We start from the raw sequence: 144,179 nt of genomic DNA, 5'->3' as shown, positions 1-144,179 counted from the left end.
GTTTCTAATTGCTGAGGAATATTCCATTGTATACACAAACCACATCTTCTTTATCCATTCATCTTTCGATGGACACCGAGGCTCCTTCCACAGTTTGGCTATTGTGGCCATTGCTGATAGAAACATCGGGGTGCAGGTGTCCCGACGTTTCATTGCATCTGAATCTTTGGGGTAAATCCCCAACAGTGCAATTGCTGGGTCGTAGGGCAGGTCTATTTTTAACCCTTTGAGGAACCTCCACACAGTTTTCCAGAGTGGCTGCACCAGTTCACATTCCCACCAACAGTGTAAGAGGGTTCCCTTTTCTCCGCATCCTCTCCAACATTTGTTGTTTCCTGCCTTGTTAATTTTCCCCATTCTCACTGGTGTGAGGTGGTATCTCATTGTGGTTTTGATTTGTATTTCCCTGATGGCAAGTGATGCAGAGCATTTTCTCATGTGCTTGTTGGCCATGTCCATGTCTTCCTCTGTGAGATTTCTCTTCATGTCTTTTGCCCATTTCATGATTGGATTGTTTGTTTCTTTGGTGTTGAGTTTAATAAGTTCTTTATAGATTTTGGAAACTAGCCCTTTATCTGATATGTCATTTGCAAATATCTTCTCCCATTCTGTAGGTTGTCTTTTAGTTTTGTTGACTGTATCCTTTGCTGTGCAAAAGCTTCTTATCTTGATGAAGTCCCAATAGTTCATTTTTGCTTTTGTTTCTTTTGCCTTCGTGGATGTATCTTGCAAGAAGTTACTGTGGCCGAGTTCAAAGAGGGTGTTGCCTGTGTTCTCCTCTAGGATTTTGATGGAATCTTGTCTCACATTTAGATCTCTCATCCATTTTGAGTTTATCTTTGTGTATGGTGAAAGAGAGTGGTCCAGTTTCATTCTTCTGCATGTGGATGTCCAATTTTCCCAGCACCATTTATTGAAGAGACTGTCTTTCTTCCAATGGATAGTCTTTCCTCCTTTATCGAATATTAGATGACCATACATTTCAGGGTCCACTTCTGGGTTCTCTATTCTGTTCCATTGATCTATGTGTCTGTTTTTGTGCCAGTACCACACTGTCTTGATGACCACAGCTTTGTAATACAACCTGAAATCTGGCATTGTGATGCCCCCAGCTAAGGTTTTCTTTTTTAAAATTCCCCTGGCTATTCGGGGTCTTTTCTGATTCCACACAAATCTTAAAATAATTTGTTCTAACTCTCTGAAGAAAGTCCATGGTATTTTGATAGGGATTGCATTAAACGTATAAATTGCCCTGGGTAACATTGACATTTTTACAATATTAATTCTGCCAATCCATGAGCATGGAATATTTTTCCATCTCTTTGTGTCTTCCTCAATTTCTTTCAGAAGTGTTCTATAGTTTTTAGGGTATAGATCTTTTACCTCTTTGGTTAGGTTTATTCCTAGGTATCTTATGCTTTTGGGTGCAATTGTAAATGGGATTGACTCCTTAATTTCTCTTTCTTCAGTCTCATTGTTAGTGTATAGAAATGCCATTGATTTCTGGGCATTGATTTTGTATCCTGCCACGCTACCAAATTGCTGTATGAGTTCTAGCAATCTGGGGGTGGAGGCTTTTGGGTTTTCTATGTAGAGTATCATGTCATCGGCGAAGAGGGAGAGTTTGACTTCTTCTTTGCCAATTTGAATGCCTTTAATGTCTTTTTGTTGTCTGATTGCTGAGGCGAGGACTTCCAGAACTATGTTGAACAGCAGTGGTGAGAGTGGACATCCCTGTCTTGTTCCTGATCTTAGGGGAAAGGCTCCCAGTGCTTCCCCATTGAGAATGATATTTGCTGTGGGCTTTTCGTAGATGGCTTTTAAGATGTCGAGGAAAGTTCCCTCTATCCCAACACTCTGAAGGGTTTTGATCAGGAATGGATGCTGTATTTTGTCAAATGCTTTCTCTGCATCTAATGAGAGTATCATATGGTTCTTGGTTTTTCTCTTGCTGATATGATGAATCACATTGATGGTTTTACGAGTGTTGAACCAGCCTTGTGTCCCAGGGATAAATCCTACTTGGTCATGGTGAATAATTTTCTTAATGTGTTGTTGGATCCTATTGGCTAGTATCTTGTTGAGAATTTTTGCATCCATGTTCATCAGGGATATTGGTCTGTAATTCTCCTTTTTGGTGGGGTCTTTGTCTGGTTTCGGAATTAAGGTGATGCTGGCCTCATAGAACGAATTTGGAAGTACTCCATCTCTTTCTATCTTTCCAAACAGCTTTAGTAGAATAGGTATGATTTCTTCTTTAAACGTTTGATAGAATTCCCCTGGGAAGCCATCTGGCCCTGGACTCTTGTGTCTTGGGAGGTTTTTGATGACTGCTTCAATTTCCTCCCTGGTTATTGGCCTGTTCAGGTTTTCTATTTCTTCCTGCTCCAGTTTTGGTAGTTTGTGGCTTTCCAGGAATGCGTCCATTTCTTCTAGATTTCCTAATTTATTGGCATACAGCTGTTCATAATATGTTTTTAAAATCGTTTGTATTTCCTTGGTGTTGGTAGTGATGTCCCCTTTCTCATTCATGATTTTATTAATTTGAGTCTTCTCTCTCTTCTTTTTAATAAGGTTGGCTAATGGTTTATCTATCTTATTAATTCTTTCAAAGAACCAACTCCTGGTTCTGTTGATCTGTTCCACAGTTCTTTTGGTCTCGATATCATTGAGTTCTGCTCGAATTTTAATTAACTCTCTTCTTCTGCTGGGGGTTGGGTCTATTTGTTGCTTTTTCTCTAGTTCCTTTATGTGTAAGGTGAGCTTTTGAATTTGAGATCTTTCCAGTTTTTGAATGTATGCTTGTATTGCGATGTATTTCCCCCTCAGGACTGCTTTTGCTGCATCCCAAAGATTTTGAACGGTTGTATCTTCATTTTCATTAGTTTCCATGAATCTTTTTAATTCTTCCTTAATTTCCTGGTTGACCTTTTCATCTTTTAGCAGGATGGTCCTTAACCTCCACGTGTTTGTGGTCCTTCCATATTTCTTGTTGTGATTAAGTTCTAATTTCAAGGCATTATGGTCTGAGAATATACAGGGGACTATCCCGATCTTTTGGTATCGGTTCAGACCCGATTTGTGACCCAGTATGTGGTCTATTCTGGAGAAAGTTCCATGTGCACTTGAGAAGAATGTGTATTCAGTTGAGTTTGGATGTAAAGTTCTGTAGATATCTGTGAAATCCATCTGGTCCAGTGTATCATTTAAAGCTCTCGTTTCTTTGGAGATGTTGTGCTTAGAAGACCTATCCAGGGTAGAAAGAGCTAGATTGAAGTCACCAAGTATAAGTGTATTATTATCAAGGTATTTCTTGAGTTTGGTTATTAATTGGTTTAAATATTTGGCAGCTCCCACATTCGGGGCATATATATTGAGGATTGTTAAGTCCTCTTGTTGGATAGATCCTTTGAGTATGAGATAGTGTCCCTCTTCATCTCTCACTATAGTCTTCGGGGTAAATTTTAATTTATCTGATATAAGGATGGCAACCCCTGCTTTCTTTTGAGGACCATTTGAATGGTAAATGGTTCTCCAACCTTTTATTTTCAGGTTGTAGGTGTCCTTCTGTCTAAAATGAGTCTCTTGTAGACAGCAAATAGATGGGTCCTGCTTTTTTATCCAGTGTGAAACCCTGCGCCTTTTGATGGGGTCATTAAGCCCGTTCACGTTCAGAGTTACTATTGATAGATATGAGTTTAGTGTCATCATATCTATTCAGTCCTTGTTTTTGTGGATTGTTCCACTGAACTTCTTCTTAAAGGGGAATTTTAAGAGTCCCCCTTAAAATTTCTTGGAGAGCTGGTTTGGAGGTTACATATTCTTTCAGTTCCTGCCTGTCTTGGAAGCTCTTTATCTCTCCTTCCATTTTGAATGAAAGCCTTGCTGGGTAAAGTATTCTTGGTTGCATGTTCTTTTCATTTAGGACCCTGAATATATCCTGCCAGCCCTTTCTGGCCTGCCAGGTCTCTGTGGAGAGGTCTGCTGTTACCCTAATATTCCTCCCCATAAAAGTCAGGGACTTTTTTTCTCTTGCTGCTTTAAGGATCTTCTCCTTATCTTTGGAATTTGCAAGCTTCACTATTAAATGTCGAGGTGTTGAACGGTTTTTGTTGATTTTAGGGGGGGATCTCTCTATTTCCTGGATCTGAATGCCTGTTTCCCTTCCCAGATTCGGAAAGTTTTCAGCTAGGATTTGTTCAAATACATATTCTGGCCCTCTGTCCCTTTCCGCGCCCTCAGGAACCCCAATTAAATGTAGGTTTTTCTTCCTCAGGCTGTCATTTATTTCCCTTAATCTATCCTCATGGTCTTTTAATTGCCTGTCTCTTTTTTCCTCAGTTTCCCTCTTTGCCATCAACTTGTCTTCTATGTCACTCACTCGTTCTTCCACCTCGTCAAGCCTCGTCGTTAGGACTTCTAGCTTGGATTGCATCTCATTTAATTGATTTTTAATTTCTGCCTGATTGGATCTAAATTCTGCAGTCATGAAGTCTCTTGAGTCCTTTATGGTTTTTTCTAGAGCCACCAGTAGCTGTAAAATAGTGCTTCTGAATTGGCTTTCTGACATTGAATTGTAATCCATATTTTGTAACTCTGTGGGAGAGTGGGCTGTTTCTGATTCTTTTTTTTGAGGTGAGGTTTTCCTTCTAGTCATTTTGCTCAGTGCAGAGTGGCCAAAAACAAGTTGTATTGGGAAAAGGAGAAAAAGAGAGAGAAGGAAAAAAAGAGAAAAAGAAAAAAGAGAAAGAAGAAAAAAATAGGGGAAAAAGAGAAGAAAAAGAAAGAAAGGAGAAAAAAGAAAAAAAGGGGGGGGGTGGGGGAAGCAATCAGAAATCAAGAAGAAAGAGAGAAAAAAAAAAAGCACAAAACAAAACAAAAAAAAAAACAAAAACAAAAACAAAAAAAACCACGGGGAGTATCTTCCGATTCTGTGTAGTTTAAGTCCCTTGACTTCCCCTGGACCTGGTCCGTCTCCTTGGTCTTCTGGGGGAGGGGCCTGCTGTGCTGATTCTCAGGTGTTAGCACTTGGGGGAGCTGCTCTGCCCCTGCCTGGTGCAGGGCTCAGTGGGGGTTGTTCACCCCGTGAGGCCCCGGGAGGAAGCCACAGTGGCGGGGGCAGCTCTGGGACCCTGGAGTCAGCCCCCGCAGTAGCTCCGGGGCTCTCCGTCTGCAGGGCCTGGGGGCTCCGGGGCGGGGCCGCTGATCTGCTCAGCTCCAGGCAGGAGCGTCCTTGCTGTCCTGGGCCCTCCCGGCCTCTGCCTGTCCCGGGGGGAGGCCGGATCCTGGGCTGTGTCCCGGCGCCCTGTGCTCCGGGGCCTGCGCTGTTGGATTCGCGCTCCCGGCGGTGCAGCCCCCTCCGCGGAGCCGCCGCCCGAGCCCCTCCGAGCTGTTCCCGGAGCCGCGCCGCCCCCTCCGCGGAGCTTCTTCCTCCGCCCGAGCCGCCGCCGCTGAGCTGTTCCCGGAGCCCCGCAGCCCCCTCCGCGGAGCCGCCGCCCGAGCCCCTCCGAGCTGCTCCGGGTCCCGCCGAGCGCTGCAGCCCTTAGGGAGCTCGGCGCATCTCCCGGGGCGCGGTTCCTCTGTTACTGTCCCAGGGAGCCCGAGGGCGTCCCCGCCTTTCTGGGGATCCTGCTCCAATTCCCGGGGAGCCCCTTTCCGCGGGGAAGGTCGGTGCAGCTCCTGCTCCTCCGGGACGGGGCTCTCCTGTCCTGGGGACACTCGCCCCGGCCTCAGCCCGGCTCCTCGCGGGGCCCCTCCCCCTTGGAGGCCTTTTGTGTCTTTATTTCTTTTTCCCCGTCTTCCTACCTGGATAGAAGCGCGAACTCTTCTCACTGTAGCGTTCCAGCTGGTCTCTCTTTAAATCTCAGGCCGAATTCGTAGGTTTTCAGGATGATTGGATGGTTTTCTAGGTAATTTGCTGAGGACAGGTGACCTGGAGACCCTACTCCTCCGCCATCTTGCCCCTCCCCCCACCATTTACGTTTTAAATGGATGGTGATGACTACCAAATTGTCATGTATTTGTATTTCTTTGACTATATGGAAAAGGTGATACAATTTTTTTCATTTTTAAATTTTTCTTTATTTTTAAGTGTCAATATTTAAAATATGCCAGAAATCATCTTTTGTTACATAACAATCATGCCTTTCTCTTGAAAAAATTTAGGTACCAACTTCAGTGAAGATATTTAATTTTGAATACCTTAAACTTAGTTACCAATTCTACAAGGGGATGCATAATTTTTGAAATTATTTTTACAAGTCTGAGAGCAAAAATTTTGCAGTACACCTGCCCAGTTTAACGGGTGGGTTCACACCGCCCTCTTGTGGTGGTTATGATGGAAGGACACATAATTTAGACCTGGTTTTTTTTTTTTTTTTTTCCTCAGAAATTACATTCTCCTTGTTGCAATGAATAAATAGCAACTTGTTGTAGAGATGAGTACATCTCACATCTTCTTACTAGTTTTATAAAATTTGGATATAGTAAAAGGATCTTGAAAGTTAGAATATGACAACGCTTGGGGCATCTGAGGGGCTCAGTTCCTGATCCCAGGGTCCTGGATGGAGCCCAAGTCGGGCTTCCTGCTCAGCGGGGAGCCTGCTTCTCTCTACCCCTCACCCCGCTTGTGCTCTTGGTCTCTCGGTCTCATTCTCTGAAATAAATTTAAAAAAAAAAGAATATGACAATCCAATAGATCAAAAATAAATCAGCTTATTTGCCTTCAATAATTGGGATTCGGTATTGACCAAATAAGATTTTTGCTTTCCACATATGTGCAGACCGTGCACAGAGTCCAGAGACACAACGGAGGCACTCCATCAGCTGAATGAAAAACTCATCCTATCGTTTCAGGTTGTTCTCAGGGTAACTGTGGAGCTTTGCCTAGGAAGGCAAAGCCTCTGCAGTTTTCTCCCTACTTCCCCCTTCCTCCTACCCTGCCCCACGGAACTCCATGCCCTGGTGCTGTCAGCAACGAGGATATCCATTGTGGACAAAGGGTGGCACAGTAGACAGCAGGGGATAGTGAAATATCAAACAACAGGATGTGAATTTTGCACACACCCCCAAGCTCATTGCTAGCTGTGACCTTGGTTGACATAACAGAATTCTCATGGTCAGTTTCTACAACAGTGCAATGCAGGCCTCACAGATGCCATGTGCAACTGCCAAAAACACATTGGAAAGGTGCTCAATAATGGCAGCCAACTGCAACGATGGCTCTTTTACACATGCGAAGGATGAGCGGGTCTGCACACATGGAGGATACAGTCCCAGTGAGACACTTCGGGTAGCTTTAGTCACTTTCATTTGTTCAGTCACAGCAGTGCCATCACATACATCTTCCGAACTGTTTTCTTTCCTGTTCTGAGACAAAAATTTCACCCTTATTACACTTGCTCGCTCTTCTCGCTTCCTCAAGTGACTGAAGTTGGTTTATGATGAGCAAACAGATGCCGGCCCCACAAATATGATCCTGTCAGCGACCCCAGCCTGACAGCAATGCCCCACTCGCTTCCTTCACTACGGAGAAGGCCAGCTTCTCCCTGTGTGCTCAAACCCTACCCGTCTCACCTTCATGGAGGCTTGACCGTTGCTTGATCATGTTGTTTTCCTTTTTAGTGAGAAATATCCTCAAGTATTTGCTTTTCAACCAACCTTACCTCCACCTCCTAAATAAAAATTGTCTTTGTACGCCACGTAATCCTGTAGATGATGATTTATTGCTCTGTCCCCCTTCATCATTAAACATCTTGAAAGAGTGGTTTATAGTCAGAGTTTCTGTTTCCTCACCTCGCATGCTTTTTTCATTCTACTCCATGTGGAATGATGAATGTTCTCCTTGACTGAAACTGGTCAAGGTCAAAAATTTAATTCTGATACCAATTCCAATAAAATGGATTCTGCTCTTAACAGATTCCTTGGCAGCTTCTGACGGTTGACCACTCAAATGAGAAAAAATATATATATGGTATGTGTACATAGTGTCTTAGGGATGACTTGGTGGTAAAGAATATAAATTCACAGTAACTTAAATAAACCAACATTCATTTGTGGGGAAAAAAGACTATTATCTCAGGAAATCTCAGCAGGAAATTCAGCCAAGTGCTGTAAGATCATTCACTGGGTCACTCTGGGTATGCACTCTGGGAACTCCTGTTCCTCCTCCTCTCCACATGTCGGCTTCATACCCATGTTTCTTTGAAGATTTCCAATATATAACTTTCTAGGTCAAGGGATCAGCAAAGACCTCTAAGAGTAAGTCTCTCACAATAAATTTCCATGAGAGAAACCTGATTAGTCCAAGCTTGAAGTATGAATCTTTTCCCAATTAGCTACGGTCTGTGACGGTTAATTTTTACATCAACTTGCCTAGGCTACGGTGCCCAGTTACTTGATCAAATGTTAAAAGTTCGTATGGTATCAATGTTGCTGTGAAGGTATATTTAGATGTGATTAATATTTAAATGAGTAGACTTTGAGTAATGCGGATTAACTCCCTCCCTCTAAATTTGAGTGAGCCTCATTCAATTAGTTATTAACCTTGAGAGCAAAGACAGATTTCCCAAAGGAGAAGAAACTTTGCCTCAAGTCTGCAAAATAGAAACCCTAACTTTCCAGCCTTCTGACTTGTCATAAGGATTTTGGACTCCCCAGCCACTACAATCATGTGATCCAGGGCCTTAAAATTAATCTTTCCCTCTCTTCCTTCCTCTTCTATCTCCTCCCCTTCTCTCTGTATCAATACAGGTAAGTAGATAGGGAGGGAGGGAGGAGGGAGAGAGGTATAGATAGACCAGAAACAGGTATTGTTTCTCTAGAAAACCATAATAATACAGTCACAAAGAACAAGCTTAACCACAGCAGTCTCTCCTGTTACTGAAAAGCAGGTTTAGGATACTGGATATGAGCAGAGTGGCCCCAGCTCTATTATGCATATGATTCCAGAGAATCTCAAACTTAATTATATTTATAGTTCATTGTGCTTGCTCAAGAAAAATTTGCCAATATATTAACATCTGTTCATTACTATTTAATCTAATATCATCAATTCAAATATTAGCTACCTAATTAAAATTTCAATCTTTTCTTTAAAGAATGCCTATTCATGTTGACATTTTATACCTTCAAAGTCTAGAATTAAAATAGAGAAGACTCTTTGGAACCCTCTGCGTTCTTGGAGGGAAAGACAAGTTATGGTTGACAAAAATATCCTGTACATAATATGGGTTCCTGTGATGGGGGAAAGAGGTGGGAAGACCAAGGACAAGAGTGGGAAGGAACCCGATTCTCTTTATGACACCAGTAAACCTTCATTTTTGCCCCCTTCTTCCTAGAGGAGCAAAAGATGATCTTGGATTCCATCATAAATACAAAATATGTATTTATCCAAATGCTAAAATTACTGAAGAAATATAAATGGTGTTTTGTTTCTGTCCCTGGGTCTTATTTTTCAAATCATCTATATAGTTACAGTAAAACCATAATCAACTGGAATTCTACTTACCAGAAAATAAGCAATGGAGAATCTGAGGTGAGCAGCTTTTTTTTTTTTTTTTCTAAGATTTTATTTATTCATGAGAGCTGCAGAGACACAGGCAGAGGGAGAAGCAGGCTCCCTGCAGGGACCCCATGTGGGACTCGATCCCTGGTCTCCAGGGTCACACCCTGGGCCGAAGGCAGACGCCCAACCACGGAGTCCCCCAAGTGCCCCAAGGAGAGATGGTTTGAGGAAGGAACATGGGTTGACTTAAGAGAGGGAGAATTCAAGGTGCTAGCAGACAACCAGCCCCTAAGAGCAACACTTCAGTGTTTAGGAGAAGTCACTGTTGGCAACAAGGTGGAAACCATCCACTGAAACAAAGTACTTCAAGTGGCAAAAGTTGGTGGGCTTGCTAAGGGCGAACAAGTAAAGACAACAAGTAGAGTTTGGTACATGTTTAATGATTTCAAACAGAGAAAGGGGTCTGACATGAGGGAGATAAAACATCTGCTTGGAAGGCTCCAGGGTAAATCCTAACTGAGCTAAGCCCACCACTTGTCCTCCTTTCCTTTTGCCACAGGCTTGTTTAGGCATATGCACATATACACACGTTTGTACAGCACTGGTGGCTGAATTATGAGAGGGAGAGTCTCCAGTGTGGAGACTTCTGAGAAAGATACCTTCACTAGGATAGAAAACACGGAAGAGAAGCCCCCCTTTGGCTACATATTGCTCCTGTTAGAACAATACGTGGCCCTGATGAAGGACACTATCTCAATAAAGGCAAAGTAAAAAAGGAAGGAATCTGTGTTGACTATAATCACTCAATTATTAATTACCCTTGATACTTAGTACATCAGAACTACGGGAGGTGACTTCTCCTCCATGTTTAAATCAGTTGAATAAGATTTTCTGTTACTTTACTTGTTGCCCAAAGTACAAATTAATATCTAAAATACAGTCAGAGTCTTAAAAACAAGGCAAGTGAGAATCAGCAATGTCAAATGCTCTCAATAATTCAAGAAGAAAAGTCATTGGTCTAGATCCCAACTGAAAAGTGTGTGTTGGGGAAGAGGGGGAGAGTCAAAATCCTTAATTTTGTTTCTTATTTTATAGATCTCTTTTCTTATTATACTAAGTGAAATAAATTTCAATTTCTCTTATTCTATACATATCAAAACTTATAAATGTATCCATACACTTACCAATTTAATGCATGCAACTGAGAAGGACATTTTATTCACACTTGTATCAGTTAGGGTGTAGTCGGAGAAGAAGAATGACAGTGTGGGGATTTGGCACAAGGATTTGAACTTATTGATTGTAGGAGATGGTTAAGGAGTCTCTGAAAGGCTGCTGACCTTGCATCTGACGTTGGAGTTTGATACGCACATGTTAAGACAGATGGGAAGGGAAGACAAATATGAAGTGAGGAAGAGAAGAACAATCCCAAATTCACAAGGAAGAGCTGGAGCCCACAGAACAGACTGAAAAATATGTTCAGTTTTTGTTGCCTCTCACACTGATTGAGTGAGTATCCTGCAAGAAGTAGGGCCTTTGATCAAGCCAAGGGATCAGAGACAGGTGCAGTCCCGGCCGCTGCCTCATGCTAGGAGGTGAGCCAGCAGATAAATGACAAGATGCACAAATGGTGCCAATCCCCTCATAAAGCCGCCTTTTGGTCCAGCCTTACTGGCAACATATAGAAAAGGGAATTCTGGGGAATGTAATGGAGACTAATAAGTTGGCACATTACAGTAATCCACATTTGCTAGTCTCATGAAAGAAAGGGTCTCTATTATCATGGTGATACTTTTTCCTTAATCTCATGGAATGGCCTTTGGAAAGGACATTTGATACTTGTCAGTATCAGACTACTAGTCTTTTAGTAGGACCCATTTTGCAAAATATTTGCACCTGCTCAGGCATCCTACTATTTCAGTTAGAAGTTACAAATAAGGGACCATTTATCACCACTGGACTATACCCTGAACTTGGTGTGTATACAGATAGTGAAAAGGTACATTCTGAAAGCAGTTGCTTTTAAAGACACATATTTCTTGCTATGATGTCAAGAGACTTCTACCAAGTTGGCATCCTCTACTCTCAATTTTGCCCAAATTTATCAAAAGTACTGTTGTCTCAACCTACAAAATTTAGACCCACAATAAGGGTCATCTAGAAACAAAATAACATGTAAAGACCCTGTTCTATTCTTGGAAAACTAGTTTTGCCAAACACGTTTTTCTTGTGTTACAACTGAATGAAAGACTAAGCCCCACATAAACCATAGCTATGTTCAGAACTGTAAATAAAAGCCAAGTTAAGAAATACGTATTTACTATTGATTTCACCAGTAATTTACCTGTATCCACTTTGGTATGTCGGTTTACCTCTTTGTGCCTCTTTTTTCTTATTATACTAAGTGAAATAAAGTAAATTTCAATTTATCTTATTCTATACAAATCAAAACTTCTAAGCGTATCCGTATACTTTTTTTTTTAATTTTTATTTATTTATAATAGTCACATAGAGAGAGAGAGAGAGGCAGAGACACAGGCAGAGGGAGAAGCAGGCTCCATGCACTGGGAGCCCGATGTGGGATTCGATCCTGGGTCTCCAGGATCGCGCCCTGGGCCAAAGGCAGGCGCCAAACCACTGCGCCACCCAGGGATCCCATTGTATCCGTATACTTAAGTCCAAAATATTTAAGACGTATAGAACAGAACAATTTAAAATATAAAAATATTTCCATTCATTCTGACTCTGGCATAAATATACTTTAAACATACCATTATAATGGAGTGATTAACTATTTTTTAATGATTCGCATAGACCAAGAAACAAATCCAACCAGAGAAATTTTGCATTAAATGTATCATACATTTTTCCTTGTACATTTTTAAAGTTGTACAAATTAATTAGAAACCTTAAGGCCAATATAAATAATGTACAAAAAAATACATTTGCCTAAAAACACATACTTGTGAGAACAGCTAAGAGGATAGATTCACCCTACCGTGTAGCAACACTCTTGTAATACTGTAATTAAGTGGTCAGACAACTGGATGACTGAAACAAAATAGCACAAAATTCCACTTATGTATACCCAACAATTTGATATAGGTCAAAAGTTACACCATGAATCAATGGGAATAGTATGGACTATAAGATAGTGTTACAGAAATTAGTTCACAATATGGAGGAAAATAAAACTATCTCCTTGCCTAAAACCTTGAACAAAGTAGATTCTAAATTAATTAAAAACTTAAAAGTAAAACCTAAAGCCATAAAAATGAAAAGAAGATAATGTAGAAGAGTGTTTTGTGGCTAATGTAGAGATAAAGGACAGTCAAAATTCAAAAGTACAAAACACAAGGCAGGGAAGAGACAATGGATTTGATCATCATTAAGAAATTTTGTTCAATTAAAGATTTTATGTAAAAGTTAATGATAGATAATAGATTAGGAGGAGATATTTATAATATTTCAAACCAAAAAGGGACTAATTTTGCAGCACCCCCCAAAAATGATAATGATCGATTTGTTAGAAATCGACAATTAAGTAAGACAAGCAATAGGAAAATGGGCAAACTCTATGAACAGGCAATGCACAGAAGAAACTCAAAGGAATGTGAAATATACGAAAAGATGCTCAAACTTAATCTGGATGTTCAAGTAAAAATGAAAAAATTTTAAATAACATGAAAAGATGCTCAACATCCTACATTATTAGGAATATAGTTGCTCATTAAAGTAAGTGAGATACCCTTACACACCTATTAGAGTAGCCAAAATACAAAACACTTGACACCACCAAATGCTGGAGAGCATGTAGACAACATGTAGAACAGCATGCAGAACAACTCTCATACACTGCTGGTGAGAATGCACAATGGTAGAATCTCTTTCAAAGCCAATTTGACAGTTTCTTACACAACTAAACATATTCTTCCCATATGACCTCTTTCATATTTATCCAAATTAGTTGAAAACTTAGGTCCTCACTGAGGGGGGCACTTGATGGGATGAGCACTGGGTGTTATTCTATATGTCGGCAAATTGAACACCAATAAAAAATAAATTTATAAAAATAAAAAATAAAAAAAGAAAGAAAACTTAGTTCCTTACAAAAACCTGTACACTAGTCTTTATATGAAATCTTCACTCATAATTGCCCCAACTTTGAAGCAACCAAGATGTCCTTTAGTACATTAAGGGATAAGTGAACTATTATATCTAGATGCAGTGGATTATTCTTCAGCATTAAAAAGAAGTTAGTTATTAAACCATAAAAATATAGGAAAAAATTAAGTTGCACAGTATAAAATTAAAGAAGCCAATCAGAAAATGCTACATATTGCATTATTCCAACTGTATCACACTCTAGAAACAGCACAACTATGGATATAGTAAAACGATCAATGTTGCCAGGAGTTGGGGGAAAGGAGGAATGAAAAGACAGCGCACAGAGACTTTTTAGGTCAGTGAAACTATTGTGTATGACATTATAATGGTGTATACTTATCATGCATCTGTCACAACCCATAGAATGTATACCTCTAAAATCAGGAACAAGACAAGGATGTCCACTCTCACCACTTTTATTCAACATAGTACTGGAAGCCATAGCAGCAATTAGACAAGGAAAAAAAAAGGCATCCAAATCAGCAGAGCAGAAGTAAAACTGTCACTATTTGTAGAGATGTGACACTACATAAAGAAAATGCTAACTACTCCATCCCAAAGCTATCAGAAATGATAAATGAATATCCATAGTTGTGTTTTCTTGGGTTTCATACAGTTGGAATCGTACAACATGTAGCATTTCCTGATTGACTTCATTTTTATAAACCTGTAAATTTGCAGGTTACAAAAATAATACACTGTAATTACTTGCTTTTCTATACACTAAAAATGGGCTACCAAAGAGATATTAAGAAAACAACCATATTCAATTGTAACAAAAAGAATAAATACCCAGGAATAAATTTAATCCAGGAGATGAAAGACTCATACTCTGAAAACTCTAAGACAGTGATCAAAGAAATTGACCAATATTTAAATAAATCTTTAAATAAATGGAAAGATAGAACATGTTTATGGATTAGAAGAATATTGTTAAAATATCCATAGTGCCTAACACAATCAACAGATCTAATGCAATCCCTATTAAAATAATAGTATCTTCCACAGAACTAAAATAATCCTAAAATTTGTATGAAATTACAAAAGACCACGTATAGCCAAACAATATTGTCAATGATGAAAAAAGCTAGAAGTATCACAATCCCAGATTTCAAATTATACTACAAAATGACAGTAATCAAAGGAGCATGGTGCAGATACAGAAATAGATCAACGGAACAGAACAGAGTGCTCAGAAAGAAACCCACACGTACAAGTGCTCAATTAATCTATGACAAAAAAAAAAGGCAAGGAGAGTTTCTTCAATAAATGGTGTTGGGAAATGGGGCTGGGAAAACTGTAAAGCTACATGCCACATCCTGGATCACTTTATTGCACCATACACAAATACAAACTCAAGATATATTAAAAACCTGAAAACATAGACAGTGAACTCTTAGACCTTAGCCTTAGCCATATTTTTCTGGATCTGTCTCCCCAGGCAAAGTGAACAAAAGAAAAAAAAAAAAAAGGGAATTGAGACTATGTCAAACCAAAAAGCTTTCAAATAGTGAGGAAACAACAAAACTAAAGGGCAACCTAATGAATGGTAGAGGGTATTTCCAAGTGATTTATCTGATAAGGGATTAATATCTAAAATATATGATGAATTCATACAACTCCAAAACAACAAATAATCCAATAAAAAAATAGGCAGATGACTTTAATACACATTTAGATGGCCAACAGACACATGAAAAGATCCTAAGCATCAGTAATCATCAGGGAAATGCAAATCAAAAATCACAATTAGATATCGCTTTACACGAGTCAGAATGGCTAGTCAAAAAAGATGATTAATAACAAGTGTTGGCGAGGTCATGGCGAAAAGGGAATCCTCGTGCAGTGCAGGTAGGAATGTAAACTGGTGCATATGGAAAACAGGACAAGGTTTGTCAAAAAATTAAAAACAGAAATGCAATATGATACGGTAATCCCACTACTCAATATTTACCCAAAGAAAAAGAAAATACTATTTTAAAGAGATAGATGCACTCCTATGTTAAGTGTAGCACCATTTATGATATGGAAGCAATTGAACTATCACGGAATGAATGGATTAAAAATGTGGTATATATAGAGAGTGGAATCTCTCAGCCATAAAAAATGAAATTTTTTTGTGACAACATGGATAGACTTAGAGGTTATTACGCTACGTGAAATATGTCAGAAAAACACCAATACCATAGGTTTTCACTTACACCTGGAATCTAATCCAGAGAAAAAACTTGTTTCCCAGAGGGGAGGTTGATGGGGTGATGGGCAAAATAGGCGAAGGGGATAGAGAGATACAAACTTCCAATTTTAGAATAAGTAAGTCATAGGGATGAAAGATAAGGTATAGAGAATATAGTGAACAAAATTACAGTAACATTGTATGGGGACAGATGGTAACCACACTTAAGGTGATGAGTAATGTATATAATTGTCAAATGAATATATTGTATTATAATTGTATGTCAAACTACACTTCAATAATTTTTTTTTAAATGTAATGACAAAAGAAAAGGAAAGAAGCGACAGAAGGAAAGAAGGACAAACCACTGAGAAAAAATAAAAAGCCATCAGAGGCCTCTTTGTCTCCTCCACCCCCACACCATTGCTGTCCCACTGTGCGCGCTTCCCTTGTTCTTCACTTTTTTGTTCTGGGTCTTGCTGAACTTCTCTTTTTCTCAGAACCTCTCCCTAACCTCCTCCTCAGAACCCATTAAGACCCGGCCCTTTAAAATTAAACCCTCTTAAAATCCTAATGTTAAATCCTTAATTTAACCTTAATCTAACCCTGGACTAAAAATTTCCCCAAAGTAAGTGAGGATTCCCACAAATTTGCTGAGGAATCCAACATAGTCGTTTGGACTTACCAACCTGGTTCCTCAGACTTAGACTGGCTAGTTCACATGATCGTTAGCAAAGGCCAAGCCCAACTCGGGATGAAAACAGCTAAGTAGGATGAGTCTGAAAAATCTAGAACCACAAAGGTAAGACCAACCCCCTGCCTTGTTATACTATCTGGTTTAAAATCACTAAGTGAATTCACCTGGCAATTCCTAGGGCTTTTCCCGAAACCTTCTGATGAGAATGAGATTCAGGCTTGCACTCAGAAACCCAGTGAACCTGTGCACAATTCTGACTCAAGTTGACTCCAAATGGTTTCTAAGGCAAATTCTGGCCTTCTGTTGATGTTGAATCCACTCAGGTGGATTCACTCAGCCTTTAACTGTGTGTTCATTAACAGGCTCAACTGAGATCTTTTCTTTCTAGTTAAAAGGACCAAGGTGGGGCAGCCCCGGTGGCGCAGCGGTTTAGCGCCGCCTGCAGCGGGCCGGGACATGATCCTGGGGACCCTAGATTGAGTCCCGCGTCGGGCTCCCAGCATGGAGCCTGCTTCTCCCTCTGCCTCTCTCTCTGTCTCAATGAATGAATAAATAAATCTTAAAAAGAAAATAAATAAAAGGACCCCAAGGTGGAATGGGAAACCACGTCCACTCTACCTTTGGTTAAGTTAGCACATCAGCTCGCCCCCACCAACCTAGGTGGTTCAACTAAAAGGAAGGCCACTAAGGATCCAACTAAGGATTTTTCCTTAGTTTTCAACTCTAACAAACGGAAGCCTCTAAACAAAGCCAAACTTCATCTGATCTTTGTCATTACTGCAAAATCTGGGACACTGGAAGAAATACCAGTTTAAGCTCTCCAGGAGCCTCCAACCAATCCTTTCTGAATTACAAGACTCTGAGGAACTACAGCAGCATTTCTCCATCTTTCTCCAGGTTGGAAATGAATCTCTTTCTGTACTTATTGACGCCAGAGCTACACTGTTGGAGCTCACCCCTACTGTTATTTTTTTGTAAGATTTTATTTACTCATGAGAGACACAGAGAGGCAGAGACACAGGCAGAGGGAGAAGCAGGTGCCCTGAGGGGAGCCGGATGGGGGAACTGAGCCAAAGGCAGATGCTCAATCGCTGAGCCACCCAGGTGCCCCTCAACCCCACTATTATTAAACAGTCTCTGCCTTGAAGTATTCAAATGGCTCACATAGCAGGGGTTTCTAATAAAGCTCAACACATTCCTGTGTCTCTACCGATTCCATTTAAGCCCTCTGAGGGATAACCTCTTCTCCTTACTTCTTTCATCCCTATCCTTTAATTGGGCCAAGATTTCATATAGAGATAATACACTAAAATCTCTTTCTCCAGAAAGGGAGAGATAATTCTCAAATTTGATAGCAGCAACCAAAATAGGCAACCAGATTGATCAAATAACCCTTCAGTATCTTTATTTGTTCCATCTCTGACAACACAAGATCTAATAGGAAGGGTACTAACTATTGTTCCCTACTGGACGGACTACAGGGCATCAAGCCCATAAAAAAAGATTATAAGCTTGGGTGGGGGGGTGGTGGGGCGCATTACTGCTCCCCTGGGGATAAGACCTGCTAATATCTCTTTATCTTTATTCAGGAAGGAAAAGATTACAACTGGACAGTTACGCCCCAAAAGTCCTTCCTATATATCTCCCCAAATTTAAAAACCATTTTGGACGATACAGTCACCTGGAAGCTCTGCTTGGTGACAACATGCAGAGGACTTGCTTTCTCTGCTCCTCTTCTCAAGCCTCTTCGCATGGAAGACAGTATCCACCTGTTAAAACTTTTAGCCTTAAAGGGACACAGAGTCTTTAAGGAGAAATTGCAGTTTGCTCAAAGGAAATTCTGTTATTTGGGCCACCTAATTTTACAAAAAGGGCTACATTTGTAGATCAAAATAAGTTCCATGGCTTCTTGAGCTTGCCCCAAGTCAAAACTAAGTGCCATTTACAAGGTTTTCTTGGCTAGTGGAATCTAAAAACAAACCTGACCCTATCACTTGGGAAGATCGGGATGATTTTGCCTTTAAAACCCTAATGAAAAGCTTAAAAAAAAATCCTCCGCCCTTGAACATCCCAATGACCAATTTCCTATTTTCCTGTCCCTGCTGAACCCCATCCCACTTCCCTGCTCCTCACACAACTAATCATAAACCCACCACCACCACCACCTCCTTGCCTCTTCTGGGAGTGGTACTCTTCAGGACCGGTTGTCTCTGGCAGGTCACCTCCTTGCCCCTCCCTGATGACTTACAGGGAGCTCCTTTGCTTAACATCAACTTTTTTGTCCTGACAGTTCTTATTTAAAAGGATCAAAGTGGTAAATGTTATGCTGGGTATGCCGTTCCAGCTTCTTTGGAAATCATCCAGGTATCTCTGCCCTTGGTTACCTCGGCCCGGCAGTCTCAACTGTCTTAGCTGAAGCCAAACTGCATATACCCATGTGACAATGGTGATGCCTCTGCAGTAGCTCATGACTTTGGAATGCCCCAAAGTTGCACTGCTCTCAAAGGAACCAACAACCAAACTTCTGTCATGGTCTGTGGAGATGTTCCTTCAAATAATAATCTAGAAAAATTGTAGATGCCCAGCAATTGGCCCTAGAAAAGGAAAAACAATATTGGAAGTCTAATAATTGTTGGTTTGGTTAGAAAAAGAAAACTCCAGCTTAGGTCAAATAATAATCCAGTTGTAGGATACTGACCTTAGACGGGAAATGCCTCAGAGTTCTCCCTCATTCCCCTCCTTGTTACTCAAATGTAGCCTCGACAGTCTGCAATCTGTGCATTTTCCCTTTGACGTGGAATAGGACAACCAGTAAATGTCTCTCTTTTGTTTTTAAAGATTTTATTTATTTATTCACGAGAGGCACAGAGAGGCAGAGACACAGGCAGAGGGAGAAGCAGGCTCCACGCAGGGAGCCCAATGCAGGACTCGATCCAGGGACTCCAGGATCACGCCCTGAACCAAAGGTAGACTCTCAACCACTGAGCCATCCAGGCGTCCCTAACCACGCTTTAGGACAGTATTTACATAGCATGCCCCAGGGGATGAAGACCTTAAACATCCCACTTGCAGCCCAGAGATTTTGTTTATTGGAAAAAGCTATCCCCAGAAAGGCTTCATAGTGCAACTCTGTTAGAAAGGCCCCTCTCAGGTCCTGTTAACGGATCCTTATGGAGCCAAACTCCAAGGAATCGACCCGTGTTGCATCTAAAGAAAGCACCAAGCCTGGGGCACCTGGGTGACTTAGTCAACTAAACATTGGCCTTTGGCTCAGGTCATGATCCCAGGGTACTGGGGTTAAGCCCCATGTTGGGATCCCTGCTCAGTGGGGAGTCAGCTTCTCTCCCTCCTCCCTGCTCATGCATGTGTGCTCTCTCCCTCTCTCTCTCTGAAGCAAATTTAAAAAAAAAATCTTTAAAATAAATTTTATTTATTTATTTTTAAAAGATTTATTTATTTATGATAGACACACAGAGAGATAGAGAGAGAGAGAAGCAGGCTCCATGCCGGGAGCCCGACGCGGGACTCGATCCCGGGACTCCAGGACCGCGCCCTGGACCAAAGGCAGGCGCCAAACTACTGAGCCACCCAGGGGTTCCTTTAAAATAAATTTTAAAAAGAAAGCACCAAACCCTGACTGGAACTGCATCCCCACTGGCAGCCTGGAAAATAAAGATTTCCAGGAATTAAAGCAGCTGAAGAAGATAGCTTTCCCCAGAAGACAGAACGGGTTTATTTACCTTTTCCTTGCTGTTGCTTTTTATCCTATTTCCTTCTTTACTTTTTTGACCCAATCTGTTGCTTAAAGAGGGAACTTCCCTGTTGGATCTGTTACCAGAAACTCCGATCTATCCACAATGTCAGGGATCCCTTGGTTTTCTCTGCAAGCAATTGGTTTGATCCCAAGACCTATCAAGATAGGCTGTTAGAGCTGGATGTTCACATACTGGTTTTAACCTCTAACCATAACCATACTCTTTAGCTGTTTGCCTTCAAGTTCGGCTCCTAGTTTAGAACGATTATACATACAACCCAGGGTCATTATTCTGCTATGTAAACATTTTTAAATTTTGCACCTGTTGCCTGTCAAATCTCTATAGAAGTGACGCACCCAGTAGGTGGTGTTAGCTCGGCACTCACGGATGATCTCTGATGCTTACAACCTTGTAAGATACTGACCTTAGACGAGAAATGCCTCAAAGTTCTCCCTCATTCCCCTCCTTGTTACTCAAATGCAGCCTCGACAGTTTGCAATCTGTACATTTTCTCTCTGACATGGAACAGGACAACCAGTAAATGTCCTTCTTGGCACTAAGGGATAAGACCACTAAATATCAAAAATCTAATCTTGGAGCAGCAAGGTTTTGAGGAAAGATCTTCATCAGAAGGGGGAAATGGGGAAATGTGAAAATAAAAGAAACCTCATTTAAAATGGAATTGGGAAGCCCTAAACGGTGAGCTTTCATGTACCACCAGTCACCATAAGAAGCATTACCTTGCATTTCCCAACAGGAGACTTACTTGACATACTCCAGCAGCGGGAAGGAAGAATTTCTCTTTGTCCAGCAACAGCCCAGCCAATGAGAACTCCATGAAACAGCCCTTTCAGCTTCCTCCTTTCTTCTGTAAAAGCAAATCCCTCTCCTCTGTTCTCCAGACTTGCCTCTGCTTCACCATACTTTGCTTGTCCTGAAATGCAATTCCTCTGCTATTCTCCAATAAACTCATTTTGTTGGCAAAATAGCTGGCTCTTTTGTTTAAGGTCAACAGATAATGAAGGACTTAGAGTAGCCACAACAATTTGGAAAATGTACAGAGTTGAAGCACTCTCACTACCTGACTTCAAGAGTTATATATAGTTATCGAGATTATTTTAGAATAGGGTCAGTAGAATATTCAGAAATAGACACACACATGTGGTCAACTGATTCTTTTTATAAAGGGGTCAAATAACTTAGGAAAATTATTCTTTTCTGGAAATGATGCTAAATAAACTGGATATCCACATGGAGGAAAAAATGAGCCCCAACTCTTAGCTCTCATCATACAAAAAAAATTAACTTGGAATAATGACCCAAATAACTCTTCTAGGAAAAAGAAAATACACACACACACACAAGAAAATCTTTTTGATTCTAGGGTAGACCTAAGCTTCCTATATGGATGGGATAAAAAATATAGTAAATATTACGGGGAAAAAATTAGAAAATGGACTTCATAAGAATTTGAAAGTTTTACTCTTTGAAAATTACTGTTAAGAAAAAAAAAGTAGGTCACAGATTTGGAGAAAGTATTTACAATACACATATCTGATAAAAGACTGGTATTTAAAATATATTTAAAATGCTTCCAGAGGAAGTTGATATTGTGAGACGATATGTATATGTTGGGGGCAAGGGACATTAGCAAAATCTCTAGCTTCTCCATTTTGTTGTGAACCTAAAAACTGCTTTAACAAATATAAACTACTAAAAAAATAGGATAGAATAAATGCTTACAACTCAGTAGCAAGAAAGCAAAGAATCCAACTACAAAATGGGCAAAAGATTTGATAGGTACTTCAAGTAAGACATATAAATAGACAAAGCACATGAAGGGATCAATATCATTCGAAATCAATAACATGCAAATTAAAACCATGTGACTGCATTACAAAAGTATTACAATAGCTTTTTTAAAAAAAGACACCATAGCTAGTGCTGACAAGGATGTAAAACAAGTAGAAATTTCATACATTGTAAAACGGTACAGCTATGTTGCACGCATTTGGCAGCTTCTTTAAAAGTTCAGTGTTTACCGTATAATTTAGCAATTCTAAAGTATTTACCAGAGAAATGAAAACATATGCACAAAACAACTTGTAAAAGAATGTTCATACAAGTTTTATTCATATTAAAAGCTGGAAGCCCATGAAGTGAGCAGTATATCCATACAATGGAATATTATACACCAATAAAAAGGAATAAAAACATGAACTAACCTTAAAAACACTGTATTAAGCAAAAGAAGTCAGACGAATCTAATAGTAATTAAGCGAATCAGTACGTGGTTTCCTGGGCTACAGTTTAAGTATGGGGACTGACTGGGAAGGGCACACAATAAAAACTTCTGGGGTGATGGAAATATTTTGTATCATGATTATGTTAATGTATACATCTCTCAAACCTCAGCAAACTGCACATGTATAGTACAATTTACTGTAGATGTTTATCTCATGCCTCAATAAAGTTGACTTAACACCCATTTTAGAGTTTCTCTTCTTAAGATAGAACATTCCTCCTATCCTAACAAGAAAAAATAATCTAAAAAATCATAGTCTTATTTGAAATCATTAGAGAGTAGAGGTCATCAGGCAACAAAGAGAACTGAATTCTAAAAACATGACAAGATTCTCCAAGGGGAGCTGATACAAATGAACCATATATTTGACAAGAAGAAAGACTGTATAAAGCAGTTAAGAATAAATCAGTTAGGGGCACCTGGCTGGCTCAGTCAGAACATGTGACTCTTGATTTGGGGTCCTGAGTTTGAATGTCATGTTGGATGTACAGAGATTACTTAAACATAAACCTAAGCAAAAAGAAGAAAAGAAAGAAAGAAAGAAAGAAAGAAAGAAAGAAAGAAAGAAAGAAAGAAAGAAAGAAAGAAAGAAAGAAAGAAAGAAAGAAAAAAGAAAGAAAAGAAAGAAAAGAAAAGAAAAGAAAAGAAAAGAAAAGAAAAGAAAGAAAAGAAAAGAAAAGAAAAGAAAAGAAAAGAAAAGAAAAGAAAAGAAAAGAAAAAGAATAAACCAGTTAATGTTTAATGGATTCTTAAAGGATGACTGTGGGCTAGGCTAGTGCTGGGGTTTGCAAAAGCAGCATAAACACGAGGTGCTACAGGAAATTAAAAATTTTTGAAACACACTGATAATGTCCGTCTGTCCAAAATATTGACCACCAGCTTGAGATGATTCAATTTCATCATTAGATCCCACTACATTACAAAGTTTCATGGTTGTTTTTTTTTTTTTTTTTTGATAAAAATCAAGTGCTATAAGAAAATCCATGCAGAACAGGTAATGAGGATGGCAGTCCCCAATGTGATTCCATGACTTAAGATGTTATACAACGGGTGCACATATCCCAAGAATAAGAACTTGTGGTTATTTTAATACAAAAAAAAATCACTTTTTTTCTTTTAATACTCAGAAAACTAAGATTAGAAGGGAACTTCTTTGACAAGATAAAGATCATATACAAAAGCGCTATGGCTAGTAACTAACTTACACTGTGGTGGAAGAATGAATTCACCTCAAATGGGAATAAGGCAATTCTTGTAAGATGTCCATTCTTACCAACATCATAATAAAGGTCCTAGGAAGTAGATTAAAGCAAGAAAAAAAAAAAAGGCATAAAAGATTGTGAAGTTACAAATAAATTTTTTTTCACAGACGATACAATAATCCATGTAGAAAATCTCAATGAATCTAGAAATTATAATTATGGAGTATACCAGGGTCACAGGAAAAAGGTTAAGTACAAAAATCAATAAATACTTAAAAGCTGAAATTAAATGGGTACCAGAGTGGTTCAATTAGTTTTGGATTCTTGGTTTCAGCTCAGGTTATTATCACAGGGTGGTGAAACCAAGCTCCCCCATCAGGCTCTTCACCCAGCTAGGAGTCTGCTTGGGATACCTTTCTCTTTCTTCCTTGTCCTCTGCTCCTCTCCTCACTCTCAAATAAATGAATCTTTTTAAAAATTGTAATTAAAAAGCATTTATAAGGAATAAACTAACAATATATATGCAAGATTCATTCATATAGTGAAAAACCACAATGATGGGAGAAAGACCTAAATAATTGAATATATACTGTGCGCTCTTAAGTCAGACATCTCAATCTTGTTAAACTGTCAATATTCTAATTGATTATAGGTTCAATATAATTTAAATCAAAATCCCAGCAGGCTTTCAGTAGAAATTTACAATTTGATTCTAAAATGTTTGGGGAAAACCAAAGGAATTTAGAAAGCTCTAACAATTTTAAAAAAGAACAAAGTTTAGAACTCACACCACCTGATTTCATAATTTACTATTTATTTAAAGATTTTATTACTGAGAAAGAGAGTGAGCATGCATGAGTATAAGTAGGGGAGAGCAGAGGAAGACAGATCATCCTAAACCGACTCCATGCTGGGCACAGAGCCCGACACGGCTTGATCCCAGGACCCTGAAATCATGACCTGAGCTGAAACCAAGAGTCCATCATTTAACCATAAACTGAGCTACCCAGGTGCTCCCATAATTTACCACTTAGAGTGTAGTAATCAAGACCGTGCGTTGTTGGCATAGGCAGAAATATAAAAATAGGACAAAATGGAAGCCCAGAAACAGACTCTCCTATATATGAACAATGGATTTTCAATAAGGTAAAACAGAAATACAGGGGAAAAAGATAGTCTTTTCAATAAATGCTGGAAAAATTGTATATATACTCCCAAAAAGAAAACCAAAAACTAAAATCCTGCCTGCACACATACGCCTCTCATTCATACCTCACATTATATACAAAACTCAATTTGAGATGGATCGTAAGACTTAAATGTAATTCCTAAAAGTATAATCCTTTTAAAAGAACACATGGGGAAAATCTTTTTGTGATCCTGAGTCTACCCAGAGACTTGCACGTGAAAGTTTATTGCATCTTTATTCATAATGGCCAAATGACTGGAAACCCAGTTGGTAAATGGGTAAACAAACTGTAGAATATTCAATATAAAGAACAGCACTTAAACAAAAAAATAAAAAAATAAAAAAATAAAAATAAAAAAAAAAGAACAGCACTTAATAATAAAAAGTAATGAGCAGTTAATGCAAAGCACAGATGAACTGCAAAAATATTATACTAAGTGAAAGTTTGGCTCAAAGCCTTTATTTTGTAGGGTTCCTTTAAATAACATTATGGGAAAGGTAAGCCGATAGATAAATCAATGGTTGCCAGGGACTAGGTTTGGGGAAATTAGGATGGGATAACTTTTTTGGGGTGATGGAAAGATTTTTGTATCTTAAATACGTTGGTGGTCAAACAACTGCATAATATACCAAAGCTTATTACAATGTATACCTAAATACTCCTTAGGAGTAGAAAAAGTCTATCTAAAAACATCAAAATATAGACAAATCATTTTCCATTACATACCACATCTCTGAATATCTCTTCAAAGTATCATGATCTTTCCTAAGTAGCTATAAGTTACAAAACCCAATTTTTCATTTTATATATATAAGCATAGTGTTTTAAGTGGTTAATTAACCTCTGTATTGTTCAAGTCAATAAAATAAATATTAAAATTCCTGAAATTTACTCGAGACCTTTCTCTCTTAATTTCTAAACATGCAACTTAGGTGTTTATGTTTTAGGTGGTTTTTAAAAATTAGTTAAAAAACAAAAAGATAGTGAAAGACTAGTAATAGAGATATTGATAAGGCAAATAAATGTTTCCAAAAATACTAACGGATCATGTAACAATGGAAAGACAAAAAAGCTTAATAATGCTGGCCAACTTATGGAACATAGCATTTCTGGGAAAGAATCAAAATAATGAAAACAAAATACAATTGATATGTGAGGCACAGTTTTAAGTGCTAGGGTTACAGCAGTGAACAGGATAAAATCCTTCCCCTAATGGAACTCACATATTCATGAAAGGGCAGTCAATGACAAGTGAAAAAGAAAAAAAAAGTCAAGTAATAGTCTAGGTAAGTGCTAGAAGGAAAAGGTAAGGGATTAAAAAATGATTGATAGGGGCAGGGTACCAGTTTAGAGACTTGACATGTGAGCAGGGACTTGACTGGATTATTCAAGCGAGGGAACAACAATGCAAAGACCCAGAAGTTCTTTGGGGTATTCTAAGCAATGGGAGTAGTGTGAGATAGAACAGAAATAGCTAGGGGTAAAGTGCCACAGATTATAAAGTTGTGAATGCCGAGTCCATTCATTTATCAAAAATTATAGACATCGGCAGTTTTTATTTGAATGTTTTTGATGAAGGGCTGAGTCTGGTTTTCCATATTTAAGATTAGATGCCTGTTAGATATTTAAGTGCAGATGAGTTCAGGGGAGTAGTTGAAGCTGAAGATACTCTACACAGCAATGAAAAGGAAAAAAAAGTAAAGCAGGTGAAACAGAGGACACAAATAAAAAATATTATGACAGTAACACCACAGGTTTCCACAAAGCAGAAAGAACTGGTCAAGAGGCAAGACCTGATCTAAAATATCAAATAAACAAAGAATATCACACCTAGACACAGTACAGTGAAAAGAACACCAGAGACAAAACAAAGTTTGGAAAGGACAAAGAGGGGAAAAACCGTGAATGCCAGGTCAAATTCCACAGCTCATCTACAGATTGGATACCTAATAGGAGTCTACAATAATAAAATTACAGCACAATCCATATTTCTGCCAGATAATATAGATGATCAATGCAATCAAGATGTTAACTTATTTAAAGAGAAGTATTATGACTTCACGTTTTGAGACTATTTATATGTTCCCAATTAATATTTAGATCAAGACTCAAATGTAGACTGGGACAAAGAATTAAAATAATCTTACTCATTTGGGAGTTTGAATTACCAATCTTGTTTCAAGTAAGAGCTGATTTTTTTCTTTTTAAAGGACAGGTGGCTAATGGCCTTTTAGGATAGAAAATATGGCACATGAAGCTTCACCGAAGAATTTATATAGATATTTGGGAAGAAACCTCGAATTATTTTTTAATCATACTTTACCAAATAATCTTATCTTTCATTCTTTAACATAGTTAATATTTCCTATCCTTAAGTCTTTATAAAGAATCCAAAGATTTCCTGTAATAAAACCAATCTACTAGGTTCTTAAAAAATAAGAAAGAAGTTAGCCTAAATAAGGCATCTATAAAATTACTTACTATAGTCATTCTCCAGAGAAAATTTCAATTGTTTTGTTTTAAATGTCTACATTTAGAAGATTTAAGAATTTTAACAAAGAAGTTTTGACATTTTGTCTCAAGATTTTTGTACTATTGCCTAGTTGCCTGTCCTTAAATATGTTCATCATAAATCTTGCACTATATATAATAGTTTCATATTTTTAAATTGAGTCTTAACTAATGGGTTCGATAGTTGTTCATATTAATATGTTTAAATATCAATTTAGACACAGTTAAAAATATTTTTTGCATTACTTGCTGAGCAATGAACTACTCAAAATTTTAACAAGCCACATTTATGAGTTCACATTACAATTTCAAATGAAGCTGGTTGTCTAAAAGAATCGATATTTAAAAATTGCTTTTCCATACCCCACAATCCCCCAAATCACTACACCCCTTGTAAAGAAACATCACAACTGTAAAACTACATTATTTACGGCCCAAAGACTATTTTCCAGTCAGAAACAGTAACGAAGGTAGGAATTACGGCATTTACCCTAGTGCATATTCTTTAAATCTCATGGAAATGAAATCAGTATATTTATATAATCCTTTCATTACTTAACTACAAAAATGGATTACAGAAATTATATAACGTACTGTTTTATGCAAATACAAAGGTTTGTTTTATTAAGCCACTCACTCTGAAATTAATGAACGAAATCATTCACACTCCAGTTTTCCACAGCTTTCCAATCTAAAATTACTTTCTAACATATCCTGAACAAAGAATATTTTCTTTATAAGCAAACAGGCCACTGCTTTTAATAAGAATCATTTATTGTATATTATTAAAGGGGAGGGTTAATTGGTACAGTACTATGCATAATCTCTCACCCTTGAAAATTTAAACACAAATGGATAAAAATAGCAAAGCAGAATGAGCATGTAAAAGACAAAATTTATGCATATCTTATAGAGAATGTTCCCTGTTATATTTATGTACTAATGTTCTCCATTGTGTTTTAATAAGTTTATGGCTTGTTCCTCTTCTACAGGATTGCTGACTTCTTACAAATAATGAACATATTTTCCATCAATTAATGTTACATACAGTTTTAGGTTTTTCATTCAATTCAACTAATTAGGTGACTGAAATATTTAACTAAATGTTAAATCAGAGCCCATTCCATTGCCTCAAAATATGTAATACTGTTCTATGAAATCTGTACAATAGGATATAATACAAATATCCCAACTACAAAGTGATGATTAAAAATGCCAACCCTGATCTGTTTACTGTATTAATATAACTTCATTAAATATTATATTTTTTCATTAAATGCGATCTTCTACTAAATACGGGAAAAAGTGGAAAAGCTTAAAAATGTATACTGGCACTAAATTGTTTTTATCACTTTTATATTTATATAAATTAATGTTTAAAAACTGAGTTATTCTTCATATGTTATCTGATACGCCAGAAAAAAAATAGATTATCATTCTTCATGGTAACTTAAAGAGGGATCAATACTTTTAAAAAAAAAAAAAAAAAGGAAGGAAAGCTTTGTTTTGTACACATAAGATTTTAGACCTAAATGGATAAAAGGAAAATATTTAAAAAATAAATCCATCTATGGATAAATTTCTGTAGACTGCTCCCACAGTTAATAAACAGGGACACATTTAAGAATATTACAGGCATATACCAATATATTTATATTTGTCAAAGTTAAGATTCAAATTTGTTACATCACAGCACACATCCAAAATGTATGCCAACATGATTCAAAAATCCCCACTGAATATAACAAAATAAAAATCTGTGAATAAATATAAGGCATTCTAAAATAAAATCTGCAGAAAACCAACAAGAGTCCAACAAAGATTTCTATGATCTAAATTTTACTTCATAGATTCATATAGTCTTCAAAATAGATTTAGTTGTAGTGCCACACGTTAGCAATAATCAACTGCTTACCAAAATACCTTTTTCCTGGTATCTAAATGTTACTACTAAAAACAAAACGAAACAAAACAAAAAACAAAAAAAAAAGTTAAGTGCTTAAGGGAATAAGAATGCAGCAGAAAATTACAGGAGCCCACATATCCTTTTTCTTAAATTTAATTTGTCATATATAAGGTTTTTATATACAATCAGTGTGCATTGTAACAGTTTATATTAAAAGTCAATCAAGTTTATCTAAAATGTTACCTGGCTGCATAGCACATTTGACATTATTGCCCACATGAAAAGGGAAAACAAATGGATTTACAATAACTTTTGGCCATTTTGGATTCTGTAAAGTGTTCATACACCTACCCTTTTAAACCAAATGCATCTGAAAAAAATGTTTCCAGAGCATGCAGTTTAGATTTTACATATTATCTCACCATTTTGTTACTACAAACACAATATTTACTAAAAAAGAAAAAAAAAAAAAAAGAAATAACATGTATCTAATAAAATAGTCAATATAAAAAAGAGGACTAATGGAATTAAGTGGCCCCTTTCCCCATTTTTTACATTCTAAACAATGATTCCATCAAGACAAATCATTAAAAAGTGTTATTACACTGATAAATTTTTTTAAATGATAAGAAGGCCTGAGTTGGTAGGGAAAGGAACAGTCAAAAAAAGCCTGAGAAGGGAAAGGAAGTAAGGAAAGCTCATTTAATCCATTTACAATAATTTACAGCCATTTTTATGTGTGTATGTATGTATGTGTGTGTAAAAAGGCATAATAGATCACAAACAGGAAATTCCTGGCTATTTTACAGATATAAGTACAGAATTTAAATATTCAAGCTTGTGATGAAAAGCGGCAAGGTGGTCGCAGTGTACAATGTAAACAAGTAGCTTTGGAAAGTGAACAAAGTCCTTGAGTGTTTTTTCTTTATTAAGAAAAGAACTCTCTTTCATTCCTTCCTGAAACATGATCACAGGTCAGAGTTAAAGTTCATATACAAACATAATTTAAATGGAGGTCAGTCTAAAATCACTGACTTAAAAACAGTTTTATCCAGCCTATATGGAAGGGCAGTGTTGAGGTCCCTGTAATAGTAAACATTTTCCATTTCTTTAAAAAAGAAAAAAAAAAAAAAAGTACTACAGTATTTGTAGTACAGTGCAGCATAATCCTTAAATATAAAAATATTTTCTCTTCTGTTGGGATAATAGACCTTGCATCCTGGAAAGAAGTAACAATACTGCTACTGATAGAAGATCTGTTTATATCTTTCAAGTCATGTAAGGCAATTACTGTGTTGGTTTATGATATATGGCTAAAAGAAAAGTCCAGAAAGACAAAGTATCAGTTTTTGTTATGTTTTCCGACTACTCCAGGTATGCTCAGGTGTACTTTTGTGTTCAATTGAATGTTCAAATGGAGATCTGGAGCCATAAGGAGATCTCTGATCTAGTGGTGATCTGGGGCCACTACTGGAAGCTCTGTGGTCCATTTGCCAATCTGAGTGATACCTATAATCCCTGGAAGATTTATGGTGTGTATACTCAGAACTTGCCCGATGGTCTGAATGTAACCGATGATCTGAATGAGAACGATGATCAGAATGAGATCTATCCTTTATACTTCCTTCCAAATTTGACCTGTGATCTCTACTCCTGTGATCGTCCAGTTTTCTGTGTTTCTCTCTATCACTGTAATACCTAATAAAAGATAAATTAGAATTAAATTGATACTCCAAATTAATTGTTTACAGATTAAAAAAAATTAAAAAATAAAACACAAAAATACTTTAAGGCATCCTTTTAATTGTGTATTAAGCTCTGTGTTTTACTATAAAAACTTCCTAAGTGAGCTTCAGTCATTGGACCTATCTCTGCATGCCTCTCTGGAAAAATCATTCAACTCACAAAATTAAAGTGAACCATACCTATCTCTGCATGCCTCTCTGGAAAAATCATTCAACTCACAAAATTAAAGTGAACCATACAGAATACCCCAGACAGCATCTAAGTTTACACGCCCATTTTATTTTCTAATTATTTTTTAACTATTTAATACTTAATATTTATTTTTAATTAAAGCATAATTGACATACATTATCATACTAGTTTCAGGTATACAACATAGAGATTTGAAATTATACACATTATGAAATGCTCACCATGGTGAAGTGCAGTTACCATCTGTCATTATACAAAATTATTACAATACTGACTATATGACTAAACTGTACTTTATATCCCCGTGACTTATATAACAGTATAACTGGAAGCCTGTACTTAATCCCCTATACCTATTTCACCTATCCCCCCCAACCCTCCAGACAACCATCAGTTTGTTCTCTGTATTTAGGAGTCTTGTTTGTATTTTGGTTTGTTCACGGTTTTATTTTAAGATTCCAGACACAGTGAAATCATATGGTATTTGTCTTTCTCTGCCTTATTTCACTTAGCTCACATGCCCATTTTTCAATTGGTTACTTTTTACTCTACGTAACAATTACATTAATGCATCTTAATTATCTGGAAGTGGGGATTAAGATAATGGTCTAGAATATCCTTGCAATCAGAGCCTTTTATGAACCTCCAAACAGAAAGAAAAAAAAAAAAAAACTTCTAAAATGCAGTCTGTGAACTAATTTGCAGAAGAGAATTTTCACTAGTTGGGGAAAGGTCATTGTTATAAATTATATAAATTATGTTCTATAAGCCTGTAAAATTATAAATATTTATTACTACAAACAAGGCTTTTCATTTTGTGCCTTTTTCTAAGAGCCAATCTACAATTGACATAATTATAATGTGACAGTGCTTCCACTACAGAGAAGAAATTATTGCAGTGAGCACAACTAAAATGCAAAAAAGCAAAAAAAAAAAAAAAAAAAAAATCTATTAATTTCTTTACCTCTGACCTTTTATTCTCAAGTTTTTTTCTTTTGCTTTCATAGTTATCATTAACTGATGAAAATATTCCTTTACCAAGTAAAATGTATTTTGTTGTTATTATATTCAGATTGTTTACTACTCAAAGGCTTCAAAAAACAATAAACTGAGAAAACTTCCTGATTTCAGGACTTCCCAGATTGCCGTGATGAAGTTTAACCTCAATAAAGTGTCTCACATCAGTTAATTTTTCCCCTTTGTGTTTTGTTTTAATGGAATGGAACATAGAACCCGCTCGCTGAATTTCAGTCATAGTCCATTGAGCTTTTATTTGACTCTATTATTGTTGAAGAGTATTTGAACCAATATTCTAAAACCAACCAACAGAAATGAATCCCTATGACTTACCAATTATAGAACTCCCTACATTTTCATCTCTCACTGTACTTTCATATTTATAATTAAAAAAATATTTTATAGAAATTCAGTTCGCAATATTAACAAAAAGTATTATGTATCAGTTTTTTTTATTTGTAAGCAAACATCTTTATTTCACTCAATATTTGCTATTATTACCTGAATACTGAATTGGATGAAAATGTCAAATATTATAAATTAAAAAAAAAAGTCATGAATAGGCAAACTTTCAGAACTAATTGTCCAGTTTACCTGCTTTCTTGCTTGTAATGATCCCAGTCACGATGATCTTTACCATTACTAAAAGAAGAATAGGGTCTTTTCCTAGAGTCACTCTTTTTGTAAGAATCTCCCTGATGCCGGTCTTTATGATGATCATGATACTGAGATAAGTGTCTATCAGATGAATAACTGTCCCTGCTACTATCATCGTGATTTGTATTCTCTTTTAATCTTTCCACATCTGTTAGATAAAGAATACAGCTTTTGTTAATGATGTTTAAAAAAAAAAGAAAGAAAGAAAAGAAATACATGGTATACAAACTTTGCTGCTAGATTATAAGAACTCTTTTCTCAACTCCAGCAAAACAAAATCAGTTGTCCAACAAACAGACACTTTAGAGATGGTCTATAAAAGCAGTAGAGTAAGGCCTACAAAGGGGTTACTGTATTCTGAAATGTGAAAAAAAACAACTAAAAAATATAAGGCCCACTCTTCTTAGACTATACTTTTGTGAGTCTTGCACCTACAGAATACATTATTCTAAATAATATTTTTAAAACTTACATTCATTTTAACAATTATTCTGTAAGTTCTAGAAACAAAAGGTTGATTTATAAAAGGTTAATTTAACAAGCTAATATAAAGGATTACTGTTTAAGATAACAGATTTGACTTAAAAATGTGAGTATATATTATGTAAAGCAAACCTGAAAGAAGAAAATAATTTTTAAATTTACTCTAAAACAAGTGGTAGCACTTACCTGGATTTCTAATCACTTGAGCATTCAAGTTGCTGTTCTGGTCATTATTTTGCTAAAATAAATACACATATGTAAGAATCTTTTAAGTGGCTTCAAATACCTTTATAAAATAAGATAAACAAAACACCCTAAAAAGAAATCATGATGCTGAAAGAAGTCCTCATATATTAGGATGTAAAAATGTATCATTTGCAGACATCTTTTTTTAAAGCATAGACTATCCCACAACTTTCTTAAAAATTTGACTTTGAAAGAATTCTAGACTTAGAGAAAAGCTGCAAAAATAATACCTAAAGTTTCCATATGTCTTTTACTCAGCTCCTCCTAATGTTAATACCTTATATAACACCACAGTATAATCGTAACTGAGTAACACTGGTACAGGACTATGAAGGGAACTAGAAACCACATTCAAATTTTACATTTTTCTACTAAGATCTTTTTTCAGCTCCAGAATCCAATCTGGTATTCCATATTACACTGAGTCTTTATGTTTTCTTAATGTCCTCCAATTTAGGATAGCTTTTTAGTTTTTTTCTTGTCTTCAATGACCTTAACACTTTTATAGAGTACTAGACAGCTATTTTGTAGAACTCTCAATTAAAGTTCGTCTGATATTTTTCTCAGGATCAAACTAAGGTTATGCACTTTTGTCAAGAATTCCATAGAAGTGATATAACCTTTCTTAGTGCTATATTATACTGAGGGTTCGTGATATTAATCTTGGTCAAATGTTTAAGGTAGTTATTAAATATCTTGGAGGAGATATTCTGAGACTATCCCAGTATCTTGTTTTCTTGCCCACTAATTTTAGCTTCTTTCACAAGATCCTATGGGCAAAAAACTTTAATCGTGCTCTAACAGTGATTTTATAATTCCTTCAGTCCTTCTACATTTATTAAAGGAATTCTTCTATAAAGAAGAATATCTCTCAGTTTTAATAACAAATTAAAGGAAAAAATATGATGGATGCATTAATTTACCTGAGATTCCTGCCGTTTTTTAATAGCATGTTTATATAATTTATGTAATTTTCTTGCATCAAACTCTGTAAACTTAGATACAAAAATCCACAGGTTTCTAGGAGAAGAATAGGTAAATTAGTCTAGTGGAAGAATAGGTAAATATTTAAGCTTTTTCATGGAACCCTTAACCTCTAGATATAAACACACACACACACACACACACACACACACCACACACACAGAGCCTTCTACAGAACAAAGTCTAGGAGATTATTTCTAGTATTTTTAAAAACTTTATATGGCTAAGACTCCAATCTATTTTTTTTTAAGTAATCTCTACATGCAACATGGGGCTCAAACTCACAACCCTAAGGTCAAGAGTCACATGCTCCACTGACTGAGCCAGCCAGATGTCCTCATACGGTAAGATTCCAAGTGAAATTAGACATTAAGGGACGCAGGAGTAGTTCAGTGGTTGAGTGCCTGCCTTCAGGGCATGATCCCAGGTCTGGGATCAAATTCTGAATCAGGATCCCTGCAGGGAGCCTGCTTCTCCCCTCTGCCTGTGTCTCTGTCTCTCATGAATAAATAAAATCTTTAAAAACAAAAAACAAAAAACAAAAAACAAAAAATTAAACTTTAAGTTTTACTTTTCTTCCAAATCTCTGCATTTTATCATCTTTTAGAGTGAAAGGAGTAATCTATCCTAATTTGAAACCAAAAACGATGTAAACTTACAAATCAGGAAGGGACTCCTAAGAAACAAGCTATGTTAGCAGTCTGACTAAAGATAGCATCAGATAATGTGGATTAAGTAGTTTAAGAAGGGTCCTAAAGAATTTGTTAAAAAAAGTAACTGTATGGGGGTGCCTGGTGGCTCAGTAGGTGAGTGCCTGCCTTCCATCTTATGCTCCGGTCATAATCCCAGAGTTCTGGGATTGAGTCCCACATTGGGCTCCCTGTTTAGTAGGGAGTCTGCTTCTCCCCCTGCTTGTGCTCTGTCAAATAAATTTAAAAAAAAAAAAAAAAAAAGCAACTGCATGGAAGTTATCAACAGAGAAACTTTGAATCTGGTTCTTGAAAAATAAAAAGAGAATTCGGCTTTAACCATTTAAGCCACACACACACACACACACACACACACACACACAACTGAAATTTACTGTACCCCTGTTCTATGGTTCTGTGGTTTGGGGGTATAATAATTTGGTTTGAGAATAATTCTGTTTTATAGTATTTACGGAAAGCATTAAAACTCCAGTATATATATTCCAACTATAAATGAAAGATTAAGGCAGATAATATAGTACTTTAGGATTATTTCCTTTCCTTCCTCATAATTTATCTTTTTAAAAAAATATTTATTTCAGAGAGAGAGAGAGAGAGAGAGAGAGAGAGAACGCACATCTGAGAGCAAGGGAGCAAGAGAGCAAGCAGGGGAAGAGGCAGAAAGGAAGGGCTTGATCCTAGGACCCTGAGGTCACAACTTGAGCTGAAATCCAGTCAGATGCTTCCCGACTGAGTCACAAAGGTGCTCCTCCTATCTTATCATTATCATCCAATTGAAAAATATGCAGTGCCTTATATACACTTTATAAAGGGTTTGCAGATGATTACTAGTAGGCTCAGAGATATTCTCTAACTGTTCAAGGTCACAAAGCCAGGAATTAGCCAAGATGGGGACCAAGCACATCTGATGCCAACTCCAGGAATCATCCCATGGCATTAGGGGCACATGACTTCAGGCTATTATTATGCATGGTTTCAGTGTCATCAGTGTCATCAGACAGGATAGCTCAGTTTCATCTGTTTTTAAAAGCCTAGTGATCATAATCAACTTCCTGTCTCTATAACAACATGGGTTCTGGTTAAAGGGCACAAGGATAGTACTTTTTTCATTTAGTGTAATCACTCCTTCTGAAATATGTCATTAGTTTTTTGCTTTGATGTGTAGCTGTGCTGCAAAGAGCAAGGAAATCAGCAGACTAATAAACTGATATGACTGGTTTGTGGTCATTTTATAGTATTCCTAAATTGTTTAATAGTTTGGTTTTAACACTTATCTGGATCTGGAAATCATTAAGTGATTTGTACAGGATTATGGCAGTTCAGATTTACAATTTTAAGATCAACTGTGCTGCTGCTGCTTCGAAAATAAAGCAGGAAATAAAATTCATCTTACACTGCCTGAGAATATTAATTTTTACAAGGCTATTTATTCATACCTGAGTACGAACTGCTAAATTTACATGATAATACATTTTTGTGTCTGGTACTACAAATTCTAAAGATATTACTAAGAAGAATTTGGTGAAGTAGAGATTTCTAAAAATCAAATGCAATCTGAATTCTAGTGAAACAGTTTTCTTTCTTTTTTTTTTTTTAAGATTTTATTTTTTGGAGAGAGCACAAGCACACACGTGAGCACTGGCGGGTAGAGCGGCAAAGGGAGAGGGGGAGGGACAGGGAGACTCAAACTGAGTTCTGAGCCCAACGCAGGGCTCAATCCCAGAATTCTGGCAACAATGACCTGAGCTGAAGTCAGATGCTTAACCAATTGCGCCACCCAGGTACCCCTCCACCGTTTTGTATTTAAAGGCAGAGGTGACTCCAGTGGTTTATCATGATGTATAATTAAGCAACTGTTCACTAATAAAAAGATTTAAAGTTAAAGGAAAAAATGAAAACAATCAGAATAAGAAAAATTGAAATGTAAGACACAAAAAGATGGCTACATAATTATAAATTTAACATTTCCTGTAAAGTACATTACTTACTTTCTCCACTGCTTGATTTGTTCAGGATTTGTATACTCTTTTAGACATTCTGTGATATGGTCTCCAATTTTTATTAAACACTGTCTAGTATGCTCCAGTTGTTCTCTTTCTGAAAGGCCTTTTTCAGGCCTATCAAGTTGTTTCAAAGCTGCTTTGACAGGCCTCATTCTTTCCTTACACTTTAAAAGGGAAAATAACATGTGTTAAAAAGAATTCAAGAAAGATCTACTTCAATGGTATCTTATATGAGTAAATATAGCACTGTTTGATGCTAAAATTAGCATTAAAGCTTGCCTCACAGCTCTTAAACATCAGGGTTTTTTTTCCCTCATATTTTCTTCAGAAAGTAAGGTTTTCCATTATCATTTAAATTAGATCTTTGTGTATGTAAAAGCTTTGGATTTACTTACCTTCTGTAAAAATAGTTACTTTTTACCCTGTAACACATCATTATGCAGCCTTAAACACAAAATGTTAAGAAATAAAATGTCTCAAAACATAATATCCTAGAGATCCATTTTTTTTAAAGATTTTATTTATTTATTCAGAGAGAAAGAGAGAGAGAGAGAGAGAGAGAGAGAGAGAGGCAGGAGAAGCAGGCTCCACGCAGGGAGCCCAACATGAGACTCGATCCTGGGTCTCCAGGATCACACCCTGGGCTGCAGGCACCGCCAAACTGCTGTGCCACTGGGGCTGCCCCTAGAGATCCATTCTAATAAAGAATATGATATAAAAAAAAATAAGAATCTCCATAAAATATGCTGGCAAAGCTATTAAAAACAATATAGCTATAAGGATAAATGTCTACTCTTCTAAATCTTTGGGATCAAACAAAGCTGCTAACGAAATTTTACTCTTATATTTTGACTGGTCAGGGAATTGGAGATGCTTGATAAGAACCAACCTTTTCCTTGGCCCATGTTATCACTGATATGCTAATAAAAGAATGATATATCAAAAAAACTGTACGATTCAGTTAAAGTTTAGTAAGTGCAATAAAAGTAATTTTTAACCAAAACTAAAATAAAAATATTACTAAAAAAGCAAACTATACATAAATTTTACTTATATATACAAATGCAAAACAAATTTAAAATGAACAATAATTAAATTCTCAAGCAGCAAAATTGGGATAGTTCCTGGAAAGTTAAAGATGGATCAACTACAGACAATATATTTAGCTGATCCAACGCCATTACATTTTAAAAAGAAATCCTTACACTGCTGCTGTAGAAGGGCCATTCTTATTTAAGGGCCACACTTACTAAATTAAGTGTCTATGTATGTGTGGAATTGAGTATTTTATTCTATTTTATTTACCTATTTGTCCAAATCACTTAGAAGTTATCCATCTTTTGTCAGGAATAATTTAAATAACATTAGAATTACATGGTTTTTTTAGTTAAAATTAGAACTCAGCCAGGCCTGATGTCTTTTTTTTTAAAAAAAGCAAACTCTTTTCCTTTCTAATTTTTATTTTATTTTTAAAAGATTTTATTTATTTATTCATGAAAGACAGAGAGAGAGAGAGAGAGAGAGAGAGAGAGAGCAGAGACACACAGGCAGAGAGAGGAGCAGGCTCCATGCAGGGAGCCCAATGTGGAACTTGATTCCGGGACTCCAGGATCACACCCTGGGCCGAAGGCAGGCGCTAAACCGCTGAGCCACCCAGGCATCCCCCCTTTCTAATTATTAGCATTACTCCTACCTGTTCTCTACACGTCCTGTTTCTTGTTCAATTTTGGTAGTTTATATTCTGATAGAAAAGGATTCATTCAGCATATGTAATTTGAGTGCATACCATGTTCTAAGCATTGTCCCAGACCCAGGAAATAGAGCAGTAAATAAAAGAGAACTTTTCTTTGTGGAACCTGCACTCTAATAGGAGAAAGCAGGCAATAAATAAACAGGATGCAGTGTGTTGGATGGTAACAACTGTGATAAAGAAAAATAAAGAAAAAGTAGAGAACTTTCTACTTCATATAAGATTTCAGAGAAGAGTAATGTTTGAGCATACACCTAAAGATAATGAAGGAGAGTAAGCTATTTTGAATAGAGGAAAGAGGGATCCCTGGGTGGCGCAGCGGTTTGGCGCCTGCCTTTGGCCCAGGGCGCGATCCTGGAGATCCGGGATCGAATCCCACGTCGGGCTTCCGGTGCATGGAGCCTGCTTCTCCCTCTGCCTGTGTCTCTGCCTCTCTCTCTCTCTCTCTCTCTCTCTGTGACTATCATAAATAAATGAATAGAGGAAAGAACAAGTTCTTGTATGTTCAAAGGAATAGTATAAATGCCAGTGTGGCTGGAGTCTACTAAATGAGGGAAATACAAAGCAAGAGATGATAAGAGTTAATAAATGAGATGCAGTATCTTTTATCCTATTATTATGAATCTTTCATCCTGAGTGAGGGAAAGCCATTCAAAAGTATGAAGCAAAAAAATAAGAGGAGGTGAGTTTCTTCTCTCTGTAACAGTCATTATTACTCTGGTTGCCATGTAGAGTACGCACTGAGGAATGAAAGGGGTATAAGTTCAAGAGTGGGAGCCATGAGAAACAGCTATGAAGCTACTGAAATAATCGAGGGCAGAGACGGCTGTAGCTTGATGCAGTATGGTAGAGCCAATACGATTTACTCATTGACTGATACCAATAAAGAAAAAAAGAGGAATTCATGACTAATATCTATGCTAAGCCAAGGCTAAAGTTGGGAATTGGAACAATGATAAATATCTATAAAGCACTTATTAGATATCAGAAGCTATGTGCTGTGTAAAGACACCTCGTTTGATTCTGATGGTAGACCTTTGCAACACTATTTTATTGAAGAAACTAAAGCTTAGAGTGAAATGACATCTGTCAAACCCAGGTCTGACCTCAAATGTTGTACTCTTTTTCTTGACTGTTAAATTTTGAATGACATTTAGGAGACAAATCAGTAAGACACAAAGAAAATCAAGAGGTGTCAAATTAGGCAAAAGATGTAAAGGAAAATGACCAAGAAAAGGCCTCTGAGTTAATAATCAGAGCTATTTCCAAGTAAAATTTATATAGCAATAAAATCCTAATCATGCAAGCTCAGAAAGTCTGGTTCCAGAGTCCATGTTTAAAATTATTTCATTCTTCATCTCCATAATACAAGAGATTTTTAGGATCAATCATGAAGGTTAATGGAGAAGAAATTCATGCATTGGGCACAACAGGAAATTTTCCATTTCAGCTGTTATATGAACAAGTCAGAAGGCTAAGGAGGAAACTGGGCAAAAAAAGGTGGCAAGAGGTAAAAGGTACAATTTCACCTAACTCAGTAATGAACAGGGAGAGTAAGGGAAGCACTTCAAAAGACTTCAGTTTTCATTTCAGAAGAGCAAAAGCTCACCACCACCTCCCTATTCCCACCCAATAGAGAGGGTTAAAAAAAAAAAAATCAACAGAAAATGGATATAGAAATGCTAGATTAAGAACTTGGTCAAAAACAGAAGGTTAACCTTAAAAAGATGGGAAGGAACCCGAGATAAAAATGAAAAGTCCAGAGAAAGGTTCAAATAAGTAAGATGGAAGACAGGAACAAAAGTAACTTAATTCTGACTGTCTCCAATATTCTTAGGGATTAAAGGGATATAAAAAGCCAAAAATTAGGAGGGGGAAAAAAAAAACTGTCATAGGAACTATTAAACTCAAAGAGCATGAAAAATATTTGAAGCTGTATCAGGGCATGCCATGGAATTAAAGGAACAAATAAATGGGTTCATTGATCAACATTCTCTAGTTAGGGTACAAAAGAAATGGGACAAGAAGGTAACCTGGGCATTTATAATGGTTTCAGAGGTAAAATAAAAACATGGTTTTAGAAGTGAGAAGTTCTATCTTTCAAGTATAGTATTTATTACTAGCAATAAAACTGACAAGATGACACCCAAACGGCACAAATGATTCAGAGTCTAGAGATCCTAAAGAAGAAATGTACCCCCCCCCCTTTTTTTTAAAAGATTCTGTTTATTTTTTGAGAGTAAGCTAGCAGTCATACACTCCTGAGCACAGGGGTGGGGGTGGGAGGCACAGAGGGGAAGTGTGATGATCTGAAGCAGACTCCATGCTGAGCCCTGACAGAGGGGCTCCAGCTAATGACCCTGAGATCATGACCTGAGCCAAATCCAGAGTAAGATGCTTAACTGACTGAGCTCACCCAGGCAGCCCAAAGAGGAAAATTCTTGTATGAATGTAGATCTACATTTGTGCACATTCTAACTGCATATGTAAGACCCAGACTGTACGTTGTTCCTTTAGGTGCTACCAATAATAATGTATCTCTTATTCAAGGATAATATGTACCTGTCTTGTATCATACAGGCTTTTTCTTTAACATTGTTACTCCTTCCTGATTTTGCTCTATATCTGGATTTTTTTTAGTCCTTTATCAATCAATCTGCTGGCATGTCTATATTCAATAATAACATCCACTACAACCACTATCAATTTTTTGAGCAAAGAACTACCTGAAAACTTCCCATGTATCAACCATCTGATCATATTTAATTTCCTAACAGCAGCACTCTGGCTCTAGAGGCAGTACATTCAATTACTATACATAATTATTTCCCCACACTGCAACCTCACTATAAAGGTTTCCTCAAAATGTGTATCAAAATTAATTTCGCAGGTGAAACTATTCTGGGCTCCTGACTGTATCCAGTAAATAATTCATTTGGGAAAAGGCCAAGATAGATACTCACTGACTTTGATGAACAAAAAACATGACAGCATGTAAAACCACAGTTTTTAGACCTGTGTTACTCAAAGTGGTCTATGAACCTGTCTGTATTAGTCCAAAAGAGGGAAGAAGTACAGAAATTTTAGAAAACTTTGTATCATTTTGACAGTGCAATTTTTTATCTACTGAATCTAGTAATATAACATTGGAGCTTTACATTTTGCCTTTTTTTCCCTCTCATTTTCACTTTTCTAATGAAATGTTTAAAAAAAAAAAAGAAATGTTTTCATTTGTTTTTATTATACTTTCTAAGAATACTGGTCTATAAAAGATTGGGGGAAAAAAAGAAACTAGTCCTTCACTGTAGATAAGAAGCACTATTACATAGATAAAAGGTTCAGGATCTGAGAAGTTTAAAATTCTAAAGCTGAAGGGAAAAAAGTTTGCTCCAAGGATTCTCTAAATGCCTCTCTTTAAAGTCTTTAATTTATTAAAAAGTTTTTCAAAGTTAATTCTAATTTTAAAATAACTTTTAAAATTTAAATCTATTGCCTTTATAAATCTGAACTGTAGTACTACCCAATTCAAATACATTTCTAAATTGAAAGCTCCAAAAGATAAAATTGCCAATTAAAATAAAATGTTATATGAATTCTTATTAATAACCAGCAAGTCTACTACTTACAATGCTGAATGTCTTCTGATCTAGCTCTTCAGATTCTTCAGATATGGGAACTGGTTCACCACTTGCAGTGATATGAACTGGAGCATCTGACACTGAAGATTTCTTGGATCTTTCCTTGCTCTCAGACTTGGATTCGTTCAACTAAAGAAAAAGAGAAAATAAAAACAAAAATCCAACAAAAACAAAGGCAAAATAACACTTGCAGAAAACAATGTCTCACTTTCTATTATTGTTTGTTCTCATTTCATACTCTGTTTAATCTTCCTAGGAAACCAGAAATAATTCTACTCTGTACTATTACCCTATAGGTAAAGCATTAAAAAAAAAAAAAAAAGATTGAAACCTATTTTTCTCCTTTTCTAGATATCCACATGTATTCTTAAAGAACTTAGTTATTTAGGCTAATTTGAGCTGATAGGCAATTTATTTTCCTAAAATGTAAATAGGCTGATTGTGACACTTTCTAAGTTTTACATTATGATTTGCATACCTTTTCTTCCTTTATGTCTTTTTCTTTCTGTATAGCTTCTTTTACTTTGTTTTCTCTTTTCTCTTTAAAATCTTTTTCTTTTATATCTTTCTTATCCTCTTTTTCTTTTATCTCCCTTTTAAGTTCTCTTTTATTCTCTTTTTCTTTTGCTTCCCTCTTTTCTTCTGATTCCTTCTTTATAAAAACATCTGGCTCAGGTCTTTCTTCACTGTCTCTTTCTGTTTTAATTTTTTTATTTGGATGTTTCACAGAAGTGATCTCATCCTGAAAAGTGCAAGTATGGCCAATGTATTACTAACCAAATCTTGACAAAGACTAATTCCTTTTCTTTGCAAGACTATGGATTGCATGTATGTGGATTCAGAAAGAAATGACCCAGAATCCCATTAATAATGATACATGCAATGTTCACCTTCCTATAAAAACTAAAGTAAGCCAACCCCATTTGAAATTCAAAATAAAATTAAAGGAAACAGAATCTCATTTTAAAAAATGGCAAATGTTTGAAAAGGAAGGTCCTTTGCTCTATCCCTCTTAGTGCTATCCTGTTAGAGGAGACTATGTAATGAACTTTATAAAAAAGGAACTTCAGTACTAAAAAGTAGAATTTCAGGTCTTAGTTCAAATTTTAAATGTCACGTATACTAAAACATGCTATGTCTCTTTCTAATATAAAAGTCTGTTTTTCTAAAACACGTTCTTACCTTATCATCATCTTCATCGGACTTCTCTGAAGGCAGGGGTGAAGAATCACTCTTCATTTCTTCTTTCACTTTTATAGACTTCATTGCTTTATTCTTCTTAGCTCTTGCTTTTCTCCTCTTTGACCCTCCCTAAAAATAATTATTTTTATTCTAAACAACTCCACAGATTAAGTAAAAAAAAATTTCTTAAAATACTAAATCTAAAAAGTTAAAAGAACACATATTCCTACCCAATCCTTAGTCTAATGGTAATGAGCTACACCAATCTTAGGAAGTCAACAAGAGTGACATAACTTAATAATATTAAATCAAATGCATAGTAATATGAATAAGAGATATTAACTATAATTAATGATTCCTTTAAAAATTAGAGAAAAAATGGAAGTTGAAAGAAATAGAAGGTTTTTCAGCTTCCTAAATTAGTATTATCTTCAACTAAATTTGATCCCACCAGAGATAGCATCAGAGACATTTTTATTAAAAAAAGAAAAATATTTTTATTGGTACGTAGGTATTTATGGACGTTGTGGTTATAATGCAAATGGTGAAGGCTATTAGTGTCTAATCACCTCTCCTTTAGTGTATTTTTCCTACTTTTTTGTACCCGTCTCATAAATAAGCTCAGTGATCTTTAATGCTGTCTTTCCAAGACCACCAAATAAAATAATAGAGGCTTGAGCTCTTAAAAGTACACCACTCTAAGCAAACTGCCCCTAGTACCTATTCAAACACTAGGAAAAAAAACAAAACAAAACAGGATCCTACTTCTGAAAGATAAGACTTGCCAGTTTTAACAGGAATGCAGAGATAACTTAAAGCAAAGTATCAGCATTTGCAATTAAAGCTACCAAATTACAGAAAAATATACTTATAAGGTCATATTAGCCGCAGATATCTAGGGCTATCAGTAAACCAAATTAATCTTACTGAAAAGTAAATTGCTCTTAAGCATCTAAATCTTAACCTACTGTAAACCAAATTAATCGTACTAAAAAGTAAATTGCTCTTAAGCATCTAAATCTTAACTTACTGCACCAGAAAGTCTCTGAGCTTCTTTTTTTGCAAGATCTCTACTAAGTAATTTGATGAGGTAGTCTGCACGTGTCTGCAACTGCTTTGCTTGTGGTTTTTTATCAGGATCATCTGGAAGAATCTGAAAAGAAATTATTTTTTTCTAGTTGTCTTTAATAAATAATACGAGAAACCTATTGCCTAAAAAAAAATGCTTACTCATTTAAAGAAATAATGTAAAATTTACTGGCAAGTTACAATCGTTAAAATTTGTGGGAATAAACAACTAAGAACGCAAAATACATTTTTTTTATACCTATAACCACAGCAAAGATTTCGTTTCCCTGGAATGAGTTCTAAATAAATACACGAAAAAAAAAATCCCTCCAATCAGGTAATAATACAAAGTATGAGGTTAAAAATTTCTTTCAAATATACGTGTATTTAGCATCCAGTGTTATTAAACATCTAATATTCTTAGATTTCTTTCCTCTCTCATTTAACAGTGTATCTAACCACAAAGTATACAAAAATTCCTCAAAAACAATCTATCAGCTATTTAGGTGACCCAAAGTATGCACCATGAAGAAATTTTTACAGTGGAAATTTCAACTACTCAAGTTTGGCTTCATAACGTAGCAAATGACATAGTACCAATATCAAAAGGTTCCTCTCCTCTGTGAAGTAGCAAAATATAAAAAGATAACTTGAACGATAATAAGGCAATGTTTCCAGTGTTTTCTAGTCGAAGCAAAGAAATGATTTTAGCTACTGTGGTAGTATCAAAAGACTAAAACCCTTAAACATTGTTTGATAGTAACAAAAAAAAAAAAAAATCAAAATAGTTTTTGCTCTTGAGTAATATGACAGAATGAGAATTTTACTTTAAACCTAGTACTAGGAAGAAAAATACAACTATACCTTAATAGTAAAGACATAATTTCAGAAGTAAAGCAAAATCTCAAAGATCATTTAAATTAACCCTCTCATGAAAACCAGGAGACCGTGGTCATACAGCTAGAGCCTTGGGTTCCTATCGAGTTTCTTTCTTTTTTTTTTTTTTTTTTTTTTAAGATTTTATTTATTTATTCATGAGAGAAACAGAGAGAGAGGCAGAGACACAGGCAGAGGGAGAAGCAGGCTCCCTGTGGGGAGCCAGATGCGGGGACTCATCCCAGGACCCCGCGATCACATCCTGGGCCAAAGGCAGATGCTCAGTCGCTTAGCCACCACCCATGCATCCCAATCAAGTTTATTTCTAACATAATTTAGAAGCAAAAATCTAATTCAGTATCAGTAGTCAACAGAAACAAGAAATATATAGGTACCTTGTGTGTTAAACTGAGGTCAGGATCCATTTTAATCATTTCCCAGCTTCCATATCCATATTCGTAGATACCAATTAACAAATTGGAATCATCTTCTTTGCCCCAGTCTATATCAAAATGAGCTGCCTTTGTGTGGCATGGGATAGTATACCTGTATCAAAGTTAATAACCACTGAGAAGTTTAGAACTGCCATATTAAAAATTAATTTTGAAGAACATATGTGAATTATTGAAACTTCAAAAATACTATGTTTTATTTTCTGTTTAAAAACATTTCATTCAAACTAGTCAATGACATAATACATTTTATACCATACATACATATCCGACTTATTGAATAAAAAGTTTTTACAACGGATAAATTAAGCAACTCACTGCTTTCTTTCTTCTGGATCTGAAGGAATGGATTTGTGCAATGGTATTAATTCTTCTTCATGGGAGATGACGAGCTTGGCATTCACTTGTACTCCAGATATTCGGAACGTTGGACCCTTTACTTTTCCAAGTCTACCACCTTAATCATTTTCAAGATAAAAAAAAAAAAAGTATGAAATATGCAATTCTATAAAATACGAAGCAAGATATATTATTACTTATATTAATATGCATTACTTATTTAGCTGTATTAGTAAGTACTACTTGTTTGTATTACTGAGGAGTGGTGCTTGCTGGGAAACCTTCTACTTCACTAGAAGATTTTTTAGTACGTACTACAGTGATTATAATATAGCAGATGTGGATTCACAGAAAGCATCTCTTAGAAAGCATTTCAAAAAAAAAAAAAAGAAAGCATTTCCATAAACATTTTATCAACTGCACAAGATACATCAATCTATTAATAATGTCACCTTCTAAATAAGTATCCTAGTATATCTTTTTCAGGATTATTAAATCTTATCTAAATATTTTCATTTAGGTAGGTAAATTACGAAATAAGCTTAATGAAGTATCTATGCCCAAAGCCAGTATCACATGTATACAGTACATTTTCCCAGCCATCTATACTAAAAATACAGTAATTTCTAATGTTATCAACCAGCTACAATATACCAGAAAGACTCCCTTGCTTTCTATAATACAATTCTGTTACCCATTTCTTATTTCCCAAAAACAGTCCTGCTTTATTTTTTAAAGCATCTTTTAAGATGCGACGAATAGGTAACTGAGATGTAATACCTACATAACTTGTTAAAGTTATTTGAAACTTCCATTTACCTCTCTTTAAATCACTCTCACTTTAATTTTTATTACCTGTTCGCTCTGTTCCTGAAGAATTATCCTTTAAAGCTTTAATGCAACCATTATGCACCAATTCTCCTAGTCGTCTGAGGTCTGTTTCTGACTTATCAACTAATTCAGCATCCCGAGCAATTGCATCTAATCTGTTAATGAAATGATATAATTTTCAGTTAAACATTCAATGAACTGGTGTAATTTAAGACAGAATAAGTTTTACTCTACCTCAAGCTCTACAAGTCACTCTACATGCCGTACAAATTCTAGTTCACATAAATGGCACAAGACATATAAAAAGAAATTTTTAAAATGTTAAAATATTTGCCAGGAAAACAACTCATTTATATAAGCAAGAAAAATAAAGTAAACCAATTCATTATATAACAAATGGTATGCTTCAAACTTGAAGATCATGTAAGAATTCTATAAAAGCTTTTCAAAACCGATTAAATCTTAAATTCAAAAATGATTAAGCATTGTAATACAGATGACCCTTGAGCAACACAGGCATGAACTGGACAGGTCCAGTTACATGTGGATGTTCTTCGATAAATATAGTAATTCTAAATATTCAAAATAAAACAAAATTACTTTAAGAGGGAGTTTTGGAGAGAAAAAAATAGAATTAAGCCAATTTGAGTCTCTGTATATTCAGTGCGTATGCCACAACAAAGGACAAAGAATATTCAAATCAGCAATTATTGAAATTAATCATTAACTTAAAAACAATTTTTTCTGATAATTTCTTTTTTAATAGTTTATATAAAAAGGAACTATAATTAGGATAACTTAAGAAAACTTCCATAGTAAGGGAAAACATAACTGGTCTTTAAGTCAAAAGACTATATTAGCAGGATGCCTGGGTGGCTCAGGGAGTATCTATCTGCCTTTGACTCAGGGCATGATCCCAGGGTTCTGGGAACGAGTCCTGCATCAGGCTCCCCAGGGAGGAGCCTGCTTCCTCATCTTCCTATGTCTCTGCCTCTCTCTCTGTGTCTCTCATGAATAAATAAATAAATAAAATCTTAAAAAAAGAAAAAAAAGACTAAGTTAGCAACTGACCTTCTCTAAAGGATAAATCTGCTATTTTATGTTTGTGATGAAAAAGATCGGATAAAAGCACAATTATAAAAATGCTGAATATTTTACAGACATGTGTATTTCACAGGAAACTTCATTTGTAGGTAAAATTTTAGAGCCTAGAAAGAATTATGAATATGAAATCCTTTAAAAAAGTCTATTTGAAATCTGCTTTCTACTGACTTTGTGAATGATTTTCAAGGCAAATTTAGCAAAGTAGCTAAACTGAATAGTGGTATATATAAATAAAGCTGACAGCATGAAACACACATTCTATAATTCTATGCAATTATAGACAAATGTATTTACCTTTCCAGAGGGCCACCAAATTTCTTGTAACTCTTGATAAACCTAATAGAAAATAATTGTTTGGTTTAAATGTGGGCTTCACTATCCATTAAAAAATAGATTTATAAACATACAGAAATAAGAAAACAGTTGTTAGTGCAAAAGTTAAATGAATAAACTATGTTAAAAACAAAAATGTTAAAACGTTAAGATATACTAAGTAAAACAAGACATATTTTAACACCCAGGATGATGTTTAGAAACCAATATAAATAAAACAATAGAAGCTAAATTTTATTTTAGAAATTACTTTATTATTTTCACAAGACAAGTTCAAGGCTACCACAGGAAGTGTATCCAGAATTATCAATCAATCATACTACACCTCCTCAACATTCCAAGTATTGATAAAAGTTTACTGAATAATAGCTTTAATTCAGATGTATGGTATTATACCAACAGTGGAAAATAAAAATTTTACTTAAGAACAAAGCTACCCAAATGGTTGATGGATGAGGGGAAATATCCAGGAAAAGTAGAAGTTGAAATGTTCTTCAACTAAAGACAGAAAGTCCAGCAAATCAGGTGGTCATTAAAGTACCCTTAATAAAATCTAACAATGTATTTAGTTTTCTGGTAGAAAGAATGAGGAAGAACTTTATCGGTCAGGTCTATGATTTAAAAGAAAAGAGTTACAATGGCTTGAAAGAAACAACAGACTCTCAAAATACAACAGTGAGCAAACCTTTTTACAAATTTCATAAGCAAAAATATTACATAAACAAAAGTAGGCTGTTATCCCATTCCCCTTATTATAAATGTGTATAAAGAAACAAACATACTTTGAAAGAAAAGTAGAATTTATACTACATAACTATCTTACCTCAATTACTATTTGGACATATCAGAAATGCTTTTTAACACTGTTCTTTCAAAAAGCAAATCTCAGTGTTAAAAAACTAGAAAAATATGGAACTAAAGTATTCCCACATAAAAACAGTAATATCGGGACTCATAAATGCAGTGAGAAATTTTAATAAATAAATCTAACGTACTAAAATATATATTATTCAAAAGGGCCACTATTCTGAACCTCATTAATAAAACCAATAAATTTTAGCAGTCTAACAGACTAACAATAAATAAATAACATGCAGAGATTAGATACCAAACTCTTATTTTTCATAGCTATCATGAACACCCCAAAATAGAACCATACAATCCCTACACAATTATCATATATTTGCCTCCTCTAAAACTCTCATCTTAATCTTTGAAAATTATGGGATTTGTGTATTTTAGTTTCATCTCCTAACAAAAGCAAGTTGAAGTAAAATAGTCTTATGTCATCTTACCGCCGAATTTCTGCATCACTAAATCCTTTGATATTCTCTCGAGGAATAGTCCGTGGTCTTCCACGTTTCTTTGGCCTTTTCCTTTCTGAGATTGAGTCACTATCAGATCCAGAATATCTCCTACTTCTACTGCGCCTCCCTTCACTTCCATTAAAACTAATCTGGAATTGGAAAACAAAAATGCATCTAACCTTAGACTTACAGAAGGCTTCTACTGTAAGAGCAAAGAAAACATTACAAAAGAAAAGACTGAGAGAACTAACAAATTCAAATGTCTGGATATCAAAAAAAATTCTATAAATAAAATTTAAAAGCAATTAAAAATAAAATTAAAAACAGAGAAAAACATGGCAGGTTAATGACAAAGAGTTATTAATGGCCCTAATATCTTTAAAAACAATCTTAAAAGTCAGAAGGAAAATACAAAATTGCCTTTCTTTTTTTAAAGATTTATTGAGAGAGAGAGAGAGAGAGAGAAAATGCACGTGAGATGAAGAGAGGGAGAAAGAAAAATCTCCAAAAGATTCACCACTGAGCAAGGAGTCCGATGCTCGATCTCACAACCCCTGCCATCATGACCTGAGCAAAAACCAAGAGGTGAACACCTAACCAAGTGAGCCCACCAGGTGCCCCCAAAATTGTCCTTTTGTAACAATATGAGAAAAATTAACAAGCAATTAATCAAATAGAATAAACAAAGAATTAAACAACCTCAATGGTAAATGTCTTTTAAATGAAAATTAAAGTAACAATATTTATTTGTAACACCCATTACTTAACAGAAACATCAAAACACTTTCTGTAAGTCTCTGGAATTTTTCCAAACTCATGGTGCATTTTCTGAACTCCTAATATGCTGAGACCTAACTGAAAGTCAAAGGTAGTATTCAGTTCTTACTCATTCTAACCTCCTCCCATCCTTTCACAAGAAGTAATATGGTGCTGTGCTTACTACGTACTATAAAAGGAAATCATTATGGGGCTGGCCAGAAATAAACACTAACAAGAAACTACATACATGGTCACTTTCAGACCAAATACACATTATTTAGCTCCATTTCTGCCAATGATGTAAAAAGATGATAGGATGCCACCACGATCCTAATAACAAATCTCATCTATAAAACCCTAACTTCTCTTACACATCAAAATCATTAGGCAAGGGATCCCTGGGTGGCGCAGCGGTTTGGCGCCTGCCTTTGGCCCAGGGCACAATCCCTGGAGACCCAGGATCGAATCCCACGTCGGGCTCCCGGTGCATGGAGCCTGCTTCTCCCTCTGCCTGTGTCTCTGCCTCTCTCTCTCTCTCTCTCTGTGACTATCATAAATAAATAAAAATTAAAAAAAAAAAGCTTTAAAAACAAGATTAAAAAAATAATAAAAAAAATCATTAGGCAACCTAATAGTCTAGAATATATAAGATACAGTAGAGCTTGTAAGAAAAGACAGAACTTGAACACTGGCTCACCTGTGAAAAGCAAAAATGGTAGACAGCAAATAACATATACGCAGACAAAAGGAAGTTGGCTAGAACTTGCTAAAGGCTGAGTTTGGGTAACTATGAGAGCATAGGATCCCTGGAAATGAAAAACATGGAGAACAGAGCTTGTACCCTCTCTCAGACACTCCTCTGCAAAACAGGTGCTCATGAGTGAAGACTGGAATCAGGGCAGGAGATCAGAAAAAACTTTCCTTCCAGATACTGGCCTGGAGAAAAGGAACAGTTTTCTACTGCACTGAGAGCACCCAGAGGAAACATAATACAGTAGAAGGAAAAGAAAAAGAAAACAAAAAAACTCTACCCTGGGGGAAGGATAGCGGAAGGATGACTAAGCAATTGCCATACTTGCCTCATACTCAAAATTTAAGGAGGCACCAAAAAAGCTCAGTAATCAACACAAATAATCTTGTAACACAATGTTCTAAAAAACAAAACTTAATTCAAACAAAAAAATCTAGTATTAAAGTTTCTTTCCTTTTGCTGTAGGATCTGATGTAGCCTGGCACGGCACTGTTACCATTATTTAAAAGTCTCCTCTATGTTCTTCATTTGGGTTATAAAATAAACAGCAGTTAAGTTTTTAAAAATTCGTATCACAAAAGGTATGCTCTCTAATGATGATAGAATTGAACTGGAAATCAAAAACAAAGACACTTAGAATATCTACCAAATATTTGGAAATTAAACACGCATCATAACAACAACAACAACAACAACAAAAACAAACAAACCAACAAAAAATACCTAAGGGTCAAAGTATGTCATAAGGCAAATTAGGATATACTCTGAAATGAATGAAAATGAAAACACAACCAGGTACCAAAATTTACAAGATTCAAAAAAGGTAGTGCTTAGAGGGAAACTCATAGCATTAAATGATAGTAATATTAGAAAAGAAAGATCTTGATTCAATTGTCTTAAGCATATATCTTAAGACACTAAAAAAAAGTAGAGCAAATTAAAGCAAAGCAAAAAAAAAAAAAAAGGGTAATAATGAATACAAATCAAGGAGTTTGAAATAGAAAAATAAAGAAAACCAGGGATGATTTTTTGGGGGGATATTACTAATAACTTTATGCTCATAAATTCAATAACTTAGATAAAACAGACAAATTCCTTGAAAGAAACAAACTACCAAACTCAATCAAAAAAAGAAATATTCTGAATAGCTCTTTATTTATAAAAGAAATTAGAGTTAACTTTTTTTTTAAGAGTTAAAAATTCTAACAAAGAAAACACCAAGCCTAGATGGTTTCCCTGACAAACAGTAACAAACATTTAATGAAGAATACCTATTCTATACAAACTCTTCCCAAGAGCAGGAGTAAACACTTTCCAATTGATTTTATGAGGCAAGAATTATTAAATTAGATGAAAACATTATAAAAGAAGGAAACCATAGGAAACCATAGACCAGTATACCTTATAAACAAAGCCAATCAGTCCAAGTATAAATACCCTTACAACAACAGACCTATCTTTTAAATGAAAAGGTCACCTGTTTTGCACAGTTTCTCATTCTCGGGAGCATATAAATTTCTTCAAGTTCCTTTTGCCTTTCTTCCTCTTCTAATCGTCTTCTTTGATCTTCTGGAATTATTTCCTCCCAATTCTTTGAATTTCTTTCTGGTTCCAACTCAATGTCATCCTCATCCATATTTGAAAAGTTGGCAACCTTAAATTCCAAAATTTTAACAGAGTATTAAAGAAGAATTCATCCTTAAGTTACATTTTTGGGACAAGAAGTGACATATTCAGAATAAGGCAACAGAAGTTAAATATCCTCAGGATAATGAATATGATGACTATGGATTTGGTCAAAGTAGAATAAACCAAAAGACTTCTAAGAATGATTCTCTTTTGTCCTGCTGCTCAAGGAAATTAGTTGACAGAACAAAATAATTTATAGTAACGTGTTAAATCATCTTCTGCCAAAAATACCACACTAGTCCATTAACTACAAAGTGTTGTAGAACAACCCAATATTCTCATTTTTATAATCATAAAAAGTAGTACTAGAGCTACTGACAAGACAAAAAGAGCTCTGGGTCCTTAGGTTCCTAGCTTCTTCGTTGCTTAAAAAAGAGGATAGAAAGAGCTAACTTTTGTGAAGATTAAATAAGACAATACATTTAAAGAATTATGACGACTCTGGTACACTGAAGGGATTCATTAAAGCTAATTACAGAAACTGGATGATAAAAACCTATGCTTATCCTGTGTAAGGAATAAGACTGCAAATGGTATTCATTCTCTCATGTCTATTATTTAGTTGTTTATTTACCTTAAAGATTTATTTATTTGATAATGTATGTGTATGTGCAAGGGGGGCAGGGTAGAGGGAGAGAATCTTCAAGCAGGCTCCCTGCTGAGTGTGGAGCCCTACATGTGGCTCAACCCCTGGACCCATGAGATTATGACCTAAAATGAAACCAAGAGTCAGATGCTTCACCAACTAAGCCACACAGGAACCCCATATTTATTACTTAAATGTGATGGAAGCCCTAAAGCCAGCAGTACAGGAGTATCAACTCACTGATATAAAAGCAATCTGTATTTACTTACCTTATCAATGACATTTTTTTAAACTGCCAATTAGTCAAATTAAAACTAAATAGTATAACTTAATATAAAATTAATCACAGCATACTCAGAATAAGTACCAGTTCCAGAAACCTTAATTTTTCCTTAAGATTAAATAGTCGTCTGACTTATCTCCCTGCTTTTAATTCTTACTCCATTACACTATATCCTCCGCATTGCAGCCAAAGTGATTCATTAAAGTTACAGAAGTTTTTATTCACTGCTGTGTCCCTGTGCATGGCACACTCGAGGGGCTCAATCAACATTTGCTGGATGAACAAATGACACAAACCAAACTGTGGAAAATGGCCAGAGGAACCTGCTTCTTTATACGAAACAACTGACATACAACTTACTCCATGAAGCTGGCTGACGTATGTTGCTTTAGGACTCCTTCCAACCTTTTCGCCCTCATTTATAAGTAGTAATTAATAGGCATTCATTGCTTACATGAACTGATTAACTTGAGTTTTCTTAGGTGTGATAATGCTTAATTTAATCCTTTGTCAAAAATTGCTCCAACAAACATTAAAAGCCTTCCATCATAACTATCTACATAAGAGATAATGTTCATTAATTTACCCATATATTTGAGGATGTGCTATTTGCCAAGCACTTTTTTAGATGCTAATCAGAATAACAGCTGTCCTCATTCCACTAAATGTACCTATTCATAAATGATTTGGTCCTTTTCAAAACAAGTTGCTACTGGTTTGTCAGAATAAGGGAGAAAAATTTTCATAGACTATAGCAAATTTTAAGACAAAAATGTTAATAAATTATGTGGATTGTGCTTAAGACATGAAATGACAAAAAACATGAAATGACAAAAAAAAAATCAATCCCTTTCAATTTTAATAATTTTAAGAAAAAAAAATAAAAAGAAAGGAAAACATGAAATGACAAAAAAAATCAATCCCTTTCAATTTTAATAATTTTAAGAAAAAAAAATAAAAAGAAAGGAAATCTACCTTGAACTGGGAAAGCAATTCATCTCCTACAGTTAAAGGGCCTGGTTCATTTTCATGAGTTTCAGCTCTCTTCAAGATTTCATCTATATCCATTTCCTATAATTAGAAAAAAATCTTTAAGTATACTTTAATATATTTTGAAGTAAATATACCTTATACTTAAAAGTCTACAGAAATGGCACATTTTGAGGCAATTTTTTTTTTTTTACCTGGGGCTCTTGTTCTTCTCCTTCAGGTTCCTTAAAAAGTTCTTCAGCACCAAACTTTAAAATGGCTGATAATTCCTCTTTATTGAAAGGAGTGGAACTAAATCAAGAAAAACAAAAATGCTTAATACTAACAGTTAACAATTTAATATTTACATTGCTGTTTTATTCACTATTGATACAGTCAACTTTATATAACTAAGTTATATGACAGAGTCAGACAGGTGAATTATTAGTTCGCTTATTTTAAAAGTAAAGAACTTGAAACCTGGAAGTTAAAGGAACTTCTCCCAACTTATAAAGGAACTTATAAAACTTGAGTCGTGAATTCAGCACTGAACGTATGCCTCTGACTAGAAATTACTCTGGTGCTTTAAAAAATTTAAAAAATTACAATACTAAATATGGTGCTTCAAAGATCTATTTATAGTATGTAATACTTCAGGAGAATGATTGTAGAAGCATTCTAAAATTATTTTTTTTTAAATATTAAAGTAACTACCAGGGCACCTGGGTAGCTCAGGCAGGTAAGCAATCTGCCTCCGGCTCCGACCGTGATCCGAGGGTCCTGGGATAGAGCCCTTGTCAGGCTCTGCTCAGCAGGAAGGCTGCTTCGCCCTCTCCCTCTACTTTTCCCCCACTGCCCCTGGTTCATGTTCTCTCTCTCTCAAATAAAAAAATCTTAAAAAACAATGAACTACCTTGAGGGAGCAGAACCTGTATGTAGTACTGTCTTCCCCGTCGTGTCCATTCTCTGAATCACAAGATGATCTAAAACCATCTTCTTTTTGGCCCTTTCAAGTATATCCTCTTCAACTGATCCCTTTGTAACCAGACGATAAATATTCACCTGTGAAGATACATATGATAAAACATAAAATGTAGTAAGAAGGCTCTGTTTTGCTAATCTGAAATACCCAAATACTGTATAGAGCGGGAAGCTCATGCTACATGAAATTTTAATAGGTCAAAATAAAAATTAAAAAATATATACCAATATATATATAAAAGCTAAATTTCTTCAATTTGAAGATGATTTTGAGGTTGTCCTTGTTACATTTTGGTTACGAGATTTTATTGGCTTATTTTATTTTCTAAAAGCAATGATAGTAATTTTTAAATTATCTTTTAGCTGAGAAAAAAGGGAGAAAAAGTAGAAAATATATGATAATTTACACTAGGTTCCCTTAATTCTGATTAATGTTTCATACTCCACAGAATCATTACCCTGGGGGGATGGTTCGCCATCCCCCCAGGGTAATGATGAAACCCTGCCATAAACAATGCTTTCTAAAATAGACAAAAACTGATGTGTAGAAATTTGGCCCTATTTCTCAAGGTCAGCAGTTCCATATCAAACAGTACCACCATATAGGGATATTTTGAAAATTTTAGTTTTTGTAATTATTAATTAGGTGAGCTTACGAGCACTTATAGAGCATAGGGACCTAGGACACTAGACATTCTGCATTAAAATGGATATTGAGGCACAAAGACAAACTATCCCAAGTCTTACAAATGATTTTTTAAAACTTTTTAAATTATTTGGAATCAAATTTCGAATTCTATTTTAATGTAAACAAGAAGAGTTTTAATGAAGTTATAATATATACAATTTTTCAGCATTGCAACTATTCCATAAAGCAGATAACTGAGTATCTTTTTATTTAATCTCTGTCAAAGCTATCATTTCCAAATGTGTTTAGTATTGGTGTCACCAATAAAACTCATCTGGATTACTCATCTACACTCATTCTGTAGTCATTGCATGTAAATATTTAAAAATAGATATGAAATACCTTTGTGTCAGATTTAAAACCAAATACTAGTAAAACAGCAGGTACATGCATAATTTCACTCATGTGGAATTTGAAAAAACTAAACAAATGATGATAGAGGAAAAAAGAGAAAAAGAGAAGCCAACCAAGAAACAGCCTCTTACCTATACAGAACAAACTGATGGTTAACGAGGAGGTGGGGGAAGGAGGGGGGGTGTTAAATAGGTGATGGGGATTAAGGAGTGCATTTGTTGTCATGAGCACCAGGTGTTGTATGGAAGTGCTGAAGCACTATATTGTACACCTGAAACTAGTATTGTACTGTATGAAAACTGGAATTTAAATAAAAACTTAAAAAACAAAGAAAAACCAGCCAGGTACATGAAGCACAGGATTCTTACTATAGTACATCAATAATGAAAGAATAAAAAATGTATCTCAATAACCATTAATAAAAATATATATATATGTACATTTATATATTTTAAATTAAATGATAATGTATTAAATAAATGTATTATATTTTAAAGTATATTCATATTTATATCACATTTATTTTTTTAAGTTTTGTAACATAACAATAAGAAATCTATGTTACCATTATTTTGTGAGCTTATTCAGATATTCTTCCCAGAGGTCTACCATGTAACTTTCTATGATATCTAACTGGTTCTTCTAATATATCCTCTATTTTCTATCATCTATTAGAAAATGTGGTGCTCTTTAAGTAGTCTTTAAGTAATATAAATGGAATGTGAATCCAGCCAGGTGTTGAGGATTTCAATATAGGAAGTGTCTGTTTAGTGCAATTAACCACTATCCCCCATCTCATTCATAAAACAGGGCTCTTTTGACTATTCACATATAGATTAGGCCCAGCTCATTTGTGAGATTATCTTATTTCCTGATCATCTACTCTTTGACAGTCTACAATTTATCCTGGTATGTTATTATCCGTACTTCAAGATCTGCCTCTCTTTATAATGTGCAAATAAATGTTGTTATCTAATTTTAATACTAATTTTTACTCTCTTATGCACCAATATACCCCTGCTCTTTCCTTCCTTTGTACTTTCTATGGAGAAAGAGTCTTGCTCTTATTTCCCCAACTCTTAAATTTATTCTTTATATTCTCGTGTAGTACTATAGGTTAAAATATGTATTTTTTAAAAAGAGGCTCTTTTAAACCTAAATTGATATTAGGACATTCAAATTATTTTCAAATTCATGTATCCAATTCAAGGAAAAGGTGGTGCTAAAAATAGCTGTTGTAAAATGGGACCATTGCTATAAATACAAGCTTTCACTTAGGGGTATGCAACATTGTTCCAGAGTATAAAAAATTACAGAAATAATAATGTATTTCTGATGACAGTTTTGAGAATTATTTGGGTAAAATATCTTCTCAGTTTAAAATTATGGGCATATTTTTCAGTAGAAAATATGAAATTTTAAAAAGGTGGTAAGATGTGGTAAGTCTTTCTGTGCTACTTGTTCATATCTCCACTCTAGAGAAGTTTGAGCAGCACTATTCTAGGTAGAGTGAATTAAAATACAAAGACCAAGGCATCAGAATGATGACAGATGTTTTTTCTCAAGGCCTATTACAACAGTGCCAGATAGCTGTACAAAAACTGTAACGAGAATGGCTTTTTTTGTGTAAAAAAATCTTATAGGCAAATGGATAAAATACAGGTAAACACAAAGGTAGCAATATACTAAGCAAAATCTCTTTTAATAGTCAAAGTAAATAAAGACATTTTAAAGTTTATGTTTTGAATGAAAAACATTGGTTTTCTACAGCTATAAACAGAATATGATTTAAAGAGGGTGCATAATCCTATTTTGGCATAGTTACTTCAATTCTGCCAGACTGACAAGTGATTTTGAAAAATGAGTTCCTATGTACCTTACCTGTTAAAGAGTAACATGACTGTGTTCCGATGATATGACCAGGAGGATAAACCAAAATCACTTCCAAACACTGATGATCATAAAAAAAAAGAAACTTTAAAAGTAAAATAAATGGAAAAAAATAATACCTGTTTCTTCTGCCCAATTCGATGAGCTCTAGCCTGTGCCTGAAGATCATTTTGTGGATTCCAATCAGAATCAAATATAACAACAGTGTCAGCAGAGGCTAAATTAATTCCTAGGCCTCCAGCTCTTGTGGAAAGCAAAAAGCAGAAATCCTGTAAGGAATCATAAATAGGCTCAATTTTAAGTTCTTCTGAATTGTGACTGTAAATAATAAATAGGAGAATTTTACAATTGTTTTGAATTTTAAGGTATTTTACCAATAAAACTAAAAGGTAGTTTTAAAAAATACTAAAATACAAAAACCTTTGGCAAAACCAGGCAACAAGACTCCAAAATACAAATATACATTGGGATGATGTAGACCAAGTTTAAAAAATTCTAAATAAAATTGGGCTAATTTATCTTGAAGCAAATTAACTGTCCTATGCTGAAATAGTATTGATAGGAAAGGGTAAAATTCTTCAGATTTAACACAGAATACTGATTTTTAAATCTCATGTACAAAACAAAGTTGGCTAACAAGATTTTTTTAAATAAAAAACAAGCACATGATTAAAATAATGATTAAAATAATTTGCAATTTTAAAAAGCACTCATACCTCTGATCCTTCAGCATTAAAATGATCTAGAGCTTGTTTTCTCAGCTCCCCCTTTATTGATCCATCTAATCTCTAGAATAAAACACATTAGAATACTGCATATAACAGAATCAAATATTTAAAAATATTATAATCAATTATAGAATTAAGTTAGTAGAAAAGGCAGCATTGCTTTTGCTAAGACTGTAAGAGTAGAAGGTACTTCTTAGGCAAGAAGACCATGCCCAGCCATTCTATCTCTCAAGTTTGTGCTCTTAATTACTAAAACTATTTCCCTAGTAAATAATGGCAATGGCAATCATTCTGAGTCTCACTGTAAGAAATACATTTTAGATGTGAATGAGTACACAGCTGTGCACCCAAAGCAAGTTACATGACACAATGTATCATGATAAACTCTAATGCATTAAAATCTATTGCATTTTTTGAAAATGTTAGTACAACGCATTGATTCCCAGTTCCATTAACAGGTTACAGACCAACAACTATCAGTGTCACCTGAGAACTTGGAAATGCCAAATTTTGAGCCCCATCCCTGATCTACTGATTCAGAAACTCTGTGAAAGGGGTCCAGCAAAAGCCGCTGATTAAGTCTGAAAGTCACGGATTTGGGCACCATGGTAGGTTCTAGTCAAACAGCCTGCATTTGAGTGTCTTCAGTATTCATGGGTGCCTGGGCAAGAGATCTTGACTTTTCACCTCGTGCCTTTCTGAGGTAATGGACATGATAGTGGTACTTCCTTCAGAAAATTCAGAGGATTCAGTGAATTAACACAGTAAAACACTTAGCACAGTGTCTGACATATATTGAGTGCTTACTAAACACTAGCTGATATCCACCCTCCCAAAAAAAAAGAAATTGTGCTATTTGTTTTTCATTAAAAATCATAATTAGTATAAACTTAAAAAACTAAGCATATCATTTATTGAGGTATGATCTAAACCAAAAGAATGTTAAAAATAATTTTCTCTGGAAATTAATCTGGGAATGAGAAGGGATTAAAGCCAGAGAACCACTGATTACAAGCACTTGTTTACTATTTGTTTTGTTTGACCACATACACGTAATAGTTTATCTAAAAACAAACCAACATAAGGTTGAGGCGGGATAGAGAGGTGGAATGGAAAAACAGGGTAATAGCTAAAGGGTAGTTTCTTTTTGAGGGGATGAAAACATTCTAAAATTGATTGTGTTGATGGCAGCCCAAGTCTGTGAATATATTAAAAATTACTTAATTGTGCACTTCAAGTGGATGAATCGCATAGGATGGAAATTACATCTCAATAAAGTTGTTAAGGAAATCAAACAATGATACTTTTTCCTAGCTTGAATGACTATATATTTCTCAATCATGTTCATAGCACCAAAAACCTGTCCTTCAAAGCAAACATTAATTACCACAGCTGTAACGTTCTACTTATTTGTAATTATCTGCTTAATGTCTATCTTCCAGATTAGGATATAAGCTCCAACAGAGCAGGGATTATATTTGCTGAGGTTCATCATTATAATTCTGCTTCTATTTTACTGCCTGCACTAAATATGTATCATTTACTAGTTATGGGAGTGTTTACTAGGTTCTAAGCACTGTTCATGGAAGGATTAAATATGGATTAAATAAATTATTAGAAAGTACTGAGACTAGCACCTGACTCTAAACATCACTCATTCCTATTAGCTTTAATTACACTGAATGGATTTCAAAATAAATACTGAATAGATGGAATATATACCATTTTGGTTGTTAGTACCTTCGTTAGAGTAGTCTACAGTTTTATTCAAGCAAACTGTGTATCAGAATAATTATGAGAATATTATTCTTCAGAATCTGTAAGTCCTGGTAACATTCACAAGGAATGCTCTTTCTCTTCCTCAAACTAAAGCCTAATACATAAGGCTGCCCATTTAGATTTGAGCACAGAAGAGGAATATATAATTAAAACAGAAATCAGAGAAAAGGAAAAACTGCTTTGCTGCTAAAATGCAAGGTCAAGAAGAAACAAATAATGCCAAACAGAATTTTTAATTTTTTAGAGAGGAAGATGGGGAGGAGGAGAGGAAGAAAGACAATCTTCAGCAGGCTCCACACCCAGTGCAGAGCCTGATGCAGAGCCAATCTCACAACCACAAGATGACCTCAGCCAAAATCAAGAGTCAGGCGCTAAACTGACTGAACTAATAGGCACCCCACGAATAATTTTTTAAAAGATTTATTTGAGAGAGGGAGACCGAGAGAGAACACGGTGGGGGGGAGGGCAGAGGGAGAGAAAAATCTCAAGGAGACTCCCCACTCAGACCCTGAGATCATGACCTAAGCCAAAATCAAGAGCTAGACGCTTAACCAACTGAGCCCTCAGGAGCCCCCACAAATAGAAATTTTTAAAACAAATATATTATCTTAAGAATAAGTTTATATAGAAATCTATACACAGTTAATTTTATAGAACACCTTCAAGAATCAAATGAAATTTAAGTCAAAAACAAAAAACGAAATGCTTACTTGAAAGGGGAATTGACGGTATTTCAAATATTCTGCAAGTATATCTAACATCCGCACCATTTGGGAAAAAATAAGAACTCTATTGCCTCGTTCTCTTAGGCGAATTAACAGTTTGTCAAGAAGAATCAATTTTCCGCTACTACGGATTAAGTGCTAGGAAACAATAAATTACAACTGTTACAGCATGTAAAAAGAATCAATCAAATGAAACAAATGCTCCACTTAACAGTTCACCTTTAATTATTTAAAACTGAAATACTATATTTTTATAATATTGGAAAATAGTTTATTTCAGTTGTGAAAGTTTCCTAGGACCCTTCCAGGATCATTTTGATCTACGACAAGCTAAAATTTCCATTGCATTTAGCACCTAGGCTCTCGTCACGTTTAGGGGGCAACGGGGTCAGTTTTACTTTATTTGCTAGTTATTACACTACTTCTCCAAAAATCTTAGCTGAAAAACAATACACTAAAAGCAGCAGCAACTAAGCAACTAAAGGTTTTAAAACAGTTAAGAAAATGTTTTAATTTATACCTATCAGTCACTGAACCTACAACTATAAAGCAGTACTGTGGCTGGATGGCAGCTGTGCCTTCTTCACACTTCTCATTTGTCTTCCAGAAGTGATAAAAAGGGTAAAATCTGAGGTCAAGATATTTTTCTCAAGATTACCATTTGCCATATCACAAATTCAGCATATTCACTGACATGAATTCTTGTCAATTAAGAATATACAAAGGGATTTCTGCTGGATAAATATCTTAGTAGTCCCTTCAAATCCATTTTTAGAAAAATTATTAAAATAATTAATTGGATAAAATTATAATTTTGAAGGCTTTCTTATAAAGACTTAAAAAAAAAAAAAAAAAAACCAACACCGCTAATTATACCATAACCAAAGAGAATTCCTAACCAGTATATTAAAGCCATGTGCCATTTTCAGTTATAACTGAAATAAGCATTTCTAGAATTTCATTTTACCATAAGGTAACAATATTTTAAAATCCTTACTTGTAAGGCCTCCTGTTTATTATAGAATTCATTATTATCTGGTGGTTTAATGAGGTAGCAATGGTTACAACATTTCTTTAGCTCCATCATAATGTTCAAAAAGCCTGAGGTACTGCCCTTGGAACCTTTGCTGAGGGCTTTATAATTCCTAGTTAATATCCATCTGTTTAAAGAAAAAGAAAAAAAAAAAAACACAAAAATGAGGCTTAGCAGAGTATTTATCAGAATAAATTCTAAAACCATAAAAAAACAATTAAGCACCAAAGCAAAACTGCACTATTATGATGTTCACAACTGGATATACAGTGGACCAAACCTTATTCATAAGATTGATGAAGTTCTTTCATAACATTAATGAGAACACAACAAATAACCTATTATCTGTGCAATACACAATAAAAAGGCTTAATGTAACACAGTGAATACCATGTATTAATCCTTCCCCGCACCCGCCAAAGTTACTTCAAAAATTACCAACTGTTATCTATATTAACCTTCCTACAAATTTTATTAGATTAGGAAACCAAAACCCAATTTCTTAAAGACCTACAAGAAATCTCATAAACATACCTGGTTTACTCACAATGCCTTCTCTAAATTACAATAACACGATACATATTCAACTTGTAGAAAATTTTGAGTGGTTATTTTATTACTCTAAAATACTTAATAACTATGTAACATTTCCCCTCATCATAATGTACTTTGTCTTCTACCACCTTTAATTTTCTTCTTTTTTATGAGGAAGTCTTCGAGGGATTTGAAACAATTTCACCTCTAATTTGCCTCAAAATGATAGGAGGTGGGGGAAATGGGAACGGTTAGAGATAAAATAAGACTGGCTATGAGTTGAAAACAATGCTGAGTGTTGGGACTTTATTATATGACCCTCTTTTTTGTATATGTTTGAAATTTTCCACAATACAAACCTAAAATTTATGCAATAAATATATTTCTTTCAATGTATGGCACCTATAGACTTTACCATGAAATAAATTTCTGAGAATCTAAGTGCATGTAGCAGTGTTTTTTATGCAACTAAATGTTTAAAAAGACATTAGGACAAATACTCCCTTTTAATTCTTTGAAGTACTACTGCACAGATTTTACATATATAAATTATCTAAAGTATGATTAATATTCAATGGGGAAGTCAAAATTTTTGTTTCTTTTTCTGGCCTCTGTCAATTAAGTAATTATCATAATTACAAAATAATGCCTTAGTATTACTAATACTTTAGTATTTACACTGAACAGAACCTTCTATATGGTAACAAAGCATAAAACAAACTCAAATTAATTACGAATTAATCTTAGGTTAGCCAAGAACTTGAACATGCCATTCAAGCTCTCTTTGTTCAATGGCCCAGAGAGTAAATCTATTCTAAAATTCAAGAACTGTTATGGTTCTACAGACCTACTGTGCTGTGGGACACCTTGATGAGACAAGGTTACAGGAGATTATTTAGAATTAAATGTCTACAACATGTGCTCTGTTTACTGCTTACTTGTAATACTGTTTCTGTAAAGCACTCATTTCCATTCTTAAAATCTGCTCAACTTTGGCAGGAAGAGATTTTTCCACATCTTTTTTAACTCTGCGTAACAGAAACGGCTCAAGCTCCTTGTGGAGGCTTGCATAACCATATTCTCTGCCTTTCCCATGTTCTTCTTCAAAATCTTCCCAGGAAGAAAACCTTAAAAATTTAAGAAAATGGAAGAATCATTGAAAAAAGTCATATAACATTGAGGTTTTTTTTTTTTTTTTAAGATTTATTCATTTTAAAGATAAGAGTGAGCGCTCAACGCCAAAGAGACAGCACCAGCAGAGAAGAGGGGCAAAGGCAGAGCAGACTCCCCACTAAGGAGGGAACCCGATGCAGGGCTCCATCCCAGGGCTCTGGGACCTTGACCTGAGTGGAGGGCAGCCACCTGGGCGCCCCTGCATATGAGATTTTTGAGAGTAGTCATATATAAGCAAAATACAGATTTTCAGGAAAAAAGATTTGCTAATATTAGCCACTTCTAAGAATTATCCTTCCCAAGAAATCCACCATGTATCTATATAAAGGTAAAACATGAATTGTTTTATATAATTATGATTCTCCTTGAGTAAAAGATGTTAAATAAAATTAAATATTTTCAAATACAGAATTGTCACTAAAATATTTCTCAAAGAATGCAATTTTAAAGTTCTGAATCTATTGAAAAAGAATGTGATCTTAAGCAAGTTATTTAGCCCTTATTTAATCTACTTTCCCTCATATAGAAAAGGGCATTACCAGTACCTTGTTATTGTTACTGCTACTGTTAAATACCAGGAAGGACACTATTTGTTTTTCAAGCGAATTTTATTTTGAACATGGGCAAAATTAACTGTCATAATTTATTATACATGACTCAAACTTATTTACAAAACTGAAAACTTAAAATATTATTAGAAATATGAAATGCTGCATCCATGTCCTTTATTTTCCTTCTTAGAAATCTGTGGTCTAATTGTTCTAGGGCAATAAAACTTCTTGTGGACCTTATTACCAACACTAATAATTTTCTAGCTAAACTAAAGATACAGAACTAATATTAAAACCGTATATCCCAATTTATCTTACTTTTCTGGCATAATGAAATGTAGCAAAGACCAGAGCTCTTTGAGGGAGTTTTGTAGAGGAGTTCCAGTAATAAGGAGACGGTGATTGGACTTAAAGTCTATTAAAGTTTTATACAGAAGGGAGTCATCATTCTTCAATCGATGTGCTTCATCTACACCTATAAACGCCCAGTTTAGACCTCCAAGGAATGCCTTAAAATGAACAGAAGAACAAAGTTAAATCCTTAAGAGAAAATTTAAATTCAAATTACTAAACTGAGGTATATTAAAATTAAGAGCAAACTTCTGTCTTTTTTCAAATAAAAATTATATTATTTCAAGATTTACTGAAATCCTCAAATCAAGTAACTCAACATGCAAAACAAAGTTCCTTCCATGACTAATTCACCCACTGGAAAACAGAATAGCAAACGAAAGGTTTTACTAGCTTACACATTCATTAAAAAAAAACAAAAAAACAGTATCATTAAAATACTATCATTTAAAAATTTTTACAAAAGGGTTTTAGCCGAAGGCCAGCAGAAGCCTCTACTAATTTAGAGAAAACATGATATAAGTTTGGAGGTGTCTTACGCCAAGTGTAGAAATAATTCATTGTACAATTTTTATGAACTGTGGATCTCTAATATATAAATGGTAAGTCTCTGACTTAAAACAGAAACAGCCTGTTCTGTGTTCTGGGAGACAAGCTTATTAACCTCTTGTGAGACTGGATTTTTCTTTCCAAAAAAGTAGAAATAGCAGTATCTTATAAAATAGATGGGAATTACTTGAGATATGAACTACAAAGAATTAACATCTATAAAGCATTCAGCATAGTGCTTCACCCAGCAGTAATTAATTCTTTTACCAATTTTCCTCCTCTTTAGAGACCTTACAAATCAACATATTATGCCGAATTAGCTTTACGTAAGTCAACAGTTGGCAAACTTCTCCTATGAAGACTCAGATGGTAAATATTTTAGCTTTTTGCAGACAATGTGTAGTAGTCTCTGTCACATAACTCTTTGGTTGTTTTTATACCGTCAAATATGTAAAAACCATTCTTAGTTCAAAGGTCATAAAAAGCAAGCCAAATGTGACCCACAGGATGTAGTTTCCTGACCCATGATTTATCTTCTCATCCTATCCACAATACATAAAGGAAAAAGGGATATACACCAAACAGAAAAGCATAGGTAATACATACCTTATCCTTCAGTAAAATTTCATAAGTTGTTAAAAGTATATTAAATTTTAACCGTTTGGTCTGGGGATGCATCCATTCATGAGTTCGTATCTATCAAGAAATTTTAAAGATAGTTTTAAAGAAAACGTTAAGTATACTTTTATTTGAGTATCTAAAAAAAAAAACCTTCAAAGTACATAAAAAAACTATGTATATGTTTATGTAAGAAAATCATTTTAATTCTTAAAACAGTTCAACAAGCTAGTCATCTTACTTATAAATGAAATATAAATACCACAGTACATCAAAACCTGTAAAAAATAAAGCGGACGCGTTTTTAATACACACTTTCCACTGATGGAAGTTCTCATTTAACAAAACACAAGAGATTAATTCTTTTAATAACACAGCATTTATGGATGAAATAGGATATCTGAGTCTGCTTCACAATATTTGGGAGGAAAGTACTCTGTAGAGGTACAGATGAAACAAAACTGGCAATGCACTGAAACTCTGAAGATGGAGATGGGCACACAGAGGTTTATTATATTCTTCTGTCTGCTATCCTGTATATTTGAAACTCTCCATAAGAAGTTTAAAAACATTTATCATATAAAGTAATACTCAACTGAAAATAGTCTTTTATTACAGCCAATTAAGCATGTATTGAACACTTACTTTGTGGCAGGTTTTACACTAGAAATTAAGACTATAAAGACAAAATACCTGTTCTCAAAGACAAGTATGTCTATATTTTTAAATTTGTGGAGAAACAACTTACCATATTTCTGCTGTTAATGTCACCTAAATAAACCACAGCATTCATTTGAGAAGCCCATGTCTGAATTTCTCTTTGCCAGGAAGTAAGGGTGGAGAGTGGTACTACTAACAGAAAAGGTCCATATAATTGATGTTCGTGAAACAAATAGTTCAGAAATGAGATCGTCTGTATTGTTTTTCCAAGGCCCATTTCATCAGCAAGTATACAACTATTTCCTCTACAAAATTAAAAGCAAAAATTATGTATGCAATTAGGTTCAGAATTTTACAAAGACATCTTTTTACATAACCCATATACACAAATTTAAATAGTTAAAATTAATCGGACATAAAAACAAAAGACCACTTTTATTAGCTATAAGTAAGAAATTTTAGGAAAGGCCTCTGTAATAGTTTAAGTGGACAAAGTTTACCATTTTAGTCCAAAGGAAGCTTAAAGATTAAAAGTAATAGGAACTAGTGTGGCAATTAAATAGGTTAAACTCAAACCCCACTGGATTTTCTTCTTAATATGTAGTATTACTTACATACTAAGGAAATTTAAAAACCTGCATATAAACGCCAAAATCTTTATCCCTGATATTGATGGAAATCTTTTCCAAATCCTGGATTTGTGAAATTCATATGCCCTCAAATTAAACAGACAATTCAAAATATACTTACTTGCACCAAGAGTGAGCAAGCCAATTTAAACCATTCAGTTGATAATCTCTTAATTCTAAACTTTCATGTCCTCCAATATAGGACGGCTGCTTCTTTAGGGCTACAAATCTTGGCCTCTGTTTTAATACCTTTAGTAGAAATAAATGTTAATAAGAACTATTAAATGTGAGAATTTTAGAAGATCAAAATCTCAGCTTTTACTGTAAAATTTGAAATTGTTATCTCCAATTATCAAGCTCAGACATTCCATGGGTCAAAATATATCTCAGGATTCATTCAAAGAAGACTGTTATGCCTTACTGTAACAGCCATATACAGTGATAAATATTTTGTCTTCTTTTTTTGGGCAGAAAATGATAGAAATAAGTAAGTTCCTGCTGAAATACTTGAGTCTTACACAGTTCACAAGCAAGAGCTTTGTTAAAGTCTTTCAGTAAGCTTGTGCAGCCCTGATCTAAGAAATAAGCCACTCAACCGGCTTAACTTTCTGATTTCTAAATTACCATTACCAGTTTAACTCAATCTTGTAATAAGAAAACAAATTCTAGTAGTATACTGATCCTCAAAACTATAGCTAATAATTTCTGTAAATATAAAGATCTTATATTAGGCAAAGTAGTCCTGAGTACTACCTCTTTTCTTACGGATATATCCCTTTTTCTTTCCTACCTTAAAAGAAAATATTCACTACCTTTTAAAGCAAGCATATATTTTCCAAGGAATTTACCCTATTTTGTCTCCCCTCACAACTACTACCACCAATTAATCATGTTCTTGACAGTTTCACTCACCAAGGCTAAAAGACAGCACCACATCTAAGACCACACAGCAATTACAGGAACACCATTTCCTCTAAGACCTATCAACCAAGTAGTTCTCTCTTAGCCTATCTGAAATCAGGATCCAACTCTCTATTTGGGCTTGTAGTATTTACGATGCATAAATACTATTTTCAATTATTTAAAAATTTCAAACAATACTCACTTTGCAATCTTTAAAAGGAGTGGTTTTTGATTGATTCCTGCTAAAATACTCATCTATGCAGGCTTGAAACTTTTTGGAAATTAGAGCTCCATCCTCCCAGCTGCATTCTGAGTATGGAAGGCCCTGCCATTTGCAATAATAATCAGGATAACCAGCTGCTGACTTCTGATTGGAATGAGCTGTGAGATAAATCAGGTATTTACTTATTTGTTTTCACACTGAATCTTATCTGAGGACTAATTTTTGGTAAAAAAAAAAAAAAAAAAAAAAAAAAAAAAAAAAAACTACACAAGCAAGAATTAGTCAACTGGTTTACAATACCCTATTACAGTAAGACTACTACCATATTTGATGTGTAAGCAGTAAATTTGCATTTTTTTTCAGGTCAAGCATGGAAAGATACAAGTTTAGTTAAAATCACTTATTACTAACCAATTATTCGTTCCACTATTTGATACTGTTTATGTAGATCATCTGTAAGTTCTTGCTGGCAATTGTAATATTCCACATCTTCTGGAGAAGCATTTTTCAACCTGAAAGATTATTAATCCAGAAATAGACTTCAAAATCTCCCCTAAATAACCATTTCCCCCAAATACTATCTATAGCATAAAATCTCCCATTTGCCACTTATCATGTGAGTCAGCTGAATAATGAAGAAACTGAAATAGAAATAAAGTGAAGAATCATTAATTTTTAATTTTATATATGTATAACTTATAATATATGGGATACATTCAACATGACTTATTAAGAAGTTTAGATATGGCTATTTTCAAAAAGTTTTACTTTCAAATACAATTAAGTCTATAAATAATTAAGTGATTACTGGATTCTTGACTATGTATTCCTTATTAACAAAAAAAGCTTAATAATGATCTCTGAACTGTTAAAAAATTAAATCTAAAACGTATTTACCATCTTTTTGTTTCCTGATCTTTTTTCTTATAATTATCCAATTTTTTCATTCCTCTAACATTCTGCTGCTTAAGGGTTTCTTCTGTTTCCCAAGTATTGTGGATATGGGACCATCCTTTCCATTTAATTAAATACTGGATCTCTCCTGGTTCCTTGTTTTTCTCAAATCCTGCATTTGGGTCACCATCTGCTTCAACTGCATAGATGGTTGTAGTAGCACCAGTAGCTGAAAAAGAAAACACAATATTGTAATTCTGTTATAAGATTGTTTCCTTCAACTCAAAAATTCAAGAATATGAATAGAAAAATGTACGCACTTTTAAATAAGTATCAGGGTACAAGAATTTAATTTAATTTGGTACTACCCATTACATAAAACAAACTCCGAATTTTAGAATGGATAGATTATCCAATTTAATCCCTCAGTTTTAGAATTAAAAAAAAAAAAAAAGAAAACATGGTCAAAAGACAGAGTGGCACACCTTAGATCACACAGCACTTTATAGTAACTGATGACTGGCTGCCTTTAAAAGCTGCATGTCCAAAACCATTATGTAGGAGGTATATGTACCCCTGTGTTCAATGCAGCATTATTTATTACAGCTAAGACATGGAAACAACCTAAGTTATCCATCAACAGATAAAGAAAATGTAGTAACACACATAGAATGGAATACTATTTGGCCACAAAAAGAAGGAAATCCTGCCATTTGCAACAACATGGATGAATACTGACGGCATTAGAAATGAAATAAGTGAGACAAAGAAAGGCAAATACCATATGATCTCACTTACATATGGAATCTAAAACAAACAAACAAAAACCTTATAGAAAAAGAGATAGATATGTAGCTACCACAGACAGCTAAGCGGGTATGTGTGCGTGGGGAGGTGGGGGGGAGATAATAATGCGGATGTATACAAACTTTCAGTTGTCAAATAAAGTATTAGGGATGTAATGTACAGCATAATGACCATAGTTAACACTGCTGTACAGTACATTTGAAAGCTACTCAGAGAGTAGGTTCTAAAAGTTATTACAAGGAAAAATTTTTTTTTCTTTTTATTCAATCTATAAAAGATGATGGAATAAATATAAATTAAACTTGTTGTGGTAATCATTTTTGCAATATATGTAAATCATTATGCTATCTATCTTAAATTTTATACAACACTGTATGTCATATCTTGACAAAAACGGAAAAAAGTACATGTCACGATAACTAAAAATGACCTACATATTTGAGATGAAAGAAAAAAAATTTAAAAAGCAAACTATTTGTGAAATTTAAAGTACCTAAATAATAACCATTATTCAGGCATGACAACAGAAAAGCTCAAATACATAGGTTAAAAATTTTTCTAATTATCTGCAAAATAAATGAAATGAGGTTAAGTGAATTATTCTGCGAGAAGAAAATACACTGGCTAGGGAAAGCATGTAACAAATAAACAAAATAGATGATAAGCCACCCTCTTAACTTTCAAAACTGAAATAACTTCAAGAAATTACTAAATATGAAACAACCAAACAATAAATATGTTTTTTTAAGAAAATACCTCCTTTTCTCCCAATCCGACAATCCATAAAACGTTCTATTGTTTCAAATTCCTCTTCCTCAGGTTGAGGAACATCCTCTCCACAGACTTCCAACAGATCATCAGAATCTGTTTTCATTTCTTCATCTTCTTTATAGCTAACATTGACAGTTGCTTGGCGACGAGAACTTCTTTTATCATTATCATAATCTTCATCATCTTCCTCCTCAGATGAATCAATCTGTCTCTTTTTTTGTCCAAGAATTTTCTTCCCATTTTTTGCCTTAGATCTAGGGAGGGAAGACCAGAGGATAGAGGTGTTTTACAAAAGCACTAGCATAAAACAAGATGCGAGACGCTATACACAAAAAGAATACCTTCTGTAACCAACAATTTTCAGCATCAAATAAAGAACATACTAGAACTTACCTATTTTGAGGTTTTCTGCTTTTAACTTTGTTTTTTGGCTCATAATCAGATTCTGTTTCATCACAACTGCTTTTATCTCTTTCTTCTTCTTCAGATTCTGAATCTGAACCAGACTGAGATGGAGATCCTGACCCAGACATTTGCCAATCTTCACTGCATATAGAATATATAAAGTATGTTTATTTACCCTTATGCTGTATAGTAAATTTTATCTCTAATAAAAATACAAAAAAAAATCAAAATGAACTATATTTCAGTTACTATAAAAAAAATGTAACTTTTACCCATACCAACATATTAAAATGTGTCTAGAATAAAAGAAATGCTTGAAAATATTCTTCACAGATTTCTCCTAGAACTCCAGCATTTGGTTAATCATTTAGTTATATACTTCAATGAACGGCAAATAAGGAAATGTTATTCTGATTATCACTGTGGATGAAAACATAGTATGCTATTTAAAGAATCATAGGGTTTAATTTTGAAAATCTTGTATAATTATACTGGCCCTCTCAAAAAAAAAAAAAAAAGATATTAATCCCTTTCATTTTACTTCTTAAGAGACTGTGATTTTTAAAAATACACACTCTGGCACTGATTTTTAAAGTAGTATATAATATTAAGAAGCCTAAAATACAGCAGAGAAAAATGAATTTTAAAAAATCAGTTCATTTTAACCAAGAGTCAATGATTACTTGTTATTTTTAGTCTATTCAGTCTATTTAATTCCAATAAACATGTAGAGAAAAATTACTGGAAGCACATGCTAACATTCTGCTATAACATAAACTTCAAATGGAAGATACACATTAATTCTTATATATATGCCATATCCTGTCTCACAGCTACTGCTTCTACTCCATTCCTCTGTATCTCTTGCATCAATTATGACTACGTTAAGAGTTACATAAGCAGCACATATGCTAAAATCTTGTTTATGAAAAAAAAAATGAGAAGCAATTTTTTTGAGATCTTTCTAGAGTTTGCATGTTAGAAGTAGCAACAGGTAGAATATATGAAAGTATCTCCACTTATTTCTTATAATACAAATTATAATGATTGTAATATCTAACCAAGACTACCCATCATCTTAAATCACCGGTTTTTAAAAATATTATTTGGCTCTACCTATGCTAAGTTTAGAAATTACTGAGTGGAAGAGTTTGGAGAGCTGATGAGACACAGTAGTTGAAAATGTACTTGGTAAACTAGAAGACAGATCTGAGGAAATCAGCCAGAATGTAGCATAACAATAAAGGGATAAAAAAACATGATACAGTAAGATCTTTGAAGATGATGATGGATGATCCAGTAGAAATTTATAACAGATAGAATCCAACATGACTAATATATGTTAATAGTAGTACCAGAGATATTTACAGGGTAAGAGAGATACAAGAGTACAGAAATACAATGACTTGAATTTTCAGAAACTAAAATCTTCACATATAAAATGAGTGAATACAGTGGAATAAAAAAAAAAAAAAATCCAAAGCTATACACACCAAAGCAAAACTGCAGAATATACAAGTAGAAAAGTAAGACCGAAGACAATGGAATATTATTTTTGACAAAATGAAAAAAGAACTTAGACCATCTAAATAACTGAACCGAGAATCTGAAGTACTCTTAAACACTTTCTGTGTCAAGATCTTTAGGAAATTATAGTCAGTTTCTAAATGAGTTCTACAGAGAAAGTAAATTTCAAGTACAGATGAATAAGATAGCCATTAACATAAACTAAAAAATACTCAAAATCCATCATCCACTAGTCCCTACACTTCTACGTTAAGTTCCCCAAGTTACTAAGATTTTCTGATATGACCAAGTAGATCTCTGGAGTTTAAAAATACATAGGAGATATGCATTAAGAGAGGATATAAATAAGTGCCACAAGAACCTCAAGTCCTCATGGAAAGACAAATGTTAAAGAATACTGGTTTAAATTAACCTAATAAGATGCCATAAACCAAGAATTTACAAAAGTCTACTTTTGACAATAATTTTTCATCAAAGAAGAAACAAAATCAGTAAAGTCTTCCTGATATGAAAATGATTGGTTAAACAAAATGACATACTCTTTATGCTTTTTCCTTTTGACCTCATTCGATGAGTCATCAGAATCTTCACTGCTGGAGGAATCCTATAGGAGAAGAAAAAAACTAATGTTATTAATGATGAGAATCTGACCATTGATGTCAAATTTTTGCTTGTCATACTATTTAATATCCACTTTGCTAATAACACTGTTAAAGCTTTATTCTGATGTTGTTACATTTGTACCATTAGCACACAAAGTAATAACATCTTTATTATGAATTTATAACATAGCCATTGAAATTAAGTAAATATCACAATGTCAGCATTTTGTACAATGCCTTAAAATCTACCATCTCTGAAAACTATTACTGTTGCCTAAGATGGTCTCAAAAAAGAATTGTAATTGTTGGTATGTCAAATTTTGACTTAGTATTTTTCTGCCCCATTAGACAGTTTTTTTTACACAGTTCTTGACTATTTCTGTACAAATATACATGCTGGTGTACTTATGTGTGCACAGGAACTATATGTTTTAAAGCCTACTCTTTTAAAAAGATGTTGTAAATTCTGTTATTCATATTCTCTACAAGTATGGTTTAATAGGCACATTTGTCTTTTTTCATAGTATTCATATTTAGCTTATTTCTAGTTTTGCTGTGATGAGCAAATGTACACACCTGTCCACTGCTCATTTTGGATTAATCCCTAAAAGTATAATTACTGGATAACTGAATATGGATATTTCAAGGCTCCTGATACACATACTTAAACAGTTATTTCCTCATCCTTTCACAACATTTACTGTGTAATAATTTCATAAATAACCCCACCCAGTTAAATGATTCAGCATCGTGTCTACTTTTTTTTTTTTTTAAGATTTTACTTATTTATTTATTTATGAAAGACAGAGAGAGAGAGAGAGAGAGAGAGAGAGAGGGGCAGAGATCCAGGCAGAGGGAGAAGCAGGCTCCACGCAAGGAGCCCAACGTGGGACTCGATCCCCGGTCTCCAGGATCACAGCCCGGGCTGCAGGTGGCGCTAAACCGCTGAACCACCCGGGCTGCCCTAAAAGTAATAGCTTTTTCATAATGAAAACTCACCTCCTCTGATCCACTATTGGATGAAGCTGGATGCTGCTGCTGCTGCTTCTTGAGCATTGCTGACCTCTGAACAGCCAGAATACTGGGGCTAGATTTCCAAAACTATCAGAGAAATACAAATCACAGAAGGATGAACTTTTGAAAAAACTGAAAAAAAGGTTAATTTACTGAACAGCAGTACCAACATTATCACTGCCTCGAGTAAGAAGACTCTTGTCTATACTCCCAGTAGGAGTAATACAATATTATGGCAATTAAAATTCTGAGCTTTAGTTGCATATACAACAGTTATAGTGCACTGATAACAATATTAATCAATATATTCTTTGACACTGAATATTATTTTCAAAAAATAAAGTGTCATTACAGGACACCAGCGCTACTCAAGAAGTGGCTGCCTAGTTTAATTGAGGTGAGGTAAAGATGAAGAGCTTGAGTCAGAATGCAAATCAACTATATCAACTAAATACGGTTTCAGTTCAACTGACTTATATTACTTATATTTGTATTTATTTATTAAAAGCGAGATTTTTCTCTTATTGAAAGAAGCTTGTGTTGATGTATATTCTGACCCAAGGATCTTACCATGGACTGGGACTCTAAGAAACACTACTGTATTCTATTATGAGGTACACACATAGGTTTAGTAAATCTTGCAGTAGCTTTTTTTTCAAACAGAATGACCCTTAGCCTACTCTACCAAGTATCTTCAAGGAAGCAAGTTCTGTTAGATTCTCCTGCTATTAACAATAAAGTATCTCCTTTGAAGATCTTGAAAGTAGAGATCAGACACTGGAAGATTAACAGAAAGAAGTCACAAAGCCTTTAATTTTTATCCATGAGACAATGAATATTTATGAAACTCAGTTTCTGCCTTAGAAAGTTTTATTTGTTTATTTTGTACTTGCTTGACTGCTTCTCTTCCAAGTCAATTAAGTCCACAGATATTTAACTACAAGTTTGAGAAAGCAAATTCTAATGTTTAAAATTAATGTTTTCTAAAAGCTAGATTAAGAATGCTATAAAACCAGTGTTGTAAATTTTTCCAAAGTAGTACAAGAAATCTATCTTTCAGGATACTTTATTTATTACCTCAGCTCCATCAACTTTCGGTGGTTTTGCTTGGACTTTGTTTTCTCGGGAAGTGTCTGACTCAGACTCTGACTGACTGCCGGATTCAGATCCAGAGTCAGAGTCACTGCTACCTGACTGGCTACTGCTTCCATCACTACTGCTTCCAGAACTTGAACCAGATCCCGAGCCTGAAGCTGACCCAGAATCATCATCCGACTGGCTACAATTTGAAAATAAAGAGATTTCAAACAAAATTTATTAGGAACTTAATTTTCCTTTTAAAAGTCAGCAGAAAGCCCCAAATCATTAAACCTTATTTATGTCATATTTCCACATTCAATAGCCAAACAAACAGAAAAAAGAATTAATGTTAATCTGTAGTAACTGACATACTTGTTAGATTTGGTACAGTTTTGGCAAAAACATAAACAACCAGGTTACAATCTTCCTCTAAGATAATGAGCAAAATCTATCAAACACAAAATCCTGGGCTTGAAACCTGGGAAGCCACAGTCCCTCATCCTTAAAAAGCCATTAACTATAGGAAATCCAATGTAGAAATTATGTGAAGAAAAGGATAAATGTGCTGAAAATCCTCACAGTCACAGGTAGAAAAAAAAAAATGTAGTTTTTACCTGTTTTTAAGTTTATATCTGTGTTCTCTCATTCTGGGGGAAAGTAATTTGTTAAAATTAAACTATGATAAGATGTAATTTACTAAAAGAAAATCGGTAAATTGCTTCTCTGACAATATCACTGCATCCATCATGGTACCACAGTGATAAAATCTGAAGTAATACTAAGTTCTCACACTCTTTCCTAACCTCTGTATATCACATGTGAAAGCAATTAACAGTTCACTGAGAAACGACCTTTTTTCCCATTACTACTTTTCAGCCCAAAGTAACCTAGAAATGGTCTGGCCTTAACAGGTGATTTTGTAAATTACTATTACTCCCAAGACCATTTGTTCACATGGTGTTTACATCTGAAATGTTGAAAACTAGGGCATTCAATTCTTTATACACACAACAGACTCAACTTTTGATGTAATTTCATCTAGCTTTATGACAAACAACAGGTAATGCAGTTTATGTAAACACAGCTAAAAAAAAAAAAAAAAACACAGCTAAACTCGAGCTTCATGTCCTCTGCTGTAATTTTCCGAAATACCACCAGATGGAGGTATTACTCTAAGGAAATAGACTGCAGTATTAAAAGTAATTCATTTATAAGATTTCTCCTTTTCTAGAACAAGTTTAGTATGCACATGGAAACACAGACAGAAAAGTTTGAAAGACTTTTGATTCCAAAAGTTAGATATAAATTAAAATGCTTAAAATGCTTTATCTTTTTAAAACGTGGGAACCTAGCAGAATCATTTTTTTTTCCACAGACAGCAAAAATCTGCCTTTTAAAGTCTATGATATCGAGAGCATTTTTCTTAAAAGACTTATTCATTTATTTTAGAGAGAGAAAGAGAGAAAGAACACATGTATGTGAGCAGGAGGAGGGGCAGAGGAAGAAGAAATAATCTTTAAGCAAAATCCCCACTGAGAGCTGAGTGTCGAATCTAAAGAAGGACTCAAAAATAAATAAATAAATAAATAAAAATAAAAAAATAAAGAAGGACTCAATCCCAGGACCCTGATTGAGATCATGACCTGAGCCAAAATCAAGAGTCAGACGCTTAACCAACTGAGCCACCTAGGCGCCCAATATCAGCTTTGTCACAATTTCTAAAAATCGGTCACATGGTTCAGAGGTCCAAAAAGAGCACAGTGTCTTGTAATAAATAAATAACAAACCCCACTTACATCTTTTACTTGGGTCCCTTCAGAGAAATTTTGGCAAGAATACTGAAAAGATATTTTTCCTGACAACAATTTTATTTCTCCTTTAACCCACTAGGTCTTCCATTTACTCAATCAACTTTACTGAGAGGTATCATGTATTAGGTACTAGGCAAGACAGAAAGCAGAAAGAATCCTTACCATTAAAAACCCTCTAACCTGGTATGGAGAGACAGTCATATCAACCAATAAATGTTGTTCTATACTATTTTTAAGATCTAGGTGTATGGGGAGCACTGCAAATACAAACAAGTCTAACAGAGTAATTAAGGAACACTAAGAAAAAAGTATGATTGACAGAAAAGGAGAATGGGACAACTGGGTGGTGGCAGGACATGATCCCAGGGTCCTGGGATCGAGTCCAACATCAGGCTCCCCACGGGGAGCCTGCTTCTCCCTCTACCTATGTCTCTGCTTCTCTATGTCTCTCATGAACAAATAAATAAAATCTCAAAAAAAAAAAAAAAAGAAAAAGAAAAGGATAATTAAGCAGAGAAGTATCACTTTAATGCTTGTAAGCTTCTCGAGGATACCATTTATTTTTTCCAAAGTACCTACACCAAAAATCTTTACACAGGTGAGGGTGCTCAACAGATATTCGAAAAGTAGACCGATGAGAACTACTGAATTTGTGGGCTATCATGGGCCTATATTCTTGATTATGTCTTGATTAGTCATTCCAGATAAATGGCTAGTCAAAATTCTTTGTTAATAAATTAAAATTCTAGGTGAAAGGAGGAATCTTTCCCTGTACCTTCTTCAGGTCGTAGTAGTTCTGGCAAACGGCCTGAACCTAGGTTACTCTAATGGCATAGACCTATTCCAGAATGTCTTCAGCTTATGTATTTGAAGCATAAAGTATTTAGTTGTTCTTAGTAAGATTAAGAATATACAAAGATTAAGTAAGAAATACCTTAGGCATTGCCACAATCTCCAGGATACAGTTAAGTAAAAAACAAAAACAAAAAACAAGATACAAAACAATGTTTATAGTATGCTTCCTTTGTAGAAGGGGAAAAACAATATACATACTTGCCTATACTTTTACAAAAGCAATAATGCCAGCATAAACCAACAATTAAGTTAAAAATGGTATCTATGGAGGGAGGGACAGCGGGAAGAGAGTCGAGGGAATAAGGTTTGAAATGAGTCCTCAGATTCAAAACATGTAAATGTTTTATATAATTATTTTTAAAAATCCTAAAAATTTTAAGGAAAACACACAGGTTCACGGGGGAAGGGGGCAGACAAAATTTTCAGACAAAATTTTGAGTTAAAATTGGTGAAAAACCTCTCCTTATTAAAGTAATTGTTTCAGCCTACTTCTGTAAATGCTCTTTCCAGCATAAAAAATATGGGCAAAGCCTAGCTTTCTTTTATAAATCATCAGTGTTTCTATAACAAAGTGCAAACACTTATGAGGTTTTTCAGGAATTTGTCTTTGCCAACCTATTGCCAGCCAGTTTCCCACTTAAACCTTTTAGTTCTAGCAATGGCAAACTACTAGGAATTCTGAGAACCAGTTTCTCTTTCCACTTCCTGCTTTTGCTCAAGTACTTCTCTTATTTTTCCCCACTTTAGAATTCCTACTTGAGTCTCATCTCAGAGTCATTTTATTTTATTTGAAAGAAAGAGCACAAGCAGTGGGGAGGCACCGAGGGAGAGAGAGAGAAGCAGACTCCCCACTGAGTAGGGAGCCCGAGGCAGGACTATCCCAGGACCCTGAGATCATGACCTGACCCAAAGGCAGATGCTTAACTGACTGAGCCACCCAGGTGCCCCTCAGAGATGTTTCTCTGACAAATCTCTTCTGACTCCATTATTCTTATTCCAACTTTCAATTGGAAGTATCCTTCCTCAAGACTTCCAAAACATTACGTACATACCACTCACTATCTTGGCTATGAGTACACTATGTAAGCATCACTGTGATAGTGTTTTTGGTATCCTAATTTTCAAATTTTACTCTATGTTTCTAGAGTGTTGGGATCAACTTGTTGCCTGCCCTTTGTATGCCAAACACCAAACAAAGATCTCAGTATCTCAATGGGTGGATGGACGTATACAACAACAAAAAAGTCAAAGACAGATATGGGTTCAAATTCTTATTTAAAATTCACAAATATAATCTGCCTACAAGAAATATTGCTGAGCTCCAGCTAATGTTTTACTTATTTAGGTAATAACCAATACATACGAACTTTTATACAATAAGTCACTTAAAGAGTTAATTACCCTTATTAATTATATTAAATCCCACTAGCACATTAACAGTGCTAGATTAAAAGAAACACTGTATTCTTTTCCTCACCTTTCTCAATTTACAAAATAAAACCCACCATAAGTTTATGGGCACTTTGATAAAATTGTTTTCTGAGGGTAAATTAAATAGAAATACAACATTTAAAAAATAAAATAGTAATTCAAATTAAAGTCTCTATTCAGGCTTATTTTTACATTCAACTTCAAATATAAACAAGAGAGCAATATAATGAATTACCATATACCTAAAAACCGGCTTCACACTTACGCTTACCAGTCTTGTTTCAAATAACCTAGCTTCCCAAACACAATCTCAGGCATTTTAAAATTTTACCCATAAATACTTACGTAGGACAAATAAAAAGAAACCAACACTATTTTTAAATATCCACAATATCAGTATCATACCTTTAAAATATCACCTACTCATGAATTTTAATATGAAATTAAATAATATTAAATATCTAGTTCAGTCTATCTGTTTAGTCATGATTTCATTCCTTCCACTAACTGAATACGAATCCAAATAAGGTTCACATTTTGCACTTCAAACTAATTTTTTAAAGTCTCTTTCATTTTTTAAAGTTATTTAAATTCCAGTTAGTTAATATACAATATAGTATTAGTTTTAGGTGTATACTATAATGATTCAACACTTCCAAACATCACTAAGGGCTCATCACAAGTGTCCTCCTTAATCCCCATTATCACCTGTTTTACCCATCCCCCCCCCCCCCCCCCCCCCAGCCTTTCTGGGAACCATCAGTTTGTTCTCGATGTTAAAAGTCTGTTTCTTGGTTTGCCTTTTTTCCTTTGCTTGTTTTCTTAAATTCCACATATGAGTGAAATCATATGGTATTTGTTTTTCTCTCTTTAAGTTGGCTTCATTATTTTGACAGTTCCCTCTTCCTGTTTTCTCTTGCAATTTATTTTGTGGAAGTTTTGTGGTAGTTTTTCCTGCTTTCTTAGATTTAACAACCCTGTAGTATTAACATTATTTTTGTGGCCCTTGTATTTCTGGTAAACTCTTAGACCAAGAGACTCAGAGTAAAATTCAGCTTTTCTGAGCAAGAATATTTTTTGAGTTGTGGACTTCTATCAGAAGAAACTTTCAAGTTGGTTGTCTCATTCCGAGTGAGGCTGGTTGAGCTGCGGCATTTTCTGCCTTATCTATTCACTACACAGTTCCCTACAAGCTCTCAAGTTTTAACAGCCACTGATCATGATGGCTTTATCGCCTATTGTTTAGAGACAGTAAAATGGTGATATTATATCATTCTTCATTTACCCATTATATAATTTCTTCATTATTAATAGATGGAATACTTTTATAATGATAAACTTTCTCTCATATTTGTTATTCTTGAGGTACAGTTCATACACGAAAGCCATTTCCATTTCTTTTCCTTGTCAGTTTTGTCAGTTAAATTGCTGGCATCCTTTCAAACTTGATCAATAATTTTTATGTCTCACGAATGCATAGATTTGAATTATTTGATGAGTTTTAATCCACTGTATCACTGTTGATGTTCAAATTGTCCCATCTTTAGCCAAAAGGAAACTCTTTATTAGTTCCGGAGTCTTTCTGACAAGAACTGGTCTTTGACAGCTTCCTCACTTTCTGGTCTGACCAGAAGAACCAGGCTCATCCAGTATATTTCTTGTTTCAGTATGTAACTTGGGCATTTCATCAAAAACCCCTGCTTCTGTTTAGATTAGAACTTAAATTGCAATCTGAGTACTAGGTGAGCCGATTACTATGGGATCGGACACTGTTTTTAATGGAATGGTGTAGAATAAATACTTTGAGAGACAATGCATTAAGAATTTATACTACCAATTCCAATTTAATGGCAAACCAATTTAACTGGTTTTTATTTCTTTGGTTTTATGTTTATAGTATCACTTGGATTGAGTTTTTTTTACTCCAAATGACTTTAACAAAATTACTGCTTATCTTAGAATTACATAATAGTTTCAAAATAATACCAATATTATTAACAATATGATTACCAAATGTTAAAATTTCTTTACAATTCTTTTTGTCCTTCAGGAATACTCACTCCTAGAATCGAATTATTGCTCTAAAGTCAATGAACTAATTTATTTCTATATAGCCACCAATTTGGTATACTTAGCATCACCTGTTTTTCTTAAACAAAATGCTTTTCCAAAAAAGCATTTTAGAAACTGCTTTTTATTCATTTCTATTTAATCTTGCTTTATTATTTACTTGGATCCAACTTGAGGGCTATAGAAGTTATAGTCAAAACCTACTTTCCATCCTTGTCTCCTCTACACTATATCCTCTCTCCCCTATAGTTTTTTTTTTTAAGTTTTACATTTATTTTCCCTTTTCTCAATATAAGAAAATTATGAGGGACGCCTGAGTGGTTCAGCTGTTGAGCACCTGGCTTGGGCTCAGGGTATGCATGATCCTGCGGTCCCAGGATCAAGACCCACATCTCACATCAGGCTCCCTGCATGGAGCCGCTCCTCCCTCTGCCTACGTCTCTGCCTCTTTCTTTATGTCTCTCATTAATAAATAAATAAAATTCAAAAAAATTATGAATAAAGATAAATGCTTGTATCCCATTTCATAAATAATCACCAACATATTTACACACTATTAAATGTTATCTATATTGTATTCTGAAGATTATTTCACAGCAGTAGGTATGTTCCCCCTTCCTTTATGCAGCTGTACATATTTCATTTCATAGATACATCACAGTTTTATTAACCTGTCCCTCAATGATGAACATGCTTTGTTTCCATTCCTATGATACCACAGTGATACAAAAATATGGCCCCTTTGCATGTATCTATTTATGGCAGCATATCTTGGGCTGCTATTTATCAACCAATATAAACATATCTGCTGGAGCACCTAGGTGGCTCAGTTGAACATCTACCTTTGGCTCAGGTCTTGATTTTGGGGGTCCCGCCATCAGGCTCCATACAGGGAGCCTGCTTTTCCCTCTGCCTATGTCTCCGTCTTTCTACGTCTCTCATGAATAAATAAGTAAATAAAATCTTTAAAAAAACAAAACAAAAACATATCTGCTTTGAAGTGTTAAATTTATAATAATGTAGGACCCAGATCTTGATAGCTAAGTACTATTCCATACTTAAATGAACTCAGTCTTTTGAGAAATGGCAGACTCTAGGGACAGAGAAAGTACAAGATAAACCTAAATTATCTTGCCATACCAAAAAGCAAAATACAGGAAGGAAGGGAGGGAGGGAGAATATCAAAAGAACAGGGGGAAAAAAAAAAAAAAAAAGGACACAGGAGCGAGCCAACCTGAAGCAGCTTTCACTGGCCAAATCTAATCTGAGCATCAAAACAGACCGTAAAAGGTTATTACCCAGTAAATAAAACAAGAATCCTTGAGTCCATGCTGATGGCAGGTAGGTAGACAGGGAGAAAGACAGGGGAGGATTCTGATAGGACTCTGAATGCCAAGTGATTAATGTGACCAGGAGAGCAGTGTTAGAAAATTACCATTTTGCAATCACCATAGAAAACACTGGTTTGGGCAAGGATCATCAGGACATGCTAAATCTGAGAGTCTGATGAGTAAGATACTTGCACAGTCTCAAGGCATCTTCTCAGAAATTCCTTTTTAGTATACTAGATAAATGTGAAACTAGTTGAAAAACCAGATACCACCTTGTCCTGGTAATCAAAACTCACACATCAATAGGGATGGACAGGAAGACAATATGAGCCTCTAGATATACCTTTGAGAAAGACACATCACCATTTACACAGTATTCCAGCCAGGGATACATATGGTAGGAGATGCATAACTTGGATCTAACTGTAAATGAACATAAGTCCAAATTGAGAAACATAACCTATAAAATAAGTAGCCTACCATCTTCAGAACACTAATGTCATGAAAAACAGAGGAAGTGTTCCAGATTAAAAGAGATTCTTCAGAGGGGACCTGGGTGGCTCAGTTGGTTAAGCGTCTGCCTTAAGTGTCTGCCTTGGTTAAGCATCTGCCTTTGGCTCAGGTCATGATCCCAGAGTCCTGGGATGAAACCCCAAGGTGAGCCCTGAGTTGGGCTTCCTCTCCCTCTGCTGCTCCCCTGCTTGTGCTCTTTCACTCTCCAAGAAATAAATAAAATCTTTAAAAGGAGATTAAAGAGACATGATATGTGATCTTTAACTGGACCCTATACTGAAAATTGATTAATCAGGATGACTGACTACACTAAAATAATGACTGAAAGATTAAAGTACTATTATCAATGTAAATTTTCCTGAGTTTAATAACTATACATGGCTTATGTAAAGGAGCATCTTTGTTCTTAGAAAATATATACTGAAGTGTTAATGTGTAAAGGGGTATGCTTTTTGTAAAATGCTCTTGAAAATTTCAGGAAAAATAAATATGTATTACATATGAATCATGTATATAGATATACATGTATAAAGGCAAAAAGTTAACAAATAGTGAATCTGGGCAAAAGATACACAAAGACTTCCATGGTACTATTTTTGCAAATTTTCTGTATTCTTCACGAGTACCCCTCCTCTATTCATCCTTTCCTTCTCCATTTGAGTTTTTCTAGATCTCCACCCCGAGATCACATAAGACACCCACCAGGATTATCTGATACTTAGTACATGCTTAACATAAGCTAGTTGTATTGTAGAAGTGTTATTACTTAAGTCTATCCCTACTCTCTAGAACTCTGACAGACTTTAAAAACATGTGAATTAATAAACAGTTAATACTCCCATTTCTCTACTTTTCATTAAAAAATATAAGCCTAAATCTTTCACAAATTTTCTTGTGCTTTCTTCCCAGTTTCTCTGCCTCTACTTTTCTTCTTTCATTTTTTTTCTCTAAGTCGTCTAATTTAAAATTGTTACGGGAAAAATAACTTTGAAGAATCAGAATATCTTGAACACTCAACACTAGGTCCATTTCTGATATGGTCACAATTATCCACATCCAAGCAGCACTGGTTCCTTCCAATGATACATATAATCACCAAATCTCTAAATAATCTTTACTCGTCACCTCCCCCCCCAAAAAATATCTTATACCCAGACAGCTTCATTCATTCATGTTATCTCTGCTTGACCCTTATGGCCCTTTCTCTCTCTCATTTATACTCTGGTTTAGACAAAATTTAGAATTGTTCTTCAGAGATTTCAAAATCTCTTCCTAACTATATTCTAATTTATCCTCACATCAACAACAAAAGTGTCCTTGAAGGCAGATAGAGGAAGTTTTTCTAGAGTCTTTCTAAAGGAGGAAATCTTCTGGGGTCTCAACTTTAAGGAGACTTAATTCCCTAGTCAAATACTTAATTCCAACCTCAGCCTCCTGTCCAGAAACCCTGTATCCCTCCAAATATCCCCTGTACTGCCATGTTTGCTCAGAGCTTACTGTTCCTTACTGCTGGCTTCAAGGTCCCTTCTGTTCCTGGCACATAAAAGTTTTTTTCTGAAGTTCAGCAATGGATCTATTTTTTGCCCATTTGCACTATTTTATTAAGGATTTTCATGGTTTGCGGGTAGGAAGTACTTTACAAGAGTTCATGTTAGCTCAGCCTTGCAGGATAAAATAGCAACATCTCCTTGCTCTGCACTCAACTCTCTGCTCAAATTAGTTCTCTAAAGAAAACACCAAGACTTACAATGGGTATGTGAGAACATATTCTCAAGTGAATAAACAAAGATTCTTCTATATTACAAGAAAATAATGTTCAAGTACTTTTTCCTTTGTTATCACAGGAATTGGAAACTATGTCTGCAACAGGACATAAAGGAAGAATGAATAAAATAGTGAATGATCTAAGAAAACGGTAACAATGAGTAGCTGCTTTCCTTGCCATCAGATCAGTGAGAGAAGAAACTGGCCCTGATAAAGGGACAGGAATAGACTAAAAAAGCCAAGAAAGTGTTATTGGAATGGGAAAAAAAGAGAAAGTATTATAGGAGTGGATGTGAAAGTACCAAGAAGTAATGAAAAGAACCTCTCAAAACAACACTAAGGAAGAAGACAAAGACTGTGTATTCAAACATTATATATAAATTAGACTGCCTGTATCAAAGGCTTACATCAATGATTTCTCATTTTAATTCTATTAAATAATGTATTTATTTACTTTTGTCCCTAAGACATCAAGATTTTCCTTCCAGTTTATCCCATTTCCCTACTTTATCACTTTCAATTTTTTTTTAAACCGGTAGTAGGAAGGATTAGACTCGGAGGTAGGGGAGGAAAGCTATTGGACACACTGATAAAAGGTAAACTGATTTCCCACAGAAATATTAATAGAAGGTTGACAAACTTGACAAACACAGTAATATGTAAACAAACAAATGTGTTTACTATTCTAAGGAACAAATACATTGCACTAAATTCTCATGTCATGCCTTGTTCCCTCCCCCTGATTACTGTTTAAGAGTATCATTCAAAAGGACTTCTTTGGAGGAGTTGTGAAAGAATTTTTAACAGACACTCATGGGGGAAATTCAGGGCTAAACTGATGAGTGCTCTGAAGTTCAACCCTAACTTATTTTTCCCTGGCTTTCTAGCTCCTTCTTCTCATTATTATTATATTTATGTAGGTACACCCCATTAGGCCTCACGCTTCTGCGACATGGGAATAAAGATACTTAAGGATTATTATGAAGATTTAAAGCATACAATCTGGCATATTATAGAAATTCAATACTGACAGCTATTAGAAATTTTTTTAAAAAGGTCTTTTTACTGAGTTTAAGATCAGAATCATTACATCTAGGTCTATTCTAGTGGTTCTTTGGACTATCATAACTGTAAGTATAAATATATAAAATGTCTATGAACAAAACCTACAGATAACCTAAAATTTTTAATACAAATTGCTTAATTAAAAAGGAGAAGATATGGTGGTTACTAATTGGTGCTTTGTGCCAGATCCTGAGTTCTCATTTAATTCTTTCAATTTCATTTAATAAATAAACAGGCTCAAAGAAGGTTTAAGTGAAGAAACCAAATACTAATACTATGATTTAAAAAAAAGTGTACAAATTTTGAATACCTATGAAGAAATAAAATGCAGAAAAATGAGAGCCACTAAATTTTTACCATGATAGGTGTGATTTAAATATAACATTTCTTTATATTTGTGCCATATGTTTGTTATCTGCTTGCTCCTCCCCCACTCACCCAGTATCCATTTTGTTTGCCCTTTAGTAGTACAGAACTGTCCTCCAGTTTTCACTGGTATATGTCCATCCAACTGAAGATTAGATTTCTCAGTCTAGCTTTCAGCTAGATGTGGCCATGAGAAGAAGTTTCAGCCAAAGGGATATGGCTAGAAGTGACACGGGATTTTAACGTCATAGCTTAAATAAAGTGGTTTGCCTTAAATCCTCCCTGTTTTCTTCCTGCTGGCTGAAAATGACAACTAGCAGACCAAGAGAAACCATGTATTAAGATTAAGAAGAGCAAAGCTGTCCCACTAGTCCCAGTACCTAAGTAACCTCAGAGGGTACAGCTCACTTATCTGAGAGTGAAAAAGAAGTTAAACTATTTGAGTCTCTGTGTTTTGAGGTTTCCAGTATATAAAACACTCTACCTGGTTCTCTAACACATTATAACAATGTTTATGCAATTAGCATTTTTGAAAGAATAAGTTTGGGCAGCCCGGGTGGCTCGGCGGTTTAGCACCATCTTCAGCCCAGGGCATGATCCTGGAGACCCAGGATCGAGTCCCACGTCGGGCTCCCTGCATGGAGCCTGCTTCTCCCTCTGCCTGTGTCTCTGCCTCTCTCTCTCTCATGAATAAATAAATAAAAATCTTAAAAAAAAAAAAAAGAATAAGTTCTGTATGTACATGGATAATACGAATTCACTGGCTCATCTCTTCAACAAACAAGAAAGTACCGAGCAAGAATCTCTAAGCAGAGACAAAATATCATGGGAAAAAGTGAAAGTGATGAGAATCAAAGATATAAAGATAGACTGATACCTGATTAAAGAACTAGAGATTAAGGAAATGGAATCAGGGGCAAGGCCATTTATGGAGGGAGTGATTTTTAGAACTCAGTACTGATAGTATTCCCTATGCTTGTCATTCTGGAGAATGATTCCTCTCTGAAGCAACTGATAAAACTTTCCACTCTAAGATTACTCAAAAATATCATATTCTTTATGTGACCTTCTCCAATTTCTCCAGGTGCATCACTGTTCCAACCTACACGTTCACAATATTTTGCTCATGTTATTAGAAATGCCTCCACAACACTACAATTATTTGGTATATGTACCTCTCTTCTAACTACATCCTGGAATTCATTAAGTCAGGGGCTCCATTTTAGTTGTTTTTATAGACCATTATTCACTTTAACAGGACTAAAGAAACAATATGGAAATTTGTAGGTATTGAGAAAATACTTAAAACTAAAAAAATGAACTAGTGGCCAAAGGCCAAAAACTTTTTAGACTATGGCAAATATTACATTTTATATCATAAAGCTGTATAGACATACACATGCATGCACACATAGGCATAAAAGTTTGATGAACCAGTATTCTCAAAAAGACACTGTATTTTTTATCGTAGTTTACACTACTGTCTTAAAGAGGAGCTGATCGTAATCCTTTAACATGCTGCAACTATTTAAAATGTATTACCCTAGAATAGTCATTTAAAAAGTGAGAAGAGGGACACCTGGTTGGCTTAGTGGTTGAGCATCTGCCTTTGGCTCAGGTCGTGATCCCAGGGTTCTGGGATCCAGTCCCACATCAGGCTTCCCATAAGGAGTCTGCTTCTCCTTCTGCCTATGTCTCTGCCTCTCTCTGTGTCTCTCATGAATGAATGAATGAATGAATGAATAAAATATTTTAAAAATAAAAATAAAAAATGAGAAGAGCTCAGCTAGATGATAATAAAATCAGACTACCTTTAAATTCTGTAAAATTACACTGTATTAAAATGTTATCCACGAAGAGCTCAGCTAGATGATAATAAGATCAGACTACCTTTAAATTCTGTAAAATTACATTGTATTAAAATGTTACCCACCTTATCTTTTATTATAAACCGTCAAATAAATATCAAAGGTTTGAGAAAACCTAGAATGTATCCATCCATCTGTATGTATGGTTCTGAAAACCAACTAACGCCACTGTTATAAGACACAAAACAGCAACCCAACAGTTCCTTTTAGCATTCTAAATTACCAATCCAAGTCAAAATTCTACTATAAACTCAAAGTACAGTACGCTTCTACCACCTTAAAGCCTCCAACTGAAATTGAGAATAAAACTGCTCTAACTAGATGCTAAAAAACGGTCACATTTAGCATGACTAATTTCAAAGATGACTGGGTTTAGTCGTGTTAAGAGGTGAAGACAGTAAACTCAAAAGTTTCTCTAGTAAACATTCAGGGAATCAGATGAGAAATAAAGGCTACTAAATATACATTTGAAAGGCATTAAACAATAGTTTCATAAAATAGATATAACATTTGTCGTAATATTAATAACAATACAAATCTCTAAGCCGATAATTTTGTTTCTTTTCTTTTTTTTTTTTTTCAGGGGAGGGGGGTAACAGGGGGAAGGGGACAGGGGGAGAGAGGGGGAAGGAAAGGGGGAAAGAGAGAGAGAGATGGGGAAGGGGTAGAGGGAAAGGAAGAGAGAGAATCATAAGCAGAATCCATGACCAGTGAGGAGCCCAACTCCTGGCTTGATCTCACAACCCTGAGATCATGACCTGAGCCAATATTGGAGTCAGACATTTAGCGGTCTGAGCCACCCAGGTGGCTCCTCTAATTCCATAATTTTTAATTGTAACACGTAGACAAAGCTTAACTGATGACATTTATGTTTTCCCCATTAATTACCTATCATGCAAAAGTTTAACTCATCTAGAAACTTTATTTCTTTTTTTAAGATTTTATTTATTTATTCATGAGAAACACAGAAAAAGAGAGGCAAAGACATAGGCAGAGGGAGCAGGCTCCACGCAGGGAGCCCGATGTGGTACTCAATCCCGGGACTCCAGGATCACGCCCTGAGCTGAAGGCAGACACTCAACCACTGAGCCACCCAGGTGTCCCAAGAAATTGAATTTCAAAATAATCTTCAAAATAATTGAGTGGAAAAAATAAGAATAATAATTGAGTGGGAGGATTTAGAGATTAAACTAGACTGGCCATGAGATAAAACATGAAGTTAGATGATGTGTACGTGGGGGTTAATTTTACTGCTGTCACTACTTTTGCACATGCTTGAAATTATCATCCACAACTTAAACACTAATAATAAAATAAATGTCTATCTTTAAAAAGTTCCGTTTAAAAAAATTATTTGATTAATTTGTTTTAAAAAAAGATGTTTGAAATATGTATACACTTTTTATTATTTTAATGAATACGGTTGCAAAACAACCAAGTTCCCAACACTGTATGCTTTACTTTCTAACAAAGTTATATGTGATTTGATATTTCATCAGTCCGCAGTATGCATGGGAGTGTGCTGCTACACATAACCACCACCTCCATTTACCGTGAGCCATTCGATTTAACAAAAAAAAAAAAAAAAAGCAAAATCATCAACGTAGTATAATATGACTAACATAAGCTACTGAGCACTAGGGTCAATCTTTGGTTATAAAGTACAGGCTAAAAGTGGAATAAAGACATTATTTACATTTTTTTGTACCCATATACAACTGTAAGTCTTAGGAAGTTTTCTTTCAGATTAAACTTCTCCCCTTTATTAATGCAACATTTACTCAACTAGAAATGGAAATACTGTAATGGTTGCATCAAATGGCAATAATCATACTATAATTAACTTCAAGCACAAAAAGAATAGTCTCTTTTCAGAGAATTTAGACTGCAAGTACACTCTTGTCCAGTGGCCCCATTCCTTCACATAGTAACTCTTTAGCACAGTATTTACTGCCATCTAACATCATTTTCCCGGGTATAAAAGCTACTCTTTGCTTTTTTGCCTACGCCTGTCAAAATACCTTACCATCAAAAAAGTCACATTATCAGAACTTTTAACATGCATAAAATCTAAGATCACCCAGGTTTTACATACACCTTTTAAAAACACCACCAAATTTCATTCTGACATTGGGCTTGATATAGAAACTGTTTACCTTATGATCAGTGACTCCCACTTTTCCATTGCTGCAAACTATTACTTCTTTGTATTAACTATAATTTGGTATTTTTCTTCACTGTAAGTCTAATAGGAAAACCTCCAATTTTAATATCTCATGCAATCTACTACAAAGTAGTTGCTCAATCATCTAAATTAAGTATCTGAGGACAGAGAACTATACCTGTGAAAGCAGCAATGAGAGATGTGAAATAGCTAATATGAATGGTTCTCATTTAAGAAAAGAGCTCCCCCCCTACAAAGAAAAGAGCTCCCCACTATTTTTTTTTTTTTTTAAGATTTTACTTTATCTATTCATGACAGACACAGAGTGAGAGAGAGGCAGAGACACAGGCAGAGGGAGAAGCAGGCTCCATGCAGGGAGCCCGACGTGGGACTCGATCCCAATCTCCAGGATCATACCCCAGGCTGAAGGCAGCACCAAACCGCTGGGCCATCAGGGCTGCCCCCCACTATTTTTATGCTTTATGTCTCATCTCTGAGATACTGGAGACACTGGATGCCAGAAGCCAGTACGGTTTAGCCAGAACTTTTCATGTTTCCGTACTTTATTCTCATTGATAACTTTTTTTTTTTTTTAAGATTTTACCTATTTATTCATGAGAGACACACAGAGAGAGGCAGAGACAAGGCAGAGGAAGAAGCAGGCTCCCTGCGGGGAGCCTGACGCAGGACTCGATCTCAGGATCTCAGGATCACCAAAGGCAGATGCTTAACCACTGAGCCACTTAGGTGCCCCTCAATGATAACTTAGAACTCAATCTATCCACAACAAAGAACTCTCAAACGCAGTTTAACATTTACTTAAAGTTGACTTTTGACTAAAGAATCACCTCATATCACAGTGACTGATAATACACCCTTAACAGCAATGTTCTCAGTCATTCATACATAAAAACTTGATTCTGGTACAATAAATTTCTAGAGTCCCTCTTTAAGCGTGTGGTTCTGACCAGTCCATTCACATGAGTAATATTCTCTCAATGAATGTTGCATTTAGTCAGCTATCCTTCCTTACCTCTCCTTCCTTCACTTGGGACCAAACCGTACACTGACTTCAGCATAACACTGAGTAACGTCAGACTGAAGAACTGCAAAGCCAGCATGTCCAACACACCCTTTATTAGGAAACTTGCACTTCTTCACTGGGGGAACTATGACCTCTGTAAAAACCTTCCTTTCCAACCCACTTCTGAATATATGCTATTTGTTCTTCCTTTCTTTCCAAACTACATCATTTCTTACTATTAAGGTCACAAAAATTAAAGAGCTCCATGAAAACTTTCCAATAGCCCATTACATTACTCCAGTACTTTGCCCAATTCTATTTTCTTTCACCTCATTTGTATACCTAAACGCTTCCATGAATTTGAGTATGCTTACTCGATTGTGTGTTAAAACCAAGCTAATTGCATTGTCACCTCTAAATCATAATAATCTTTTTTTAAAGACTTTATTTATTTACTCTTGAGAGACGAGAGAAAGGCAGAGACATAGGCAGGAGAAGCAGGCTTCCTGCAAGGACACCAGGATCACACCCTGAGCCGAAGGCAGACACTCAACCGCTGAGCCACCCAGGTGTTTCCATAATAATCTTTCTTCGTTAACATGGCAAAATACTGAATGGTTCCAGGCAAAAAGCTTCTCCTACATGCATATGAATTTAATATACATACAAATCTGGGAATCTAGTTAAAATGAAAATTCTGATTCAACAGATCTGGGAAAAAGAGGGGAACTTTTAGGGTGAAGGAATCACTCTGCACAGTAATGGAGTAGAGGACAACTGATTCTGTGCATTTGTCAAAACACATAAAATTGTACATCAGAGAGTAAATGTAATATATGCAACTTTAAAAAACCAACTCATGTGACTGAGGAACACAGAATGGAATGCAAATTGTGCCAAATGAATCTAACTTTATTACAAATTTATGACAACCGCATTGAAGAGGGTGGGAGGAAGAAGCTAACTTTAGTAACTTTTTAGAAAACAGTGTTTTGACTGGAAACTGAAAGTCTAAATATAATATGAACTGTATACTGTACATAAACACTATATTCTAGTTGACAAATATGTTTCCTCTGGGAGCATGGCCTAAAAATTCTAAAACTGCTTTACCTGTATCTGACCTTGTAGTGCATGATGGGATGGTGGATGGCAGGTGCCAAGTTTCTCTTTGAAGGAGACTGAAGTTATAAAGGAGAAGGAAGGTTATCATGAATCCTGCAGTACAGAATTAGAGTTGGAGACATCAGTATGAACTCCTGTCTACCTCAACATGCATAATGATAGATACCGAAAACTAGAAATATGTAGATAGGTTTAGTATATATACATATACTACCTAAGCTCTGTCTGGTTTTTCCACTAAGAGAACCTAGAAGTGATACTTGGGTAGCAACAAGTATACCCAGCACCCAAACCTTGGTTTCTAATACCCTTTTCTCCAATAAAAGGATCCAGGGCTCTTTAGAGAAATGGCTGATTCTAGGGCAAAAAGATAAGGAGTATATAAAAAGGATACAGAGGCCAACATGAAAGACAACACCTGATGGGCAAGGCTAGAACAATTTGAGCAACAAAATACATAAGGTACTGGATTATAACACAAAGTAAACATATTCATAAACATAAGTCCAGGCTTATACAAATGAACGATTGAATAAATGGAGAAGAAAAGACTTCTTTACAAAAGAATTCCTCTTAATATACATAGATACTCCCTCACAGCAGGAGATAGAACTTAATTCCAACCTTCCCCCCAACCACTTGAGAGAGGGCTAGACACAGTGACTTGCTTCCAAAGAATACAGTATGAAAAGAAAACAAGAGTAACTCAAAGTGGAGACCCCTGGCAAATATTATGTTAGCTAAGTGATGAAGATTAACATCAGTAATATCATGTGGATATTACCCTTCCCATACTACATGACTATAAGAGCACTTTATCTCTGTGATATCCTAAAAACTGATAACCCCAGTTTATCCTAATTTAATTTTTTTAATCTTTTTTTTTTTAAAGATTTTATTTATTTATTGAGACAGCAAAAGAGAGAGAGAGAGAGAGAGAGAGGCAGACAGAGACACAGGTAGAGGGAGAAGCAGCCTCCATGTTGGGAACCAACATGGGACTCAATCCTAGGACTCCAGGATCACACCCCGGGCTGCAGGTGGCGCTAAACCGCTGCGCCACCTGGGCTGCCCTATCCTAATTTAAAAACCTCAGAAAACATACCAAATGGGGAATATTCTATAGGACACCTGGCCAGTACTTCTTAAGACTTAAGGAAATCAAGGAAAAACGGAAACTCTCACAGACCAGAGGATACTGCACAGAGTTGACAACTTAAGGCAACATGGTACCCTGGATTGAATCCTGGAACATAAGTGGCATTAATGGAAAAACCAATGAAATCCAAGTAAAGTGTGGAATTTAGTTAGTAGTTTTTTTTAAAAAGATTTTTAAAAATGGCTATAAATCTGGTTTCCCCTTCTGGAGAGTAGGAATCATAATACTGCATACATCACGGGAGTTTTAAGGATGAACTGTGATAAATTCATGTAATACTCTGTGCACTATGTGTACCATGCCTGGCTCAGAGTAAGAGCTCAATCATCATCGCATGCCACATTATTTTTGTTTCAAGAGAAATGAAATGTACTCAACCTCTTGCTGGAATGGGCCAGGAGACCATCCTCTGGGGGTTCCCAGGGAAAAAAATAACAACAATAACAACAACAACAAAAAGTGGCAAGATAGTGAATGACTCCAGCCAAACAAGTTCATACACATATACGAATTTCACATGAACACATATCACACTTTGGAATCTTGTTAGAATGAGATTCTGATTCAGGCGGACTGGGGTGGGGCCCAAGGTTGTACACTTCCAACAAGCTCCAGGTGATGCCAATACCACTGGTCCCAGGGCCACAACTGTAGCTTGAACTTTTCAGTTTATGTATTTTTTTAAATTTTCTATAAAAAAGATAAGGTTTTTTCCATCTATTCTTTATCTCTTCCCTGTAAAGAAATATCCTCCTTATTTTTATATACAGAACTGTTACCAAATGTAACCAGTCACCAAGATCTTAAATAGCAACTACTTAAACAGTATAAAAAAGGGGCAATTACACATTAACATTTGCCTCCACATTATCTCATGCCTATGTAGATAAAGTAATGTATCCAAAAGTCAAATCACATACAATTCTTTTACCCTTACCAGTCAGAAGTCTAAACACTTTCCAGTCACTAAATTAATCACAATCCTAAGAAATAGTATGAAAATTTTAGTTGAGTAAATTGTATTTGGAGAGCGTAACCTATTGCTAAAGCTCCTGCTCAATACCTTATTGAATTGCTAAAATGTTAAGAAAAGATTCTAGATGATCTGAGATTAAATATCACATACAGCATATTTGAGGGGAAAAAAAAAAAACCCTAATAGGAATAGATGAAGTACATACAGAACTGAAAAACAGGGATTAACAGCAAATGGTGTAAAAGAGACATACTTTTCTGCAAATAATGACATCATGGGAAAATTTTAGAAACCAGTTTCCTTAACTCAATGATGTCTAGCCATTTTGTTTTTATGATTTCATGTTTTCCTGCCTTTCTTAAAATGCTTCTTAGCATAAATTTTTGAAATTTAAGAATAAACTGACTTTTTTTTAAAAAACTCTGAGATAACTGCAAAGTAAGCTTAGAAAATACCATTTTAACTGGCACTGCCTTTAAAAATTATTCAAATTTACTTAGGGAGAAAAACTGATTTTGATGACAACAAATCTTTCTGGTATGTGTGTACATAAATGCAACATTTCCAAAAATGGCATACCATAGTTTTCAAAAAGACACTAACAGATAAATATATGGTAAAGAAACATGGCCTGTGTTCGAATTAACTTCGACTTGGTGTTCCTTAAATTTAACAGGTCCTTTAGACTAAGGGGCTTCTCAAAGCCTTTTAAAGACCCTGAAGTTTTATAAAAGGAAATTTTCATTTAGAACATTTCCACTGGTCATATTTCCTACTCACTGCTTATGCAAAAACACTTTTAAAAAGTTCAGATCCAAAGAACTGTGAAGTATAAAAGGCCAACAAAGGTATCTTCTACAAGCCAAGAAAATTTGTGTGACATATAAAGTTCTTCTAAGTAAATATAAAAATTACACACATGTATATTTAAAACGTATTATAAATATGTTAAATCAAGCACTGTTAACACTATGAAAAGCTATAAAGAAACAGAAGAATTCTAAGAATCAGGTCAATAAAGCCCAATTGCCAGCCACAGATTAACTATAAATGGTTAAGACCATTGTGGCACATCACCAACAATTTCCCTCACTCTGTAAAAATTTTTCAAAGGCACTATATGTAGACGTTAATTAAAGTGATTCAAATAAATGATCAAATTCACAATTTTAGATTATTAAAAACCTAATCTATAGGCAAGGAGAGAAACTTTTCCAAGCATGAAGCATGTACTAATCCAAAAATTAGCAAAATGTGACTATGTAGTTCTGGTCTTCATCCACAAATCTATTCCTGGATTAAATCATCATTCAAGGGAACTTTATAATAAAAAGTCTAACCAGGATTTGGAAAGCTTATTTTTTTTTTTTTGTTTGTTTTTTTTCTCAAATCCACACAGCCAGGAATCAGTACTTTGAAATCTTCCAACAGAATCTTTAGAAAGCTTTACCTCAGTTGTATAATAAACTTTGTGCTGAGTTTAAACTGATGTGCAGGTGCATCCTGACCCACATTTCTTAGTAAATAAGTTTCAAAATTGTCAGTTATAACATAAGCCAAAGAGACATCTTCCTGTGTATTCTTTCTCCTTTCAGAGAATAGTCATAGACCATCTTTCCACACGGAAAGAATCAAAAAACATTTTTTAGTAGAAAGCTAATTATACCAACCAAAAATGTCAGATGACTTCTTAATTTTACTTCATTTCATAATGGAATTTCCACAAAGGAAAAAAAAAATCTAAAGCAAAAATACATTTAAAAATTCTACCCAACAGAAATCAACTTTTACTTTAAAAACTATTTATGTCATTTAAAAGCAGAATATATTTTCCTTCCCTTCCTTCTATATTAATATTCATAGTTACTATAAGCTTTTTTTGTGGTGCGTTTTTTGTTTTTGTTTTGCAAGAAAATACCCCTCTGTATAAGTTCACGTCCTCAAGTTCACGTCCTCAAGCACCATCTCCCCTCTCTATACTGCCCGAGTGTGAAAGCTCTGCCTGGGGGGCGGAGGGGTGGGGGTGAATGAGGGCTGAGGACTGGTAACAATGACAGTAGAGCAAAAGAAAAGGACAGCGTAAGAGCAGTAAGGAAGAAAATGAAAGCAAATTATAAGCACGCCTCCCTTCTGATAAACACCAAGGCAGTTGCAAAAACAAGATAACTTGACAACCACACTTCTCAAAAGCACATAAAAACCTATATAGTAGAAATAACTCAGAATAGAGAATATGACTTGCAATTATTTTAAGTATGCACTGTAAAAGATTCCTTTAAGTGATTTCACAGAGTTTAACTTTTTCACTTATACTACCAAATCTAACTTACTACTCCCCTTTAGATATGGCAGCAAAATGCATGAAACAGTATTGGAACCAGTAAGGGCTCAGAATTTAACAGTTGAATACTCAATCTAGAAGATTTAGTCTCAAGAGTCTTATTTCCTATTTTGAGAGTTTAGGTCCTGTGTTTCCTCTAGATAGGTCTATTAACCATTTTGTTGCTCACTGACAAATAAATAAAAGAATGTGGACAATGTGACTCTTTTAATCACTTACTATAGTCAATATGCCTGTAGAGATTTGAATCAAAGATGAGATTCAAAACTCTTCTAATTAGACTCTCAACTCTGGTGATTCTTGAACAACTGTATTATCTGAAACCTTATTATACTTTGTCAATTAAGTAACTGAATGTTTCAGTTCAATTCTTTTTTTTTTTTTTTTTTAAGTAGAGACCTCCTTCAGAGAACTAGTTAACGCAGAGCTGTCAACTCAGATTTTGTAACGTATAGACCAATACCTGTTCAGCTAAATAATGCTGCTTTCTATAACTGCTCCTATGTTATCTAAACAGTCTGCCCACAAAAGTTTATAAACTAAAGTACACCTAACAAGACCAGAAAAATACTAAGTTTAAAGTCAAATACTTATACCAATGCTTCCTTTTCTAGCCAGCATTTTTTCTGAAGTGCTCCCAAATGCCTGTATTTTCCTTTTTCTTGCCCATCTCATTTCTCTACCACTGTAATTAATGTTCCAGTTACACAGTGTCCTATGGTACATAAAACATGATGCTAATTATAATAAACAAAATATTGAATGCTCATTATATCAGGACTATTTTAAGCCCTTTACACATAACATATTCTCAACTTTAAATAAGATAAAAATACTGTAATTCCTATTCTGTAAGTGAAAAAAAATCAAAACCTCAGAAGCAAAATAATTTGCCCAAATTTACACAGGTAATAAAAGGAAGAACTGGGAAAAGTAATCATGCAGTCTAACTCCGATGCTCACATTCCTGATCTCTACTGATTAAGTATATACAACTGCATGGACTCCATCAACGCGCAGATAACTCAAAATTTGGGGGTTGCATAAAAATTTAAAAAGTCTTTGTATGTGAAGAGGTTTCTTACATGTTAAAATAGCTTCATATGGCTTATTCTCATTAACTGTATCTTCTCTGCAAAGACATGGCCCAGGTAACTCATTCACATATAATGAAAACTCTACTTTAAAAAGAAAATTGGGGGAAAAAGGGCTGCAGTTATATTTTAACAAACGTCCAGATTAGTGTTGTCCAAAAGTACTTTTGGAGGGAGAGCAATGTTTTCTATCTGTGCTACACATCATGGTAGCCATTAATCACATGTGGGTTTCCGCACTTGACATGCGTCAAGTGTGACTAACTGTGCTCTGAATATTTTGTAATCTTAAATAGTTTAAATAGCCACATGTGGCTAGTGGCTACTATACTGGACAGGACAGGTATAGAAGACAAAATGCCAGAAAAAAGGTGAGTTAAGAACTCCTTACTGTCTTTATTTGAAGAGTGCTCTAATAGTCAGTTATTTAAATGTCTCATTTTACTTGCTCTATTTTCAATTAACTGACCCAAACGATATAACCAACAAAGAGACTTCAGCAACCTAAACTTTCTATATTTAAATTCTTCTTTGCGTATTTCAATGAAAAAAATAAAACCTGTATTATCAACAAAACTTCAGGTATCAGAAACTTTTTACTGTTTGGATAACTAAGAGGAAGAATCTGATCTGAAACCTCTGCCACCTACTAGGAAAACTAAAGAGTCATGTTAAGTTTTACATTCTCTTCCTAATAAATACTTGATAATAAAGCGCTTACCTTGATTCTCCACTACTGTTTCTAACACTTTCTTCATCACTGTGTCCATTCATTGTAAATATCAAGAAGTTTTAAAATATAAATCTTCTCAGTTTAAAAGATGAATACAAATACGAACTCCTTTAACATCAAAAATTCACGGATGAATTTTCTCCAACATTCACAGGCTTCCTGGGCCCTTTCTGACTCACCTAAAAAAAAAAAAAAAGAGAGAGAGAAAGTAAGAAAATTTCTTGTAGAGAAAAAGATTAGTCAATCTATTTAGAACTTACAAAAATCTACCTCAGTCAATTAGAGATGGTAAGGAAGGGGTAGGAAGGAGTCCTTCCCTTGAAATACTTAGGCTTCTATTAACTACAATCCTGACTACGGACTAGAATTTAGCACCACGGCTTATTTCTGACAGAAGAAATTAAAAATCTGTGGAGTGATAAAACTTTTAGAGTGACTGCAACTGTGTATCAATACACACATGTACACATTACAGATAAATAGACAAGTACAGTCAAGTGGTAGTATGTGACCTGCATCCCAAGAACAGAACATGTTCTACCAAATGAAGTCTTATTAGTTACTTGGTCCAACAAATGAATGGGGCGGCGGGGGGGGGGGGGGGGCATTACCTTTAATCAAGCGCTAATTCCTCTTACCAACAACTTCATACACTTGAGGGAGGGAAAGTTTCGGAAATGATCACGTAAGAACAGAGTAAAAGGTAGCCTATACTTTCGGCGAAAAACGTACAGGTCAAAACAAACGTGTTCTCTCACAGGTAAACCGAGACCGGAGTGATAACATTTAAATAGCATTCATCCACTCTGGACTTGCAGAGGTTCCATTAAGAAAAAAAGAAAGAAAGAAAGAAAAGAAAGAAAGGCAACAGAATATACAGCAGGATTAATCGAGAAGTGGGCTTGGGGTGGGTAGAAACCCCGAGCCAAGCAAGACACGGGCATCCGCACCTCTGGAGACAGCGGCGCACTGGAGAGTCACCTACGAGCCATCCGCGAATAAACAAAGGAGATCTCTGGCAGGGGAGGGAGAGGAAGACGCGGGGGAAGGAGACGTCAGATCCTTCCCCGGCCCCGAAGTACCGGGGCGGGCGCGGGGCGCGGGGCGCGGGGCCGTCCGCCGGCCTCCCGCTCCCACGAGCCCTTCCGGGGCCCGCGGGGCGCGGGGCGCGGGGCGCGGGGCGGGGAGCGGGCGCTGCCGGGCCGGCCGCCTCGGAGCCCGCCTCGGAGCCCTCGGGGGAGCCCGGCGCGGGGGACCCCGCGACACACGGCCACAGCCACAAAGTGGCCTCCGCTCGCTCCGCGCGCCCAGGGCCCGGGTCCCGGCGGCCGACGGGCTTGGCCGCCGAACAATGACGCCGCCCGGAGCCAGGACCTCGGCCGCCCGGAGTCTGTCCCCGCCGACAAAGTTCGCAACTCCGCCCGCTCTCCCCGGCGGACTCCTCCTCGCCCTTCAAAATGGCTTTCCCCGCGCGTCGCGACTTCCCTTTCCCCCGTCATCCTGCTCCCGCGGCCACCGCCGAGCGCCGCCGGGCCCCGGGCGGACGCGGCCGAACAATGACTCCCGCGGCCCCAAGTCGCTCGACCTCGCCGACCCTCCTCCTCCGCGCCCGTCGCGCACCGGCCGCTCCGCCGCCGCTAAGTTTTCCGAGCGGCCCCGGCCCCGGCCCCGGCCCCGGCCCCGGCCCCGGGGGCGGCCGCAAGCCTGCCCCGCCGCCCCCGCCGCCCGCCCGCCCGGGGCCTGCAGCCCGGTCCCAGGGGCGCGCTTCCCGCCTCAAAGTTCCCGCAGACCCGCCCCGCGCCCTCCCGGGCTCGCCCGGCCTCCCCCCGCCCGCCCGCCGCTCCCCACGTGCTGGGAGTCCGCGTCGCGGCGGGACCGAAGCCCCGGGCCGCCAGCCGCAGCCGGGAGGCGGGAGGCCGGGAGGCCGAGGGGCCGAGGGGCCGAGGGGCCGCGGGGCCGAGGGGCGGGAGGCCGGAGCTCCGCCGCCCGCCCGTCCGGCGCCGGGATGCGCCCGCCGCTCACACGCCCCCCGCGCGCCGAGCCCGTCAGCCCGGCCTCGCCCGCCGCCCGCCGCCCTCCGCCCGCCCCGCCACATCGCGACCCGCCCGCCGCCCCCTTTCTTACCGGCGGGCGTGCACGGCTCCGCGGGGCGGAGGGAGCCGACCGGGCTCCGCGGCCTCCCCCGCGCCCGGGCCCGCGGTCTCCGCCGCCGAGCGAGTCCCCGCGGCTCCGGGCGTCTCGGGGTGAGCAGGAGTCCGTGAGGAGCCGGAGGAGGAGCAGGAGCAGCAGGAGGAGGAGGAGGGGGAGGAAGAAGGGGAAGGACAAGCCCCGGGCCGCCGCCGCCGCCGCCGCACCAACGCGCGATCCCCCCGCGGAGCGGATCCAACAATCAATTCATTATTGAAGCACCAACGGCGAGGAAGGCAGCACAGGCGACAAGTAACGAGCCGTCGTCGTCGCTGCCGCCGCCGCGGCCACGCGCGCGCTCCCGCTCCCGCCGCTTATCGGCTCCCGGCAGCCGCCATGACGCCGAGAGAGCGAGCGCAACCGCCGCCGCCGCCGCCGCCGCCGAGGTCGCCGTCGCCTCCGCCTCCCGCGCGACGTCAGCTCCTCGGCTCGCTCCCCGGCTCCACTGGGCCCGAGGCGGGCGGGCGCGCGCACGCCGGGCTTATCGGGCGCGCGCGGGCGGGGGGCGGGGCCACGCCGCGGGGGCCGTCGGAGCGGGGGGGGGGCGGGAGGGAGGCTATTGGCGGCGGGGGCGCGCACGCGCGGGGGGCGGGGGCGCGCACGCCGGCCGCGCGGGGGCCGCCGGACTCTGGCCGCCGGGGCTCGCTCGGGCGCCCTGGCTTAGCGGCCGGGGATTCGGTTCCGGGAAGCGGGAGCTGCGGGCTCGCTCCGCGCGGGTAGGGACGCTGCTGTCCCTCGGAACGGTTGCGCAAGGACGTCGCGGCGGAGGGACTGAGAGGCTCCCGGGGGAGCGGCGGGCTGCGGGGGCGGGGAGGGGGATGCTCAAAACGACGCGGGGGCTCGGGGCGCCCCGGGAGGGCCAGGCCGGGGTCCTGGGCGCGGTGTGGGGGCGCAGGCCTCGAACCCTGCTCCCGGGGGTCCCGACGGGGGGGCGGTGTGCATCCCGCCAGGCGGCCTGGGAACCCGGCTGTCGGGCAACTGCGCTCCCTACCCCCCCCGCCCCCCGCCCCCGCCGCCAGCCCCGCTTCGGCGCCGGTGGCACAGGCTCCCGGCGGGGCCGCCCAGGAGCAGAGAGAGAGACCGGGCTGCTGCTGCCGTGACACCTGCTCTGTGGAAAGGCTTTCACGGCCCTCGTAGGCGCCTGCCCGCAGGCGGGGAGGAGGGCGCGATGCAGGCTCGCTGCACAAAAGCAGCTCCCGGGACGCTGCGGACTGTGTCCAGCTGGCCCGCTGCTACTTAGTTGGCGGTTTCTTGCATAACTGTGACTGCGGGTCTCAGTTACAACCCTTTTAAGGGTCGGAGGAAACACCCTTTCCAGCGTGGCGCTGCTGTCCGGCTTCACTCGTGTTGAGAGCATTCCAAGATTTTATTTATTTATTCATAGAGACACAAGACACAGGCAGAGGGAGAAGCAGGCTCCACGCGGGGAGCCCGACGGTGGGTGGGACTCGATCCCGGGACTCCAGGATCAGGCCCTGGGCTGAAGGCAGGTGCTAAACCGGTAGGCCACCCGGGCTGCCCGAAAGCATTTCTTTAAATCCAAATTCTTGTAGACTTTCTCCACCTGCCCCCCTGCTCCCGCCCCCCCCCCCCCCCCCCCCCGGCAGTCCTTTGACTCAGGCCAGGTTAATGATCAAACTCTCTAATGGTTTTCTCCAGATTTGGTGCCAAGGCCCACCTTCCAAGGCAGAGGAGCATGACTGGTAGCTGCGTTCTCAAAACGATCCTTTTCATCTCTTCGGAAATAACTCCTGTTTTAGTCCACCAGCTGCTGGAACAGTTTGGTTTAGAGGCCTCAGAGAGATCTCAAAACGTCATCCCAAGTATGTGGAAGGAAGTAGGGAAAGGCAAACAAGTACACATGGTCTGCTAAAATACATGTATATATGTGTACATGTTTATCAATAAGTAGTAAAACAAAATGTAGCACTGCTGTCATTTGTAAAACGAGCTGTGCTCAGCCTCTTTTTCTTGTATCTTTTTTTTTTTTTTTCCTAATTACTAAATCGCTGTAATGCTGGGTTGTGAAGAAGATCCTAACAAGTAATCCATTTTTGAAGTCCGGAAAAGTAGAGATGAACTGCCAGTGTCTAATATTAAAGGTGATATTAATTCAAAATTAATGATGAAGGTGCCTTAACAATTGGGGCTTCCTGTGCCTCACACCAGTTTCTTTATTGGATTACTAGAGTGGTAAGTAAAAGGGAAAAGCCCCAAGAACACAGTAACCATGGCAGTTAAAGAATTCTGGAATCCGAAGAAGGATGCGGATGATAAAGTCTTGAATTATATCTGTACTACATTTTATCATTATCAAAAAGGATTGTACAAGTTACATGTGTGTTTTCTGAAAGCACATCACAAGCTTAAACTATGCCATTTGGATGTAATATATTACATGTAAACTCTGTAGACGCTTTTCTTGCAAAATAAGTCTTAGTAAATTTGTAATAAAGTATTGAACCTTGGATATTTATATTTCCGTTAATATCGTAATATTCTTTATGACTGCACAGAATTTTATAATTGCCATTGAGAATGTGGAGAACTACAAGGTAAGTGGAAAATGGGAACAATCTTGCCAGTTGAGTTTTTTAAAAGCTATTTTAAAATGAATAAGGCAAGAGTTATTTTCTTGACCAGTTGTTATCTGAACAGTTAAGTTTTTAGTTTCACTTTGTGTGAACAGACTCTGTCCTTATCTCTGTTGGTACTAAAAACAATAGACAAACAGTTGATAATCTCAGCACATGACTGGCAAAAATCCCTGAAAATTAATGGCAACCAGGAAGTCTTTATTATTTCCCATTTGAGAAATGTCATATTCTTTGGAAAACATACTATTTTTACAAAATCTAGGACAGCACTTTGTGGGTCCTTGATTCTGTTACGCTCTTCTAGGACTAGTTAACTGACAGGCATCCATAGATGGAGATAGATTAGGAACCACTTATCCAGAATTGTGAGATGTTCAACATAAAGGCAACGATAACTCTTGCTTTTCTCATGAATATTTTGGATGCCAAGATAGGATTTTAATTGCATAATTATGTTCTTTTTGCCTAGAGGATTTGTGTATGAGAAGCTGCTAAAACAATCAGAACAATATTAAATAGCTTAGAATCTAAAACAATGTCGTCATCCCCAGATCCTTGTCAAACAGTGGAATAACTTTCCAAATATACTTAAATTTACAAAGTTCTTTATAAATAGAACCCATGAAATCCTAAGTTACCTTATACTGAAAATTTACATTTTTCTATGTTTTTAATTATTAAGATTATATGACAGGAGCTGTGGTTCCCAGTGTTGGCGAGGGGGGCGGCAGGAGTCAGAAACTGGGGAAATTTTTGCCTAAGAATGCTGGACACTCCTATTCCTTCCCTCTTCTGATATGCAGAATTTCTAGGTTCTAGATAGTGTTTAGAATTTTTTTCTGGATTTTTCTGATACCTACCAATTGCTCATTCACTTTTGGCCATCATATTTGGGAATTTTTACTGATAAATTCTTGAATCGCAAGTTTAAATGGAAGGTTCTTAAAGGTGATGCTAAAAGACAACTATATAAAATCTAACCATTGGGGACTCCTGGGTGGCTCAGTGGTTGAGCGTCTGCCTTCAGCTCAGGGCGTTACCCCAGGGTCCTGGAATGGAGTCCTGCATCGGGCTTTCCACAGGGATCCTGCTTATGTCTCTGTCTCTCTGTGTCTCTCATGAATAAATAAATCTTAAAATAATAATAATAATACTCTTTGAACTATATATATTCTACTTTCTCTAGTTTCAAAGTGTGCCCACAGAGTAAGAAAAAAATTAGCTAACTGGTAGCAAATTGGTGCATTAATGCTGTATCAGATCCTTTATTTACTATTCATTCCACCTCGGGTATGCTGTCTTTACCTTTTCTTTATCCTCTCTACTTTTATTATATAGACCCCACTTTCTCTGTGTCTTTCCCTGTAGCTCAACCTGTGGCTTCCTTCAGACTTGAAACATAATGAAATCACTCCTCTGCCTTAAATACATATTTTTAAATATACCACAAATCTGCATACATTATGTTTTAGTCTTTTCAGTCTGACCCCAGCATTGCCTCCCATCATTCCTAGGAGACACATGATACTCTAGCCACATATTCAGATCATTAGAAAGTTACCTTTAAATGTAAGTGGATATAGTTCATCTGTCTTATGAATTAGCCTCTTATGGGTTTAAGCAATTCATCAAGGATTGTTAAGTATCCTCTTGCAATTGTACAGACACCCTAAGAGGCATGTCAGGGGCAGCCCAGTGGCTCAGCAGTTTAGTGCTGCCATCGGCCAGGGCGTGATCCTGGGGACCCGGGATTGGGTCCCGTGTCAGGCTCCCTGCATGGAGCCAGCTCCTCCCTCTGCCTGTGTCTCTGCCTCTCTCTCTCTCTCTCTCTCTCTCTCTCTCTCTCTCTATATATATATATATATATATATATATATATACATATCATGAATAAATAAAATCTTTAAAAAAGGCATGTCAGGCAGCTCTCCACCTCCCTTTTAGGACATCAAATTGTGTATTCTGTAAGTGCAGCATATCTTTGTATCCTATTAAAGCACTTGTTTCCATATGACATTGTGAGCTTCTTGAGTGGATGGAGACTCTGTTCCCAGTGCATTATTGTTGACATTTATTCAATAAATTGCATACCAGACATTCTGCTAGGGTGAGGGGTCACTGTGCTTAGGTTGTATCAGAGCAAAAACACTTTCAAGAGGGATCCCTGGGTGGCGCAGCGGTTTAGCGCCTGCCTTTGGCCCAGGGCGCGATCCTGGAGACCCGGGATCGAATCCCACGTCGGGCTCCCGGTGCATGGAGCCTGCTTCTCCCTCCGCCTGTGTCTCTGCCTCTCTCTCTCTCTCTCTGACTATCATAAATAAATAAAAAATTTAAAAAAAAAAAAGAAGTTTCTTTAAAAAAAAAAAAACACTTTCAAGAGTTAAAGTCTAATAAAGGAAACAATCATACTGCAAAATCATAACAAAAATGGTATGAAGAACCAATCGTGAGAATTCATAATGGAGGACCCTAGTCAGAAGAGTCTCCAAAGGAAGTGACGTGGTCTGAGAACTGAAGAATTAATATGGAATAGATAAGCAAAAGAGAAGTAAAGAGCTTTCCAGGTTAAAAAAAAAAAAAAAAAAAAAAAGATGGGCAAAAATATTGGACCAGAGAGATGAGGTCGATTTATAATCCAGTTGGCCAAGGATGGGCATTTTTTACTTTCCGAAGTGCTCTGGTTTGGACTACAAGGAGGGTAGTACTGCTAGAGCAGATAGAACAAAGGAAGATGAAGCTACATAGGAGCCAGGCTATACAGGGTCCAAAGCCAGGTAAAGAAGTGGGTTCTGGGCACCTGGGTGGCTCAGTTAAGCGTCCAACTCTTAATTTCAGCTCAGGTTATGATTTCAGGGTTGTGAGATGGAACCCTGCATCCGGGCATGGAGCCTGCTTAAGATTCTCCCTCTCCTCTTCTCTCCCCCTAAACCAATCAGTAATAAAAATTAAGTGGGTTCTTTTCTTGGAACAAAGGGAAACCTTTGAAGGATTTTAAACTGTGGTAATGAAGGATTTGCAAATTGGAAATTTTACTCTATCCTTAAAAAATTAGCGGTATGTCAAAGAAAACACAATATCCTTTAGTGAATTAGGCTAAAAGCTAAGAAATACCTTGATGGGCCAGGGTAGTGTTACAGAAGAGAGAGTAGGTTTGGAAGGAAATGTCCACAGAATTTGTTGATGCTGTTGGATTCAGGGTTGGGAGGAGGAGGGAAGCTGTACATAAAATGGAATGGCATGGAACTGAATAGTAATAGCATTCACTTCAATGGTAATATATTTGGAGATGGGTAGGTGTGGAGATCATAAATTTGGATCATAACTGAGTTTCTGATACCTTTGAGTCAGGATTCTTTGGGATAGAGGTCTGGAGCTGAGAAGGGAGATCTGGACTGAATAAAAACTGAAGTGTGTGGGGAGAAATTAACGTCTTGAGTATGCATGAAATAAACTTGGAAGACAGCCTAGGAACATACAGTCAAGAACTTCAGTTAATTTTTGGCTAGGTGGAAGAAGATGAGCTGGATAAGGAGTTGCAGATGTCAAGGATGTTGTGCAATGGATAACAAAGGCATAAGTACTTCAAGGAAGGAGTGGTGAATGGTATATAATGCTATTGAGAATCATATGAAATAACATCAGCATATCCATTGGATTTAGTAACATGATGAGCTTTTGTTACCTTAGAATTATTTTGCTGGAATAATAAATAGGGCCAGAGCCAGGTTGGAGTGGAATGTGATAAATGAAGAAATTGAATCATGGAGTCTAAAATCAATGACTTTGACTTGAGAGGGAATATTCTCTTTGCTTTTGGGGAGCAGGGTTGTGTAGATTTTTGTTTAGGTGAAAGACAAGATATTTCAAAGACAATGAGAAATGTCCTTTTGAGAGAGAGGTTGATTAGAGACGAGTTAACGATAATAGCTAGAAGGATTAACAATAGTTGGATTAACAAGCATTCAGAAATGGATATACCTTAAAAGTCTGATTTGGGAAAAAAAAAATTTTTTTTCAACCAGGAGCTAAATACTAGATACCACTATTTATAGTTATGGGCTCCAGGTGATGACTTGTGATTTGAAAGTTTCTGTGAGTCTTCTATTCCCCAAATATATGCACACCTCATATTCTACTAATGTTTGAAAAATTGTTGGTAGAAATCTATTTTCAAGCATATACTCCTGGGAAGACTAATATGTTAAGACATTAATTCTTGACTGTGCCCAAATTAAACTTTGGGTAGCTTTGCAATAAAAATGCTCAAGCCTTACGTCAAGAGATTACATTGCATTGTTTTTAGGTGGGGCCTTGGCTTAAGCATTCTTAAAAGCTCACCTTTTTAATTGTTTTTTTTTTTTTTTTTAGTGACAGGTGACAGTCTTTTTTTTTTTTTTTTTTTAAGATTTATTCATTCATGAGAGACACAGGCAGAGGGAGAAGAAGGCTTCTCGCAGGGAGCCCGATGGGGGACTCAATCCCAGATGTCCTAGCCGAAGACAGATGCTCAACCGCTGAGCCACTCAGGTGTTCCAAAAGTTCACTGTTTTTAAAAGATGATTCTACTGTGCTGCAGCGCTGGGAAACTATGGACATTGTTGTATTAACACTGCATTGACTCAAAACAGTTTGGATGAAGTATGGAGAGGCCAGGACACTTATTTTGTTAATAGTGGTTATTAATGGGGCAAGGGGAGATTTTGCCCCACAGGTGACATTTGGCAATATCTGGACATTTTTGGTTGTCACAATGAAGGTCAGGTGCTGCTGACATGTAGTGGGTAGAGGCCAAGGATCCTGCCTAAAGATCCTACAGTGCTTCGGACACCCCAACAACAAATAGTTATCTGGTCCCAAATGACAATAGTGCCATTGTTGAGAAACCATGCTATAAAGGATGACAAACTTAAGTATTTTTTAGTGAAATCTTAGTGGGTAGAGTGGTGGTTTGGTAAGGGTACTAATGAAGGAAGATCTGCACACTACCTAACAAGGTAGTCTAAACGCAACCTTGCTTATAATTAGCAACAAAAGAACCTCAAAAAAAGAAAAAAGAGAACCTCAAACAAAACACATTTGTAGAACAAAAAAATATACTTAGCACAATAGACTGATAATGTTACTTTCCTTGTTTAAAAAAATACAGTATAACAAACTCATTGTTGGTGTAAGTGTAAATCGGATTGGAAAATTGATGGCACATCAGGCTCCCTGCATGGAGCCTGCTTCTCCCTCTGCCTGTGTCTCTGCCTCTTTCTCTCTGTGTGTCTTTCATGAATTAATAAAAAATAAAAAATAAAAAAAGATTCACATTGTGAACAACTCTAATGCATTGTTTAGTGAAAGAAAACTTTGAATTTGAAGTCAGATCTAGTTTTGAACCATTAACCTCATCCATTATTGTTTACAGGACGTTGGACAAATCACTTATATTGGGATTTTTTTGTGACTATAGAAGAACAGAAGATTGATGATTTAAGAGAAGTATAGAAAAATCTAGTTTGTTCTGATTTTAGCCTTATTTCATGATCCTCTACCACTGAGAAATACAGACATTCAGGGATGGGCCTCAGCAGCTATATTTGTATTAGGTAACTCAATGCCTCTGTCTTTAGCTAGGATGAACAACTATACCCTACCTGAACCAATCAAGTTATCTTGAGTATTTAAAATTGAGGTCGGGAAAGTTTGTCAACTAATCTTTCTGAGAAAGAAAGGTCAAGGCTACCTGACTTGGGAACAGCATGTGGAGAATCTTAGTTGTGTTGCAGAGTAAGAATCTCTCACATTACTGTGTCATTCAGTGTTCTGTTACAATTGTGTGAGGTTGATACCTTTCTCCCCACTTTATTTTATGACTACGGAAACTCAGAAGCCTGACTAAAGTAAATATGTGCTGAAGCTTAAATAGAACTCAGGCAGTCTGACTCCAGAGTCTGTGCTTTCATGAAACCGTGCTGACATACCAGACACAGCTATAAGAGCTGCCTTGGTTCCTGATAGGTTTCCATTTCTTGATCTCAGTCCCTTGAGAAGGTTGAGTTTGCTTCCTATCTTTGAATTATTTATCATAACTTATCTTTATAATAAAATTTCACGTCTTTGCTTAAACTAGCTGAAGTGGGTTTCTGCCAATTGCAACTGAAGAGTATTTCTCCAGTTTGACTGTGAATGGGATTGAAAACAACAAACCATAGAGAAACTGAAGCTGGCTGAATCAAGGTGAAATAGCAGGCAATAAAGATTTTCCTGCCCTAAATTGGGAACTTGTTAGCTCATGTTATACAATTGTGAATCTTTTACCCCCACTTTCCCCAATAGTATCTTAGAACTCAGAGTATATATGCACTGAGGTAAGGCATTAGAGAATTATCTAGCTGTATGTATATATGTATATATCTATATAAGTCATGTGCACTGGTTACTGTATGTGGAGGGTTTTATATAGTACATTTAAAAGTACAAAAGAGGGATCCCTGGGTGGCGCAGCGGTTTGGCGCCTGCCTTTGGCCCAGGGCGCGATCCTGGAGACCCGGGATCGAATCCCACGTCGGGCTCCCGGTGCATGGAGCCTGCTTCTCCCTCTGCCTGTGTCTCTGCCTCTCTCTCTCTCTCTCTCTGTGACTATCATAAATAAGTAAAAAAAAATTGAAAAAAAAATAAAAGTACAAAAGAGAGAAGTTCCAAACAAAGTTCCCAGATGAAAGTCAATTGCACCAAATTTGGCTATTTATGTCAAATTTAGCAGATTTGGCAATTATTGGAAGCCAATTTGCCTTTGGTCTGAGATTATATAAACAGATCAAGGAATTAGTCAAGGGAGGGGGATCTGAACGACTCACTTGGTTAAGCATCTCACTCTTGATTTTGCCTCAGGTCATGATCTCAAAATTATAAGATGGAGACCTGCTGGGTGTGGAGCCTGCTTAAGATACTCTCTCTCCTTCTCCCTCTCTAAAAAAAAAAAAGAGAGAGAGAGAGAAAGAAAAGAAAAGGGAAAAGAAATTAGTCAAAGGGTTTATTGAATTGCAACATTTTTTTTTGCAACCTTGCTTCTAATACTGAAGTTTTTACATGTGCATTCCAGAAAGTGAAATTTTAGTAATAGCAATAGAACTCTCAAGAAGGAGCAAATGATATTAAGTAGTCCAATTTCTCAGTTCCCTCCAAAATATTTTCACTGCCCATCTCCTTCACAAAAGTGTGATGATCCTTTACAATTTCTATCAATAGCTACTAAGATTGGAATGCACTATGTGCCTGGGAATATTACTAAATGCCAAATGCAAGCTGCCGTGCACACTTTTTCTCTTGTTTGCTTTGAGGCTAACGTAGAAAACAATAAGGATGGACAGAGTCCCAGCTGTTGCTAAGAAACAGAAGTTCAGAAGAATCGACAACTTAAGGAGAAACCTGACCCACTAAGGTCTTCAGCATTAGCTAGATACAAAACAAAACTCCCTAAAAGAAAATTGGCAGGCAGTTCTCCACAGTAAAGCAGTAGCATATGATAAACCCCAAAGTAGACCCAGAGCACAGACTGTCTCAACCCCTCAAACACCTCTCATTATCTAGTACAAAAGAATCTGCATCAGCCAGAAGTGGGTACCGTTGCCCCAAATGACAAATTTAGTGTCCTTTGTCAGGATTGGCCCTGGAAGACTCTGTAAGAGAATCGAAATTGGTTGCAGCCAAATTTCCTAATAACTGACTAGGAAGTGGGTCCATTAGCTCATGCCTTGTAAGATTTCAAGAGCCTATTATTAATATCCTGTTTCTGCCGGACATAATGTTGGTTTGGTTGAACTAGTTGAATTTAAATTTAGTCCACATATTGCAGAATTAATTCACGTATTTCTTGGGTGCTTTTTATATGCCTATCTTTGGGGTAGGGACATGGAAAACAGTGTTAAGATGGACGAGGGTTTTTCTCACTTGGAGTTGCCATTCTACTTTGGGGGAAGGAAGAAGAGAGACTGACCCATCATTAAAGGAAGTAAGGTTACAAGTTGGGATGGGTTCTGTAGGGGGAAGGTGAAGTTATGCCAGAGAAAATAAAAAAGAGACAAATGGAAAGAGCAGTGGAGTGGTCAGAGAAGGCTTCTTTGAGTTGTAACTGGTAGAATGAGGTCCTGTCTATTGTAGGAAGAACCATGGGAAGGGCAGGAAGCACAAGTGCAAAGACCCTAAGGTAAGAAGGGGTTTGTTTTATGTAAAGAACTGAAGGAGGCAAGTTTAGCTAAAGCATCATGTATGAGAAGTTAAGCGGATATTGGACTCGAGATGTTCAAGGAACCTCCTTTGGATCCAGAGGCTTGTGGTTTATGGAAGACATTTGGGTTTGATTCCAAACACAAGAAGATGCTATTGGAAGATTTTACACCAAAGAATAGTAAAATCTGAATTACTTTCTTTAAGAGTGTTGTAGCTGCCATGTAGAAAATGGATAATAGTAGCAAAGTGAAAGTGGGTCTCTCTAGTTCTCCGCTTAAAAAGCTATTCTAATATATAATAGCTGTTAATACAATTAGAGGAGTAGCTTTGAAATGTACAGAAGATGGAATCAAAATTAATTTGGGTTGTAAAAGTAACAACATTTGAGTTGAGGTCCTCATTTTCTATATACTAGTATCTAAATATATCAATAAGCAGCAAACAAGTATATTGTTTGGAAATGTGGAGATAAATATCAAAGAGCTAGAAACGTTGAAGGTATTTGAGAGTGGAGAGGGCTGAGAGAGGGAAATGCTGTTTTTTCCCCATAAATATTCAATATCATTTTTTAAATATAAATGTGTATGTGTGTGTGTGTGTGTGTGTGTATAAAACCTTTACAATGAAAAGGTTAGAAAGGTGTGTGGTAAATAGATGGAGTAAGTCAACAAAGCGTTTCTTTTTAGTTGGAAATACTGATGTATGTTGGTAGACTGGCATGAATAATAAGAAGAAAATGAAAATTTGATGATATGTAATAGACAAATGGAATAACTGAAGAAGCAAAACTGAGAAGAAGCGAAAATACAGGTGTCAAGAGTTAGAATTGCCCATGATAGGGAAAATGACACTATTTCAATTTTAACAGGAAAGAAAGCTGAAAAGGTGAGTACAGATGCAGAGAGGTTTGATTATCTGTTGGAATGAAAATGAAGTAAATCCTCTCTGACAGTTTCTATATTCACAATGAATATAGACGGAGTAGGATCATCACCTGAAAATGAGGAGAGTGAAGGAGTCTGGGGTTACACACACACACACACACACACACACACACACACAAATGACACTTCTACATCAAAGAATGTAAAGATGAGCTTCCTAGGGAAGCATAGTAGGACTGCCAGATTGACTTGGGTATTCATCTGTGGTCTGTGGTCATGAATTCAAGGAGAAATGAGTCAGCTAATTATATTTTCTTTATTAAGTTTCTTGGGTCTCTGCACAAAGAACCAAATACTTGAATTCAAGGAGGTTTGAGATTTTGTGAAATGAATTCAACAGAGAGAGATGGAGGCCAAGGCAATTAATTGATTTTGCTTCAAAAGGAATATGATGAAACAAGAAATCCAAGATGGGTAAATGTGGGAGTGAATACAGATAATTAAAAAGTAGTAGGAGTAGTGAAGGGTGTCAATGAACTTGAGGTCTATAAGAACCTTAAGACTTAATGACAAGTTAATGTGAGCTGGACGGATAGGAGGTGGTGGACCAAACAGGATGTTCAAAATGGTTTATTTCACAGGCAGTACAGTTATCAGTGCTTACATGGCCCAGTTTTAGGATAGGATAGGATATGAATTGAGTTTAGTGATGATCTTTGGAGATGATGAAGGCTAAGGAATTGTCGTGTCCAGTTCCACGGTAAGGAGCTTGGAAGTCTCTACCCTATGCTAGCAGACGGTAAAATCAGCAACTCTTCTTGGAAGAGAAGGGACAAGACAGGACAGACCTCTGCCCCCACAATTGGTGAGACAAACAAATACACAGAGTCATCATGGTTTACCTGAGCAGAGACAAGCAGCAACCACTGTGGGAACAAGACCAGGTGAGGAAAATCTGAACTGTAATTGATTAATTTCTGGAGGCTTCGTGTAGGTAACTCTGAGAGTTAAAAAACTCAGGGTAACCAGTCATAGGTTGCCCCAAATATTACAAGATTTACCTCCAAGAGCTTGCCTAGGTTCCCACAATAAATATCTTACAAAAATCCCCTTGTGCTCTCTGCAAGGGGAGGGGGGAAAGAACAATTCAGAAATATCCAGACCATTCTGCTCTTCTAAACAAAGCCTGCCTGAAACAAAGCCTAGTTTCAGGGGAAAGTAGTTAGCCAGGGCCTAACCTGCTGGGCTATTTTCAAAGCCTAAATGACCTAGGGGAAGGGAAATACCTAACTCCTTCCCACTCTAACTATCCCCACCTCAGGGGGGACACAAAAAAACTGAGAGACACTTGTGAGGCTCACGAAAAGACTGACATCTAATCATAGGACTATCAAAGGCTTCTCCTCCACCAACACCTCAACATCACATCACTAAAGGCCTATTTAGAGCAACTGCTTTTATCCAGGACATTAGGTGCAACTATCGAGAAAAAAATTTCCAAGTATATCAGGAGGCAAAAACCTCACGGTTTGAAGAAACAGAGTAAGTGTTCAGAACCAGACACGGCAAAGCTATTGGGAATTATCAGTCAAGGAGTTTAAAGTAATTATATGATTAATATATTCCAAACTATAATGGATAAAAGGCAGCATGCAAGAACAGATGGGCAGTGTAAACAAAGAGACAGAAATCCAAAGAAAGAAACAGAAAGAATTGATACAGATTAAGAAACAAAAACAAAAACACAGAAATAGAAAACAACTAAGATTATGCTATTGGCTGGGTCATCTGCATAATATTTTGAAAGTCACTGAGAATGACCATGTATAGTGTTGGAAAGGGGAAAATGATAGTAAACCAGAAAATAAAGTTGTCAATAGATAAAAGAATGACTAGAAGTGAACAGCTATAAAGGACTGACTAGTGATCAAGATGATCGCATCAGCTTCAAAGAAGTTTATATTCTTGGAGACAAGAAGGACATGTCCCAGATCCTAACCCTGAGATCCACTATGTAGGGGCACAAAAAGTCTTCAGTTGAGGGGCGCCTGGGTGGTTCAGCAGTTGAGCATCTGCCTTTGGCTCAGGTGGCGATCCCAGAGTCCTGAAATTGAGTCCCACATTGGGTTCCCTGTGGGGAGCCTGCTTCTCCCTCTGCCTGTGTCTCTGCCTCTCTCTCTGTGTGTCTCAGGGATAAATAAAATCTTTTTAAAAAGGAAGAAAAAAAAGTCTTCAGTTGAAAAGAATATAGCCAAGTCATTAAGGCAGCCTAGACCCATTTAATTCTAAGAATATAGATCCTAATTTGATAAGGACACATTCTATTCAACAACTATATGTGAAAACATCTATGTATTATGCTATTTTTTCGGTGTTAGAGATATAACAATCAAAAAAGAAAGCCAAATGTCTGCACTTTTTGAAATTTATATTCCTGTGTGGGGAGCCAGAAAGTAAACATATGTTATATCTGGTAGTGGTAAGCACTATGAAGAAAAAAAATATGTATTTTGAGAGGGATAGAAGGTGATGGGGCTGGTATTTTAAACAAGGTCACCGGGAGCTTTACTAATAAAGGTCACAGACATGTGAGCCAAAAACTGAATAAAGAAGAGACTTGCAGATATTTGGCAGGGGCCGGGGCATTCTATGTAGAAGGAAGAGTGAGGACAAAAGCCATAAGGCCAGAGAGTACTTATTATGTTTACAACACAGCAAAGAATCTAATTTGAGTTCAGTAGAGTGAGCACTCACTAATTATTTGTTTGTTTATACTAATTTTTGTATTAACAGTGAAGAAGTAAAAGTGTTCATTTAGCTAGAAGCTTCTCTGTCTCTTTTTATATTTTAAATTCTCCATAGGTCATTATTTTTTAATCTGAAATGTGAAGTATTTACATATTTGGCACAACATAATAAGTAATAAATGCTTTATTAGTAAAAAATTAAAAATCAATTTGATTTTATGATTTCTTAACATTAGTTATTATTGTGGATCACCTGGGTTTTTTTTCCTCTGACTAGTTAAGACCACTTTAATAAGAGAAATGTAAGCAAAAATTACACAAAACTATCATTTTATATATGTCACTAACAAAACTTCCAGAGGGGATGGTAGGTGAGCCTACATGATTCATCTGAAATAAGTGAATAAGAGAAATAAGTATGCATACTTTGTCTAAATCTGGTGTCCTATGGGTCTTCATAGTTAAATTAACATCTAATCATTAATAAATAAAGCTGTTTGAACATTTTCAAATCAGTCCAAACTTCTTTTTAAAAAAAAAAAAAAAAAAACATAGGATGAAGAGTACGGTCCAGTGGAACTGCTATGAGGAAGAATGTGGCAGCCAGTATCCTGCCTATTATTATACTTCCATTTTGGCTCCATCCCTACCACCTCGTAAATCTACTCTTAATAAAGAATCTGGGGGGTTGGGGGTGTCTTTAAAAACATAAAGCAAATCCTATTGCTCCACTGTTTCACACCCTTTAAGAAAAATCCAACCTTCTTTCCATCGTATTCCAAGAGCCTATATAACTTGACTCCAGTCTAGCTCTGCAGTCTTAACCCATCATTCTCCCCCTACTCATTCTGACCCAGTCATTTTGCCTCCTTTCTGTCCCCGAGCCTGCCAAATTCTTTTCCACTCACAGACTTTTGCTCTCGTTGTTTCTAGGCCTGGAATGCTTCTCTCAGCTCTTCTCATGCAGGCTATTTGTCATCCTTTAGGTCTTAGGTCAGATGTCACTTCCTCAGAGAGGCCCTCTAAACAGCATTCTCTAAGGAGGCTTTCCTCATTTACTTTTTCTAATTCCCTTGTTTATTTCCCTCATAAAAATAGCAATTAGGATTTACCTTTACCTCATTTTACTTGTCTAACTTGCCTATTGTTTTCTTCCTACTAGAAGATAAGCTCCCTGATAAATTGATATGATGAAAAAAACACTTGGAAAAATTTAAGGATATATTCAAAGTAAATTCTGTAGGATTTTTAAAAGCAATTAAAAATTATAGGTAAACCATAAGTGCTCTATAGAAAGGAAATAAAAATATAGTATCCTATTGCTGTCTTTTTCATGGTTATCATGAAGTTAAATATGATTTAACTAAATATGGTGATGTAATTGTCTTGGAGAGGTGGGGGTAGATACGGTATATGAATGGCAGATGCCTATAGTGGAAGTTGGCATTGTTGGTCCAGCATCCATTCCACATTTTTCCCTATTGCATAGTGGCCCTATAGACCTCTTTAGATGTCAACTTGATTAAATAGTGGGTGTTATCCGATTGCCCTTGCCAATCTAATAAATCTGTGGATGGGAAGTTCTGAGCCAATAAATCCATGGCATTCCCCAGGTTATAGGGAATGAACATATGACCCAGTTTGTAGTAAAGATCTATAAGGGATTTGTATAGATATTCAGGAAAAAGAGATTTTCTTTATTCTAATGTGAAATATCAGAGAATGAACCTCTCTCTCTTCCTTTGGATATCAGCTGTGCTAGTGTGAAACCAGAAACTGCTATCATTCACTTGTCCCCCACAAGAGAGACGGTCTAAGGATGGTGACATCATAGAATAATAGATAATAGAATTGAGGGAACCGCAGAAAGTGGAGCTAGTGCCATTGAATGAAGCTGACTCAGAATAAACTCACAATAAACTCTGGGCTTCCAATTGTGGAAACCAGTGCAGTTCTTATTTCTTAAATGAGGTGGGATTGGCATTACTAGAAGTTGAGGCCTCTTACCTGACAAAATCCTATTTTCTCTTAATAACAAGTGAAGAGACATTATCTAAAATATGTAAATGAAGAAATCACTTTCAATATATATTATTTAGAAAAACAGAGCTTGCTAGCTGAAGAAACTGCTTTAAATACCTGAAAAGTATCTACCTCAGGGCCCAGAGATGGAGAGAAGAGAGATGAGCTATAAGCTATTCTTTTTAGTTGTTAGTCTGTCAAAACTATTTTACTTGCTAACCATGTACTTTATTTAGACTTTTCCAAAAAGAACCAATGAAGTTTAGAATTTTAAATTGAGTCCATTTTTAAAAATGATTTCTCTAATTACTATTTAATATGTGCAATTTACAAATCAAAATATTTGGCATTCTAGATGTAGAGAATGGTAATAGAAGAGAGGGACATAGAATGGACATAGAAAGAAAAGTTGGGTCTTAGAAGATAAGAAGTTTGAAGTTTCATCTTTTTTAAAAAAATTGAGAGAGAGGAGGCAGGAGGGGTGGGTAGGGGCAGAGGCAGATGGAAAGGCCAACTTTCTCTAAGCAGGGATCTGGACAGGAGGCTTGATCCCAGGACCCCAAGATCATGACCAGAGCAGAGGTTTAACGGACTGGTCCACCCAGCACCCCTCATCTTCTTTTTAAAGTGCCCAAAGGGTGATATCTTTAAATGTATACACTATTTTATTTTTATTTTTTTTTTATTTTTTTTTTAAATTTTTATTTATATTATTTATGATAGTCACAGAGAGAGAGAGAGAGGCAGAGACATAGGCAGAGGGAGAAGCAGGCTCCATGCACCGGGAGCCTGATGTGGGATTCGATCCCGGGTCTCCAGGATCGCGCCCTGGGCCAAAGACAAGCGCCAAACCGCTGCGCCACCCAGGGATCCCTATACACTATTTTAGAGAGGTATTGAACAACCAAAAAAAAAAAATACTGAATGTTAAGATAGATTTCTTAAAATACAGTTGTCATAGCCCATTTCTGAGCACTAAGAATACCAGCTTTTTTTTCTTAGATTGATAGTATGCTTTCTCTAAGTAATATTATGGCCCCATGTTCCACTTGTAAAATCTTTTTCTGTTTCAATGTAAAGCAAATTTATTGCTCCCCAATAGATTTTCACAGCGCTCTCATGTTCACTCTGCATAAAATTCTAGATAAATATTTGATACTTTCCTCCTCTTACTACAAATTCACTTTGCATCTTTTCTCATCTCAGATTTCAAATGTCATCTGACATATATTTCAGTGGAGTGTTTCAGTATCTTCCACAACCACTTAATTTTTATACAGATAAATAGCTAGAGACACATCGAGTAATTTTTTCACTACAGAAAAATGCCCATGTGATAGGAAAGTAGTATCTGAAATCCAGCCTATGTCCACTTGCTATGTACCCTGGAATTTGCTGCCAATGAGAAAGGGCATGTTTTATAATTCACCTAAAGTTTCTATATATATTAGTGGTGACCAGAGTTGCAGAAGGAAATAAAAACAGCAATAGGAGAGGGTTATAAGATATATAATCCATTGCAACCAAGATTTTTGGAGCATTCTCTGAGCATTAGGCACTGAGATCACAGAAATGAGGAAGTCAGTGGGCGCGTAACGAATGGGGTGATCACAGGTCTATTGAGTACCTCCGTTTGTGTATTTTTTGCCATTGTCTCATTTGGCTAGAGTCCTCTTTTGCTCTTAAATATGTATCAGTATGGATAGTAAATTATACAGTCACCCTAAAAAGGAAGGACAAATCCATTCTAGACTGAGTGGCATTACAGGAGGGAAGTGGCACAGGGCAGAAATACGGTTGCAAACAGGGACTCTGAGCTGGTGAAGGGACGTTAGTCCCACCACTCTTAAGGAGTTTTAATTTGTCTTGAGAGCAGTGAGAATTAATGATGGTTTGGGAATAGGCAAATGATAAGATCAGATTGGTTCAGCGTTAGAAAGATCAAAAGTACATTTCCCTACCACTGCCTTTCAACCCCCAGCACCCCCACCTCCCACCATATACACATACATGGGGCTAGGAAGGAAGAGAGGAGAATCTTGTCCTTTCTGATCATGAACACACTCATAACTGAGCTCCACTTAGTCTTAAATCCACTATAACTCCTTGGAATCACCCTCTCCATTCCCTCTATAAAACACACTGCTGTCGTTGGCACGCTGAACTTTTCAATGCTTATATGTGGTAAGCTACTCTAGGGCAACACACATTTCTGCTCCTGTAAGTTGAATTGCATATTTTAAATCATGTATTTATTCTTTTAAGCCTGTTGATGCCAGTTATACTAGTTACTACAGTTATGTAACTGAAAATTACATAAACCGATTAACGAAGAAGGCAAACTAGTTTCTATGATAATTTTGTGGAATGATTTTGAAAAAATGAAAGACAACTGACTAGGAATAATCAGATAAAAAATAATAGGTAAAATAGTATAATCATCCAGAAGATACTGTGCTCAATTTGCTTTACCATATACTGTGTAACTGAAGCCATATTAATATGCTCTAGTAAAGAGAGGCTACGTCAGGCCTGCCATCGAGGCTACTATTTGGTTGAGCTTACAGTAGTATATGATCATTCTCCAGGATTCATCATTCAGTTTTTGCCAGGGGGCAGACAAATTAATTAAATGAATTTATGATAGGGACCATATATTAGGATTCTCCAAAAAAAAAAAAAAAAAAAAAAAAGGATTTACCAGAGGAACAGACTAATAGGAGATAGGAGATATTATATATATATAATATTTGTTAATATAATATAACATATTATAACATATATTATAACATATATTTTATATATATATATATATATATATATATATATATATATATAACAGATTTGTTATAAGGAATTGGCTCATGCTTTAGAAGTCCCAAGATCAGGGATCCCTGGGTGGCGCAGCGGTTTGGCGCCTGCCTTTGGCCCAGGGCGCGATCCTGGAGACCCGGGATCGAGTCCCACGTCGGGCTCCCGGTGCATGGAGCCTGCTTCTCCCTCTGCCTGTGTCCTGCCCCTCTCTCTCTCTCTCTGTGACTATCATAAGTAAATAAATAAAAAAAAAATTAAAAAAAAAAAAAAAGAAGTCCCAAGATCAGCACTGAGCAAGCTGGAGACCCAGGAGAGCTGAGACAGTTCTAGTTCTAGTCCTTGTCCAAATCCCTAGAACCAGGAAAACTGATGGTATGAGTTCCAGTCTGAGTCTGAATCCTAAGGCAGGAGAAGACTGATGTCCTAACTCTAAGACAGTCAGCAGAGAGAGAAAATTTTCCCTTACTCAGCCTTTTTGTTCTATTCAGGCCTTCAATAGATTGGATGAGTCTGACCCTCATTGGGGAAGGCAATCTGCTCAGTCCACCTATTCAAATGTAAATTTGAATCCAGAAACACTCTTACAGACATGCCCAGAATGTTTAACCAAATATCTGGGCACCATGTGCCCCAGTGAAGTTGACACAAAAGTTAACTGTCACAGACCACCACAAGGCATCCTCGTGATCTTTAAAAGTGACACTTGGGGATCCCTGGGTGGCTCAGCAGTTTAGCGCCTGCCTTCAGCCCAGGGCGTGATCCTGGGGTCCCGGGATTGAGTCCCACGTTGGGCTCCCTGCATTGAGCCTGCTTCTCCCTCTGCCTGTGTCTCTGCCTCTCTCTCTGTCTCTATGTCTCTCATGAATAAATAAATAAAATCTTAAAAAAAAAATAAAAGTGACATTCATTTCCACCATCCATACCCAAAATATGATATATTGTTTTGTTGTTATTGTTATTTGGTCAGAAGTAGACTGGGTATTAGTTTCCAAGACTTCCATTTAGCCTTCCCCACTTTAAACAGTTTTTACTTCAGAACTAAAACCCATATGGGGATTACTCCAACTGCCTATGTCAATCACAATTTTAAACCATTAGGGATTGAAAAAATGAACACTAGTTGGCAGAAGGAATGGGTGTCCCAGTGTACTCTCTGTGAGTCCTGATTTGTCCAAGACTACATTTATTACCTTGCCTTTATATATTCCTACTCTTGATGGGAAGATCAAGATAATACTCTCTGTCACAAAAGTATCAATTTCATTTCACACCCTGAATCTAACTTTCCCTGAAATGTCTAGATATTTCCTTTTCCTCAGTGTTCAGTCACCTGAGAAAATGGCCTAAATCCCTTTGGGAGAAGGACTAGAAGAATCATTATAAAATATATTTGCCAGAGTGTTGTGGAGTCCTCTCCACTAAGGCATGACTGCCTCTATAGTCAACAGCTTCTGGGTCTGAAAAGTAGCTCACATGTGGGAACTGGGCAAGGAATCATGATACCTTTACTATAGTGACCATGCTCAATCTCCTCATCCATTCTTCCTTACTTTGATCACATATATTAGGTAGTATCATTGTTGCGTGCTCATCAATTTTTTTCTCTTAGGGCCACTTAGTTCTGGAAAGCATCTCCACAACTCTTCCCAGGTTGAACTCCCTTGGCTATTATGCTGATTTTACCAGTCATTAGGATAATTGTGACTATGTTGCCTTCTGGCATTAAGTTCTGTCTTCTGGATCTACTATGCGTCTGGGCCCCACCATTCCCCACCATTATTGCTACTAATAAGTCAAGTTCTATGATAATATCACCTACAATGAGTCCTGGCCTTTAGAGGAGCTGTCACTGAAATTTTCATGAGAATGTTGCCACTCTTATCAGGGCATGCCCATTGGTTTTGGTGAACAGTGTATCCTCTGGCCCTTCTCATGAAATGTAGTCTTCCTTGTGAGCTTCTGGCCTCATACAATGTATCTACTTCTCTGATCTTTTAAATCTTACCCTCTACTATCTGCCATGGCTCTTTAGGCATTTCAATATCTCTTAGCATAGGCCATTACTTTCTCCAGACTTCTAGGAACTATCCTAACAGGAGATTTGCACCATCTCCTGGGACCCTATCACGGTGTTAAATCCCATATCCCAAGAATTCCTCCAAGTCAATAAGCTCATCCTTATCTACTCTTACCTTCTAGCTTTCTTGATCACATTATTGGTGTCGCATCCATGAGAGAAGGTGGGGTAAGTTTCTTAGCCTTCTTTTATTCAGAAGCACTCATTGTAGTGACTTTCTGCCTGTGGCAGGGGGTGGGGGGGTGGGCGGGGAGTGCTAGTTTTTAATCAGAAAGGTGGGCAACTTCTGTATTCTGAGTGTTCAGGGGAGTCTCGGGAGCCAGAATCTTTGGGGGGCATCCACGCAGCTATCCATATCCCATGTGTCATGGTCCCGAATTTTCCAACAAGTTACCTACCCTTGGCTTCAATTGCTTTTTAAAGCTTCTTGATTGATTAAGTCTTGAGTTTGGTGTTCAAGCTTTTTCTTTTTTTCCCCAGGGCAGAAGGAATGGATGTCTTTGGAAGCTACTAGGGAAGTAGTGAGTTTTCACTAGGTTAACTGCTCTCTGGTTTTCATTAACCTTCTGTAGGCTTGAGTGCAACTTAATAATAGCTAGCTAATAATAGCTTGTATCTATTGTTCATACACATACACACACTTTTGAATTGCCTGCATTTTTGCCCCTGCCATGGCATTCCTCTGCTTCAGAATAATCTCCCTAGTGACAACTGGTGAATGTTTTCGTAATTGGGCCACCACATTGTACCAGAGACTGCCCATGCCCCAGATACCGTATGAGGTGAGCTTCATTGACAGTGGGACAGTTCTGATCCAGTTTCCTTTTATCAACTATGTTACTTTGGGGCATTCCAAGAAACAAAATGACATGAAGTTAGTTGTATAAGGAAGCCTTTTGGGAAAAAGATGAAGGGAGATAAAGCAGGATTGGGAAAGAAAGTTTCAGACTGTGGTGTAAATCTGACAAAAGCTCAGACAACACAATGTGGAGCTCGGGAGCAAATATTGACTGTTGGGAAATCCTATATTGGGCAAAATGGCTCAGGCCTAGTACCATCACTGTGCTCAGTCATTGGTTGAGGGCTGCCACAGAAGAGATTGTCTCAATTGGAATGCTGTATCACAGCTTGAAAATGCTGCAGGTAGAGGCAGTTACCTTCATGGCATTAGTTGCAGTTGAGTTGCAAGTTCTATCTTGAAGGGAGACTGAAGTAGTGTACTTCCATGGCTGTCCTGCTGATTGAACCTGGAAAGGCTTATGGGTGCCAGCAACTAGCAGCTGAAGAACTTGATCAAGAAGAAGGGGAGGAAGGCTGAAACATGGAGGGCTGATTAAAAGCTGCTGAAGAAGTAATTATAACAGTAAATCTCCCCAAGTCTGTATCACTGGGCAAAGGCCAACTTCAAAGTGAAGTTTTACCGGACAACAGCTATGCCCATCAGTTTACATGCTGCCCATGGCTTTTTTCTTGCTACCACACAAGAGTTGAGCAAATTGAAAATATTGACTACCTGGCACTATACGGAGAAGTTTGTCGACTTCTGATCTCTCAAGGTTATTTACATCTATATATTTCTATGGTAGAAATAATAATTTTAAAAAAATCGTATGCTGTGGCATAGCTCTTCCCAATCTGCATCCAGAGGAATCACGCTGGTAGTTAGAAATTGGCTGTGGTGGGAGAGTTTTTACCATAGAAATAAGAAAGGGCTACAATTCAGGGCTTTTCCTTTTGGGAGAGCTGCTTGCTAAACATTTACCAGCAGCATTTATTGCTTCATGGTAAGTGCTGTGGACTGAATTGTGTCTTCCTGAAATACATATATTGAAGTCCTAACTCCCCGTCCCTCATAATGTGACTGCTTTTGGGGATAAGGTTTTTAAAGGGGTAATGAAGCTAATCCAATCAATATGACTGGTGTCCTCCTAAAAAGTTTGAAAACAGGTACAAAATGAAGACCATGTCAGGACTGGGGGGAAAAAAAACTGCTGTGAATAAGCCAAGGAGAGACGCTCCAGAAGAAATCAGCCCTTCTAACACTTTGATATTGGGTTGTTTTCTAAGCCACCCAATCTGTGGTACTTTGGGAAAACTGATACAGTAAGCGACTTCAGAAAGTGTCAAAGTTTACAGAGGAAAATTTATTGGAATGATTTTCAAAGACCATTGATCTATTGAGTGTCTGCACTCCACTCTTTTTACCACCAAATTCCGTGGGCCACTCCCAGTGCCAGATCAGGCTTTTGTATTTCTGGAAGACCAGTTCCCTTAGGAAATAAATACTATATTATTAGTAATACTATACTGGTACTAGAGTGTGTATTTGAGTAGACTATTCGACACAGAATCTTTATTACTCTTTTAGGCATAATTAGACTTTAAAACCTTTACAGGTACTTTTAAAAATGAAGTGTTCTTGGGAAGATGCTAATCTATTTTAAATTCAGATTAATACTACAGAAACTTAGAAATCTTTTGTTGTTGTTGTAGATTTTTATTCTGTTCATAAATACAATCATCTACCCATGTGTATATCTTTTCTGTAGTTTCAGTACCTGAATACGAGGTCAGTAAATGAAAACTGCTTTCCTTTTTAGATTTTCAAATACACACAATTTTTTTAAAAAAATTCTCTTAGCATGAAAAAGGAGCAGTTCCTAAACACAGAATTTGCTAAGAAACCTCTTAAGTGTTTAGATGTTGTTGAGCAGTTTTCTACATGGCATATTTACACTCTGTGCAGTAATAAGTGCATACCTCCTCTAGCAATATGGAGTACTTCAGTCATTTCCAAAAGTTTTTTTTGTTAAGTTTTTATTTTAATTCCAGTTCATTAACATGCGGTATTATATTAGTTTCAGGTGTATGATAATTTAATACTTTCATATGTTACCCTGGGCTCATCACAACGAGTGCATTCCTAATCCCGATTGCCTATTTAACCCATCCCCCTACCCATCTCCCTTCTGGTAGCTGTCCATTTTTTCTCTATAGTTAAGAATCTGTCTCTTGGTTTGCCACTCTGTCTCTCTTTTTTTTTTTTCCCTTGCTCATTTGTTTTGTTTCTTAAATTCCTGAAATCTTATGGTATTTATCTTTCTCTGACTGCCTTAGAAAGGCATAGAAATAGGGATCCCTGGGTGGCGCAGCGGGTTTGGCGCCTGCCTTTGGCCCAGGGCGCGATCCTGGAGACCCGGGATCGAATCCCACATCGGGCTCCCAGTGCATGGAGCCTGCTTCTCCCTCCGCCTGTGTCTTTGCCTCTCTCTCTCTCTCTCTCTCTGTGACTATCATAAATAAATAAATAAAAAAAAATTTAAAAAAAAAATAAAAAAAAATAAAAGGAAGCCAGGGGATGCATAGGTGGCTCAGTCCATTGAGCGTCCAATTCTTAATTAAAAAAAAAAAAAAAAGAGAGAGAGAGAAAGGCATAGAAATAGCATAGAAAAGTATCTGTTCATGTCTTCTGCTCATTTCATTTTTTTAAAAGATTTTATGTATTTATTCATGAGAGACAGAGAGAGAGGCAGAGACATAGGCAGAGGGAGAAGCAGGCCCCATGCAGGGAATCCAGGATCACGCCCTGAGCTCAAGGCAGATGCTCAACCGCTGAGCCACCCAGGCATCCCTCTTCTGCTCATTTCTTAACCAGATTATTCATTTTTTGGGTGTTGAGCATTTCCAAAATTTTAAATGTATTTATTTTTTAGCATTGATGCTATCTTTAATGCAAAGCTTGTTTAGAATGAGATATAGCAAAGAAGTAAACGTAGAGATGCTAGAATTGAAGTTAGGGAGGGCTGCAGAGGCTCTTCAATGCAGCCATTCCTCTGTCATCCCAGAAGTCCTGTGGGCTCCTCCCAAGCATCCTGGGCCCCTGAGAAATACAGTTAGGATCTGTTACAGAGAAATAAGCTCTAGGTATAAATTTGAAAGTTTTGCTCTGAGTTTATGACTTTGAGCTGGCCATTAACCTTCTTTGGTCTTTGGTTCCCTGATCTGCATAGTGGAGATATAGATGACCTCTAAGGCAACTCTCAGCTCTAAAATTTTATGATCTCTAGGTCTACCTGGTTATAAACCATTTCACATCTATCCAGGTGATACCAAGGATTCAACTGACGTTTGTGAGCAAGCTAGACTATGACAAAGGGGAAACAATTCTTAACTGCACTCTGCATTGTCTTTAACTCTGGAAGCATATTTCATTTTTCACATTGGCTAAATTCATCTCTGGTCAGTAATGAAGAATTATTCCAACCTTGCCTGATTTATCTGGCATAGATAAGGAATGTTCATGTTGTAATTTGGAAACTCTGTTAGTACATGAATATCAAATTGACCAAAAACCTGGCATATACTAGGCATTCAATAAATAGTTGTCCCTTGTGACTTAGCTAAAAACCACTGAATTGTATACTTTAAAGGAGTGAGTTTTATGGTATGTGAGGTACATGTCAATTTGAAATGTTGTTGAGTGAATTAAATGTTGCGTTTTGAATGTAGAAAAGAGGGAATTTGTGTTGCAATTTTAAAATGTTGATTTCTGGGATCCCTGGGTGGTGCAGCGGTTTGGTGCCTGCCTTTGACCCAGGGCGCGATCCTGGAGACCCGGAATCGAATCCCACATCGGGCTCCCAGTGCATGGAGCCTGCTTCTCCCTCTGCCTGTGTCTCTGCCGCTCTCTCTTTCTCTCTCTGTGACTATCATAAATAAATAAAAAATTTAAAAAAATAAAAATAAAATAAAATGTTGATTTCTGATGTTTGGAATAAAACAACAACAAGAACCAAAAAAATAAAGCAAAGCAAAATAAAAACAGGAAATTTAAATCAAATACCTAATAGCACCATTAGTTGTCAGGACACATTAAAAATATTTGGGATACAACCTTGAACTTTGAGATTTTGGCAGGCATGTACATAATAAAAATTGTCTTGCTGCTTTTCAGAGGCAAAATAATGACCAGATAAGCTGTGTTTCATTATGGCATTGAAACATGTTTTTATGCTTTGTAAGTATTACACTGACATTTAATGACATGAATTCATGATGCCTCATATGTTGCATATTATTACCTTGCATCTATTTCTTAATGCAATGATAGTCATGGGCTTTTTTATTAACTATAAAGTTTTACGATGTTTGATCAAACTCAACATGAATGCAGTATTTCAATATATTTCCTCCTTTCTGAGTAAATAGATATTTGCTGGGAGGGGTGTAATCTTAACTATAAGTTACCTTAAAATAAAAATGCTTCATATTTGATCTATTTCATTTTTTCCTGTTTTATTGAAAAATAATTGACACATATCACTGTGTAAGTTCAAGGCATACAGAATGATGGTTTTATTTACATCTACTGTGAAATGGTAACAAAAATATATTCAGCTAATATCCATTTTCTCATATAGATACAATAAAAGGAAAAAATAGGAAAAAAATTTTCTCCCTGTGATGATCTCTTAGGATTTACTGTAACAATTTTTCTATATATCATACAGCAGTATTAGCTATAATCATATTATATATTACATTCCTAATATGTATTTATCTTATAACTGGAAGTTTGTAGTTTTTGACCACCTTCCTCGAGTTCCCGCTCCCCCAGTCTCTGCCTCTCTTAATCACAAGTCTGATCTATTTCTATGAGTTTGGGTTTTTTGGTTTTGGGTTTGGATTTTTTTTTTTACACATATAAATGAGATCATACAGTAGTTGTTTCTCTATTTGACTTATTTTACTTAGCACATTGCCTTCAAACTTCATTCATGTAGTCACAAAACAAATGCTAGAATTTCCTTAGTTTTTTTTTTTCTTCTTCTTCTTCTTTTTTTTTTAATGGCTGAGTAATACTCAACTGTATGTGTTTGGGTGGGGGGATAACTGCTTTATCCACTCATCCAGTGATGGACACTTAGATTGTTTCCATATCTTGGCTATTGTAAATAATGCTGCTGTGAACATAGAGGCACACATATATTTTCTAGTTTGTTTTCCTTACCTTTGGATATAGACCCAAAAGTGGAATTGCTATATCATGCGGTAGTTCTATTATTTTTAATGTGTTGAGGATCCTCCATAATTGTTTTCCATAATGACTGTACCAATTTACAATCCTACCAGCAGTGCACAAGGATTCCCTTTTCTCCACATCCATGCCAGAATTTCCTTTCTCTCTCTTTCTCTTTCTCTGTCTCTTTCTCTGTCTCTCTTTTTATAATGGCCATGTTAACAGGCATGAGGTGATATCTCATTGTGATCATAATTTTCATTTCTCAAATGGCTAGTGATATCGTGTATACTTTCATGTACCTGTTAGCACCTTTCACATTTCTTTTGGTTTATGTCTTATCTTCACCATATAATTAACAGGAGAGGGCAGGAATAGATTACTTTCAAGAATTCTACAGATTAACATATATTTCAAAGGCAAAATCCTATAATTCTGCTTCTAAACCGCTTCCTTTAGTATATGTGCTACGTGCTCTTTAAATTCATTACTAATGAATCATTTACACCTCACTTGTATCCCTTACCGCATGAAGGATCCTTAGGAATTGTCTAACCCACTCGTTTTATAGGTAAGAAAATTAAAGCTTAAGGAGCTTATGTGATACATCTAAGACTACCGAACCACTTGATGGCACAGTTTGTTTAATTTTGTCCTTAATACCACAACAAACCATTTCTTTAGTTTGTGTCCGTGAAGTGGAAACCAGTTATAAACTTTGCAGTGGATTCAGAAGACATCTGAAGGAATTCAGGCTAGAATAAGGTGAGGTTGACCTCCTCAGAATTACTTAATAGTTCAAAAAATAAGTCAAAAATTATTAATTTACATTATCTGAATTCACAAATAAATCTGATGCCTCTTCCTCATCCTGTTCCTCATTTTCAATGAATATATTTCTACTAGTATGTTAATATTTTCATAATCTGTATTATTAACAAAGAGGATTTGAGACAACCCAGAAACATATATTTACAAAGCATTCAAGTCTTGGACTTGCTTTGCACCATAGTATTAAGTTCAGATGATATATAAAAATCATCATATATTAAATCCCAGGTCTGTACTACTTTGCCTGACTATATGCTTTTTTTTAATGCAGTGAGAACTCTGCATTGCCCTGCTTATGATGCCTCTGGGGCCTCCCCTTCTCTGGACTATTATTCCCCCTCTTTCCCTCCAAAAACCTAAAACACTGGATAGGTTATGTGCATATAACTTCCAAATATCAGAGTCCTGGCCAGAATCTGGTCCTCACCGTCTTGGGGTGCTGCTAAGAGGTCCGAGGGAGCCACAGCAGAAAGAGTGTAAGTCCTTTCAAAAAAAAAAATCATTGCAGCACATTATATGTCTGTTAAAAATCATTCTTAGTAAGAACTTCGATAGGCTGAGGAAATTTCTGGCAAAAATTATATTTGTTTTCATATAGGCAGCTCTGAATAATATAACACAGTTCCCATTCTGATGCTACAATATGAGCAAACAGTAAAGATCAGGGCAAAAAATAGACATTTTTATTGACTGTTTCTCTTAGGGAAGAGAGAAGCTCCCCCAACCTTGGTTTTCCCACCCAGGTGTACACTGTTTCTGCCTCTGGGGTATTGTTCTTACTAGTAGCTTTGCAACAACAGCAGGTGCAGTTAGTTTACCAACACATTTGCTATATCACCAAAATGCTTCTGTCATCAGTAGCCATTTTTTATTATACACTCACTGATGAACCAGATAACTGCTAAATACACACACGCTCCTATAAAGATGTAAATGAGAATCTGTAGTGAATATTGTGCTGTGACACCTAGATTTCAGCCCCATTAGGACTGAGACACCTATGTTTACATCCACCTAGAGTGTTGGCTGCTGACAGCTCAGAGCTACATTCTTCTCTTGAAATTCATCTTGACCTAAGTCAGATTCTGCATCAAATTTACACCATCTCTTGATGTGGAGAACTTCTCTGAGGGGGCTTTAGAGCTCCCATGGGTCAGCTGAGGCCTGTGTTACAACTGCATCATGGTTCAAATTCTTCCTCTGCCCAACCCTATTTCTCTTATGGCTCATAGATCTTGTTTCTGAGAGGACCCACCCCCACCCCCAACAAGCCTCCTACATGCAGATCTCAGAATCTTAGAGTCCCTCGCCTGGATCCCACCCTACAATATATGCATATAGGTATATATAGAAATAGGGGAGAGAAAGGAAGAAATCTGAATAGGGTGATTAATTGTAGTTATCACGTGGCATAATCATGAGCTAAGGACAAGAAAACAAGGCTTGGATATCAAATTCATTTTCTTAAATACCACTGCTCCTATTTTATCTATATTTCTTTATTGGATGATCTTTCATTTATCCCTAAATGTTTACCTCATCCTTCCATCCTTCACTCTCTTTTCTCTGTCTGATTCCATGAGCAATCTTCACATTCAGATTATTTCTATGAAATTCATTAGTAACTCACAAATGGATTCCTAAATCTTTAGTTCCAACTCTAATCTCTTTTCAGAGATCTACATGAGAATTTCCAAAGGACTTTTTGACATCTCAACTTGAATTTCCTACAGACACTTCAAATTCATTCTGTTCAAATTCATTCTGTTAAATTCATAAAGTGAACAAAACTGCTCCCCCATAGTCTCCATTCTTTTTTAATATGACCACTGTCTTCCCAGTTCCTCAAAGTACATTACCCTAATCATTGTTATTCTTCCTTAAGAGCTTACTTATTAATAGGTCACCAAGTCTTGAAGACTAATAAAAAATGTGTCTAAAATCTACTTTTTCCTCTGCTTTATTTAAGCCTTCACTTTTTTCTTGCCCCAAAGCCCATCTATATATCCAATTTTACTTCTTTAGCCATCTGCCCTTTTCTCTTTCAACCCTGTCTGTATCTCTTAATCAGTCTAATTTACCACGTGTAACTTAACCATTGGCCTATAAAAGAGACTACCCAGGGGTGTTTGCAGAAACCATTCTAGACCCAGTTACCTCTCTCTCTCTCTCTCTCTTTCTTTCTTTCTTTCTTTCTTTTTTTTTTAAAGATTTATTTATTTATGATAGACGTAGAGAGAGAGAGAGGCAGAGACACAGGAGGAGGGAGAAGCAGGCTCCATGCCAGGAGCCTGACGTGGGACTTGATCCCGGGGCTCCAGGATCATGCCCTGGGCCAAAGGCAGGCGCCAAACCACTGAGCCACCCAGGGATCCCCTCTTTCTTTCTTTCTTTCTTTCTTTCTTTCTTTCTTTCTTTCTTTCTTTCTTCTTTCTTTCTTTTTTTTAAGATTTTATTTATTTATTCATGAGAGAGACACACAGAGAGAGAGGCAGAGACACAAGCAGAGGGAGGAGCAGGCTCCATGCAGGGAGCCTGACATGGGACTTGATCCCAGGACTCCAAGATTACGCCCTGGGCCCAAGGCAGGCGCCAAACCACTGAGCCACCCAGGGATCCCCTGGTTTATTTCTTATACATACCCTGAGTCCTCATTCCATCTTTTCCACTTCCTAAATTTGGCATTTGTGTGTAAGTTCTGGCTCCTAATCTTGAATCTTGGGTTTCTGACTTGCCTTTTTTATTCTGGACCTCTGCAGGTAATGTAGTTACCATAGTCATTCTCATGCTTGGAGGTCTGCAGCCCAGGGTAGCTTAATCCCTGTGTGGGGGCAATGGACATTCTGCTGCTAACTGTTGATTCTAGGAACATACTTTTCCTAAAGATATGTGCAAAAATACACTTTAAATCAGCAGGGTTTTTTTTTTTTTTTTTTTGGATGCCTGGGTGGTTCAGCGGTTGAGTGTCTGCCTTAGGCTCAGGCCGTGATCCTGCGGTCAAGGGATCAAGTCCCACATCGGGCTCCCTGCATGGAGCCTGCTTCTCCCTCTGCCTGTGTCTCTGCACACCCCCCCGCCCCCGTCTCTCATGAATAAATAAATAAAATCTTAAAAATAAATAAATAAAAAAGCATGTTTTTTTCAACAATTTCTTTCTTCTTCTTCTTCTTCTTCTTCTTCTTCTTCTTCTTCTTCTTCTTCTTCTTCTTGTTAGCACACTATATGCTAGATGCTGTTCTGGCTACTAATGATATAGCAGTCAACAAAAATCCTTATATTTTAGTATTCTAGTGGGATAAGTGCATCTGTTGAAGCCCAAGGATAAAGGAGGGTAAGGGGAGGGCGGAATGCTGACCATAGTATTATACCTATCCACCTGGCTGAACTAGTTTGTCAAAAAGAGAAACTGCTTGTCCTGCAGGTGCCAGCGTCTTCTCCCACAGCTGTCCAAGGGATCTGCAAGCCAACATTGCTTCATCTACTCAAACATGTCTTGAGGTCAATGAGAAAAAATGCCTTTCTTGCTTAAGCAGCTAAAAATCCACATGGAAGCCCAAGACTCATAATTGGCACGTTTAATAGGGTGATATTTTACAATATAATGCTGATACAACTTAGTGCTTTTTTGCAGTCTTCTTCCTCTTGGGTTTGAGGCTTATTACACAAAAGGAGCTAGAGACTATTATACAAAAGAAGCTACACCAAAAAGGACATTGATGAGCTTTAGACTCAAAAGCTGACTTTCTTGACCTCTCTCTAGGAAGATAATTGTCTTGCAAACCTGGAGAGTGAAAAGGTTTTCCTAAATTCCTTTCACTGCATTTAACATATCAAAAGCTAGGCCTGATAGCTACTGGGCTTTCAAGGCACCTCTAACCACAATAGGAAACATTGTGTTAAGGCCCAGTTCATATGTATGTATTATATTCATTATATATATATATGTGTGTGTGTGTGTGTAGTATAAATATAACAGCTGAAAGAAAACTGTTACATTAAAAACTCTTACTGTTTGCAATATATCTTGATATACTTTATCCACTACAATTTCATTTATTTTTAGTACGCTATTCAAACACACTGAATCAGAGTTAAAAACAAACAAACAAAAAACTTGCCTAGTGGTTTTTCAAAAGGGAGGATTCAATTAGAAAAAGGAGAGAGGTTAAGTCAGCTTCTGTAGGGGATGGCAGAGGTTGTGGGCAATGCTTAAGGGAATCAGAAGGATTAGGGTATTCAAATTCTTGATGTTAAGTAGAATTGATCAGAAGGAAAATATCTTCTATTGGAGGATGGAATTACAGTGATGTAGGTTTTAAAAACAAACTGTATGAAGTCACTAAATTCAGTGGAAAGTGTAAGGTTACCAAGACATTTTGAGAAATAGATAAAGATGAAGCAAATGCTGAATGTTTACATTCTTAAGATGATAAGCATAGGATGAGCTAACAACCACAATTGGAGTTTGACCAAAGGTTAGGCTCTAACTAATGCTGTATGACGCCACACTCCTGATGTCCTCAACAATGGAATCCCTTTTTTGATGATTATGATATCTAAATAAAATACAATAAGAACACGAAATAATTGTTAAACAACAACCTGTGGTCTAGTTATTGTCACCTTGTGGAAAAACTAGGGAGCAATTGAAGGGTAATGGGGAGAGAAATTGTGGAAGAAAGATGAGAACATATAAATGATACTTGGTTTAGGCAAAAATAGTGTACAGACGGGGATCCCTCGGTGGCTCAGCGGTTTAGCGCCGCGTTCAGCCCAGGGTGTGATCCTGGAGACCCGGGATCAAGTCCTGCATCGGGCTCCCTACATGGAGCCTGCTTCTCCCTCTGTCTCTGCCTCTCTCTCTCTCTCTCTCTCTCTCTCTCTCTCTCTCTCATAAATAAATAAATCTTTATAAAAAATAAATAAAATAAAATAAAATCTTAAAAAAAATAATGTGCAGACTTGCATGCATAGATTTGGACCTGTTACATTTAACTGAGAAGATCATGTTCACTATGGATAATAGAAGATTGTGTCTCCGTGTTGGCTCATTAGTGTGTCCTATCCTACAACCTTTGTGGCAACAAGTAGATTAGGCTGAGATTTTCCTGGATGGGATTTAGTTTAGGGTTTGTTTTTCGTTTTTTTGTTTTTTTTTTTCCTTCCAGCTTCCCAAAAGCAAGTAGGGGCTCACAAGGAAGATCAGATAGGTTACAGAAAATGAAAAGAGCTCATTGTTATCGTATATTTGAGTATCGTGAATAAATGTGTGACACTATCCCTATGATCTTTGCTCAGATGTCACGTTCTTGCAGGCTTTCCCTGAGCATTCTGTTTATAATTGTACCCCACCTACTTATTCTCCTGTTCTGCTTTACTTTTCTATATGGCACTTGTAAACAATTTGTGTATGTGCTGTGTATATGTGTGAATGGTATAATGAATTGCCATGTTTACATTGCCAAGCTTCAATAATTATCAATATTTTGCCAATATTGTTTAACCTATACTCCTACTACTTTTATTTCTGGTGTATTTTAAAGCAAATCTCAGACATTACAGCATTTCCTTCCGTACTGTATGTTTTATTTACTATGTTTAGTGTCTGTCCTATTTTACTAGAATGTGAGTTAGATGAGGGCAGCAGTTTTTATCTGCTGTAATCACAGAAGCATCCTCAGCACCTAAAAAAAGTTTCCTAGCACATAAGTGCTCAATAAATATTTTTCTCCTCACTGCTAAGTGGGAGTCTGCTTCTCCGTCTCCCTCTGTCCCTCCCCCTACTTGTGCTCTTTGCCTTTCAAATAAATAAGTAAACTTTAAAAATAAATAAACGTTTTTCTAATGAATGAGTATGAAATTTAAAAAGCAATATTTTTAGTCTCTTGCTAATTAGGTAGAGATAAATGCACAATTTTATCTAAATAACCTGGCAATTTCCCATTGGTAAATTGGGGGTGGTGGTTTCTGGCCATCTTCTAGACTATGTTTGAAATGTCCAGCCTACCCTAACAGAACATTTAGCACATCTGTTTGGAAAGTGTAAATGTAGAATTTAGGTTCTTCTAACAGCAATTGGCTGAAACTGGCCCACACTTATGGCTTAGATCAAGAGGACCTCAAGAGAGAGCTGACTGGGAAGCTGGCCCAGACTGTGAGTCCACTAGTTGGCCACAACTGACAATAACTGAGACAATTAGGCAGAAACAAGTGGAGATTATGCCTTTTAGTATCTGGTAGTGAGCCAGACACAGCCCCAATCAGGTCCTAAACTAGACAAAAACATCATGCTCCATCATTCAAATGAGGAAGTACAAATGTGAGTCTTAATTGTACTCTAATGCTGATGTTGCTTTTAGAAATTTCAGTGCTCCCTCTTTAAATACAATGCCTAGGTGGGTGGGGGGATGCGGTAGTTGAGTGATGGGCTTTAAAACTCTTTAAAGTGCAGATGATGTGATGAGCACTGGGTGTTGCATGCAACTGATGAATTATTGAACTCTACATCTGAAACTAATGATGTAATTTATGTTGGCTAATTGAATTTTAATTTAAAAAAAGGATAAAAATAAATACAATGCACAATACTTTAGCACCACTCAGTTATCTCTTTCTTTAGGATTAGGAAATTCTGAAAGACTTACTTTATTCACTCCAACCCCCTCACCCACCTGCAAAATCATCACCCTCGATTGATAAAGTACTTGCATCTTTTCAAAGACCACATCACTCTTATTAGATGCATTCACCAAAATGGCAAGCCTCACTCTCCTTCCTGAACCTCTAGCTCTCCTCGTCATTGTCCTATGATTTATTAAGAAACATTGCCTACACTGATATCCTACCGTTGATCTCATTTCTCCTCATGCTTCCAGTAGTAACTGCTCAAAGTTCTGTATCTCTCTATCCATTTGTCCATCATCCACTATCTTAGACCAATTATTGCACCAATTATGTTTTAGAAGATTATTTCCAATGCTATATACTATGCAGGCCCAAGGCATAATCCACTACAGTGTAATTTTCAAAGAGTATATTCTACCCATTCAGCTAATCACAACATTCATGCCATCAAAGCTTCCATCCCTATTTCCCCATGTCTTGTCCTTCTAAGAAAAATCCCTGATGGTTACTTGGATGAGCTGCTGGAGGAAACTTACAGGATCCCTGCTTCTCTTGGTCATTTAATGTTTCAGCTTGGCTAGAACGTTCTCCTTTCTTGTGGCAAAGATCGGATTTTTTAAAGGCATTGCCTCTCTTCCATTGTCAATTCACTTTATTAGGTTGGGACTGATCATCTCCCAGCTTTGATCCAGGAGTGAAGATATGATCCAGTTGAAGAATCACATTAGTCACAGTGCTTGGGCCATGGATAAGTACGCAATAGAAGATGGGAAGATAATTTCTGAGCTATATTTGAAATTGTTGGGGGGCAGAAAAGCTCTCCTTACAGCAGATTTAAACCGATACTAAAAATCTTAAGCTGTTGGTGACAATTTTGCTGCTGTGTGTGGAAAGCCTGCCTAAGGAGATCCTATCTGAGATTGAAATTAATGCAGAGGAAAGTAGAATCAAAATATGGCTAGATGGACAGCCCAGGTGGCTCAGCGGTTTAGCGCCGGCTTCAGCCCAGGGCCTGATCCTGGAGACCTAGGATCGAGTCCCATGTCGGGCTCCCTGAGTGAAGCCTGCTTCTCCCTCTGCCTGTGTCTCTGCCTCTCTCTCTCTCTGTGTCTCTCATGAATAAATAAATAAAATCTTTAAAAGAAATATGGCTAGATAATATTAATTGAGCAGTTACTGTATGTTAATTAACCATACAACTAATCATTTGGTCCTACAGTAACCCTCAGAGGCAGAGTAAATGTTTATCATCCCCAATCTAGAAATGAAGTAAATGAGACTAAATGTCTAGGACAAAGTTTAGCCTAGTGGTAAATCTGAGACTTGAACCTAGACAATCTAGATCTAGAACTTGTGTTCATTGCCAGTATGTTACAGTGGTAAGTAGTTATTGCTAACAAATACATCAACTTCAGAAAAAGAGAGAGAGAGCCCAATAATTTGTCTTTGAGTCCCTATACCCAGTCATCCCTGAATGTATAAACTTTTGATTTTTTTCAATTAAACAAGCAAGGAGATTTCTCTCCCCTTCCTATCTCTTCTTCAAAAGTTGGTTTGAATATGATCAAAAGCCTGAGTAGTATACTCTTCAATAGGGAAGGAGCAATATTAAGTATAAAGAAACCTATACTACACATCAAAGCAGACAGACCGTAGGGGAAACAATGGATGGCTTTTCCCTAACTTACAGGCATTTACACTTGTGCTTGTTTGAGGATAATTCATAAGGTTCTTTAAGATAATTCACTGAGTGAACCAACCCTTTAGTATTTCCCCCATACTTACCCCTGCTCATTTGTGTTATCTTTTATTTCTTCATGGCAAACCTGACTGACATACACAATGCTCGACATGTACGACCTATAGCTTCAGGTGGGGAACCCAAGTATATAGTGAAAGTAGTGCTCTGATATCCTGGTATGCTGCAATTAGACCCTCATATCAAGATTGCCTCTGAATATATGCCAGCTCTTCCTTAGGTCATTCCAGAGAAACTTAGACCGAGCCCTATTTGGCAGAAGGGATCTGAGTCATAAGTAGTGTCCATTTCAAATCTGTAGCCTTAAATAATCCCCATACATCCACATACTATGAACCTAAAGGTGCATGACTTGCTCTTTCTCACTTGTTCTTTTTCTGTGTCTACTTTGATCCTGACCTTAACTGACCCCTGATTCTTCAAAACACCTCGTATTTATCCTCCCAAAGAAATCCAATGATTTCTTAATCAGTATTACAAAGAGTATTAACCATAAAGGAAAAGATTGGCATATATTGACAAAGTGGATGACATTAAAATTAGGACCTTTTGTTCATTAAAAGCTACCATCAAGAGAGTGAAAAGGCAAGTTATAAATAGGAAAAGATATTTGCAATGAACGTAACAAAGAAACCCTACAAATTAATAAGAAAGGTAACAATAGTGAAAGGAACAAGAAACTTGAATAGACATGTCATAAAATATAATATCCAAATTCTCAATAAATATATGAAAAGGCACTCAATGTCATTAGTCAACAGGGAAATGAAAATTAAAACTCTAATGAATTAACATTAGCTAGTGACCAGAATGTTTACATTAAAAATATCAATACTAAAAGTTGATGTGGATTTGGATACATTGTATTGGTGTTGTTCTAGAACTCTCATGCCCTTTAGTAGAAGTATAGTTGGTACAACTTTGGTAAAAATGACATTACCTACTGAAATTAAGCATATGCACACTCAGTGAACAGCAATTTCAGTTTTAGTTGTGTACCCAACAGAAATATACACACGTAAACATCAAAACTATACTGGAAATTCATAACACTATTATTTACTCTGACTATAAACAGGAAGCAATCTAGATGGAGTTAGAATGGATAAATAAAAAGAAAACATGGTGTATATATAAGAATGGAGTACTATTCAACCTTAAAAAATAAAATTCTTCAGTTTGTGACAACATGAGTGGACCTTGAGAATACTATGCTAAATAAAATAAACTAGATACAGAAAAACAAGTACTTCATGATTTCATTTTTTTGAAATATTGAAAATAGTCAAATGCATAAAGATTGGAACGGTGTTTACCAGAGGTTACACGGAAAGGTTAAATGGAGAGTTATTAATCAACAGGCATAAACTCGAGATCTGCTGTATACCATTGTACCTATCGTCAGAGATAATATATTATACACTTAAAATTTGTTAAAGTGTTTTTACCACAATAAAATAATAATAAATAGATAAATAGTGGGTGGCACATTCATAAGATGAAAGGGAAAGTAAACATAATTTATTTCTACATACACAATATGAATGAATCTCACAAATACAACATTGGCTGAAAGAAACCAGACATCAAATAATGTAACTACATGATTCCTTTAATATAAACTTCAGAAACTAAATTTCAGAAGTTAAAATTGTGGTTATCTTAAGATGAGAGAGCTGATAGCTCTGTCTTGCTCCAGAATGCCTCTGGTATATAATATAATAATATACCAGAGGTAATAATATATATATATATTACCAACTAACTGCTTAGTGAGTAATTCTTCCCTCTACCCCAGGTCCTGCTCTAGAATACTGACAGGTTCCCCAGTCTGTCCACCTGATTCACCAATGAAAGTGGTTGTGGAACTGTGCTCCAACAATAGGTGACAACTCAAATTTTCCCAAATGCCCCATGTATATGAGTATCTATTTGTTCATACTGTTCCCTGTGCCTATCATAGAATTTTCCCTTCTCTCCTAGCTGAGAAACCTACGATTGTGATTTAAAACATAGATGACACTGCCTGCAGCCAGAGAAAGAGGCAAAAAGGGATTATAGTCAAAGCCATCTTTGACCTTTGGCTTGCCACTTTCAAGTTGTGTGCACTTGACTATCAGTTAAATTTTTAGCTTTAGTTTCACATCTATGAAATGATGATAATGATATTTAGCTCACAGGCTGTTTGGGGGAATATGTAATAATATGACAGGAACTCATTATATATTATTTTTCTTTTTCCTTGCAATATTACTTGCTTTTTGCTACATACTCCTCTAGTACCCACTTGAAATAATTTTGAAGCCATTAGCTAAAAAACTTTTTTTTTTTTTTAGCTAAAAAAAATTTATTTAATAAGGCTTAACTTGGTATTAGGAGGGAGGGTTACAAAAATGAGTAAGAGGTAATTAACCGAGAGATTACTACTTTGATTAGCAATAGAAGGTTTTTCATTGAGAAAATGATCTAATGTTATAATTTTAGGAAAAGTAATAAGACCATTATATACAGAAGAGACTAACATGTGGAGAGAGAGAATAATTAGGAATCTATAGTAGTCATGTTGATCCAAAGGTAGCAATAACTAGCCCACTAGGATGTGTGAAAGGAAATCAGAAAAGAGAAATAATATATGGGACATTAAAATAGACGAAGCATTAGTAACATTTTTGTATATGAAAATAACACAACAGAAAACTATTCTGAAGCCACACAGTCAGGAATAGTATTTGTTCATTCTGAAAACAAAAGTTATCAATATTTTATCAATATAACAATTGGGTTAGATGAAAAGACTCACAAATTCCCAAGAAACAAACACCCCACATTATAGTAATACTAAAATTCATCAAATGGATTTCAGATAGTCATATTTAAATGTAAGTTTTTTTAAAAAGATTGTGTTATTTATTCATGAGAGACACGGAGAGAGAGAGAGGCAGAGACACCGGCAGAGGGAGAAGCAGGCTCCATGCAGGGAGCCCAATGTGGGATTCGATCCCGGGACCCTGGGATCACAACCCAAGCCAAGAGCCACCCAGGAGTCCCATTAAACGTAAGTTTTATGAAACATCCTGACTGTAATTATTAAGAGAGGATGATAATTCTGTTACTGTTTTGTTTTTGTTTTTGTTTTGTTTTGTTTTCAGAAAAAGGAGATGGACCTTGGGAGGAAGAAAATAAGATGCCGAAAAACATGGAATGGAAATTTTTACCACAAAGAAGGAAGACTACACATGTTGCAACTATTAAAGAACCATTTTGATGCTCCATGGCTTTTTAAAGGATTACTGACTCTGTAATGGGATATAAATCTTCAAAATACACAGAACTTGAAATTTGTTGCTATGATTATGAACTTGTTTAAATGATAAAGTTTTACTTTGACATTTAAATAAAACCTCTAATATGCAATTTGCTTAAGGTATACTTTGTTGCATATTAACTACTATAATATAAGCTTTTATTGTAGCAGTGGCATATAAGGTATAAAGACATTTTTGTACAACAGAAGTAAACTGAATCTTTTAAGGCTAAATGTGAACTGCTTGAGGAAGCAAAAAGAGAAAGGAAGAAGACAGAAAGCCCTAGATGGTATAGGAAGATTTATTACAAAACAAGATTTCATAGAGCAGATCATATGGTGATGCTGTTAATGTTATTAAGCACTGAACCAAGATTCTTAAATAGAGACTAAATGTTTGTGATGTAAAAAAAAATTACATATTTACAATTGTGAATATATATATATTTTTAAAAGTGTTGAAAAAATGCTTCTGGAAGAATCAGGCTGACCAAAGACCAAAACTAATTCTAGAGTTTTCATCAGTGACAGGTATGTGAGAGATTGTTTTGAAGTAATGGAGTAATCACAATGGGGAAGATAGATTCAGGAGAAATAAAAAAATTCCCAAGGTAGAATCATGGAAAGTCACAGTAACTGTTTAATAGGAACCAATATTCTAAGTATTAAATTCCTGGATATTGCTCATCTGGAAGGAGAATATAGAAATTATTTTTATGCTTACACAAATGTTTGGCATATAACTTCATCACAAACAATATTAGCACCTTGAACATTTGCTATTTATAATCTTGCATAATTTGCTTATGAATTTACATTGCCCTTTTGGAGTAACCTAAAGTCAAGCATCATTCCTGAAGAGGTAAGATATCAAATATCATACTCAAGGAAGGTAGAAGCAAACCCAGTCTAGAAATAATGAAAGAATGTGAGAACTGAATCCAGAAGTGAATAATCCCACTTGGAAGAGAGTTCACGAAGAATTATTGACAAACTTGGGGTTTGGTAAATGCAGAACATATTAGACTAAGTGATTTCTTATTTTGCTCTTTAATCCAAAATTCTGTGATTTAAAAAAAAATCAAATTTTATTTAAATTCAATTTGTCAAAATATAGTATAACATCTGGTGCTCATCTCATCATGTACCCTCCTTAATGCCCAGTTACCCCTTCCCCCTACCCAAATCCCTTTCTGTAACTCTGTTTCCCAGAATTAGGAGTCTCTTATGGCTTGTTTTCCTTTCTAATTTTCCCCCACTCAGTTTCCCCCTTTCTTTATGGTCCCTTTCACCATTTCTTATATTCCACATATAAATGAAACCATATGATAATTCTTTCTCTGATTGACTTATTTCACTCAGCATCATACCCTCCAGTTCCATCCATGTCAACACAGATGGTGGGCATTCATCCTTTCTGATGGCTAAGTAATATTCCATTGTATCTATAGACCACATCTTCTTTGTCCATTCATCTGTTGCAGGACACTGTGGCTCCTTCCACAGATTGGCTATTATGGACACTGCTGCTATAAACATTGGGTGCACGTGTCCTGTCATTTCATTATATCT

General features: G+C 36.6%; 2 protein-coding genes across 3 annotated transcripts; one reads left to right on the top strand and one right to left on the bottom strand.

Annotated features, from left to right (window-relative positions):
• Positions 1–29,551: 29,551 nt before the first annotated feature.
• On the bottom strand, positions 29,552–102,794 carry CHD1 (chromodomain helicase DNA binding protein 1). Of its 2 annotated transcripts, XM_041752208.1 has the most exons (37): positions 102,653–102,794; positions 100,517–100,707; positions 76,836–77,037; positions 75,744–75,845; positions 74,682–74,746; positions 72,604–72,756; positions 72,196–72,464; positions 70,636–70,861; positions 70,150–70,250; positions 69,718–69,896; positions 68,734–68,861; positions 68,072–68,288; positions 67,312–67,401; positions 66,124–66,314; positions 65,020–65,208; positions 63,512–63,674; positions 62,500–62,652; positions 59,999–60,070; positions 59,402–59,551; positions 56,283–56,431; positions 55,585–55,681; positions 55,376–55,471; positions 53,320–53,496; positions 50,321–50,481; positions 48,987–49,028; positions 47,613–47,743; positions 46,737–46,875; positions 46,362–46,512; positions 45,053–45,175; positions 44,023–44,151; positions 43,319–43,582; positions 42,829–42,969; positions 37,438–37,616; positions 34,679–34,775; positions 33,696–33,747; positions 32,964–33,174; positions 29,552–31,112 (listed from the first exon to the last, which is right to left on the bottom strand). In XM_041752208.1, the coding sequence occupies exons 2-37, from the start codon at positions 100,567–100,569 to the stop codon at positions 30,767–30,769; spliced, it is 5,388 nt and encodes a 1,795-aa protein (XP_041608142.1). In that variant the 5' UTR covers positions 100,570–100,707; positions 102,653–102,794; the 3' UTR covers positions 29,552–30,766. The 2 variants fall into 2 exon arrangements, with proteins under 2 accessions (XP_041608142.1, XP_041608143.1); XM_041752209.1 differs by lacking the exon at positions 43,319–43,582.
• On the top strand, positions 101,880–105,183 carry LOC121488794 (basic proline-rich protein-like). Its single transcript, XM_041751093.1, has 3 exons — positions 101,880–102,741; positions 102,794–103,431; positions 104,375–105,183. The coding sequence occupies exons 1-3, from the start codon at positions 101,880–101,882 to the stop codon at positions 104,420–104,422; spliced, it is 1,548 nt and encodes a 515-aa protein (XP_041607027.1). The 3' UTR covers positions 104,423–105,183.
• The last annotated feature ends 38,996 nt before the right edge of the window (positions 105,184–144,179 follow it).

This window comes from Vulpes lagopus, chromosome 4, assembly GCF_018345385.1.
Source record: "Vulpes lagopus strain Blue_001 chromosome 4, ASM1834538v1, whole genome shotgun sequence".
NCBI classification, from domain to species: Eukaryota; Metazoa; Chordata; class Mammalia; order Carnivora; family Canidae; genus Vulpes; species Vulpes lagopus.
This window is presented reverse-complemented; position numbering and strand designations above follow the sequence as displayed.

Bases quoted from the DNA above. Each gene is read 5' to 3' on its own strand.
- CHD1 (XM_041752208.1), bottom strand. From the start codon at position 100,569: ATGAATGGACACAGTGATGAAGAAAGTGTTAGAAACAGTAGTGGAGAA. The intron at 55,472-55,584 runs GTAAAAAAAAAA...TTCTAATTATAG, and splicing joins GAGAAGAACAAGAGCCCCAG to GAAATGGATATAGATGAAAT. The intron at 42,970-43,318 runs GTATGCAAATCA...CTTTTTCTTTAG, and splicing joins AAGACATAAAGGAAGAAAAG to TTGAACGAATCCAAGTCTGA.
- LOC121488794 (XM_041751093.1), top strand. From the start codon at position 101,880: ATGACGCCGCCCGGAGCCAGGACCTCGGCCGCCCGGAGTCTGTCCCCG. The intron at 102,742-102,793 runs GCGAGTCCCCGC...GTCCGTGAGGAG, and splicing joins CCCGCGGTCTCCGCCGCCGA to CCGGAGGAGGAGCAGGAGCA. The intron at 103,432-104,374 runs GTAGGGACGCTG...GGTTTTCTCCAG, and splicing joins TGCGGGCTCGCTCCGCGCGG to ATTTGGTGCCAAGGCCCACC.